At 54.8% G+C, this 121,896-nt stretch overlaps 1 protein-coding gene across 3 annotated transcripts; it reads left to right on the top strand.

The window, feature by feature from the left end:
- The first annotated feature begins 35,749 nt into the window (after nt 1-35,749).
- On the top strand, nt 35,750-121,597 carry NEK6 (NIMA related kinase 6). 3 transcript variants are annotated; one of them, XM_060608711.3, is made up of 10 exons: nt 35,750-35,897; nt 76,010-76,127; nt 86,975-87,115; nt 88,670-88,732; nt 93,350-93,460; nt 97,786-97,894; nt 98,252-98,359; nt 108,398-108,492; nt 116,373-116,486; nt 119,994-121,597. In XM_060608711.3, exons 2-10 carry the CDS (start codon nt 76,038-76,040, stop codon nt 120,102-120,104), a joined length of 942 nt encoding a protein of 313 aa, XP_060464694.1. In that variant the 5' UTR covers nt 35,750-35,897; nt 76,010-76,037; the 3' UTR covers nt 120,105-121,597. The 3 variants fall into 3 exon arrangements, with proteins under 3 accessions (XP_060464694.1, XP_060464696.1, XP_060464695.1); XM_060608713.3 differs by lacking the exon at nt 35,750-35,897 and adding an exon at nt 66,612-66,701; XM_060608712.3 differs by lacking the exon at nt 35,750-35,897 and adding an exon at nt 68,554-68,676.
- Nucleotides 121,598-121,896: the final 299 nt, after the last annotated feature.

A 121,896-nucleotide genomic window follows, 5' to 3' on the forward strand; every position in this document is an offset into this window, starting at 1 on the left:
TGTTTGGAAGTCACCAGGTGGAATGATTGCTAAGATGGCTTCCAGGCTGCTTTCCGTGGTGTCGAGAACTGAGAAAATGACTTCCGTCCAATTACTAAAATTAATTTTTAGAGCTTTAAGGTTAATCTTAAGTGTTCGGGTTTTTTTTGTTGTTGTTGCTTGTTTGCTTTAAGGTTTTATTTTATTTTTGAGAGAAAGAGAGCACGAGTGGGAGCAAGGGAGGGGCAGAGAGAGAGGGAGACACAGAATCCGAAGCAGGCTCCAGGCTCCGAGCTGACAGCATTCAGCCCGATGTGGGGCTCAAACTCACAAATTGTGAGATCGTGACCCGAGTCGAAGTCTGACGTTCAAACAACTGAGCCACCCAGGTGCCCCTTAATCCTAAGTTTTTATTTTTTATTTGAATTTTATTCTTTTAAGTTTATTTATTTATTTTGAGAGAGAGAGAACGCAAGCAGGAGTGGGGGAGGGGTAGAAAGAGAGAGAGAGAGAGAAAATCCCAAGCGCCCAACATGGAACTGGACCCGGGGCTCCATCTCACGTCTTCGAGATCATGACCTGAGCCAACATCAAGAGTCGGAGACCTAAGCGACTGAGCCATCTGGGCACCCCTATTTTTCATTTGAATTTTAAATATTTAGATTTCGATTTTCAGAGCCGTTTGGGGTTTAAGACGGAGCAGGAAGTACAGAGAGTTCTCCTATAATCCCCCCATCTGCTTCCCCTGATATTAACCTCACTGTGGTACATTTGCCACCACTGATGAGCCAGTATCAATGCATTATCATTATCAACTGAAGTCCGTAGTTTATGTAGGGGCTCACCCCTTGTGTTGTGCACCCTACGGGTTTTGGCAAATGTGTAATGACGTGCATCTATCACTACAGAATCATGCAGTACCGTGACACTGCCCCCAAAACCTCTGAACTTAGGCTCTTCAACCCTCCCTCTCCTCCCCATCCCAAACTGTCTCTGCCATTTTGCCTTTTCCAGAATGTCCTACAGCCAAAATCATATAGCATGAAGCCTTTGCAAACTGGCTTCTTTCATTTAGCAACATGCATTTAAGATTCCTCCGGGTCTTTTCATAGCCTGACAGCCCATTTCTTTTGTCTTTTTCTTTTCTTTTTTTTTTTCTTGTGGTAAAATATAAATAACATAACGGGAGCCTAGGTGGCTCAGTCAGTTGAGTGTCCAACTTCGGCTCAGGTCATGATCTCGTGGTCCGTGGGGCGTCGGGCTCTGTGCTGACAGCTCGGAGCCTGGAGCCTGCTTCTGATTCTGTGTCTGCCTCTCTCTCTGCCCCTCCCCCACTCACGCTCTGTCTCTCTCTCTCTCTCTCTCTCTCTCTCTCTCAAAAATAAATAAATGCTAAAATTTTTAAAAAATATATATGTAGCATTAAACATTTCCATTTGAACTCTTTTTAAGTGTGTACAGGTCAGTGGCCGTAAGCACAGTCACAGTGTTGTGCAAGCCTCCCCACTGCCTCCAGAACTGTTTTCACTTTCCCAAGATGAAACTCCATACCCATAAGACAATAATGTCCCATTCCTGTAGCTCATTTCCTTTTATCTGCGAGTAATAGTCTGCTGTCTGGTTAGGCCACAGTTTGGTTATCCGTTTCCCTTACTGAAGGATATCTTGGTTGCTTCCAGGTTTGGGCCGTCATGAATAAAGCTGCTATAAAGTTTTGTGTGGACCGAAGTTTTCAAATCGTTTTGGTAAATACCAAAGAGTGTGACGGCTGGAGCTCTAACTGGGGTATGGCGACAGCCGGTCCCAATGCTGTACAGATGTTATCTTATTTAATTGCCACAATAACCCTGGAGATGGGTGCTGTCATCCCCAATTTACAGACGAGCAAACAGAGGCTCAGGGAAGTGAGAAAACTTTAGAGAAACGTGCAAGACTTGGGGAAACGGGACAAAGAGATGATTTCCAGTTTTTTCTTTTTCATTTAGCTTTATTTTGCTCCTTTTCTTCTTGTGACAAAACAAACACATTTGTTTTCCCATCTGATTGTTGTTAGAGGCGTGTTACTCTCTGTTTAATTAGAACAGCTCTCTGGCTCAGAGGCCAAGGACCTGCTTTGGCTAATAAAGGCACCCCCCACACGTACACTCTCTTGTGAATCCTTTTTCTCCCACGGCCACAGTCTGGACTTACTTCAAAGCAACAACTCTTGGTTGTGAAAAAACAAACACGTTCAAGTGGATGAATCCCTTTCTCTTCAAATGGGTGACATCCTTCTCCCCTGGGTGTCCCATGGTCGTGGGGTCCCTGGGGAGAACAGGAGCGGGTCGGCACGTAGGGAGCCACAGCAGGCGGCAACCTCTGTGGATGACTTTCACTGTGGTCCACGGTGGACAACAGAACCCAGGTTCGTGGGGTCACTTCGCTCTGGACCCAATGGAAAACTCAACCAGAGAAAGGACTGGGCCCACCCATGCCCACAACTCGCCTTCCAGACCCAGGCGGTACCCCCCAGATGGCCTCCCATCCTTCCCCACCCCCTGCCCATTCCCTCCATCCCCAAGCCCCCTTAAGTACCAATAATGGAAGTGCTTACTAGGCCCCGCAACAATTCACCCTTATCTTTTATTTATAGCTGACAAAGCTCCAAGCAGGAAAAATATAATCACACTTTAAATAATGGAAGTTGTAGGTATTAGAGCTACACGGGCAGTTACCGGAGGTGCGGCGATGTCTCCCTGCAGACCCGCCGGGGCGCATGCCGACTGCATTTTTAATTTTTAACACATATTTCTTCCCAAATTATTCCGCGTTACAGAGGAGCCACATTTATGGGGGTGATAAATTACTGTAATAAAGTGCCTCTTCCTCAAATATATAGGACGAAGCCACGCTGAGCACAGCCCAGCACAGGCGGCCCCGAGAGAGTGGTGAGAAGTCCCACTGCCTCGCTCCTCGCTTTAATTATTTGGCCAATGTGTCCTACATTTTTAATACAGTCACAAGTTTTCTTTAAGCAAAGAATTCGAAGCGACCGCTAATTTGTATTCGTGTGTGCCGATGTGTGTGGATGTGCACGCGTGCCGATGCCTGTGCACACGTGCAAACGTGTGTGTGTGTGTGTGTGTGGTGGCCTCTGGATGCCCAGATGCATGCACGTGTGTGTGAACAAGCCTCTAGGTGCGGAGGGCGTGCACGTATTTACACACTTAGGTGGCTATGGCGGCATTTAGCAAAACACACACTTTTGTGTAGACTTGTCTTTGCGTGTACGTGGCATTCATGCTAAAGCACACTGGTGTGGAAGTGGGGGGTCCAGGCATTTTTGGGGGGTGCTGACCTGCCTTCTCTGCCCAGACCCTCACGTGCATTTGAATCCTCCCTTCTGCATCAAACCGACACCCGTCCTGCCTTCCCTCCTTCCGCAAAGAGTAGAGCACAGAAGCCGAACCACAGGCTCTCGAGGTCATGCTGCCTGGACCAAAATCTCAGCTCTACTTCTTACCTGTACCACTTTGGGCGAGCCTCTTGGTCCCTCACTTTCCCCATCTGCAAAATGGAGTTCAGATTAAGAGTATCCGTCCCAGGGCGGATGGGAAGATGCATGGGCTTAATATGTGTGAAGCAGTTCGAGTGAGGCGAGCACAAATGTTAACTATTGTTCTTCCTGCCTGCCTGCCGTGCACAGCCCAGGCTGCCGGAAGCTTCCTTGGAAAGTTACACACAGGAGAGAGCCACGGGTGGGGACCCGTGACTGGATGAGGAAGTGGCTTAGCTCAGCACTTACCCTCCTCTTGTCCCAGCCCACCTGGCGGACAGGTCGTGGCCCCCAGGAGCCCGTGTCCATCTATGCAAGTTAGCGGGCTCTCGAGGGCAGGGCTGTGCCTCCCTTATCTCACAAGGGTCCGGCAGAGCGGGTACCGTGCATATTTGCTGTCTGGACAAGCACAAGAGCAGGTGAGCGGGGTGGGGGGACATGGGGCAGACGATGGGAGCACGTGGCTTCTCCGAGAGGCGCTAATCTAGGGAAGGAGGGGTGAGTGGGAAAGTGTGACGGGGAAGAGGGAAAAGCCAATAAGGGGGGAAAAGGAGCAGGCTACCCAGTGGGCACCTGGGGCTCGGCCCCCCTGGGGGTCCACTGAGCGACTGTGAGCAGTGTGCCTAGAGCCGTCCTACCCAGTGACCGGTAGGCTGGAGTGTTTGGTCACTGGCCACCATCCATCACTGGGCCAAGGCTGCCCCCATGGACATTTCGGCCCTGGCGTTTCTGGGTACCCTGTGGGAAGTTGGCTCCTGCGGTGCCAGAGAAAGTTCCAGGCAGGGAAGTGGAGATGTGACGGCTGGGGACGGGATAAGGGGTATCCCCCTTTGCAGTGGGGACAGTCATTACGGAGCAGGGGACCTCAGAACGAGGGAATAGGGGCAATGCACGAACAGCATCTGCTCCGGGTAAACATTGCACGTGTGGACTCATGGCTGGATGTGAGGGTGGACAAGGGGTCAGTGAGCTGGGGAGAGAGGAGCTGGTCAGTGGGGTGACCCTAAGGACCACATCTTCTCCCGCTTCATTTCACCGGTGAAGGCTTCTGAATTGTCAAAGCTAGAAGAACAGGAGGGAAGGCAGCAAAGGGTCATTGCCACGGGCTTTCCCAACCCAAAGACTGATGTCAGAGACTGCCCCCCGACTGAGACTCTGTGTCCTACACTTGCCCTGCACACACGCAGGGCTGCCCCTCGCAGACACTTGTCCCGCAGGACTGAAGCTGCCGCTCAGGGGCTGGAACCCAAGAAGAAAACCAGAAACCAGGGAGCTAATTCTTCGGCCTCCTCCGTACTGCTCCTGGCCCACAAACTCCCCCCAGATCCACAAGCTCCTGCTTCCTGTCCCCTCCCCACCAACATCCTTCTGCCTCTTGACTTTGCATGTGCTGTTCCCTCTGCCCGCAATACCCCCCCACCATGATCAATGTGGAAACCTCCTTTAGGAATCCATAGGGCTCTGCTCAAATCCCAGGTCCTGCACGAAGCCTCCGGTCCCAAGGAACGTCTCCTTCCCTTCTGCTCCCTCGAGACTTCCTTTAGATCCCAAATGTTACACTTACCAGCACCCTTCTGGAGTTCTGGAGTCCTGAGGAACAGAGACCATCCCCGTGTCACAACTGCATGCCTGGCGCCCAGCCCAGAGCCTGGTATGGATTCAGGGCCTCAGTTTCCTCATCTGGAACATGGGAGTGATCACGGCACCTACCTCATCATGCTGTTGTGAAGTTCAGTAGCTGTATTCAGAGCCACGCCTGGTACAAGGTAAGCGCTAGACAAGCTTTAGCCATTGGCATTATCAGTGTGGTTCAGGCTGAACTTACGAGATCCGGGTGAAGACAGAAATAGAACTGCCTTGTGCAGGACCCACAACTGCTCTTCTGTGACCCCATTTTACACATGAGGACACAGAGACTCCATAAAGGTCACATGGCTAGAAAGGGCCAGAGCTGGGACTTGGGTCAGAGTCTGTTTGACCCTAGTCCTGTGTTCTCTCCAGCACTGCCCTGCCCTGGCTGTCAGTCTGTCAGTCTCTCATCTTTCCTCCCTAATGCCCTCCTCACCTCAGTGGCGCTACGAGGGGCTGCTGAGGGTAGGGGGTAAAATGTGGGTATTGATTTTTGACAAATCTGGGTTCAAAGCCTAGCCTTCCACTCCCTAGCTGTGTGGCTGTGCAGAGCCTGTGACGTCCTCGCTCTCTGCCTCAGTTTCCCTCCCCACTGTCTCCTGAGGATTTGGAGGAGCCTTTCCAAAGGCAGATTTGCAGGATGCTGAAAAAAAAAAAAACTTCGGGGCTCCTCCTCACTAAATAGAAATTCACTTGCATAAGCAAATCTGTGTTTGTGATTCTGTTTTTCTTTCTTTTTTAATTTTTTTGATGTTTATGTAAATTTAAGAGAGAGAGAGACAGAATGTGAGCAAAGAAGGGCAGAGAGAGAGAGAGACACACACACACGCACAGAATCCAAAGCAGGCTCCAGGCTCTGAGCTGTCAACACAGACCCCAACGGCGGGGCTTGAACCCACGAGCTGTAAGATCATGACCTGAGCCGAGGTCGGACACTTAACTGAGCCACCCAGGCGCCCCTGTGATTCTGTTTTTCTTAAAGACAGACCCCCAAAATATAAGCTCTGGCTCCCCAAACCTGACCTGCCTGAGACCCTCTCTCTGCTTCTTCCAGGGCATATCCAGCCCCACCCCCCTTTCTGCCCAGAAGTCAGTGCCCGCCCCGCCGCAGGTCCCAGAGCCCCGATGGGGACCTGGGGCTTGGAAGATAAAGGGACTGGGGCATCGTCCAGTAAGTTAGCATCAGAGCGGGGCTTGAACCCATGTCTTCCAGTGCCCAGTTTGCAGCGGGGAAGGGGTGGGACCTGACCCTCACCCATAAGTGCTTTGGGCTGTGACTCAGAAGAATAGCCTGGTGCCTCTTCAGGGGCCCAGAGGGGCAGGGGCAGCTGCGGGTGGGGGTGTCCAGGGATCACTGCTAAAATAAGTAGCAGCTTCCTCTGAAACGCCTCTGTGGTCTGTGCAGGGGAAGGAAGTGGAGGCCCAGAAACGGGAGGGGGCAGAAGGGTGAGAGCTGCCAGCATTTCAGAGACCGAGCTGGGGCAGCCCCCACCCACCCAGATCCAACAGTCGGTTCCAGCCAGGCTGCAGCGTGGAGGCCCCAGGAGCTCAGGCCTCCCCTCCAGGCCACTCTTGGCCCGGTCCCTTCTCCTGCCCCAACGCACTCCCCACACTCTAACAGCGTCTGGCCTTACCCTTTCCCTTACTTTCTCCTGTAAGACACAAGGCCAGTGTCACCTCTTCTGGGAAGCCTTCCCTGACCACCCCGTAGACAGACACAGGCCCAAACACGTGAGCACAGACGGGATCAGGCGCCTGTAGACCCTCATCGTAAACAGGAGTATTTATTGTGACAGCTGGCATTTACCGAGTGTTTCAATGTTGACGATGTGCCGGGTGCTCTGCCTGGCTGAGCTCATCGAATTCTCACAGAAACACGATGCTGTAGTTGTTATCAATAGCTTCATTTTACAGATGAGTAAACCAAGGCTCAGAGAAGATGACCATCTTCCTTAAGGTCACACGGTCAGAAAATGACCAGGAGTGTAATGGAGGTCTGACTCCACAGCAGGGTCATTTAACCAGGATAGGAATGGGGGCCCCGGAAGTTGTATAACGCACCTGCACCGAGGAGGCTTACTTTTCAGCCTTGCCCTTCCCCATTCCTTGGAGCAGCTGGGAGTTAGAGAGTGCTTTAAAGGGAGAGAGGAAGCCAGGTTGTAATGAGGAAGTATTTCTGTGTAAACATTTTTGGTGAACTGTGTGAAGAGATCCCAGAAGTATTTCCAAGGCTTCCCTATGGTACTGGGCTTTCTGTTTATGGGTATACTGAATGCCACCAGTAAGGATGAGAGGCGTAATTCCAGCTTAAACGTTCTTAGACCAATCTCCCAGTGTGCCAGCCTGTGTAGAAGACTGGTCATTTGGAGAGAGTTCGCCCAGCCCAGCGCCAGACAGGGAGCCCCAGGAGCCCTCCCGCCACCTTGCCCTCTGCGGAGACAACCCTCCAGCCCCTCAGGCCTGGGCCCTGAGCTCTCAACAGGGCCCACGACTCGTCCTCCTGGCCTTCAAGCCTCCAAGGAGGCACCTCCTTTCTGCAGCTGCAGCAGGTCAAGAGCCTCATCCGAGGAGGAAGTGAAAGCCCTGCGTGGGTGAGTCATCGAGGGTCCTGGCCTGGAGGGGCCTGCCGGGAGTGGCACGGGGCGGGGAGAAGAGCCTGGCAGGAAGGGGTGCCACCACGAGGAGGGAGAGCTAGGAGGCCACCGAACGTGAAGGACATGAAATCACCTGCAGACCCTGGTGGTCTTTAGCGGGAGGGGACGTGCAGAGATACCATCCACAGTCGTGTCTCTGAGGGCTGGCGTGGGGCAGAGCAGCCAGACAGGGAGGTCACAGAGGTGACCTAGGCAGTCACCTAGCAGTTAGGGTGGCCACTGGCAGGCGGGGAGGCGGGCAGGCCGTGGGCTCTGGATCTCAACCTCCTGACTCAGGGCCCCGGTCCTGCCTCTCACTAGCTTCGTGACCGCAGGCACACAGCTTCCTCTCTCCTTTGCCCTGCTTCCTCTTCCGTCAAGTGGTGAGGGTCCCTAACCTGGACGTTAGCCTCTGAAAGGCACCTGGAAGCGTCCCCGGTCCAAGGAAACCGCAACAAACAGCGACTACTGTACCAGGCAAGGTCTCTGCAGGAAAACCAAAACACTCGGTTTCTAAATTATTTTCAACATTTATTTACTTTTGAGAGACAGAGCGTGAGCAGGGGAGGGGCAGGGAGAGAGGGAGACACAGAATCCGAAGCAGGCTCCAGGCTCCGAGCTGTCAGCACAGAGCCCGAAGCAGGACTCGAACTCACGACCTGTGAGATCATGACCTGAGCCGAAGTCAGACGCTTAACCGACTGAACCATCCAAGCGCTCTTGAAACACTAGGTTTCTAACAGAAGGAAGTCAATACAGGGACTGGCAAGAAGGTTAGAAGAAACCCAGAGGGGGGATAGTGCTGCTACCCACAGATGAGCGACAGCGGGAAGCTGGTGGCACCTCCAAGCCTGGAGGCCAACGGGAGGAGGTGACTGATCAGAGGGAGACACGAGGAGAAGGGCACTTCACATCACGGCGGGGATGGTTGTGCTCACAGGGGGTGAGCAAGCAGTCTGGGGGACCAGGCAGGGAAGGAAGGGGTGGGAGAGGGTGACACAGACTCAGCACAGACTTGAGTCATATTCTACTTCCTAGTGTTGCCATCTGATTTACCTCTCAGAGCCTCAATTTCCTCACCTATAAAACAGAAATAAGAATAACACATAATAGTAGCAAACACTTCTCCAACTTTCAGTTCTCACACAGCCCCATGGAGCAGGGACTATCACTATTATGCCCATTTTACTGATGAGGAAACCGAGGCACAGAGATCCAGTCACACAACTGGTATGTGGCAGGGCAGATCTGACCCAGCCTGTTGGGTCCCCAAGTCCTGCTCTTTGCCACTCACGCGATGCTCCCCAATCGGCCATCTGTGGCTCTCTCCCCAGCCCGTCTCACCCGGTTCAACGCCTCTCTCCTCCTGAGAATTTTACCCAGTGCCTCCAACCCAGGCTGGTTGTCTGTCAGCATCTGCTCCCAACAATAGCACCGGATGGCAGACTTACCACTTTCCTCCTAGGCCCTGGGTCCCTGGAGTCACACTGACGTGGGTGTGAGCCCTGGCTCGGCCGTTTTCCAGCCGTGGGGCCCGAGAGAAGCCACTTCCCTTCCGAAAGCCTCAGTGTCCTCGACTTTGGTGTGAGGGCCTTGTCCTGAGTTCATTGGGCTCTGGTGGGGACAGCGTGAATCCAACGTTCAGGGGGGCATGCGGCCCGGGGCAGGTGTGTGTATGTGTGCGTGTGTGTGCACGCACGAAGCCCATCGAACTCTTATCAAAACTTAGTCATATCCCCAGTCTCGGGGACGGTGCCAATTATGTCTTTGCTTTTCCCGAGTTCCCAGCCCCTGCAGAGTGCAACATGGGGAAGTACTGGGCATTGTCCGTTTGCGCTCGCTCGCGACTGCCCGTCTCCCGCAGCCTGCTTTTCCCAGGCTCCTTTGCCAACTGGCTTCTTGCAAGGCTGGGCCAATGGGAAGTGCTGGGACAGGACTGGAGGGTGGGGGAAGCCAGGGTTCCAGCGCTGACTGCTGCCTCCTTGTCTTCAGCTCCCGCAGAACCACCCATTCTCCTGTGGCTCAGCCCCACGGCGATCCCCGCCATGATTCAGCCACCCCTGGGCGGAATCATCACCTCCTCCCTGTGCTGCTCCGGCCTGGAGTGGTAGTAGCTCGTGCCCTAGCTAGACTGCCTTCCCATTTGCTGTAGGGCTTTTCAGCTCTTTCCTCTCCTGTGGAATCAATCCCCCGTATTAAATTTCCCCTGTTCGAAATACCTAGAGTGGTTTCTGTTTTTTTTCCCCCCCCCACTGGACCTGACTTTTGCAGGAGACCTCTAGGACTTTCCTTCCCATGGAATCTCCTCCCTCTTGTCCAAGCCCAGGGTCCCTGTCCTGGGTGGTTGGGGTCAGGGTCCGAGCCCGGCGGGAGTGCCACACCAGGACTGGACAGGACTCTAGCTCCCTTGAGCTCTTTGCAGTGAACCTGCTCCCAGCAAACAGAACTCTCTAGTGGTACCCCTGCCCTTTGTGTGACAGAGAGTGTGCCAGGATGCTGCGATGCTTCCTCTTTGCTGCCCTGCACAAAGGCTCGTCTGCACGAAGGCTGGGAGGACTGGCTGGGAGCCGGGGTAAAGAAGAAAACAGTGAAGGAGGCAAAGAGCACCCCATCCTGCCACCCCTGCAGGGGGCCTGGACAGACCTGTGTATCAGCAAGTGTAACTTTTCCTCCAGCTTCAGGATCCTCCCTGGGACTCAGGCCAAAGCCTTGAATTTTAAAACTCGGGCCAAAGCTCTGAGGGGAATGAAGGTTTTCTCCGTGAAAGGACAGCCACCCAGGGCCCCGCTCCTCAAGGAGCAAAGAAGCCAGGCCAGACTCCTTTGAGTGAGTGGAGGGGTGTAGTCCTGCCTCCCAACCAGTGCCCCCTGAGGCTCCTATTGGGGGCTGCTCACAGAGGTCCCCTGGCCGTGATCCCCCTACTCCCTTCTTCCTTTCTGGAGTCCGGGGTAGAGGTCACTCCAGGCAGCCCCCTGCCTCTAGGCCACAGCAGGGCCTGGTCAGAAGGGTGGCTCCAGCAGGTCCCCTCAGGCCCTTTCTGGGAGAGCCCCATCCCAGGCTCCGGGCCCTTGGCCTCACCTATTCCTTTGAGGCCTCCTTCCCCTCACCCAGGGGCCAAGGTAAATCCCAGGATTCCTGGGCTCTCAACGCCCTCATGTTGTGCGTGTTCTTTGGGGGCGATTACACAAACCCCCCCAAAGTAAGGAGGAGCCTGATAGCTCTAGTCCGATCTTGCCCTCCGTGGTACAGGTAGGGAAACTGAGGGTCGGAATGCAGACCTACTGGAAGCACACAGCGTCCTCGGCAGGTTGGTGGGAGGGGGTGGGGTGAAGCAGGTGAGGAGCTGGACCAAGACCCTGGGGACATGTGTCCTACGCGAGCACTCGCGTGAGCGTCCAGACTTCCTGTGCACACACGTGCCCCAGAGGCCACACATGTCTACAAACTGTCACCCACCCCCCCCCCCCGCCAGAGACCGCGGGCTCGGCAACCGGGCACTTAACACATGCATAAGCACACGCACACATGTGTACCCCTAACGGGCAGACACGACCACCCACACGTGCACACATACATGGATCCACGCTCACATGCACACTCATCAGTACACACTCAGAGCCACGCAGCCCTCACGTGGCCCCGTGGGATCACGACGGTGTGCGTCATCGCACATGTATGTAATCTGCAGCATATGTCCCACAACGTGCACGCACACCACAGCTAACACGTGCGTACATCGGCTCACCAAGGTGCCCTCAAACACATGCAGACTGGTGCGTTTACTCCCGTGCACCCAGCCGGGCCCACCATTCTAGTATAACTCCCCTGACGACCGTGACCATGGGGATCACCACGTCACAGGCAAGGCCTCCCCCCAGCCTGCAGGAGCTGCTGCCCACACACACATGCACACACACACCCTCACACAGAGCCTCCCCTTGGCCGGCTTCCTCCTCCGGCTCCCACAGCATGTGGGCCGACCCCTCTTGCTGAGACCCTCTTCACAAACCCAGAGCCGCCTGGCTGCCCCTGGGACTCCGAAAGCACCCTGGCCACTCCCCCAGCCTTGTCCCCTAAGCTGGGTGGCCTGGGGGAGGGGAGCGGGCTGCCCAGAGCTCAAAGTCCTGGGGCCAAAGTCTTATTTGCCGGAGGAAGTTGCACAACCTGCCCCAGGCAGTCAGGGTGACTCTGGCTTATTGTCTGCGCTTCCCCTTGGCCACCAGCCCAGGCCCAGCCAGCCACCCTATTCCTGGGAGGGGAGGGGGGGGAGGAGGATGGGAAGGAAGGTGGCTCCTTTGCCCTGGGAACTGATGTCCAAAGAGGACTCCACTGGTCCCCAGCTGTGTGTGCCACACGCCAAGGCAGAGATGCACAGAACTTAGAACCCAACCTCTCCTTTCCCAAAGGGGAAGCTGAGGCCCAGGGAAGGCAGGGAGCCTGCCCAGGGTCACACAGCAAGCTGGAGGCCCAGTGGGGCTTGCGTCCAGGCTCAATCTTCTTTCTAAACCTAAGAAGATCATAGTGAGGCCCCATAGTTTAAACACAGATGAGCAGAAGCACTCTGGATGAAAGAGGGGGGGACCCGAGAGTGCGTGAGGAGCGACCACCTTTCGCCCCCCACCCCCCACCTAGACTGAGTTAATTCAGCAGAGAATTGGTTTGCCATATCACCAATTCTTGGGGCTAGCCACACTTAGCCTGACTTAAAATTTGTTTCTTTAACAATGTGCAGGAGATGAATTGGCAAGGCCTTCAAAGGGCCACCAGAAGCCAGGGTCTGGGGCCCTCAGATCCCTCCATCTCTGGGATCTGCCGCGCAGCCTGGGGTGCAGCCCATTCTCCCCTGAGTCTTTGTTCTAGTTCTTTCCATCGGGGAGGTGGGGTAGAGACAATGTGAACATTCCTATAAATCCCTGCAATCTGCTAAAGCTATAAAAACCATCCCATGCCTGTCGGCCTATTTTTCTCTTTCTTTCTTCCTCCTGCCTGCCTTCCTTTCTCAGTGCATCCCATTGAAAGTCACCGGGCAGGTGCTGGTGGCCCTGGTGAGGCCAGAGTTAAAATCGGGTGGGACCACAGCCTGGAGGGTCAGAGGACGGGTATAGACAGGGGATGGAGCAGATGAATGAACCACCGCAGGTTAAAGGAGGCAGGTTTCTCGCTGACAAGGGAGGCATGAATGTGGAAAGGAGGACACTGAAGAACCCTGTGGTGTTGGATTGGAATTGGAGCTGTTAGCAAGAATGCGTCCTTTAAAGTGTGTGTTTGTGTGTGCGTGTGTGTGCATATGTGTATGTATGTGCCTATGTGCAGGTGTGGGCTGCACACGTGTGTGCACGCGTATGCATCTGTGCGCGCGCGCGCGTGTGTGTGTGTGTGTGTGCCCACATGTGTGTGCATGTGTTTTTCTCCAGCTTGTTCACCAAAAAGGTCTGGGAGAAGCAACGTTCCAGTAACAAGCACACTGAGCACCGAGGTCTTGTTTTCCAAATACCATCCTCCCCCTAGACAGAAATCAAGCTCTTTGGAGGAATGGCTGGCTCTGAGGCGGGGCCAGAGAAAGTACAAGATGTGCCCGGTGTCAGAAAGTGAAGGAGTGCCCGGAGATCAAAGGGACACGTTGAAAGGGCACAAGAACCAGCTGGGACCAAACCTGATATAATTCAAATATCAAAACAAATAAGCGATAGAGCATAGCCCGTCAAATAAAATAGGAATCCACGAATCCACACGGCTGTGAACAAACAAATGAACAAATGGGCAGAAGAGAAGGCTTTTCCTTACAAGAAAATGCCAAACAATAAAGGAAGAAGAAAAATCACCTCTTGGCAGCTGTGATTGTGATGATGATTTCAAGTAAGTGACCACAAGGAAAGCTAAACCTAGGGGCATAAGTGAAATAAGGAATGGGGTTCTTTTTTCAATTTTTAGAATGTTTCAGATTTATTTTTGAGTGAGAGAGACAGACAGACAAAGTGTGAGCAGGGGAGGGACAGAGAGAGAGGGAGACAAAATCTGAAGCGGGCTTCAGGCTCTGACCTATCAGCACAGAGCCTGACATGGGGCTCAGACTCACGAACCACAAGATCATGACCTGAGCCGCGGTCGGATGCTCAACCGACTGAGCCACCCAGGCGACCCAGGAGTGCTATGTTTACATAGTGCTAAAGTATCCCCACCCAGAAGCTCGTTCATACAAAAATAACACAAGCCCTCGGCAATGGAGAAACCGGGTCAAATGGTGAATTGATTGAAGTTAATACCACCAGTGGGAACAAGGTGACATTGAGTGGCACCTGACAGGGGCAGTGAGATAGCACAGTGTCTCTCCTGTGGCGCCCTGCCCTGAAATGCACAATCCTGGCATAATTACCAGGAAACACAAACAAACACAACCCGAGCAACGTTCTGCAAAATGACCGCCCTGTTATCTTTAAAACATCAAGAGTGTGAAACCCCAGGCAGGATGGAGGAAAGGACGCTGGGCTGGTTCACTTTCTGTAAGTCATATCATGGGGCAACTGGTGAAACGTGGTGGGCGTTTGGAGTTCTTAGCATCATTGTTGCATCTTTTCCTTAATTTGAAGTATCTTAAAATTATTTTGTTTTTATTTTAGACAGAGAGAGAGAGAGAGAGCAGGTGAGGGTCAGAGGGAGAGAGAGAAAATATCAAACAGTCTCCACGTTCTGCTATGAACCCAATGCAGGGCTCGATCCCATGACCCCGGGGCCATACCTGAGTTGAAATCAAGAGTTAGACACTCAATGCACTAAGCCACCCAAGCACCCTTAAAATTCTTTTTTAATCCCACGCAGCACAACTTTGTAAAAGTGCTAAAGGGGACTGCTGGTGTATATCTCTGAGAAAAAGAGGAAGCTGAGGGTTGTGTGATGATCGCATCTCCTGGTAGAGAGTTTGGGGTTAATCGGGATGGACACCCTGAAACCAAGCAAGCAAAAACCAGGAAGATGAATAACTCCAGGAGAAACAGAAACATGTACAAGAAAGTAAATGCAATCATAGTACTCTCCGTGGTTGGGCTATCAATAACATTTACATTGTCACAAAATAAACTGTGAGTATTTATCTAACCAAAAACTATGATCTCATCATATAAGGAAGATGTTACGAGGAGAAGCAGGGAAGGGGATCGTATGGGAAGGAAACTCTTATTTGCTAAAGTAGAAAATGCAGTAAATTCAATCTAAAACTGATAATCAAGGGGCACCTTGGTGGCTCAGGTGGTGACGTGTCTGACTTCAGGTCAGGTCGTGATCTCACAGTTCGTGAGTTCCAGCCCCGCGTCCGGCTCTGCACTGACAGCTCAGAGCCTGGAGCGTGCTTTGGATTCTGTGTATCTCTCTCTTTCCGCCCCTCCCCTGCTTGCTCTCTTTCTCTCTGTTTCTCTCAAAAATAAAAATAAATAAATATTAAAAAGTAAACTTCTTTAAAAAAAATGAAAATAAATAAATAAAACTGAAAATCAAGAAATAAAAGGGAACAGGGTCACCTGTCTGGCTCAGTCAGTAGGATGTGCAACTCTTGATCTCAGGGTCATGGGTTTGAGCCCCACATTGGGTGTAGAGTTTACTTAAACAAGCAAACAGAAAGGACTAAGAAAAAGAAATAAAAGGGAATAGAAAGAACCCATTATTATGACTTACATCCTGCCTTTAAAAAAATTTTTTTAAATGTTTATCTTTGAGACAGAGAAAGACAGAGCATGAACAGAGGAGGGTCAGAGAGAGAGGGAGACACAGAATCTGAAACAGGCTCCAGGCTCCGAGCTGTCAGCACAGAGCTCGACGCGGGGCTCGAACTCACGGACCATGAGATCATGACCTGAGCCGAAGTCGGACGCTTAACCGACTGAGCCACCCAGGCGCCCCTCATCCTGCCTTTTTAAAGATGATGGTATATATTATGTGTGAGATCCCTTTGTATATACATTGATATTTCATACATTTAATTCGATAAAGGATTTTTCAACAATAAACAATGAATTCATATAAAATTCAAAAAAAAAAAAAACCCCAATATAAGCATGTTATTTAGAAGCACAAAAGTAAAAGAAACAGAAACTGCTGTGTCTTGTTGAAAGCGGTTGCCTCTGGTGGCTGGGAATCGAGGGCAAAGAGATTAGATAGGACGCTGCACTGTAAGTCTTGCAGAACACAGGGCATGTACAATTTTAATAAAAATTGAAATCAAAATCGAAAAATATAATGAACAGAAACACGTTTTGAGCAAAGCAATGCAGTTGGACAATTTGTGGAGTTGCCTATTTAGCAAAATCTGCAAAAGAATCCCCCAGATGCTAGAGGCCTGAGAAAACAGAAAAGGACTTCTTAAGGGATTTTTTTCAAAATCAGTCTAAAATGAAAATTTCCCCTGTGATACAATGAAAAAATATTCATAGGATATTATCTTAAAAGAAGAATAAACTAGAAGAGTTTGGGTCTTACGATGCTTAGCTTTGGTCACATTGAATAACCCCCGACACGCTGCCAGGAAGGGACTAGGTCCATTAGAAAAATGTACACTTCTGACTTCACCTCAAATCATGATCTCACAGTCCATGAGTTCGAGCCCCACGTCAGGCGCTGTGCTGACAGCTCGGAGCCTGGAGCCTGCTTCGGATTCTGTGTCTCCCTCTCCCTCTGCCCCTCCCCTGCCCATGCTCTGTCTCTCTCTGTCTCAAAAATAAATAAAAACATTCAAAAAAAATTTTTAACAGAAAAATGTATGCTTAACACAACTGAAAAGAATATTTCTTAAACAAGTTTTTGGGAAACCGAGCGATTTGGTGATATGGGGCAGTGGTCCCTCAACGAGCCTTTGGAGGACTAACTTTGGCCAAACTGGCCTTTGGAGGTTTGGTGGTTTCCCCTGCACCCAGACCCTCCCCCGAACACAGGCCATTCCCACCGCAGTCCAGCCCCAGTCCCCCAGCAGCATCCTGGGGAGGACTCACCCTCCTCACCACCGCCCTGTGTGGTATGAATTTACGGCCCCATCTTACAGATGAGAAAATGAAACCTTGGGAAAATGAACTGGCTCGCCCAGTGCCTCCTAGTCAAAAAGTAGCCCAACTGGACTCGGCAGGCAGGTTGATGAACTCCGAGGTCAAGGTTCTTTCCTTGCCCCCTCACCCCTTGGCTCTCCCACCTGCTGGTGCCAGACCTAATTAGAGCCTCGCTGGCCCCTGAGATGGGTTGGGAGGCTGATGTGTCATTAGAGCATGAGATGCTGGAAGCTCCCGCCATGTGTCATTATGTCTAATTACACGAGTTCAGGCTTCTGCGTGGGCTGGTGGAGCCAGAGCGTCTCTGTGCCCAAGTGGCCAGGGAACTTCTTCAACTGAGTCCCAGCGCAGGGGCTGTCAGAGGAGCTCACAACAGCCCTGGGAGCAAGGCCCATGTTCCCTGCGTCCGCTGGAGAAAGCCAAGCTCCAGGCTCTTCCCTGAGGTTGTGGGGAAGGCCCTGGTGAGGAGGGGCTGTCTGTGCCTGCCTCCTGGCCAGGGGATGGAGTAGAAGAAGATGTCTACACAAGGACATGGCCCCCAACCCCCTCATCCCAAGCCCAGACAGATGCAGGCGTGCACACACACACACACACACACACACACACACACGTTGCACAGAAACATGGCTTTGGAACTTATATACGAGCCTTTGAGTAAACAGCTGCTCACACTTCCATCAACTCCACTGTATGTTCGCTTTGAGGGAAGTGAGAAGGAATATAAAGACGAGGTCCGTGTCCTCTCTGGGCAGAGATGACCAGCGGAATCTTCTGCATAAGTTCTTTTAACAAACAGATACTGAGTTGCTTCTGGATGCCAGACACTGTTCTAGATGCTGGGGTCGTCAAGCCCCCAGTCTTAAGGACTTCACTTTCTACAGGGTGAGAGATAATAAACGTACGAATAAGTATATAATGTACCAGATGGTGACAAGTGGCCTGATGATGATCTGGTTGAAGAAACAATCAGTCAGGCCCCTCTCCCCCGACTCGCCCAAACCCAGAGGATAGAGATAGAGAAACAGCTAGAACAAAGGAGCCCAACATCCCAGTAGCCTCCTCCTCCTCTTCTACTTCCCCTCTTTCCCTAATATTGCTTTCCTTTCAAAAACTAAATATTTAAAATGTACAGAAATTACAGGAGATTTTATGACAAACACTCACGCACCAACTACCCCATCAAAGCTCCCTTATTAGTCAGGAAAGACTAGGTTATGCAAACAATCCCCAAACCTCAGTAGCTTTAAATTAACAAAGGTCTATTTCTCTCTTGTTCTCTATATCCAGTGAGGATTGCCTGGAGAGAGTTGTATTTATTGTAGTCTCCCAGGACCCCAGGCTGATGGCTGCTCCATCATTTTATGATGCTGTGATCTCAACAAGAGACTCCAAGGCTCACCATGCAGGGAAGGGAGCACGAAGACTCACACATTTGCTCTTAGATGTTTCCATTTGGAAGCGGCATATGTCACTTCTGCTCACATTTCATTGCCTAAAGCAAGTCATATGTCCCCGTACAACTTCAAAGGGTCAGTGAAGTGTAATCATTTCATGTGCTCAGAAGAAGAACTGAAATGTTGGTGAGCTTTGTTAATATCTACCGCTTCTTCTATCCTATTTCCATCTGTCACTCAACTCCCAGGGATAAGCCCCATCTGGAAGCTGTTGTGTATCATTTTCGTCTACGGATTTTGTTTTGACTTTTAATATACCTGTATGCATAAGCAAATAATAGGTGGAAAGAAATCACAAAGAAAATTATAAAATATTTGGAACTGAATGACAGTGGAAACACAACATATCAAAGTCTGTGTGATGCAGCTAAAGCCGCATAATAGAGGGAAAGTTATAGTATTAAAAATGAATATACTCATTTTCTTTTTTTTTAAGTTTATTTATTTTGAGAGAGAGTGAGAGAGAGGGTACACATGAGGGAGGGACAGAGAAAGGGGGAGAGAGAATCCCAAGCGGGCTCTGCATTGTTAGCACAGAACTCGATGTGGGTCTCAAACTCATGAATCATGAGATCATGACCTGAGCCAAAATCAAGAGTTTGATGCTTAACCAACTGAGCCACCCAAGTGCCCCAAAGTGAATATATTCAAGAAGAAGAAAGTTCCAAAATCAATTACCTAAGCTTTCATCTTAAGAAACTAGACAGAACAGAGCAAATCAAACCCAAAGCAACCAAGAAGAAGGAAAAAGCAAAGATAAGAGTAGAAATCACTGAATAGAAAACAGAAAAACAATAGAGAAGATAAATGAAACCAAACACTGGCTCTTTGAAAATGTAAATAAAATTGATAAACCTCTAGCCAAACTGATCAGGAAGAACAGACAGACACACGTTGCAATATCAAAAAGGAAGCAAGTACATCCCTATAGATGCTAAGAATGTTGAAAAGATAATCAGGGAATGTTATGCCTAACTTTATGACCATAAACTTGACAACTTAGATGAAAGAGGAAAATTCCTTGAATGACATAAAATATAATACTATAAAATTTCTAGAACTTCTAGACTTAACGAAACTCATAAAATGTCTATAAGGGGGAGTTGGGGGGGGAAGGACTACAAGGGGGCATGGAAGAGTTTGGGGGTGACAGAAATGTTCTGTGTGTTGATTGCGGTGGTAGTTACAAGACCATATTCTATTTTCAAGAGTCTTCAAATCCTACACTTAGAAGGCATACGTTAATCATATGTAAATTATATCTCAGTAAACCTGACGTTCAAATAGCTCAGAGGAGGGGCACCTGGCTGGTTCAGTCAGTAGAGCATGAGACGCTTGATCTTGGGGCTGTAAGTTTGAGCCCCACGTTGGATGCAGAGATTATTTTAAAAATCAAATCTTTAAAAAACAAGACAAAAGACAAATAGCTCAGAGAAAAAGAATATGTTTGTGTGTTTCTTTGTGCATGCCTCCTACATGTATATGTATATATGTATGTATGTGTATATATCTATATATGTATCTATATCTATACACCTACAGAGATTAGAGGAGTAAGAATGATAAAGCACATATATGTGTTTATATAGTGAGGAGACGCTGACAAAGCAAACATGGTAAAATGTTAACATTTAGGGAATCTGAAAGTATACAGACATTCTTTGTTCTATTTTGCAACCTTTTCCTAAGTCTGAAATTGTTTCAAAATAAAAAGTTAACGGCTGCCTGGGTAGCTCATTCAGTTAAGCATCTAACTTTTGATTTGGCTCAGGCCATGATCCAGGGTCATGGGACTGATTGAGCTGTGCATTAGGCTCGTGCTGAGTGTGGAGGCTGCTTGGGATTCTCTCTCTCCCCCTCTCTCTCCCCTCCTCTGCTCACGTGTGCGTGTGGCCACATTCTCTCTCTCTTTCTCTCTCTCTCCGTCTAAAAGAAGTTAAAAATTATATATGATTGCTTTTGTATGATAAAATGTATGACAAAATGCACATATAGTATTTAGACTACATACGGTCTTTCACAACTTGATTTTTTTCATGGGACACCATGTTTTTGAAAAATGTCGCTACATGCACAGGGAGTCATGCACTTTCTTGTCATATAACAGCCCCCGTGCACATGTTCCACAATAGAAGGATTCTTTTCTCTGCTGAGGGATACTAAAGTTGTTTCCTTTTCCTTTCATCACCCTTACTTTGTTTTCTTGCACAAATGCAAAAGCCCCTCGGTTTTAAACCGGGAGTGGAACAGCTAGGTCTTTAGACATGTGAATCTTCGCCTTTGCTAGCGATCCTAAGGTTGCTGTCCTCAGTGGTTGAGCCACGTGTCCCTCTACCTCGTGTCTGCTCAGGGCCTTTTGCTGCCATGCTCCATCCCAGCTCTGGCCTCAGCTCCTCCTTCCAGAGATGTCCCATTCCCACAGGCAGACATTGACCCTGATCCCTTGAAGCAGTAACCAAGAGTTGAAGGAAGAGAAAAATGGTTTCTCTTTGGGTAATAAAAAATGCCCTCAAATTGGGGCATCTGGGTGGCTCAGTCAGTTGAACGTCTGACATGATCTCATGGTTTGTGAGTTCAAGTCCCGCCATCGGGTGCTGTGTTGACAGCTTGGAACCTGGACCCTGCTTCAGATTCTGAGTCTCTCTCTTTCTCTCTGCCCCCCGCCCCTCACGTTCTGTCTCTCACCTTCAAAAATAAGTAAACATTAAAAAAAAATTTTTAATGCCCTAAAATTGACCTTGGTGACAGCTGACCTATCTGTGAATATACTAAAAACCATTTTAAAATTTGTTTTATTTCCGGCTGCATTGACATGTAATTGACATACAACATCGTGTAAGTTTAAGGTACAATGTAAGGTACAATGATTTGATACAAGCATATATTGCAAAAGGAGTACCACAGTCAGGTTAGTTAGCACATGCATCACCTCACTTGGTTACTGTGTGTGTGTGTGGAGGGAGGTGAAAGCTTTTTAAGATCTACTTTCTTAGCAACTTTCAAGTATACAATAGAGTATTATGATCTATAGGTACCACACTGTACTTCAGACATCCATCTTATAACTGGCAGTTTGTACCCTTTTTATACACAAAAGTTATTGAATTGTACACTTTTTTAAAATGTTTATTTTTGAGAGAGAGAGAAAGAGACAGAGTGTGAGCAGGGGAGGGGCAGAGAGAGAGGGAGACACAGAATCTGAAGCAGCCTCCAGGCTCCGAGCTGCCAGCACAGAGCCCGACGTGGGGCTCGAACCCACGAACCGTGAGATCATGACCTGAGCTGAAGTCAGCTGCTTAACCGACTGAGCCACCCAGGCACCCCTGAATTGTACTCTTTGAATGGGTGAGCTGTATGGTATGTAAATTATATCTCAATAAAGCTCTTCTAAAAACTGAGCCTCATAATTCTTCTCTTTCCTCCCCCTCTCTGTTTTCTTTCTCTATAATTTCTTTTTTCTCTCCAATAACTATTTCTTGGCTGTTCCCAGGCAATCCCTGCTCTGAATTCCCTATCTCTGAGTCTGCTTACCAAATGTTTTTATTCTGCATCAGCCCATGAACGGGACTGCCAAAGAAAGGATTCTCAGGGGCGGTGGTGGGCAGAGAACTTACAGAGCAAACACAGAATTCTCTCTTCCACGGAGAAGACTGCGGACACCAGGACCAGGGTGAGAATGGGTGGCTGAGGCACCCAGGCACAAAACGTGTGCGCACAGGGTATGCGGGACGGGTCGGCACCCAAGAGTGACTGCTTCCTTACATTTGCTTTTTATTGTGGTGAAATACACACGACATAAAATTTACCACTGAAACCATTTTAAAGTGTACATTTCAGTGGTTTTGACTACATTCACACTGTTGTGGAACCATCTAGTTCCAGACAATTTTCATCACTCCCAAAGGAAACTCCCATCTCGCCCCTCCTACGGCCCCCAACAACCACTCATCTGCTTTGTGTCTCTAGGAGTTTGCCTGTTCTGGACGTCACACAATATGTGGCCATTTGTGACTGGCTTCTCTCATTTGGCAGAATGTTTTGAAGGTTCATTCGTGCGGTCACTTGTATCGGTGCGCTTTATTTCTTTCTCTGGCTGAATAATATTCCATTGTATGGATGTAGCATATTTCATTTACCTACTCATCTGTTGATGGACATTTTAACTGTTTTCACCATTTGGCTATTGTGAATAGAGCCCCTGTGGACACCAGTTCTTTGGGGGCACATACCTAGGAGGGGAATTGTTGGGTCATATGCTAATTCTTATCGACAAACCATATCTTATGGTTTAACTTATCGACAAACCATTTCCTTACATTTTGCGCCTTGGGCGTCTAGCTTGTTGCATCCTAGCCCAGCCCTGGTGCACACGCACTCATCTATGACCTTCATGCCCATGGCACCCTTCCCCATCCACATTAGCAGCTTTGAAGCGTTCACATGGGTGATAATTCTAAGTCACATTTTGGGGGCCAGGAGGGGTGTTCTGTGAAGCTGGAACACAGATGACGCTGGGGCTGGAGAAACCGGTAGATGTCAGAACGCAGCTTGTCATTCTCAGGAGTTGAGACTTCACCTTGTTGGTTGCAGGGAACCCAGAGAAGAGAAACCAACTCTATGGGAGCTGGAGGAAAGGTTGCAAGCTCTGCCTTAAGAGACGAGTTCACAGGGAAAGGAGAGAGGTCACTCTAGTCCTGTTGGGTCCTAACTCTGTGTGGGAGTTGACGTGAGTTTCTTCCGCTGTGCGGGCTTTGGTTTTTCAGATTGGAAAATGGAGATAATAGGGGCGCCTGGGTGGCTCAGTCCATGAAGCATTGGACTTCTGCTCAGGTCATGAGCTCATGGTTTTTGTGGGTTTGAGCCCCGCATTGGGCTTTCTGCTGTCAGCGCAGAGCCTGCTTCAGATCCTCTGTCTCCCTGCCTCTCTCTCCCTCCCCCCTCCAAAATAAATAAACATTAAAAGAAGAAAGAGGAGGAGGAGGAGGAGAAAGGAGAAGGAGAAGTCGAAGAAAGAAAATGGAGATAATAGTTTCTCTGGTGAGTTAGGTGAGATGCTGGATGTGTGCTGTCTTCACCATCGGTGAAGCTCAGGGTAGAAGCGTCCACTTGAGATGCCTGCTCAGGTGCCTTCCAGCATGCAGTAGAACTTCAGGAAGACTACTTTATTTGACTCTACGGAGGCATCTGAGAAGTTGTGTGTGGTTTGCAATTCTATAAAGGGAGACCCATTTACAATATAAGTAGGGGAGCCGACTACTTAAATGAACCCACCAGTGAATCCCCAGGCGTGACTTTTGTGTTCAATAAATTGGAATTTTCATATATTACGTTTGCAGCTCAGCCAGATTCTGAAAAGTTTGTCCAAACCACATGGAGGTGGAGGTGACAAGACTCTGCTTTCTGTTTCTTGGAGTACAGGGACTTTCTCTCAAGCAAAATCTCATCTAAACGAGGCCCAGGGCCTCCCACATGGGCTTCAAAGGAGAGTGTTCTGGACAGAGGGAAAAAGACTGTGCTTTCCCCACCCACAAGCCTGAAGGTCAAACCTGGTTATGTTAAGGAAGGGGGTGTGGTGCTCTTACCTGGGGAATTTGTAGATTACTGAGACTGGAGGGAAGGAGACTAGGGACCCTCTCTGGAAAGACAGGAATATTCTAGGCTCCCAGTCAATCCCCATTGTAGAGGAAATGTCAGCCCCATGCCAGGCACTTGGTACTAATCACCACGTTTAGTTTTCCCAATAACCCCTCACCTCACAAAGCCAGTAAGGGTCAGAAAGGTCAAGTGGCTTGCCAAGGTTATAGGGCAAGTTAAACACTGGAGTGAGGATTTGAACTCAGATGCCATGACCCAAGGCTTGGGGCTGCTTCCACCAAGCCACCTTGAACTCCCCTTGAAAGCAACACAGAGCTGGACATGTGGGTGGCATCTGGGACAAAGAAGATCTTCTAAGGGCTCCATGCAAATGTGACCCTGTGGGAGGGTCATTTGTGCCTTTGGTTCATTGGAAAGCCCCACAGCTTCTGCAAAACTGTTTCCTAGAATCCTTGTCTGGAATGTATGTTAAGGGCAGCCAAAGCCAGCTTGACCTAGAGGCTTGTGATGGGGGGCTCACGGCAAAGGGTCAGTCCCACTTCTGTGACCCCCCTGGCCTGGGGCTGCTGCAGGTGGGGAGAGTGAGTGTATGCTCCTCAGTTCCCCATTGTGAGGATGCCCTTCTCCACGCAAGGTTACTTGGGACTCAGCGACTTCATGGAAAGAGTAGACAGTTTAGGTTGAGACCAGGGTTCAAATCCCAGGCCCATCACTTAGTTAGCCAAGTTTCTTTATCTCTGTATACCTCGATTTCTCTGTCTGTGAAGTGGGACCAACTCCTGTCAACTAGAAGGGGTGGGATGATGTGAGAGCACACACGATGTGAGAGCCCGTAGGATGCACCTCCTGTCAAAAATGGGGACAATTCGAAGTGCCCTGGTGCTCCTCCAGCTCCTGGCAGTCACCTCCAGGGATCAGCACCTGTACCCAAAGGGCTAGCGTGGCCACTTGGGCATTGGCATGACCTAAGGAGACACCACGATGACCAGTCAGTGTCCCTGCCCTTTGGGAGCTCACCGTCTAGGGGGGAGGCACATACAACCACGCCAGCCAGGGGGAGAAGGGCTACAGCAGAGGGAGGTACAAGGGACCCTGGGAGATGGAAGGATGACCCTGTCTAGGGTCAAGGAAGACTTCAGAGAGGGAAAGGCTGGGAAAGATCCTTAATATTTAAAAACCTACTTGTCCTGGTCACTGACCAATCAGAAGGATACTGGTTGTAAATAATCCATAGGACCCCTCAGTGTGATTATTAATGCCCCAGGAAGGGGCATTTGATGTGAATCCTGATGGATGAATAAGAGTTCTTCAGACAGGTAAGGAAAAGGACACTCCAGGCAGAGGGAACAGCATGTGCTAAGGCCTGATGACTAGAAAAAACAGGGTCCACTTAGAACTGAATGGCTGGAGCATAGAATACATATGGGGGAGAGGGTGGAGAAGAGAGGGTCTTAAATACCATATTAAGTTTGGGTGACATGGTTACCCAAGACACCTCTGATGTGGCATTCCACACTGGTGACTTTGACAAATGGGGACTGCAGTGAGAGCTTCCAGGGTGTGAACACTATTCCCACCCTCATGACATCTCCTCCGATCTGTGGGGTTGCTTGGGGTCTGGGAGCAGGCTCCTTTCTCTGGGAGAGGGGCCGTCAAGGGCAGGCCAGGAGAAGAGTTCCTTCAAGTGACTCCAGAAAGGTCTGTTGGACAAGGAAACTAAGACAGATACTTAGTTGTATGCGTGGGACCAACACAGGGTGGGGGTTGGGGGTGGGGGTGGAAACACTGGTGACTGAGGCTTCTCCGGCTTTCTCCTCGAGTAGCACCAAGCCTTCTTGTCTGCTCAGGAAAAACCAGGAATGTTTTGGGATTAAGTGTGCCTGGTTCTAGCTCAAGTTCTGTTGTTATGCGCTATGTGATCTTGAGTAAGGCACAAACCCTCTCTGGGCCTTAGGGTCTCTGTATGTAGCATGAGGGAGCTTGTTGGTTTCTTGTTGATTCCTCTCTTGGAAATTAAGGATGTGCCACGCTGATCCTCTCCTTCCAGTCACTCTACCTGATCTCATGGGAAACATAAGGGGTCTGGACTCACGCAGAGCTGAGTCTGAGTCTCCACTTTGGGATACACTGGATGTTTGCCTTTGACCAAGTGTTAAGCTCTGGGCCTTAAATTTTCTCATCGAGAGAATGCAGACTGATTGGCGAGGTCACTACTGTATGGAATAAACGAGAAAACTCTCAGGTGCTGGAGACAAGACAGTAAAAGTGCTGGCAGAAGAACCTCGTTCCTTCCCTTGCCTTCTATGGGTGCCCTTTGCTTGCAAGCCTGCTAGGCAGAGGGGCCCTGGCCGACCGGAGGTCAGCAGGGAGTGAGGAGGAAAGCCGGGGTATTTACTGTTCTCCCAGGACCCTTTTGAGCATGCAAGGGGGCGCTGTTAGTAATAAACAGACTTAAGCCAGGGCTGTCCGGAGGAAACCAGAATCCGTGACCCCCTGGTGACAGAGGAGTGTAGAAATCCGGGAGAGGCAGAGGTGAAGAGAGACATCCGCAGGAGCTCCGAGAAGCAAACTTTGGAGAGAGGGCATGCTGTCTGGAGCTGGCTTTAGGAAGTCTCCCAGCAGGACGTGCTGATTCCGTGTGTCTCCATCCGCCGTGCTCCAGAGGGCTTCCGTAAAGAGCCACTTTGCCTTGCAGAGTTTGGGAATTGGATTTGGGTTGGATAATCTTTTTTTTAAATCCTATGCATTCGCTTGCGGGTTGCTTGCTTCGTGTTTTTCTTGGATGTGACTCCCTGCTGAGATGGGTCGTGGGCTGGGAGCAAGGGGGTCCAATTTTATAGCTGGGTTACCCGGGTAAAGAGGCTTTCTGATGCCTGGAAATATTCGTCCCTTCTCATATTCACCATCAAGAGCCTTTGACCAGGACCCTGTCCGCTCTTGTCTCAAGCCCCCTGATTAACCAATTCCTTCATTCTCTCTGACCGGTCTGAGCCCTCCCGACTCCCCACCCCTCCCCACACAAGAATTCCTAACCCAAGAGCACAGGAACTCCTCTGAGAGCCTGCTGGATTGGCTTCCTTTCCGCTTCCTTTCTCCTCCTCTCCAGTGGGGGCTGGGCTGGGGCGCAGCTGGCGGGGTTGGGGGGGCTCTCTCTCCAGACTGCTTCTCAGCACAGCCCCTCAACCGTCACACCCGGGTCTGCATTCCTCCATCCTTAATGCCTCCTCTGGGAACACAGGCTTTCAGAAACCTGAGAAGACCAGCCAGCCGGTGCAGGCCAGAGGGAGGTGGGCCCAGACTGGCGGGGGTGGGGAGGGGGGAGGGACTTGGCTTCTGCCTTCGCTGGAAACAGAAACCTCAGGCCTTCCCCTCTGCTTTCAGCTGGTTTGGGCTTCCAGACTGGGGAGCAAAGAGCATTGGCTTTTGCTAAAATCCACTTGGGGAGACGGGGGCTGGAGAAGGGAAGGAGTCGTGGTAGTTTATACAGACTTTTTTTTTTTTACCTGCAGCAAAGGATTCCACTTTGGGACCCTTCATGGCCCCTTTAGGCTTCCAGAACAACAGGGCAGGCTTCTAGCAGCACCAAAAACAACCCGGGAGGTGAAGCTATTAGCCCAGGATCACATAGCCAGGAAGTGGAGGGGTTGGGGTTCAGATCCAAGTTGGTTGTATAACACCACCCTGATTCCCAAGTACACGTATCCCAGGTACGTGTTTGGCACTATGCCCTTCCTGCGTGCGTCTCTCCCTGGTTAACAGGAACGATTCTTCAGGGATGCATTCAGCCCATTGATATGAGCACCCATCCCCACTTGGATGAGATCCCACTTGGAATCTTAAAATTGTGACTCACTGAAGCCAGAAAGGGTCATTAGATATTGATCCACCCAATTCCTTCTCCTTATGGATACAATAACTGAGACCCAGAAAGGGGCAATGACTTGTTCACATCAGACCCAGATCTACTTGGACACAGCCTGCTTCAGTGGAAAGAGTCTGAAAAATTGAAAAAAAGAAAGAAGGAAAGAAGAAGGGAAAGAAAGAAAAGGAAGAGAGGAAGGAAGGAAGGAAAAGAGAGAGAAAGAGAAAGGGAGAAAAAAGAAAGGGAGGAAAAAAGGGAGAAAGAAAGGAGGAAAGGGAGAGAGGAGAAGGAAGGAAGGAAGGAAGGAAGGAAGGAAGGAAGGAAGGATGGAAGGGAGAGTCTGGTCAGGCAGGCAAATTGGGTTTGAATCCTGATTCTGCCATTTACTTTCTGGGTGACCTTAGCCAGTGGATGTTACTCTTTTTGAGCTTCACTCTTCCCATCTATTAAACAGAGATCCTAATACCTTCATTGAGGGGTTGTTGCAAAGATAAAAAGAGGTCCTAGGTTTGGATGTAGGGGCATAGCTCCTGGCACACAGTAGGTACTCAGTACAGGCTGGCTGCCTTCCTTCTTCCCTAACAGAGGAAAATTGGATATTAAGGCACTGACACCAGGGCCACCCTTTAGAACCTGGAGAGGGGGATAGATCGGACCAGCAATGTGGTGGCCAGGTTTGCACTGGCTGGCGAGAGCTGATCCTTAAGAACCGGTGGCTCAATATTTGGGAACTGCGAAGGCTGTTGTCGGTAGCTTTAAATCAGCCATGGTGGGAGGACTTTACACCATGGAAATTGGCAAGCACTACAAATCAGAGATTTTTTTTTTTTTTTTTAAATAAAGGCATATAGTATGGGATTTGCCAGAAGTGGGAAGTGATTCATGGTATCATTATGCTTATTTTACAGATGAGAGTCTGGGGTTAGCTGTGCCAGCTCAACATATCTGCATATCTATTAGAAGTTGCAGCTTCACTATTTCCCCCTGGCTGCGTGACCTTGGGCAAGTCACTTTACCTCTCTGAGCCTTTTTTTTTTTTTTTTTTGGTCTGGTGTAGAAACTGAGGTAAATCCCCAGCTGTGTGGATATCTGAAAAGGAGATAACGCTGGCACTCATTTCAAGGGCTTGTTGGGATAATGAAATGAAATGACACATGTAAAAGGTAAAGTGCAGGGCGCCTGGGTGGCTCAGTCAGTGGAGAACCCAGCTTCAGTTCAGGTCACGATCTCTTGGTTCATGTGTTCGAGCCCAACATCGGGCTTTGCGCTGGCAGCGTGGAGCCTGCTTTAGATTCTCTGTCTCCCCCTCTCTCTGCCCCTTCCCTGCTCGTACTCTCTCTCTCTTCCTCTCAAAAATAAATAAATGTTAAAAAAAAATTAAAATGTAAAGTGCTAGGTCTTAAGTCTGATAAACCATTGATGGTAATATTATTTTCAGCCACGTGATGACTTGGTATCCTCGCCTAATCATGACCTGGTGAGAAAGAGGTCATCACTTCCAGTCTCCCACTGAGGAAACTGAGGCTCTGGTTAGTGAGGGACTTGTTCATGGCCATATGGCTAGCAGGTGGCAAACCAGCCTTCGAACCCTGGTCTGACTGGCTCCAAGGTTGGGTTTCTGCCAAGCCCCTTGGCCCCAGCCCAGTTCTGGGGGGCTGAGAAATGAGACCAGGTTGTGCTATTTGACAACCGGCTTCAGGCAGAAGGCGTGGGGTCAGCATGGCTGCCTATCCCGGGGGTCTGCCAGAGCGACTCCCTTCAGTGCCCAAAGCCTACATTCCTGAGCCAGGCAGTGCCCACATATGTCTCTTTCTTCAGGGGTTCTGGAATCCCCAGACTGACTGCTTCTCCACTGGTGTGCTCCTCTACCCATGTATCCTGCCTCGGGAGAATCACCCCCAAACAGCAACGGCCACCCCAAAACCAAGTCCCTCAGAATATCATTGGATGAGGGAAAATGGATTTTCTTTCCCAGTGACGGGTTAGCCCCTTGCTGCCCCCATTCCTCATACAGAGGGCCGGTCTGAGGACGTGGGTAGGGAGTGGCAAGGTTCAGACTCGGGCAAGCACCTTCTCAAACAATCAACCCTTTTCTGATTCCCTGCCCTGCCCTCTTTGTCCTCACTCCCAGTTGCCAGTCTCCAGTCTCCACTGGTTCCTCCTCTTTGTGTCCCCAAGACAAGCCTGGCATGTCCTGATGCCTGGAAAAACTATACCTATTCCCAGAAAACTGGTGGGTAGGGAGGGGCGGGGCTGAGAAATGCAACAACCGAATGCTCGTCTGCTCCTTAGGAACACTCCCTTAACGTCTGGGATCTGGGGTTGATGGATGGATGGCTGGTGTCATCGGCCCTAAATCCAGAGGGCCCCTTGCCTCTGTCTGCTCTGAGAGTGGCCAGCACAACTAGGCATGCAGGGGAGGCCTCGGGCCCAGAGGAGGCTCACCTTAGCCACATGCTTTTAGAAGGATAGTTGGGCCCCCTCATTTGGCACCCAGAGCCAACTGGATGCCTGGATGCCTGGGGGAGACATACGGCCAGCCTGGGACCTGCTGTCTGGGTTCAAAGCCGAGTGGGTGGGAACACAGACCGTGCAACCATCAGATGCCCCCTTAAACTGTGTTTTAGACACACTGGCGAACCTCATCAGTTTTCTCTTCTGTAAACTTTCTCATCGGGGACACTGTCACCTACATCACAGAACAGATGCATGGACCACACCAGTGCCTGACTCTGTACCTGCTGCAGGCGATGATTGATTTACTCACCTGGACAGTAATTGACCCATTTGAGCTGAATAACAAGGGGGCCATATAATTGGTTGTTGATCTAAGTCACTTTGGAGAATCAAAGGGGACACTAGTAGCCTGGGTGGCTCGGTTGATTAACCATCTGACTTTGGCTCAGGTCATGACCTCACGATCTCACGGTTCATGAGTTGGAGCCCCACGTCGGGCTCGGTGCTGACAGCTCAGAGCCTGGAGCCTGCTTCGGATTCTGTGTCTCCCTCTCTCTCTGCCCCTCCCCACTCTCTCAAAAATAAATAAACATTGGGGCACCTGGGTGGCTCAGTCGGTTAAGCGTCCGACTTCAGCTCAGGTCACGATCTCACGCTCCGTGAGTTCGAGCCCCGCGTCGGGCTCTGGGCTGATGGCTCAGAGCCTGGAGCCTGCTTCGGATTCTGTGTCTCCCTCTCTCTCTGCCCCTCCCCCGTTCATGCTCTGTCTCTCTCTGTCTCAAAAATAAAACGTTAAAAAAATTTAAATAAAAAAATAAACATTAAATTTTTTTTTTTTAAAGGACACACTAGTATTAATGGTGCTGGATTGTTGCCCCTCGTCACTCAGTCAGTAGCATTTGAATTTGTTCCTTGAAACGGCAAGTAGCGGAAGGTGGTGGAGGGAACTGCAGGGAGGTGCAGGGGTGTGGCAACATCACTGGGTGCAACTCTGCCTCTTGCTGGGGTGGCTTTGAACCAGTTCCATCTGTAACTGAGTAGGGATGTGATCCCCAACAGCCCTCCATGCCTTAATTTAAGATTGTTGGCTTATGTCGTTTCCACATTCCAGGGCCTCTTCTGGGTGTGGGGTCTTCCGGGACTGGCCTGTAGCACACCCAGAATTGGCGAATGTCACTGCCAAAGATGGAAGGAGATAACTGTTTAACAGCTCCTATCACAGGATCAGAAAAGCACAAAAAGCTTAATCAGATGCTTCTCTCTGGCCAGGAAGAGGCACGCTAGCCTCACTTAATATTCCGTTCCTTACAGCTGCATCAGGCTCCCCGCCCCTCCGGCCCGGGGGGATTTCACTCTTCATCAAGCCTTTTCAGGAACACGATCTCACCTGTGTGTGACTACCACCGTCCTGCAGAGAGGGTGACTGCCCCCGTTGTACAGATGAGCACACCGAGGCCCAGAATGAAGACGCAGAATGCCTGAATCTGCACTCCTGAGTTTTCAAGTCTTAAAGCACCCACGTCGGGGCTCTTCCAACAGCCCTACCCATACCTGGAGTTGGGAACAAATCAGCGCCAAAGCCAAACCTCACAAATGAACTTGGGGATCATTAGAGAACCTGCGCTTCTTCGTCCCGCCAGTATTTTCTGTTTTTCTTGTCTCCCAACCAGACTGTAAGTCCCTGGGAGCTGGAGCCATGACCAAAACTTCTGTTATCTCCCACAGTGCTTAGAACAGTACACAGAGCAAATGCCAATTTAATGGGGATGAAATGCAAATATTTTGGAGTACTACACAGTCATAAACAAGGAAGTAGCTCTTTGCGAAGTGATAGCAAGCAGTCTCCAAGGAAGTGAAGAAAACACAAGGTATATAGCAGTGTGGACCAGACACTATCATTTGTACGAAAAATGAGAAAACACACACACACACACACACACACACACAACCACACAAAACACACTGCCTGGGAACAGAGTGTGTTTGGCAATACTGGTTACTTCCAGGGAAAAGAAGGAGGTAGCTGGAGGCGAAAGGAAAGGAAACTTTTCACCGTGTATCTTTCCGGCACCTTTTGAATTTCGAGCTGTGGGTATTAGCTATTCAAAAAATAAATTAGAACACTATTTTAAAACTTAAAATAGCTAAAAATGAGGTATGTTGTTTAAAAAAAAGTGAACCGTATGATGGCCTGGAAGGGAAGGAGGCTCCCTGCATTCCTGGTCCTTACCAAAATTGTTAGTTGGTTTCCCAGCATGCACCGGGCAATGGGAAACCCTAGAAGGTCAAAGTTGACAGGGCTTTTGGAGATCCGCCCCTCACTTTGCCAGCTGGGAAACTGGCCCAGGGTCACACAGGGAGTAAATGGCAGAGCTGGGGTGGGACAGAGTCCTGACACACAGCCCTGACTCCTTCCCCAGCCAGCTGGGTTTGCTACTCTTAGAAAGTTCCATAAACTCTCGGTTGGAAGTGCAGTCATCAGGATGTGGACAAGGCCCCGCAGACAAGGGGCCCCCATTTTGCACCGCATATAATGTAAAAACTGAAACCCCCAATGCAGTGACGTTTGCACACAACCAAGTGACCGTAACGTTGATCACCCGAACCGAGACATTCTTGGACTGAAAAGGGATGCTGTTAACAGTAATCTCGTCCAGACAATAAGCAGAGTTGAGACTTCCTGGGAAAACCGAGATTGTCCCCCCACCAAAAATTCCCATCGTTGGGAAGCCGGCAAGACGACCTTGTGTCCAAAGGGCCTGGTTCTGATTCTAGTCTCTCAGGCCTTCTCTCGTCCCCCACTGCTGCCTCCCCAAATACTGACAACAGCAGCAAACCCGGGTTCAAATCCTGGCTGTGTTCAAACCACTCTATCACCCTGAGCCTCAGTGTCTTCATTTGTAAAACAGAAAGCCCGGCCCCCATCTCGAGGCGCGCTGGGAGAATGAAATGCCTCATGCAGAGCTGGGTGTGGATCCAGAAGGTGCCAGCAATGGTAGCTTCTCTTCCCCTAATGCAGAGAAATAATGAAACGACATGGGCTTAATCCTGAAACTCTCGGGGGTGAACAGAGAGAGGCTTTCTCCCAGACTAGATTCACAAATGCCACCGTGGGAGGAGGCATCAGGCGGCATGCGCAGGGAGATGCTGATTCTAATTCTGGGAGTCATTTTGCGAAGCACCTCTTCACGGTGACTCATTTGGGGACTCGCTGAAAAATCCTTTGAGTTAAAAACAAAAGTCGAATGGGGCTCAGGTTGCACCCATTTCCCTCTACCCCCTACCCTGGCCAACGTAGTGGGGGGAGTGCAGGGAATCTGGAGGGTCTCTGGGCTGAATTTGACCTGCTTTTTTTGCCCTCAGCGTATCACCTGGGGCTGGGACCATGCCGGAGGGAAGGAAATGGGTGAGGAGGAGAAAGGCCGGGAAAACAGTGAATGCTCCACCCTGCCAGCTTCTGAATTATAGTCCAAGAGGGCAGGAAGGGGGCGGGGAGGTGCACAAGCCTCTTTATCCCCCTAACACTCTGCATTGGCGTCAGCTCGCAGGAGGTGTGAAGCATCTCTGCTGATTGCAGCTGGCTGTGTGCTGTGTGACCTGGGGCATGCTGCTTGACCTCTCTGAGCCTCAGTTTCCTGACTAGAAAATGAGGATATTAGGAGTAGCTGTTAAAGGGGCTCCATGAGGCTGGGGTAGGGCTTTACAAACTGCAAAATCCTACACCAGGGCTTCTCTTCCTGGCGGTCTGACACTGCTCTCAAAGGTTCCTTCCAAGGGAAATTTCAGGTTGTTCTGTAGCTTACCAGGACTGTTCTTGGAACCTCGGGCCTGTCCTACATACAGAAGACCTCTCATCACCCCCCCTCTGCTCAAGTATCACTTCATCAGGCCTTCTTCCAGCACCTTCTATGAAAAAGCACCCCTGTGCTCTCCTAGCCCTTTCCTATTTTATTTTCTCCATGAAACTTATTAACCACATCATGCATATTAGCAATTTCTTCTCCCCACGCCCCACCCCCAGATTGAAGCCCCAGGAGAGTCAGGGCTATATTTTGTTCCCAAGCATATCCCAGGGCCTAGAATAGTACCTGACCGGTATCAGGTGCACAGAGATAGGCGTCGGGTGATTGAATGAAGCAATTACTGTTTGCCGAGTGGATGTGGTCAATACCACTGATCTGCTAGTAACCCTGCAACACGTTGTCTCAGAACTTCTATTTATTTCTATTACTTTTTGCAATGTTATTGCTTATAGTTACCTCTTCGATCTACCTGATATTTATTGTCACGTATATCATGCGAAGCGAGGTTGTAAATGAGTCCCCAACTAAACGGCTAACAAATGTGCCGAATGATCCACTCTGCTCCTGCTGGTTTGTGGAAGGGCTGGGACTGAGCTGGGTCCTCTGGGCCAGCTGCCTCCCCATCTGTCCTCTCTTATACCAGCAGCCCAGGGCTATGTTGTTCACGCGGTAGGATTGCCTAGATTAGCAGGCAATGGAATTAGACAATCTGTGGCCCAGCTACCTGTTCAACCGCTTACCATCTGGGTGACTTTAAGCAAGAGAATTTGTTTCTTTCAGCTTCTATTCTAAACCTCATGTATCCCTTCTGTAAAATGGGCACGAAAGCAGCCTCATGCCTCCTTCACAGAATGGCTGTGCGGTCGTTAAGACTGGCACACAGTGGGTACTCGGTTGGTATCATTATTGTTACAGATCACAGCCAGGTGCAATACTGGGGTATCCTCTCTGTGCCCAGCACGGTGTTGTGACCAAGCTGGACAGTAGACAGGCAGTCAGTGTCAGTCCCTGGTTCCAGTCCTCCTCGGGAACATAGCACAGTTTTGCATGTGGAGGAGAAGCAGCCAGTGTGGAAACAGGAACCGTGTAGGCTAGAAGCGTCCCCTCTGGGGATGGGGGGTGGGGTGGGGGAGACGGGTTCCCTTAGGAAGTGAAGCAGGGAACTGAGCAGCAACCTTTGGGGCCCCATGGAGACTCTGTCTCCTAAGCATTCATTAGTAGAGCCTTCTCCCAGAAAGCTCTGCACATTGACTCTTACTAGTCCTGGGGTCCGCAGGAAGTGGGGAGCTCCAGATGAGGAGATGTTGGCACTTTGAGGGCAGGGAGCAGCACCTTCGCCACATCAAGATATCCTTGGAGCCTACCTCAGTGCCCACATTCAGTAGGCGCACAATAAGCGCTGGTTGACTGGCCAGTATGCCCAGGGCCGTGAAGGGAGCAACGTTAGGTGATGCGTACACAAGAATAGATGGGAGGGGTCCACGAGTCCTCTGATCGCGGACCCTAATCCTAAACGTCTAGAACCCGAGGAGGGGTGGAGGGGAGTCTGCTGGGCCTGACTCGCTGTGAGAGTTTGGGCCTCAGTTTCCCCATCTTTGAAGTAGGGCGCGGGGTGCGGCTCGGCCGAGCGGATCACCAGCGGTCAAAGCGGCTCGGGGGCGCGGAGCGGTCCCGGCGCCGGGCGGTAGCCGCGGGGCGCCCCCCGGGCCAGCGTGGCGGCAGCGCGCACGAGCGCAGGGGGCGGCGCGGCCCCGCGGTGGGGAGGGGCGGGAGCGCGCGCGGGCCCGCGCAGGCGGCGGCGGAACCGAGCGGACGGGCGTGCGGCCGCGGCGCCGCCGACTCGTGTGGGACCCTCCGCTCCGGCCGGCCGCCCGCCGGGCCGCGCGCCGCTCTTCCCGCCGGCAGCCGAGCCGCCCGCGCGCCGGTGAGTGGCCTGGGGCCGGGGCCCGGCGGGATCGGGCCGGGGAAGGGGCGGGGGCCGGGCGGCGGGGCAGTCACCCGCAGCCGGGCCGAGGGGGGTGCGCGTGCTCGCGCGCGCGGCCGCGACTCGGCGGGGGACAGCGGGCGGGGGTGTACGCGGGAGGCCGGGACGCGAGGGTACGCGAGAGCCCGAGTGTGTCGGCGGCCGTGCGTCCGAGCGTGCGTGGGCGGCGTGTGTCCGTCTGCCCCTCGGGGTGTGCGCCCGAGTGTGCGCGTGCACGGCGGAGGGTCTGGGTGGTGGGGTTTGCGGTGAAGGAGTGCGGGGGACGCGCGCGTGGCTCCCTTTTGGACGTTTATTGTTTACTGTTTGCCAAGGAGTGTGCCAAGCGCTTCACGTGGGATCCCATTTTTGTGAAGGAGTTGTGTGGGTTCGGGGAGTACGTGCGCGCACGTGTGTGAGCGTTCACAAGTGGTTTCTGTGTGCATTTGTGAGCCTTTGAGGACTAAAGTGTACAGACGTGCGTGTGGATGTGTATTTTGTGTCCGGGAGTGTGGGAGTGTGTTTATTATGGAGGCCGAGGGCCCCCCTTGGCACCCACACGGCGTTTTGCATGATGCGTCAGCCCCTGGCCCCGATGCCAGGGAGCCCATGGGGAGAAGTAGGCCAGGGGTGGGCACCTGGTGGGTGCTGGGCCTTGTGTGGTGAATGAGGGCCAGCGGTCAGACCGGTGGAGCCAGGCTGGGCCTGGCAGAGAGGGAAGCCTCAGAGCCAGGCGTTGGTGGGGCCCGCTGGCGGGACCCTGCATGGGGTCCCCCGGGTGCCCAGGCTGGGCTGGCGCTATGGTGGGTCTGGCAGAGCCACTTGGCCTGGTGTCGGAGGACTTGTGTTCACTTCTTCCTAAATACTCTTTCTGGGTCTCCTGGCTTTGTTCTCGCCCCTCTCCGGCCTTGGCAGATTTTAACCTTTCCCCTGTGCCTGGGGGGCCTGACCCTGGGGGTCTCTCTGTCTCTGCTTACTCTGCTAAGTAGATGAATACTCGTCCAGTTGATCCATTTGTTGAGCCTGGGCTCCAAGCGTGAGTCCCCAAGACAGTAAGAAACAGCACAGCACGCTTGGGATGCTGGTTTCCAAGGTCTGTCCTGCAGCTTTGAGGGACGGTTTTTTGCGGGGGCTTTAGAAATGTTGAACATCTCTGCAGTTGAAGGTCTCAATTGCTTCAAGGCCAACTTTAGAAACTCCGGAGCGCCCTAGTTCCCCTGCGTTTTCAGAACTCAGCTTGCCTCTCTGAGGGGAAAATGTCGTGCGCAGGCAAATCTTGGAGGCACATTTAAAAATCCGTAGTGTTAATGGAAGAAGAATTTCATTGAAAGGGATGTAGAGCCGGCTGGAAGCGCCCGTTCCCCAAGCAGCAGCTTACAGAGTGAACTTTGGACGTCTCTTTTAGCAAACAAAACCTGGAAGGAAACAAAAAGACCCACATTCTTTTTCTTTTTTGTCCTAAAAAAAAGACCCAAAAAACGAAGAAAACACCTTCTGGGTTTGCTGGAAATGCTGCCTCTCCTTCTCCCCTCAAGGCCAGGCCCTGCCTCCATCCCCCACCCCCAAATAAAATATGCCTGTGGGGAGCTGCAGATGAGTCACTCCCTGGCAGAGAGCCCCACGGGCAAACATTTGGGAAGGTTCTTGCCTAACTTCCCAGAAGAAAAGGCCCAGGATTTAAAATGGTCCCTGTGGTTTGTCAGCCACTGCCGTCCCAGTCTACTTCGGAAATGACTAAAAAGTAGTTTCTGTCCTCACAAAACAAAGTCTCAGACTGAAGTGGTGGCCCAGGTTGGTCTGGGCTTGGGGTTTCAAGAGGGTTTGAAGAATCAAAGCTCCTGGTTTTGCCCGGTGGCGTTTCCCGTGGCTCCGAGCAAGGAGGGGGCAGGGGAGGGGGAAAGGAAGCCATGCTCATGGAGCCCCTACGGTGCCCTGATCACAGTTGTGCCACAGAGAGGTCGAGGCTGTGTCCTGGGACTGCTGAAAGGAGGTGGAGGCAGGATCCTGTCACCTGCCCGACTTCAGGCCTGTCCTCTGAAGGTGCCGCACAGGGTGCTCGGTGTTTTCACACATCTATTCATTTAACCTTCACGAGGATGTAGGGGGTTATTATCTCCATTTTACAGATGAGGTAACTGAGGCTCAAAGAGATGAAATGACGTGCATAATTTTCTGTAGGTAGCGCTGCAATTAGGGGCCACCATTTATTGAGGGTCTCCTGTGTGCCAGGCACGATACTGAAAGCTTTAGGCTTATTTCCCTCAATCCACTCAGCAACACTATGAGATGGGAACTATCTGAATGCTTAAAACTTTTTTTTTTGAGAGAGAGAGAGAGAGAGAGAGAGAGAGAGAACACACATTTGTGCAGGGGAGGGGAAGAGGGAGAGACATAGAGAATCTTAGGCGGGCTCCACGCTCAGCATGCAGCCTGACAACACAAGGCTCAATCCCACGACCCTGGGATCATGACCTAAGCTGAAATCAAGAGTTGGACCCACAATCGACGGAGCCACCCAGGCACCCTTAGATGGGAACTATCTTGATGCCCATTTTACAGGAAACTGGGGACACAGATTAAATAATGTGCCGAGGATCGTGGACTGCCACGCGGTTGACCCTGGAGTTGAATTCAGGCTGGTCTGGGCAGAGCCAGCAGTCTTCCCACTGGACCTGGAAAGTAATGGTCACTGTCTTCCAGGTTCCTTCAGGGCTGGGTTTGTCGGCCGGCTCCAGCCTTCCGGGACAGGGCTTCCTGAAGGTGCTGCCCTCCTTCCTTGTCCACTCTTGCCCTTCTGCTGTGGATGACCCACGCCCAGGGCCAGGACTGTCAGAGAGAAAGGTCTACAGTTCACATTTTTTTCTTTGCTCATGAAGTGCCAAAGATTGGTTTCAGAAGGGAAGTGTCAAAACAATTGTCGAAAAGAGAAGAATATTCCCTTCCTCTTCTCGGGTCAGACCAAGCAAGGGAGTTAACGGGTGGGGAGTGGAGGACCCTGGTGAGTCATCCGAGATTAAACATGGGTTGGCATCTCTGGGCCTGTGTGGGGAGGGAGCAAGCTGGGGCACTGCCCTCAGGCAGAGCCCAGTGCTGGACCCCCAGTGATGGCGCGTTACCCCCAGGGCCCCGACTCCCAATGCTGAATACCTGACACCAGGATCATTTCCATGTAGGCTGCTTGTCACTTGCCATTTTAGCCCCGTGCCTGTCTCTCTTCCTTGTTCGTTTTCCTTTTTATCACGGTTTATACTATGCTGTTCTTGAAAGGAATGTTGTGCGTGCGGACCTGTGCCGCTTGGGGTGTGTGGGGCCCCTGCAAGTGTCCTTTGATGTTGGGAAGGAAAAGGCATTCCTCTCCCTTCTGAGCGTGTTCTGCACATTGATGAACATTTGCAAATTGCTTTGAGATGCGTTAATTTAAGGTGTGAAATAATAGATCTTGTGCGAAGGCTCAGCCACATTTCTGGCATTGATGGATTTCTCTCCCGTCTGGCCTGCGATTTGGGGAGGTAAAAATAGTCCTTGTTCCTACATTTTTATCTTTATTTATTTATTTATTTAGTTTTGCTGATGTCATTCTTAGGAAGCGGTGTGCACATACCACGGGCCTTTCTTTTGGCCATCACTTCGGATGGTTGCCAGAATGCTGATGACCAGAATGTGGAGCTTTGGGGAGCAAGGCTGCTCCTGGCATGTGTGTGGGGCGTCATCTGGGGTGGTCTGAGCACCTCCCGGGGGGTCTGTGAAATGGCTTCTAAATGAGTGGGTGGTAGATGATGACCAGGATTGGCCAAAGATCTTCGGTGGCTTTTTGGTATGTGACCATCTTCTAATGTCTGACTTTTGGGTAGTGGCAAGATGGCCTTTGGAGAAAAGGTTTTATGTTTTATGTTTATTTTTTTTTTAGACTTGTATTTTTTTAAGTTAAGCTGTATGCCCATTGTGGAGCTTGAACTCACGACCCCGAGATCAAGAGTCAGACGTTCTACCGACTGAGCCAGCCATGTGCCCCGAAAATATTTTTATTTTAAAAAGAAAAAAATCAGGTCAGTGGCTTCACCCATTCTTGTCTGAGTTGGGTGACATACTCGCAGTCTCTTCGTTTGGCCCAGACTGAATTAAACCAACAGCCTTCTCAGACTCAGCTTCCAGACAGGAGCGGACATTGGGGCAAATCAGTTGGTGGTGTAATTTCCTGTGACGTTCAATTTGGGAACTTGAACGTGGAGTGTGATCTAGCAGTTTGACATCTGTCCTTCCAACGGACTTGCTTGTGTGGAAACAGACCCACACATACAGCCTCTGCTGTGTTGTCTCCAATTCTGGATTTTTCCACAGACGACTGCTCGGGTGGTCTGGTGGCAAAGGCCCGGTCTTCTGGCTGGGCCTCTTGGCATCCACCAGCAGGATCACCGCACCCCAAACCCAACTGGTTGCTTTGGCTGGATTCTGGGGGACGGACGAGCGAGGGGCCAGCCGAATTGAAAGGTGGTGCAGTTGGGATCTGAAATGCATTCAGTTCCAGCCGCCTTGATCCGCATGGAGCCGATCTTTCTTTCTCTTAGACATCTGTGTGATGGTGACCTCATAGAAGAGAAAAAGGGGCTTTATGTAGGAATTCCATAGAGTGTGAAGGAATTTCTGCAGGGGAAGGGGGAGGGAAGCTGCCATTGAGAGCCTGCGGTTCTGCATTTCCTCGAGTTGTTGAAGCCCCACACTTCAAAATTAGGCTGGGGGTGGGGCAGTGCTTGACCTTGACAAACGGAGCTGGAGCCTTAGAGGAGAGCTCCCCAAAGCCCCCAAGTTGTAGTTGAGGATATGGGGTTGGCCCCTCAGAGCCCTTGTCACTGCAGGTGAGTGGCAGACTTGGAATTTGTCTACCACCCCTCTCCCCGAGGGCTGCCCTGCCTTGTTCCTTCTTGTCCCCAAAGTCTTTGAAACTGGGAGTTGTCAGGAAGAGATGTGCAAAGGGGTACCCGTTGCCTTGCAAATGACCTTCAGCTCTGGTGAGTCCAGAGCAGTCCAGAGAAGAACCACACGCCCATTTTACAGAATGAAGACTGGGGCCCAAGGAGGGGAAGGCACTAACCCACGATCACATTAAGGACCTGAGCTTTGGCACCAAATGGAGCGAGGTGGGAGTCCCAGAGCAAGCCATTCACCTCCCGGAGCCTCAGTTTCCCCCACTGGGGAACAGAGACAATATCAGGACCTCATGACATTTGAGGGAAGAACTATAGGAAACAATGGATATAAACCCCTCAGCACATGGGTGGCACCCCGGAAGTGCTACCCCGAGATTTTATGGGAGGTGAGGAAACTAGTTGTTTCCTAGGGTCACTGGGCCGGGGTCACTGGGCCAGGAAGGTTGTTTCTCTGTCCGGAGCATTTTCAGCGCCCCTGCCTACTGAGGCCCTAAATGAGGCTGAAAGCGGTGTCAGGGGCCGCTGAAGCACTTCCCCGTGATCATGACCCTCAAAATAGACCGGGAAGAGACGCGCGGTTTGGACCGAGGCGGGCTTTAAGTCCGGGTGCTCTGGGCGGCCCGGGAAAACGTGTAGAAGTCAGTGTCTTGTGCTGCCCTCCGCCCCCCCCCCCCCCCCCACGAGGCTCGGAAAGGGAGCCTTATAAGGTTTTGACGCGTCCTCTTGGAGTCGGAGGGTCTCGGGAGGCCCCGAGAGCTGCGTCAGCCACAGTGTGTTATTAAGCAAGGCAGATGTTTTGTTAATTATTTACACAGCGTCGGGCCCCATCAGAGGTCTGTGCTGACAGAAGCGGCTGTCACAGCCCCGGGCCTGGGGGCAGGGAGCCCTCGCGGAGGGTCTGCACAGCGAGGCCCGGGCCCCGGGTGGGGGCGGGGAGAGGCCGTGCGTGTTTGGCGCTCCCTCCTAAGCCATTTGGGGTTCTGTCGGGCTGGCTTGTCCCTAAGGGGGGGGGTCCTTGTCCCACGGAAGTGGCCGCCCCTCCTGAGGCAGCTTCGATGGGCCGCAAACGCTCTTCACACCTGAGACCCTGCCGTGCTGTGTGTGGTGAGGGGAGAGCCTCAGCGGGCTCCGGAGCCGCCTTGGAATATTGCACCTCTACTCCCTCATCGGGAAAATGGGCCAGTAGCACCAGGCTTGAGGCCCTTGATTCTTGGACACTGTTTGGCAGGGAGGAGGGTGAGGGGGGGACTTGCCTTAGAAATCCAACTTTAGGGCGCCTGGGTGGCTCAGTCGGTTAAACGACCCCCTCTTGATTTCGGTTCAGGTCACCGTCTCGCGGTTTGTGATTTCGAGCCCTGCGTGGGGCTCTGCGCTGACAGTGCTGAGCCTGCTTGGGATTCTCTGTTTTCAGCTCTCTCTGCCCCTCTTCCCTCTCAAAAAATGAATAAATAAACATTAAAAAAAAAAAAGAGGGACGCCTGGGTGACTCCATCCGTTAAGCGTCTGACCTCAGCTCAGGTCAGGATCTCGAGGTTCCTGAGTTCGAGCCCCTCGTCGGGCTCTGTGCTGACAGCTCAGAGCCTGGAGCCCGCTTCGGATTCTGTGTCCCCCTCTCTCTCTCTGCCCCTCCTCTGCTTACGCTCTGCCTCTGTCTCTCAAAAATGAATAAACTTCCAAAAACAGTTAAAAAAAAAAGAAATCCAACGTTAGAACCAGAATTGTGAAAAGAAAGGGGTCTGGGATCAGAGCCTTCCCTGAAGGGTCACCAAGGGAGAGGGACTCTAGCTGGGGGGGAGGGGGGGTTGTCGCGCAGGGCAGACCTGTCTTCCCACAGCACTAACCCCGTTACCCGTTTTACATAAGGAGGCTTTGCACAGGAGTCATTTTAAGAAAAGATTCTCGGGGCGCCTGGGTGGCTCAGTCGGTTAAGCGTCCGACTTCGGCTCAGGTCATGATCTCACGGTCCGTGAGTTCAAGCCCCGCATCGGGCTCTGTGCTGACAGCTCAGAGCCTGGAGCCTGCTTCAGATTCTCTGTCTCCCTCTCTCTGACCCTCCCCTGTTCGTGCTCTGTCTCTCTCTGTCTCAAAAATAAATAAACGTTAAAAAAAAAAAAAGAAAGAAAAGATTCTCATATGAAACATCCATGATCTATAAGTCCATGTGGGGACAGAAAGCAGATTGGTGGTTACCAGAGGCTGAGGGAGGGGAGCATGGGGAACTACCACTTAATGGGTACAGGGTTTCCTTTTGCGTGATGACAGTGTTTCCGAACCAGAGAGAGGTGGTGGTTGCATAACACTGTGAATGTGCTAAACGCCACTGAATTGGTCACTTCAGAACGGTCAACTTTATTTTACGTGCAAAAAATGTTCACAAGGTTCCGATGCTTAAAAATAAAAGCATGAAAGCCTCTCATTTTACAGATGGGGAGACTGAGGCCCCGAGAGACTGTGACCAGTTTCCAAGGTCATGGATGCTGTCCTGCTTCTCAGGCCAAGGCTCTGGTCATGGTGCTTGAGCCTGGGCTGTGGGCGAGGAGTCCGATGCAGAAACACAGACCCGTTCACGGTCGTGCGGGTGGAGTGGACTCTGGTTAACCAGACCCGCCTGTGCCGGCTGGTATGCGGCCGTCCGTTCACTCATCGATTCGAGTAATACATCCCAATGTCTGGGTCAGGCCTTATTCTGGGAGCTGGGTCCCAGAGACCCTCTCAGGGCCCCACCCCACAGCCTCTAACAACCTGGTAGGGACAGGGGTTGTGTCACGAGCTCCTCTGGGTGCTGGTGAACATCTGCAGTAGGCATCTTTCCGGGGCTCGTTCTCTGGGGAAGCAGGAACCCTTTCCAGGAGGGAGGACATCCGAGCCAGCCTTGAGGGAAACGTGAGGTTTGCCTGGAGGTCTCAGAGGGCTGGGGTGAAGGGCAGGTAGACCACAGGGTGAGTGTGTGGGTGGGCTGTGGGATGGGGTCGTGGGCTGTGGGCAGACCCCCAGCAGTGTGAAATCAGAGACCTCTGCCACTTCCCCAGCTCTTGACCCCTTCCATAGACCTGGCACCTACTGTATGCGTCATTCCATTCTAACCCTTTACGTGGATTTATTTTTAAACGTTTATTTTATTTTTGAGAGGCAGAGCAAGAAAGAGCATGAACATGGGAGGGGTAGAGAGAGAGAGAGGGAGACACAGAATCTGAAGCAGGCTCCAGGCTCTGAGCTGTCAGCACAGAGCCCAACGTGGGGCTCGAACCCACGGACCACGAGACTGTGACCTGAGCCGAAGTCGGACGCTTAACTGACTGAGCCACCCAGGCGCCCCATCCTTTACGAGGATTAACTCATTTGGTCCTCCCAGTAGTTCTCTGATGTAGATGTCATTATGCCCACTGTGTGGACGAAGAAACAGACACTGAGAATCCAGGATATATGTGGTTAGTTGATTACTATCAGCATGTGTGCTGGATGGAAGCCGGCCGCATCGGGGTCTGGTCTGCAGAGTCAGAGGGCAGAGGCTGCCATCTGGAAGTGCCTGTCATGTGGGCTGTGAGTTGGTGGCCAGGTCCAGGGCCTGGGAGAGGGCCTCCTAGGCAGCTGGAAGGAACAGCACGTGGCAAGGAGCAAATGGTGGGAAAAGACACTGCTGCGGCCTGCGGGACCTTAGCGGGGGGCGGGGGGGGGGGGCGCACTTTATTGGAAGGGCAGTGGGGCTCTGCTCCCTCTGCAGCCTCGCTGCTCAGCAGTGTTTCTTTTGCTTGCTACGCTCCAGCCATGTGGCCTCCTTAAACCTTTCCTCAGACGGGTCAAGCAGATACTGCCCTCTGTCCCCTCTTCCTGAAATCCTCCCCCTCCCCCCCCCCCCGCCCCAGTGTTCCCCTGACTTGCTCCTAGCCTTCATTGAGGACACCACAAAAGTCACTTCTCCAAAGTGACCCTGTTATCCCCATCCTGTCAAAATGAGTCCCTCACTCCTTTACTCCTCTTTCCCTGACCTGGCCTTATTTTTCTTCGGGACCCCTACCCCTTCCTGATTTCCTGTGTTTGTTGTTTCCCTCCCAGACTGGAACGTAAGCTCCATGAGGGTAAGACTTGACCTGCGAACCACCACTGTATCCCCCGTGCCCAGCACTAGGCCTGGCACGTAGTCGGTGCTCAATGGATATTTACTGAATGAATGGAAAGTTTCAAGTGGGCAAGTGGCAGGATCCTTGAACAGTGTCTGTGTGGAGTTGCTAAACCTGTTAGCAAACTTTGCTTCTCCCAGTGGACAGACAAGGGCTGAGTTGTGTCCAACTGACCCTTCTCTGTTCAGAAAAGGTTTCTTAGAGAAAGGCTCAAATTATTCCAAGGGAGAAACCTACACTTATAGAGGGCTTGTACCTCCCAGAGTTATTGGGGTCTTTTTCTTTGCTCCTTCTCTGCAGGGGCCATTCTTGATGCCCGTATGGGAGCAGCTTTGGGTTGGACTGAGTGGGTGCATGTCTTAAAGCTACATTTTTTATCAGGCATACTTCTTTTTCTCAGAGCACATATCTTTTGGGGTTCGCTTAGGGAAAGGGAGGTGTTTAACCTTCCCAAGCCACCTCTGGGCACAGACACTGCTGTGCAGCAAATGAGCAGAGCCCACAGTTCACCCAGCCCAGAAAACGGGGGGTTGGGAGTTGAAAGAGGAAGTGATTCCCTAGCTGGTGTGGCCTTGGCAGGCCACCAGGGTGGGTGCCCAGATTGCGGGACCACCGGGGACCACATGGCAACATACAGGGAGCTGGGGGAGAGGGAGCCCACCCGTACGTTTGGCGGGTCCGGCCGAGTCCAGCCGGATTTAGTTACACTAGCATCTCGAGTGCAGACTTGGTGTGCCTGACTCAGTGTGTATGCATTTCCTTCGTTCATCTCCCCCAGGAATTTTGGTGGCCTTTTGTGTTTGTTTTAAATGCCAGCCTCCTCAGCTAACCCAAGAGGAAATGAAGACTGGATTTTTCTCTGTGGAGAGGCTGGGGACAAGGGTGAGGGCTGCCCACTCTTAATGGTGACAGCACAGCATCTGGGAACTAATGCACAGAAAATACTTGTACTTCAAGCTAACAACTTTGGTTTGCACATGCTTTTGTGACATCCCAGGCCTTCAGATATCACCCATCTAGAGCTTAGGCACATGATGAGCACAGTTTCCAAACTCTCAAAAGGGCAGTGGTCTGTACAAGCATTTTAGTGACATTTGGGGACAAGAGAGGCAGTGTGGAAGATGCTCTTTGGTCGCTAGTATGTAAGAAGTTCATGGATGCTTGAATGGCTTACGGGGCGGCATCTTTGAAATTGCACAGTGCTGAAAATTCTAGGACATATGGTCACTGTGATGTGCTAATGTTAGCAATCGAGATATTTAATTACCCAGAAAAAAACCCTTTGCCTATCCACTACGGGTTACTGGAGAGCCTTTATTTCTCAGGAGGAAGGTCTCACACTGTGTAATCCGGACCAGCAGACAGGGAGTCATTATCCCTCATTAATTTATTAGCTAATTAAGTGATTTATCTGGTCATGCGTTATTCTTTCCATTGCTGTTCATTGGCAACATTTGCCGGGTCCCACTCTGTGCCTGGACTGGTGCTGGGCACTGGGGACAGAATGAAACAGAAGAGCAAATGTTACCAAATCCCCGCTGGGTGCCAGCCCACTGGGTTGTGGTGTGGGCTACAGGTGAATTCATTTCCCTGTGGTCGTTTACTGAGCACCTACTATGCACAGACCCATAGAGATGCCGAATGAAAATGATCCAGTGCCTTGTGGTTTGAACTCTCACTGCATTTTGATGGGGTCTTTTGGTCCTGGCCCCCCGCTTCCTGTGGCAAATCCAGCCAGCCACCGTTCACAGGCCCTGGAATGAACCAGAAACAATCCAGATGCCCCAGGAACCGACGTGAGAACAAGGCATCTCCTTCACACGTTGCGTCTCAGTTCCGCATCTTGCCGCCACCCAGCATTTTGAGACAGAATGTGAGATCTCGTGGTTGGCTAAATACATAAATATTTTATGTCTCGATATTCTGAAAACGAAGCCCAAATGTGCAGAACTGCAGCACATCAGTGCTATAGATCATATGTTATAATAATCTGATGACATGTTGTTTAAATATTTATGGACTGATGCGCCATGACAATGGGGGGAGAGTGTAGTCTTGGAGCAGAGTCGGGGCAGATGCTGGAAAGGAGGGAACGGATTCACGCGATCCTGGGAAGCACCACGCGACGCTCAGGGTTTTGATTTGATGTTTTCGGGTTTCGTGACAATAGCAGTGGCTGACATTTATTGAGCACTTGCTGTGAGCCATACCCTTCACCGATGTCATTTCATTTGATCCTCAGAGCAACCCCACGAGGATGAGGCTCTTGATAATCCCACATGACCTAGGGGACACCGAGGCCCGGGCAGGTCAGATCTGCCCTAGACTCCACAGCTGGAGGGGCCCAGGATCAAACCCAGGCTGGCTGCAGTCTGAGCTCATAGTCACTGTGTCTTCTGCTCTGCCTGTGACTAGTCCTGTCGGAAAAGCTGCCACTGCCACCTGGTACCGACTGGACTTTCTGAATCACAGAAAGAAAGATGACGTCTGTGACATGTCGGGCAGGAGTAGAAACCCTGGGAACAAATGTCTAGCCCAGCAGGGGCGACTGTGTGCCAGGAGAGCCACCAGGCCACACACCTGGCACGAGGCAGGGACGCAGGAAGTGGCAGTTCTGCCCCTCTGCCATGCTTTTCTCTGTTGGTTTTGTGGTCATTCAGGAAGGGGCTGTCTGCAGACCGTCCTGGGCCCCAGCCTTTACCTGAGCCTTACCCTGTCCCTTCAGTGCGACGCGGGGGTGCTAGACACAGTAGCCCCTGGGTCTCCCGACAGCCCTGCGAGGTAAGCCCTGGGTCACCACCCTGCAGATGAGGGGCTCCTGCCATCTCCCAGAGGCCACGCCCCACCTCGGGAGGCAGTGCGCCTGTGCGGACCATTCCTTCCCTGCCTCCCCGAGGCTCCGCTGGACGAGGCTCCCTCCACCTGTCTGTGCCACCATCGGCCCTGCCTGTTTTTGTCACTGCTCAGCATCCTGTTGATCGTCACATCCCCAGCCCTGGAAACTGGGCCTGGTCCACAAGACAGCAGTAAGTGACCAACTACAGGGGTTCCAAAAAGAAGGTCTGGGGGCAGGGGTGAGGGAAGGGCCAGTGATCGTCACAGACCGCGTGGTGTCTTCTAATTCTGTGGAGGCCTAGGGATGTCCCCAAGGGCCTCCAGGCTAGGGGATAGGAGTCAGAAGGTCATATAAATGGACGGTAGGGTCAACTACATAATTTGTGAAGCCCAGCACAAAGTGAAAATGCAGGTCTTCTTGTTTAAAAAGCAGGAAAAAAAACCCGTTCCTTGTCAGTCTCTCTCCATCCGTCACGGTGGTTTTTATTGGCTGTTAAATGCCATGCTTCCTTGGGCGCAGGGACACTCACAGGGCAAGGACAGACCCTTGCAGTTACCCTGTGGCACACCTGACCCCCTGATTGCACTCGAGCCCCTGCCAAGGGTGGAGGGTGGCAGGGGTTATGAGTTAGGGGTCAGGAGCGGAAGTCCTTGTAGGCTCGGGCCCCAAGCCCCCAGCACGTGCACCACTATTCCACCAGACTTCACTTAAAAAACACAAGTTCAAAGGTAAAGTGAAGACTTGAAAGGCAGCGGACACAAGTATGAAACTCCCAAGCACGGGGCTCCCTTCCGAGGGCGGGGCAAGACGAGACTGCGCTGGTCACGTGCAGTGCGTGCAAAGCTGGCCCCAGTGGGAGGGCTGCAGCCTCCTCCCACCGAGACACCAATTTCAAGAGCACGGCCCCTGTATCGTCCCCGCACGGGCGTGGGGCCGGATCTAACCCGGGGGAGAAGCTCCCCTCTGAGGTGCTGTCTGCAGACCACTGGCCTGCAATGTGAATGCTATCAGCTGGCCAGCTGGTCCCTCTCCTCACCCTGGGCCTCTCTTGCCAAGCCCACACCATAGACATGGACACGAGCCAATTGGAAATGCCACCCCCTTCCCCGATTTCACTCCTCATGTTGTTGCCAGATGTTATCGTACCGACAAACCCATCCCCTCCGACTTATCCTTGAGTGACAAGGGTCAGAAATCAAATGCCAAGGTCCTGACCCATTCGCTCAGGAAGAATGCCAAGCAGGTGGTGCCCCAGAGATCAGAGAGGGTGGGGAGCTCAGATTCCACCAGCTTCCCACGCTGTTCTCAGCCCTGAAACTGGGGGGCCTGGCAGCTACAAGATGTGGACATCTGGCCACTCTTGAAAACACGAATGAGGGAGGCTTGGGAAAGTTAACTATTGCTTATTGTTTAGTACCTACTGTGTGCCGGCAGCGTGGCCAAACGCTTTATCCGTGTTACCTTAGTTAATCCCCACAACTTTGGGCTGGCCCCATTTTTCAGGTGAGGATAACTGAGGTTCAGAGATTGAGGCCACCAGTCTAAAGCTATAAGCCACATGGTTTGGAAACTGAGACTTGAACCCAGGCCTGGCTGACCCCTAAAGCCAGTGAGTGCTCTTCGGCTGGGTGGCTGGGGCCACCACCTGGCTGAGTCTTCTGCCTCCACTGTCCGTTGCGTGTGCACGGGGACGGGACAGGAGCCAGACCCTGCTGCTTGTCAGCTCCTGCCTCTGAGCAAACACCCTTCTTGGCAGGGAGCAGGTCCCGAGGCTCTCGCTCCAGCTCTTCCCCTCCGAGACCAGCCAGCGGTGCGGCGGTCTTAGGTCCAGATACGGAGGAGGGAGGTGGGGGGGGTTAACCTGGACACCCTGGATACGAGCCACGCCTCCGCCTTTTGCTCACCACTCTTCTTGACTTGTGGCTTCCCCCTGGGGGCGTCAGTTTTCTCACGTGGCAGAGCGAGGGGGAAATCTCAGTTCCTGTCCCCGGGGGAGTTTTCCTGACCCGGTGAGGTAAGCAACGCACATAACAGCCATTCAGCAGTTGGAGACTGTTACTGTATTGACAATAAGCAACCCTGTGTGGGGCGAGGACTGTAGTTTGGTGTCACCTGTGACGTTCAGGAGCTCCTCTGCACACGGGGACCACGTTAGCCATCACTCAGCCCAGAGCTGCCCTCCCGGAAGAATTCTTCCCTTCCTTGCTTTGTTTCGTCATTCATCCATCCAACAGAGCCAGGCACTGTTCTGAGGGGCATAATGAACAAAAGAGACAAAACGGGGCTGGCATTCTGGTTGGGGAGAGCCGTCATAAGCAAGAAATGAGTCAAGTATGTCCAGTGTTACTGGTCCGAGTGTTGGAGACAGACGAATGGGAGTTGTGGTGTGGGAGGGGTGAGGGTGCCCCCCCATCCCCGCCATGAGGCTCCCTCCTGGGGTGATGCTCCTGCAGTCTCTCTCTTCCCTCCAAGGGCAGTCTCCTGGGAGTTCACATACTGCCTGTTGTTCTAGGTCCCAGCTCTCCCGGGAGGTGCTGGGATGGCATCACGGGGCTTGCTTTGAGAAAGTGGTTTTCCCAGCTAGAATGTGGGAATTTTCCCTCAGGCATTCCCAAGACTTTGAACTGCTCGGTCTCAGGGCTGCCGGTTACCAAGGGCCAACCTGGGCAGGCTCTGGCCACGTATTATTGCCCTGACTCCTCTTGGTGACCCTGTGAGCCAGGCTCTTTAGTCCCATTTTACAGACAGGGAGAGGGAGGCCGAGCGAAGCTGAGTCACCTGCCCAGGGGCACACGGTGGGTCTGTGGCCAAGTCAGGATTTGAACCCAGGCCTTTGGCTCCCAGAGCACACATCCTAAACCACTGTGTTCTAGTGCGGACGGGTGTTTTTGTTTCTCTGGGCGTCAAAAACCATGTGCTCCACCCAGAGCAGCAGATGTTCAGCAAGCACCTACTATGTGTCAAGGCTGTGCTGGGTGCCGCGGGAGGGCGTGGTCGAGAAGAACGCTCAGATCGGCCTGAGAAATGATGGCAGTTACTCTTTCCTCCACGCCTGTGAGGCGGGTACCGTTAGCCCCGTGTTAGGGATGAGGAGGCTGAGGCCCAGAGAGGTTCCTCAGCTTGCCAAGGTCACACAGCCCCAGCTGCCTGCCTCCACTTGCTCCGCCTGTTTTCAACCGCCGCTGTCTCCTGCCGGCGTCACCCTCCACCCTCATTTTGCGCTTGGACCAACTGAAGCCCAAAGAACAGTTCAGCGGCTTGATTCTGAATTGGAGGAGGGTGGGTCCTGGCGTACTTTTGGAAATGGACACCCTTTCCACAGTGAAATTGCTTTTGAGATGCCCCTGGCCCTCAGGGCAGAAGACCAGAGAAATTACAGAAGACCAGAGAAATTACAGCAGTTGACGAGGGCCTGGCAGGCGTGGGCCTGGGGATCGGGCCTGGGGAATGGAGGCGAGGGTAGGTGATAAGATAAGGTGTCAAGAGTCCTCCCCAGACTGACAACCAGGGCGATAGGGTTTCCTGACCTCAGGGACAGACAGGCCTTTTCAAAGGAAATGCTTCCAGGACTGTCCCATTCCTCCATTAGCAGACAGCCCTCAAACAGCAAGGAAACTGCCGAATATTCCATATTCACGAAATGGTGAGCCGGCGATCAGACCTATTTATTTAAACCCAGAGACGACCAGGCTAAAGACTTGAGCTCTGAGCGGGCGCGCCGCCTCACTGCAGCAGGGGAGCCTAATCTGCAGGGTTTTCTTCCCATTTACGGGTTTTTTTGTTGTTGTGTATTTGTAAAATGAGGCTTCTGCTGGCAAAAGCAGGTTTTAGCGAGTGCGGCAGCTCTTTCAAGACCTAATAAGGCCCCAAAGGAGGGTGTGTTCCGGCAACATTTTCCTTCCCCCCCCGGGGGTGGCCCGATTCCTTGCCTCCTGCACTTTGGGCACCATGAACCATCCGTCTTGCTTCCCATTAACGGAATTACCGCCGTCACTGCTGCAAGGACAAGACGGGCCCGTTCGAACTGCCTTGGGGACAAGAGGCAGGAGCGGCTGCCACGCAGTTTTGCTTAGAGGGGAAAGGAAAGAAAAAGAGAGAAAAACCAAACTCCCACAAATGGCTGGTTCCTTAGGTCTTAAGAGCCTGGGCTCAGGAGGAAAGAGGCAGCCGGGCGGGTTCAGCCCCGCTTCCTGCTCACATTCCTGGGCAGGAGGTGCCGTGAGCCTCTCAGAGGAGAGCAGACGGCACAAGTGATGGGGCCTGGGGTCGGCAATCTGGGATCCTACCTGGAGACCCTGTGTCAGGGAGCAAAGCAGTTGGGGCTGCAGGTTAGAACGTTCCACCGTGGCTTGAGCTGCTTCAAGATGTCAGGATCGACTTCCTGATGGGCAGCTGCGGGGGGAGGGGGGCATGGGGGGGAGGCAGTCTCTCTGTTCTCATCAGTAAAGGGAGGGACCATGAGCTCTGTGCCCTTTGAGTCTCCTTGGTTGGCCCTTGATACCTGGCTTTGGGGTGAGGCCAAGGCCCACGAAAGCCATAGGGCGAGGCTAGCAGCCAGAGGGAACGCAGAAGAATTACAAAGCAGTCATGACCCTGCAGCACATTGAGCTATTGTTACTTTTTCATCAGAGCACCCATCAGGGGTTCACATTGCTATCATCAGCTAGTCTTCACCTTTAAACAGCTCCATTGTGTAAGTGTATCCCAGGCTCAGAGAGGTAAAGGGACTTCTCCAAGGTCACACAGCAAGGATTTGGACCCAGATCTGTTTCCTCTGGGAGCCCGTGTGCTGATAACCTGGGAGGATCTTCAGGGGATAGTCGGGTGGAGAGGGCATGCTGGGTGGAGCACTGGGGGTGGGAAGCAGGGGTTGCGGGAAACCATAAGACGCTCTCTGGGGCCGACGTGGTGGATGACAGGTGCCACCTGGGATTGGGGTCCGACAGGCAAGGAGGCCTTCGATGCTAAGCTCTGGAGTGATGGCTTTACCTGGCCGCCTCGAAGGCTGACACAGGAGGGGTGGTGGTGTTGGCAGCGTGTGTGGAAAATGGCTTGGTGAGGGTGGGTGATAAGACCAGGAGGGGGTGAAGAGGCGCCGACGTGGACGACAGTGTGGATGGTCTCCGAGCCTCTCAGCCGCCTGAGGCTGCAGTCCCATCCCTTTGACTCGACCCCAGCCCCCCACCTCCCCACCCACCACCCCAACCCTTCCTGCTGGGTGTCTGGCGGGAGGCCCCTCACCTCCACACCCCAGCCTCCCTCACAGCTTTCTTGTGAAAGGCAAGGCCAACGCCTAGGACTTGCTGGGGACAACGTGAGAATAAATGATAAAATATGTAAAGCTTGCAGCACTGCTCTGGGAAGGGGGGGAAAGGTGCCATGGGTGTGTTATTTTCCCTAAATCCTATTTCTGCTTGTCATTTCTTTCCTCCCCGTCAGAGAAGCAGTTCTGATTCTTGGGGATGAGAGAAGTCGGAGTTCATGCCAGTGCATCAGCCAAGGGCCAGGCCCATTTGAGCTGTCTGTCCCTAACTACATTCGTTTCCCGATTTCCAGGCCGTCTCATTAATCTGCAGGATCCCTGGTTCTAACGTGCTTCCCAGGGATCGAGTTGTGTTGTCACTGTGATTGAATTCTGATCCTCCCTTGATTGATTGATTGCTTGGTCGGTTGATTGATCTGGAGAAGTCAGAGGCAAAGCCGTGAAAGAGGCAAAGTTCTCCTGAGTTCTGCGTTCTGTGACATGTGGTGTGTGTTGAGGGGCGGGCTGGGGCCACAGCTTCCCCCCCTGCCCGCTGGGAGTCGGCCCGTCTGGCAGCCGACGTCAGCCGTGCAGTGAGGGGCGCTCACAGCCTCAGGTTTGGTGTAAGGCAGTGCGGTGTGGTAGGCGCGCCCAGCGGAGAAGCTGGCTGTTCCTGGGATCTGTCCAGGTGTAGTTTTCCATGGAGGCAAGATTCCCAGGAGGGTGAGCCCGGGCTAGCCCAGGAGCCGCTGGGTATCATCCCATGGAGCCAGGTGGTTCTAAAGGAGACTGGGTTCTGCCTGCCATTAAGGGGCTCAGCCCCCCGCCCACCAAAGGGCCTAGCACCTGCTGGGGATACAGTCTGAGTGTTTTTATGTTGAGTGGACAGAGGAGGGTGAGGAGATAAATGTGTCACTTACTGGCTGGGTGACTTCATGTATCTAGGGTCTCATTTTTATTATCTCCAGAAGCCATATTTCAGTTGGGGAGACTGAGATTCAGAGAGGTGAGGATTGTGGCCAAGACACCCAGCAGAGAAGCCTTGAGGCTGGTCTGCCCACGTGTGTGAACTTCCACTCCCAGTAGAGCACTGGTCCCTCCGTCTGGCCTTTCCTTCCGGACACCGAGCTCCCCCAGGGCTGGACGTGGCCTGCCCAGACCAGGCCTGCACTCCTGCTCCTGCACCAAGGCCCCTCCCTCCTGTAAGCACCCCCTCCCCTCAGTGCTGGGCGGAGATGGGGCAGGTGCACCTCCTGTGTGCCGGTCACACCCTGCGGACTTGATCTACGCCACGTCATTGAGCAAGCGAGCCTTTTAGGTGGGTCTCCTCCCCATTTTCAGATCATGAAAGCGAGGCTCAGAGAGGTGAATGAAACTTGGCCAGGGTTTCCCAGCAAACAAGTGATGGGGCCCAGGTTCAAATTCAGGAAGGACAGTCACCTGCTGGCTAGAGAAGGGGTGGCTTTGACCCGTTACTGTGGGCATGAAGTCAGAGGCAGAACTTTCCCACGCAGAAAAAGCAGGGAGTCTGCCAGGGTTGGGCAGGGTAGGGGGGCGGCCCCTTGGTTCCCCAGGAAATGTGGGGCTAGATAGGGCCCCAAACCCACTTGGTCCCCGAGCACCCACCCAGCCCACCTCTTTCTGGCTTCGGGTGCTCTACCTGGGCAGTGGGAGGACAGGAGGACCTGGCTTATCTGAGTGCTGATTACATGCTAAGCAGTTTGCTACCCAGTCTGAATTAGTTGTGCCAGGGACCGTGTGAAGCCACATGTCCTTATTTGCGTGGCCTGACCCCCTCCTCAGCTACACTTCCCCCGTAGCGCTTACTGCGGTCCAATGTCTGTGTCCACCACTTGACCCCTCTGGGAGGGGGGATGGGTAGGGTCTGTGCCTCAGACAGCGCTTGGCTTTGTAGGCTTCTCAAGAAATGCTTGATGCACGACAATGGGATGAAAAGGAAACTGAGGTCCGTGGAGCCCCGGCCAGTCCGCCGCCAGCTGGGGCCTTGCTCACTGGCCGGCTCTCAGCCTGGAGTTCCAGGTGTGCCTGTCTGTGTCCCCACAGGTTCACGCTGCCCAAAGAAACTTCCAGTCTGCGCTTGTGGCTTTGGATCAGCTCTGAAAAAGCGTGTCCTGTGACCGCTCAAGGAATCTGGGCCTTTCGCCCAGAAGAGAGTGTGTTTCCTGGCTTCCTGAGAACTGGGGCCCACCCTGCCCCTGGCCGGGGCTTGCAGAACGGGAGGGAGGGAGCGATGGGCTCCGGCCCGGAAAGCGACAGCATCAGACCTTATCATCTGAGGTTGGCCACCCTGTGCCCGAGACTGTCCCAGCAAGGCCACCCCTGCATGGCCGTTAATCCTAGCACTCCAGGCAAAAGTTTCTCCACTTTTGGGGCATCTTCTGCGGGGGAATTAGCGCTCTTGAGTTACTGGAAAAGAAGCATTCCTCACGCTCATACAAAGCTTTATCCCTTGGACGGCTCTCCCAGCACACCTCACGGGTTACCACGTGGCACACGTGGGTGCGACGTTCATGAAGCACAGGGTGACTGGCTTCCATTGGGTCATCAAGCCGCCAGGGCCAGATGTTTCGAAAAGCTCCTTCTGGAGTGCCTGGCATCTGGCCTTTCCCTCTGAGGCCGGGTGCGGGTTTACGAGGTGTCTTTGAAGAGAGCTGGAGTCATCCGGCCCGTGATGTCTGTACATTGAGTAATTTCACGCTTTGGTTTTTTTCTTTTCAAAAGAAGGGTCTGGGCTTCTTTCTCCTTCCCCTGCTTTTTCCTTTGTATTTTCTTTTCCTTAGGACCCTCCCTCACTGACTGGCCTGGAATGCCTCCTCCCTGGGGCTGGGAGATCACCCAGTCTGGAATGACCCACAGGTTAACTGGGGTATATCGGGCAAATTTCTGAGAGGGAGAAAACCTTTTTTGTCCACAGAGGAGAGTAGGGGAGGCCAGCCTCACTTCTCCTCGGCCAGGATTGAATAAAAATAATCACTCGGGAGGGCACGCTGGCTTGAGTTTGCTGGTTCCCCAATGCCAGATCCACGCCAGGCCCGGGGCTGTGTGAGATTCTCACCCATCTATAGGAAATGAGAAAACTTAAAGACAGGCCTGGCATCAACTACTTTCTTATGTCAGGTGTCCTCTTTCACGCAGGACGGTGATAATAGGTGGGAATTTTATCGTAGGTGCCAGAAAAAAAGTTGGCAACCTTCTAAGGTCCATCTTCAGAATTTAGGGGAAACGCTACAGGCCTGTGAAATCCCCAGACCTGGGAACTACTGATTTATTTCCTCTGCAGCCTGAGAAACAGAAGTTGAGCCTAGAGTCTTCCAGGAAGTCTTCAGTGCTTGGGGAGGCTGGGGAGCTGGCAGCCTGTGAACAGCGGCCATGCTTGGGGTTGAGGCGGGAGTGGGTGAGTTACCCAGAGCCCCCATAACAAATCACCCCAAACTGGGGGCTTATCACAACAGCAGTTTAGTCTCTCACAGTCCTGGGGCCAGAAGCCTAAAATCAAGGTGTTGGCAGGGGTTGGTTCCTTCCGGAGGTTCCGAGGGAGAGTGTGTTTCACGTCTCTCTCCTGGCTGCTGGTGGTTGCCAGCGATGCTTGGCGCCCCTTGGCTCATAGACTCATCACTCCAGTCCCTTCCTCTGTCATAACATGCCCTTCTCCCTGTGTGTCCCTCTTCTTATAAAGACACCGGTCGTTGGGTTTGGGCCACCCTAATCCTGTGTGACCTCATCTTCCACTGATGACATCCACAAAGACCCTATTCCCAGATGAGGCCACATTCCCGCATTCCAGGTAGACACGAGTTTTGTGAGGACACTGTTCAGCCTGGGACGGGGACTTGAGGGGGTGAGGAGGAAGGCCTGTTCTGGATAGGGCATTGCCAAGTGTCTGCCGCTGTTTGAGTTAAAACAGGGTCCCCAAGATGGACTGCTAAGGCCGCCTGTGATTGCAGGACCCAGGTGGCCCCAGCGTCCCTGCTGACGTGCTTGCTGGAGGGGACAGATGCACTCAAGGACCCAAGTCCAGGGAGGGAGTACCGTCACCACAGCCAGGTCGTGTGACACCCTCCCTACTGAACAGTCTCATGGGAGGGGACCTAGCCACCCTGCACTCTGACTCCAGAGTCTGTGCTCTGCGTCCTAGACTTCTTTCTGTCCTTTAATGCGGGCGCCACACATGAGTGGATTGCTTCACTTCACAACTTTTTGAAAGACAGGCCATCAGTATCTAGTCTTTCGGTGGCACCTGCTAGGACACCTTGGCACCAAGAGCCCCCCCCCCCCCCCCAGTGCTCTGCATAAGCCTGGCTGTGCTTTTGGCGTGGAGGGGGCCCCTCCCGGCAATGACAGGGCCCCGCCATTCCCAGCAGTACCGCCAGTGAAGCCTCTGCCTGCTTTGTGGATAAAAGGCTGCCTGTGTGGCAGGGAGGAGGGATCCAGTCTCTTCTCTTCCTCCAGGGACCCTTATCTAGTTTGGCACAGGCTCTGTGGTCAGACGTTTCTGGGTTAGCATCCCAGCCCTGACACCTCCTAGCCAGTGATCTCGCTCAAGCAAGTCCCAGGGCCTCTCTGAGCTCTGCATCGCCCCCACTGTGAAATCGAAGTAATGATTCTAGCCCCGAACGATTAGGAGATGGCTGTGTGACTTAGTGGCTTGTAGCCCCCTTTTGTGAATCTTCCCAGTGCCTCGCACGGAGCCTGGTGCACAGTAGGCGCTCAATAAAAACAAGCCAGATAAGAGAGAGTATCGTGGGGCCTGAAGTACACTTCACAGCACTCTTGAGACCTGGTCCCAACAGAGTCCCTTGAGAGGAAGGTTCTGTAGGCATTTCCTTGCTCCTGGGCATGGACACAGTTACCTGAGCTAACCATGGTAGGCGTGAGGAGGTCAAGTGTGTGCAGGTAGCATTGGCGGAGGGAAGGTGCCGCTAAACCACATGTGGGGCTTTGATTCCTCACGTGATGCATTGAATAAAATTATACCTGGGCTTAGTGCCGTGGGAGGCAGAGGGGTGTGCAGAAGAGCACTGGCAGGGGGTCTGGCTTTGCAGCCCTTATGAGCCCTGTGTGCAGATGCTCACGGGCCCTCATCAGTCCTGCTTTAGAGTTTCTGCTGTAGACCTGAGGCCACTGCTGTCATTTGGGCCTCTGTCCCACAGCTGATGCCGGACTTGCCTAGCCGTCAGGCCTTTGCCGCTGCTGTTCTCCCTGCCTGGAGTGCCCTCCCCCTGCTCCCGTGCTCAGAGCTGCTTCCCATTCTGAGATGGGACACACAGACTGCACATACCTTTCCCTGGGTCACCACACCCTGGGCATACACAACAGTGATGTCGCTGGGCTGTAGGTGTTGGTGTGAGACTCCTATCTGTAAACAAGGAGCCCCGTTGAGGACAGAGGCTGGTCATAGTACGTGTTTGAAAATTGAGTGAACAAATGATTGAACGTCCTTGGACACTTCTCTGCTCGGTTCCTTGGTTTCCAGTCTTGAAGATATAGGATGGGGACTGCTGGCTTCCTTGGGGCCCTTCTGAGGTCTCTGATGAGACATGAACTCTCGAATGGATTCAGAGTTTCTCCTGCTCCCAGGAATAAACAGAAGTGTGGCAATAGCACACGTTTGGCTAGCAGTTGCCACGGACGTGCAACAGTTTGAACGTGGTATGGGGGACTTTCTGGGTACTCAGCGCAATATCCTCAGTTAATGGATTCCGGTGTCTTTGAAAAGGCAGGACTGAGGCAGCCTCGCTGGTTGTTTTAAATGCAGTCACGGCGGCTCTTCCTGCCCTGTTCCCTCTGCAGGACTTATTCCCAGGCCTGTGGAGGGATGGAGGTGTGGAGAACTCTCTCTCTCCTCTTCCACGTGTGCCAGGCCTCCTGGTGATGTATACAGCAGGTTCCGCTGGGTCTGTCCCCAGCTCCCTCCGCTCCAGGCTGGCACCGGATTTCAAACCTCCACCTCCACAGTCTCCCAGCTGTGCAAACATCTTCCTCTCCGAGCCTCAGTCTCCTTACCTGCAAAATGGAGATAGTAATTCCCGCCCTGTGGGAATGAGCAAGTGGACGAAATATGTGGCATGGTGTGTGGCATGGGGTAGGATCACATGATACGGTGGCTGTTCTTAGCCGGAGTATTCCTTACGTTAGAGATCAGGGTGAAACAGATCAGCAGTCTGCTTGCTTAAGCCAAAAAATGTCTGTCGTCTGAAGAATTTTGTTTTGGAAGACAGGTTTTGGGTCAGAACCTGATTCCCTCAGGAATTTCATGGTTGAGCATCCAGGCGTTATTTTATAAGATCGGTGACCACCCAAGCCTTTGAGCCTTCCACGTGGACGTTCCCAGGTCAGGCTTTTCGGGAATCTCTTACACAGCTGGGCTGCCTGTCACGTCGGTAGCATCATTTCCACAGAGCGGGCTCTGTCTGGCTATGAATAGATGTTTTTTCCCTCTTTCTTGGATGCCTGAATGGCAAGTCTCCCTCCCGCGGTCCCAGAGGCCGACCTGTGTGTAAAACTCCAAAATGGACATCAGAGCGGGGCCGTCCATCCCTGCTCCGACTCCCGGCACCCAGGGAGGCTCAAAGAGATGAGTCGATGGCTGCAGTGACCTGGGAGCCTCCCGAAGCCCCAGGCTGTGGTTATAAAGGCTGCTGAGCAAACAGACACAATCAGAGGTCACAGAAAAGACAGCAGCTCAGAACGGCAGCCGAGATTGAGGAGGATGGCCCAGTGTCTTCAGAAACAGGCCTGCTGGCATCCAAGCCCCAGATGCAAAGCCCCTAAAAGCAGGATGCCCGCTGGAGATCAGCATGCTGCAGGCGAGAGGGCCTTGTCATTGGGAGCGTGGGTTCTGGAACCGCATCACCTTGCTCCAGATCCCAGCCCTTCACCAGCACAGCGTGCCTGACCTTTTTATGCCTCAGTTTTCCCCTTCTGTAAACGGAGATAATAATGTACCTATGAGGGGTGATTCACGTCACTTAAGTGGCGTTAGAACAAGGCTTGGCACGTGGTGAATGAATAAGGGTAAACTGAGGCCCAGAAAGGGCAAGGGACTCGTCTGCGGTCATCCAGCAAGTCATTGGGGCAGCCAGGCTGAAACTCATGATTTCTAGTCCCGTGGACATTTCCCTCCTCCCCCTTCACCCTCAGTCAGACTTTTTCAACTCTGCCTCTTGCAAAGGAAATCGCGTGACCCTTCAGCCCGCAAAACTTCAGACTGCACAGAATTTCGGAAACCTCTTCGGGCTGGCTGGGGGCCTTGCTGCAATTCTGTTCGGCTGCTAGTTCTTTTTTCTCCCTTTTTTTTTTTTTTTTTTTTTTCTTTTGAAGCTCCAGAGGATTTCTCCTTTCCTGTTTCCTCAAATAGGAAAATTACCCTTTTGGTAAAGGAGTTTAAAGACTTCAGTCCCTACTGTGTATCCCTGAACCAGCCCACCCACCCCGCTTCCCGGGCCTCAGTTTCCCCATCTGTGGAATGAGAAGTTTCCGTCCCTTGACAGGTGGACGGCCCCCACCTGCCAGCCTGTGATGGCCCTGGGGGCGGGCGGGCCAGGAGGTACCACCCAAATGCAGGTCCGTGCTGACCGTCGTGTGAGTGTGACGGGCGCAAAAGCTGGTGGCACATCCTTCTAGGAAGTGAGCTGAAGCCCACCAGACATGCCACCCACTTCCGCCCACCTCCTGTTGCAAAGGTTCTTTGAGTCATCGGCGTTGCCTGTGTTTTTTCTCACTCCCCTGTTTCGGCAAAATGCTCTGCCGTCCCTCTGGGCTGAGTCCAGGGTAGCCAGGAGCGTCACATCCATAGGCCTCCAGGGCGTCAGAACCGAGGGGCTTGGCGGCCTCCTGATCTCTGCTGGGGACCCCAGCCCTGAGCCCTGGATGCTGCCAGCCTGGGGTCACCCCTCTGAACTTAACTGTCCTCACCTATGAAATGGGTAGGCGAGCCCTGCCCAGCAGGGTGAGTTAGCAAACCCAGGGTGGCTGGGTCGGAGTCCTGTGCCGTCTCACTCCCCTCTTTCTTCCCACCCACAAGGCCCTGGCTTACCTGGGACCCAGCTGGAGCATAGGAGGTGTTGACACGCCCGAGTCCTCTCTGGCTGTGGACAGGAGGGGACGCTTGGCCAAGCCAGGAAGCCTGGAGACAGATGCTGGCCCGTCAGGGCCAACAGCATCCTGAGTGCAGCCCTGTCAACCTTCTGATGGAGACCCTGGGGCCCAGAGGGGAGGGCCTGGAGCAGGGAGGCCGCGGAGCCGAGACTAGTGGCCAAGATGCTGGACCGGTGTCGCCTCGCTCCTAGTTCTCCTGTCTTCTGTGTGTGGGTTCACTCTGAGGTCAGCCGGCCACCATCGGGGGGCCAGCCCAGCTGAGCCTGGGAATTCGGAGATGGGTGCCACGATGGACCCGCAGCAGGAGGTGGGGACTCAAGGCTGAGCCCCACCTTGCTACCCCCACACAGGGGGCCTCAGGCAAATCATGCCCACCCCTGAGCCCCTGTCTCAGAAATGCCGCTCTGCCCACCTCTCCAGGTTGTCATGCGGCTTCATAAGATGGTGTGGGTATAAATCCCTGTGCAGACGTTCAAGAACTGTCCGGATGTGAAGAATTAAATATTTATCCCCCCACCCGGGGCATTTACGTATCCCCCACCCCCACCCCAGTGTCTGGTACAGAGTAGGTGCTCAGGTAGGTGTTGAATGAATAAGTGACAAAAGTTACTGTTTATTAAGCACCTGATACGTATTAAGCTCGACACAGGGGGGTTTCCCATAAGGTGCTCTAAGCCTTGCAGCGGCCCTGGGAACTTAGGTATGTCCCCATTTTACCAATAGGAAAGCTGAGGTTCAGAAAGGGAAATAACTTCTCTCCGGCCACACGGCAAGTGGTTGAGGAAATTAGGATCCACACCTGACTCTGAAGTTCCCATACCCCACAGTGGCCCACTGGGTCACTCCCTCCCCGAGTCCACTGCCAAGTGTTGAACAAACAGCTCCCTGGCCGGGGGGGTGGAGGGAGGCACTTGTCCAGAGCCCCGGCGCGTAGTGTTTGCCAAATTCCACGGTGTAAATCTTCCTCCCGTGTTTGATTTCAAGCAACCAAAGTGATAGCAACTGTCTCCTGAAATCCCTGAGAATGTAGCCAGCGGCCCTCACGAGCCAGCAGTGGCTCCAGCGCCCCTCTGCACCCTCCCCTGTGCAGGCCCAAGGCCACAGAGTTAGCAGTGTCCCCGGCCTGGGACCCCAGACTGGAGCCAAGCAGATGGCTTGGGGGTGCGTGTGGGGGGTGATAGCTGTGCCTGGGACACATCCCCAGCCCTGTCCCGCCAGAGCCCCCGCGGCTCCTGGGGGTCTTGGTGTCGCCCAGAGACTTGGGCGGGATGGATGAGCCCCGGAGACACAGCTGCTGTACAGCGACTGCAATATTAAGGCCTGCCGGCCCCACTGTGTGCGATATTCCTGCCAGGCCCGGAGCAGAGCCCTGTAAACGCCAGGATATAATGGACAATAAAAGTCGCCGGAAAATAGTGAGTCTCCTAGGACCGCCGGCGTCCCTGCCACACGCCGCCTGCCGGAACCACGAGCCCTGTGATCATGAGGCACGATCGTCATGTAAATATATAGGGTCTCTCGCCAGCCGCGGGCCAAGATTTATTTTATTGAGACGGTTGGGGGAGGGGGGCGGCTCAGGTTCATCGTCCTGGTAACTTTGTGAAACGCTTTGCCATCACTTCCCAGCTTCCGAGAGAATGCAGCAGGAGCTAGCGTGGCCTCGCCCGTGTTTCCGGAAAGGGGGGATCCCCCAGAGACCACGGGTGCCTCCAGCCACATCCGCAGGCCCAAGGGCCCGGTTGGCCATGAGACTGGGGTCCCCTGGAGAATGAAGACTGGCCTTATTGTGAACAGTTGGTTTGCAGAGTGAGCCGCCAGAAGGGTTTGCTGTTGAACAAGCACTGTTCTTTTCACGATGATGACGGTAATCATAATAGCAACAGCCACGTTTATTGAGCTCTTGTGTGTTCCAGGCTCCTGATAGTCCTAGGCTGGTATTTTGCCTGCATGTCCTCATTTAACAACCCTAAGAAGTGGGTCCTCCCCAGCCCCCTGTTTACAGAGGAGGGAACGACAACGAGTTGACTTCGGGACTGGCCTGGAGCTCATGTGGCTGGACAGAGGCAGCACAGGATTTGAACTTGGGGCTCTCTGACTCTAGAGCCTGTGCCGGGCTGCCTCCTGACTCCCTGGCCCTCTGGTCCCAGGTGGACCAAGAGCCACCACCTCCCTGAAGCCCCCTTGATTGGCTCAAGTTAGAAGCATTGGCCCCTTTTGTGATTTTGCAACGTTAGGTAAGCACTTTGCTCTCGTCCCCTCTCCACCACATTTGCCTTTTTCCCTGAGGGCAGGAACCCAGTCTGTACACTGCAGGGGATGTCCAGGTGAGTGAGGATTCAGGCCTGCATTTTTCATCCAGGGTCGGCCTCTCTCCAGCTGGGATGCCTCCGGCAAGCCACGTGACCTCTGAGCCTCAGTTCTCCCGACTGTCAGATGGATGCAGTGTGTCTGCCTTGCAGGGTTATTTTATGAGCACACGAGTGGCTCGAGTGTGTGCAGCTCTCACGCCAGAAGGACCAGGCCCAGCACACCGCACTTAGGGGTACTCTGTGTGTGATCCTCCCACATACGTACTCACCTCCGTGGTTGTGTGTCTGGGAGCCCGGGGCAGGGGGTGGGGGGGGTGTGTGTGAGCCATGCCCCCATATGCTGTGGCTTGTCGTGAGTGAGGAAGGGCAGTGTTCAGGGGGCTTCTGAAAGTCTTCTCGAACCAGACAGGGTGTCCCCTCAGCAATTCCAGACCCAGAAGATCTGGTTTTCCTCCCAGCACTACACACATGATTAGATACAGGATCCCTGAGCTCAGCCGGGGACGCCAGCAAGGCCTCCGTCAACTCCTACAAAGCGTCAGCACAGAAAGAGCGCCTCGACTGTGGGGCCGACCCACTACGTTGTAGGTGGGGAACTGAGGCCCAGACACAGGCCGAGATTTCCCCAAGGCCACGCGGTCCTGGGAGAGTCCCAGGCCCTAGCCTCCCCCCACCCCGACACCCCCTCCCTGGCCAGCCGCCATGCCACATGCCACCGCTTCGAGCAGAAATCACCCGTATGGGTTACAAATGGCCTTGCGTTTCCCAGGCCCTGCTTGGGTCAGCGAGGATCCTGACACAGGAAGGCATAGGGACCTCACCTGTCCCAGAAGGTATGGCCCCAGAAGCTGTGATTGTCTGTTGGCCAGTAACTCCGTGCCGGGTGGCAGGACTGGATGGAGAAGTGGAGCTCAGCCTTGTGGAGATGGTGCCGGAGGCACGTGGTAGCTCAGGAGGCCCTGCAGCTGACAGAGGGGCTGGTGCACCTGTTGGCGCCCCCCCCCCCCCGCCGGCACCGCTCTGCCCCCCTCTTCCGTGTCCCAGGTGGACAGACGTGGGGAGCGACCAGCAGTGAACATGAGTGTTTGAGGGCACAGGGGCTGAGCAGAGCTGAGTTAGACTTCTGGAGGTTTCTCACCACCTCAGGCCCAGGAGGAAGAGGAAGGCTCCCTGGGGTTGGCTCACACGGTGTGAATCTGTTTTCCCTGGGCGCTGTGCTGTGTCCCGAGGGACAGGAGCACACTCTCCCCCCAGAGGCAGCTCTCTGCCCTGGAGAGAATTCCTCTCCAGCAGACAGGATCCCAGAAGCAGAAGAAAAACATTAGACAGTGCCCAACTTGGGGACCTGGTCCAGCCAGTCTGGAGCTTCCTCTGTGAGTCAAGGCCGATGACACCCCCATAGCGAGGTTATGGAGGACGGTCCTTGAGTGCTGCACACACCAGGGCCTGGGCACAGAGTCTACCCCACAGGCCTGTGGAAGGCTGGCCTGGACCCAGCAGCAGCCACCCAGGGGCCCAGCACCTGGCATATGCCCGACAGTTTGGCCCGGCCGGCGGGGAAGGTATGCTGGCAGGTGGCCGAGCCATGGTGCCAGGATCTGGCTCCGTGTGCCCTCTGGGGCCTCAGCTGCCATATGCCTGTGTCAGTCCCAGCGGTCGAGCTGCAGATGGGGCATTGGTGGGGGGAGGGGGGGTAGTTTGCCCAGGGTAGAGGTGGCTCTTGTTCTGGAGGAGGAGGCAGGTGCTGGCCACAGGGGTGCTTTTTGGAGACTGAGGTCCGGGACCGGCCTGGAGCCTTCCCAAGTTCACGTCTGCTCAGGTCCACCAGCCTCCGTGCCCTTGATCCCACTGTGTCCCTTCCCCTCTGCTCCTAAACCTGCCCATCCATCTAGGCCACCTCGTACTCCACCTGTTGTAGAAAGCTGTCCGTGACCTTGCCTGGCCCAAAGTGAGAATGCATCAGTCTTTTTCCTGGGGGTACCTTTCCTGTTCTTTTCTGGCCTTTGGATCTGCTTCTGTGTTTCGGGGGTTCTCTCCTGTGGACACTATAAAGGCAGCGGGGTTTTGTCTGAGTCACCTCAGGGTGACTGGCCATCAGCCTGGACCCTGCACACAGAGAGCAGCTGGGAAGACGTATGGAAGAAGGGAAGGCAGGGACACGCTGAGTCCTCAGCTCCAGGATCCACAGCCTTGGCGGGAGAGTATGGGTCCTGAATAAGGATGTAATAATAATCAATAGTAACTCCATTGATTGGGTGTCTATTACGTGCCGGGCCCATGGCTAAGTACTTTTGATTCATGTAACATCACGGCCCCCTCCAGCAGCCCAGGGTGGTAACGCTGGGGTACCCGCAGCTGGGACATGGCAGACCCAGGACTCCGAAGCAGGGCCGCTTCTTACCAAAGCTCTCCTCTCTGAGGCAACAAATATCTTTGTCCCAGCTTACAAAGGAAGAGACTAGAAAGGGTTAGGCTTTTCAAGGGACAGCAAGAACTTTTATACTTCTTAGCGTTTGCTGGGCCCCAGCAGGGACGGGTGGGGATGGAGTGCAAGGGACAAGGGAAGGGACACCTTGTCCTTCCCAAAGCCCAGGCTGGTTTAATCCTGCCGTCTGCTGGCAGTGTGCCTGGTTCTGGGTTGGGGGAAAGGGGTTCATAAAGAGCCTGGAGAGCACATCCCTTTGCCTGAGCATCGTAGGGTATGGAAGGGGTTAGGGAGGCTGGGTCCTGGCCACATGCTGCCACTGCTGTGCTCACGGCCCTAGCCAGCCTCTTGTCCTCCAGCCTCAGTTTCCCGGAAGGTAAAAGGGGAGCAGGACTGGGTGATCCCAGAGTGCATTCTGATTGCATTCCCAGCCTGCTGGTTTGGGGCACACTTGTGTTTTCCTAGACTGTCTGGTGGCCGCTGCCATCAGATTCCAGTCCCTGGTGACCATAGGGCTCCCCGGTGGCTGTGACAAGTTCCATTCACCACGGAGGTGGCAGTGGAGTTATTTTTGGAGCAGCGGGTGGTGGGGGAGTTTCCTTTTGGCAGGGACTGGGGATGGGAGTCTCGGGCAGGGGAAGTCCCACACCGAGACAGGGCCGGCCCCTCTTCCCTCACCCGCCCTGGCACAGAGAGGCCTCCCAGATGCCCAGAGGCCCCTGCACTGCACATACCCAACCTCGACCCTGAGCTGAGCAGCACTTCTCCCGAGCTTCTCAGGAGCCACTTTGCAAGGTACTGGCCTCTGCCCTGTCTCCAGCTACGGGGAAGCCCTCACTCTTTCCTGCTGTCACCTTTGCCGCAAGGGTGTGCACAGCAAGTGGCAAGGAGGCAGGCAGGAGAGACTTCTGGGGCCTGGACTCCTGGGGTACCTGACCTGGCTGTACCTCTGTCACTGCTGCTCACTTGATCATCCGCCTGGTGGGGGCTGCCAGCGGGGTCAGCACCATCTCCAGCCTGGCATGACCTTTGCCACCACCCAGCTTGGGGGTGAGGGCAGTTGTCAATACCAGGTTTCACACTGTGTGTTCACGGGCTCTGCCAGAAGCCCTGAGGTTATGAGGGAGGCAGAAAAAATTCTTTTATTTCTCCCGGGTGAAGTTCGGCTGCCTGGGCTCGTGTCTGATGTCTGAGCAGTGAGTTCTCCGCAGAAGATTCTCCCACCAGGGATAGCTCTCCCTTCAAACCTTAAGACGGGGGCAGGAAACCAAATAAGGCGAGGCAAGGGGGTCAAGAACGTCCCACGTGTGGAAATCCCTGGGTGGGATTATGGTGGCTCCCAGGGCACGCTTTTCCCAAACACTGAAGCTGGGGGCCGCTCCGCTGGGTTTCCTCCTTTGGTTATTGGTTGTCAGGGCAGTAGTTATGGTCTAAGACAGGAGATGGGGGTAGAGGAATTTCTCCCTGAAATTATCCATTGCCAGTGGCCCCTGCGATGAGCTGGCCCCAGGACCTCAGGCTTCTCCTTTCTGGCCTCTGGCGTTTACGGACTAGATGAGAGCCATTTACCTGGCCCTCCCTTTGTGGCCTGCTGGGGCTGCAGAGATGAGTGGCTTGGTCTCTGCCTTCAAGGAAATCTTCATCTGGGAAGGGAAAAGCATGTGAACAGGCAGCGACAACACCAGGACAAAGGCTGTGGAGCCAAGGAGTAGCTGACTGAGGGAGTCCAGGAAAACTACCTGGAGGAGGTAGCCCAGGTTGGGTTCTGAAGCAGGAGCCAGGTTTGCCTGGAGGCAGTTCATGCCAGGGAGGGGGAGCAGAGTCCGCGAAGGCCTTGAGGAGAGACTGAGGTCATTTATCTAAAGGGCAGGGGTCCTTGGGATGGTGGGATTGCCCAAGGGGTGAGTGAGTGAGATCCCAGCTTCCTCCAGCTCCGAGGTGGTCTCCAAGGATTGCCCCAAGCGAATGAGATTAAAGCCCAGACTTTGGAGGGAGTTAGGTTTCGGTTCAAACACAGGACTTGCCATCCTGCTGGAGGCCGGGGCTTGGTGGGTCACTTCTCTGTGCCTTGGTTTCTCCTTCCGTGAAACGGGGTCATTGCAGACCTCACAGCGGGGATGTGCTGAGGTGCCGCGTTGGCCCAGAGGAAGTGCCAAGTGTCTTCCTCTTCCCAGCGGGTGGGATGAGGCATGGCCTTCACCAGGTCCTGGAGCCAAAGGCCTTCCTGGACGGAAACCAGTTGCCTCACTGCTCCTTTAACTGAAGGACGCGATGTGTCCCGCTCCTATATATATATTTTTTCTCCCCAGAATCGAGTTTTATTAAACAAGCAGGAGGAAATGAAAGGTGATTAGGAACCTTCTCAATTTTAAAAAGGCTCTGGGAAGCCCTGCAGTGTGAGGGAAGGTCTGTTTTGAGTGGCTCGGTGATTTCTGTCTGATCTGAGGGGGGCCCTGCGCACCAAGGCGCACTTTTCTTGCTTGGGTTTCAGGAGCGTGGGAGGAACCGCCGGCTTCCCCGCCCTGGCTGGTCAGAAGTTTATTCAGCCTGCTCCCTCCGCCAGGCCCTGGGCGAGACACTGACGGTTTAGAGATGACCACACAGATGGGTTTCCTGTTTGAAAGGCCAGCAGAGGAGGAAGAGAGAATGACCAAGAAATCAGTTAGACGCCAGCAGATGGGGAAGGGGGGCCTTGGTAGCGCCCCACTGCCCCTGCGTGCCCGCTCTTCAGGGTTCAACTGTTGCTTCTCTATGGACGGAGACATCTGAGGTGAGACTTTACCAAGACCTCCCAGGAAGTGTCAAGTCTGAGTAGGACCCAGGATCTGGTCCTGATGTACGGGTGGGACTTTGCCACACGGGTATGTGGTCAGGAAGGGGAGGCCCTTCTGTTCAGGGGCCTGGGGTGGGGTGGAGGAGTTGGGAAATACAGGAGGGCAGGCCCATGCCGGCCGGGCAGGACTTGGAATGCCGTGTCCAGGCACGTGGGCCTTGGCCTGGGGAGCTGTGGGTGGGAAGCAGCAGATTGGGATTTGTGTGTTCAGGGGAGGGAACCTTCCCATTGTGGGCTGGCGGTTGGGTTACGAGGCAGGAGATCAGCTGCCGACCTCTAGGTTCTGCAGGCCCACGCTGTACAGAGGTCCTGCCATCCTGGAAGGACGGGGCTGGTCGCGGTCCCGTGTCTTAGAGAAGACAGTCTTCTACTGGTCCTGGAGCTGAGGAATCGGAGCGGCATGTGTGGCTTTGGGGGTGGGGAGTGAGGGGACATAGGACCAGTCAGGAAACCAGACACCATCTGTGGCTCATCCCCTATGGCTCCCAGGCCCCCATGACTCTGGCCTGAGATCTGGCTGCTTCCTGTCAAATGATGAATGGGTAACGTCTGCTTATCCCAAGACCAGAAGAGAAGTGAGGCCAGGGTGGGGGAAGGACGCAGCAGCCAGAACCAAACCTCTGGGCCAGAATTCACTCACTCACTCACTCATTCATTCATTCATTCATTCACTCTCCCAAGGCAGTATGGACTAGGGGAGTCACACAGACTTGGCTTCAAGGGTCAGTTCTGCCTGTTGTGTGCTATGTGACCTTGGGCTCATCACTTAACCAGTCTGAACTTGTGTGTCCTCTTCTGCACAATGCGGATTATAGCAGCCGCCACCTAAGGTTGCCGTAAGGGAGCAGGGTACGCACAGCACTGGGCACGGGCCGGGTGCAAACACAGCACATGCTCCATTAGTGGTGGCTGTTGTTATGTTCTCCCCACCAGCCGGTCTGCGTGGGTAGGACATTCCTTACGGCCCCAGGCCTCGTCCTGGGACATGAAGTCAGTGGAGTTTCTTTGGTTGTTCACGGCCTTGCTGGTCTGAGAAGCACGTTTAAATGGCAGCATTCTCTGATGTGTAGATTCTGGCAAGGGCTGTTTCTCCTCAGAGCCTCAGTTTCCTCATCTGCAAAATGGGGGTGATGGCACCTCTTGGGCTTCTTGGGAGCTGTTCAGGTGACTCAGCTCAGGGGAGGAGCTCGAAGTGGGTGTCGTGGTGCTGAAGCTGGTCTAGCCTTGACCCCACCAGCGGCCAGGCTCCGCGAGCTGCCGCGTTTCCGGGCTGGGCCTCGGATCTCCGTAAGTGAAGGGGTGTGTTAGGCAGTGCTGGCCTGTGGCGTCTCTCCTCTCTGGGTTGGCCGACGGCTTCGGGCGGTGGGCATCCATCCTGGGCTTCCGCCACCGGGAGCCTGCTGGACAGACGGAAAGTCCCTGGTGCCCACGCTGGTGTTGGGTCACTTGTTCAGGGAGGAAAGGGGAGGGTGGAAAGTCACAGCGATAGTTTCCTGCATTGGGAAAACAACCCGTAAAGCTGTTCACTCCGCTGGAAGGTCCGAGAGGGGCCTTCCTCAGGGAAACTGGCGTGGGGGCTGGCTTCCGGTGGAGGCTGAGCCTCAGAGGCTGAGGGCCTGGCAGAGCCTGGCAGCCGGGGAGCCGCGTTGGCCTTCACCACTCCCACCCCCGAATGAGGGGCAGTGACGCCCCTGCCTCAGTTGACAGACCCAGAATGTGGCCGGGCTCAAAGTCTCGTGGTCATCAGGAGGACCCGACCTGCGTGCACACGTTTTGAGAAGGGCAGGCAGGACACGCTGTTTCTGCCTCAGGGTCTGGGAACAAAGTGGGGTATAAACACATACTTGCGCCCACACAGTGTAGGAATGCACCACCATGAGACCCCCAACACACAGATCCTCACGCGCACAGACCCCCCCTGAACCCGCCCCAAGCCGGGGCCTCGCCCTGAGCCTTCCTGAGCCTACCTGGAGTCTTGAGTCATCTTTCACGGGGAGGGCAAGGGCCCCACTGAGCTGCCTGCCAGCCTCCGCGAGGTGTGGCATTTGTCAGTAGGGTAAGGAGGGACACGACTCTTCTAGGTGAAGTTTCCAGAAGTTGGGAGGCAAGGTCCAGGTGACAGTCCTGGTCAGAGAGGCCACTGGAGAAACCTCACTACCCAGCCCAGAAGCCGATCCCTTCCAGGGAGCGCCCAGATGAAACCCAGGCCCCATATTAGTAAGAGCCTTGTCCAAAGGCCAGGGCTTGGAGGAGAGTTTCGGGGGGCTTTGCGAAGGTAGCCACGCTTCACATGAGTGATAAAAGCATTTGTTCCAGAGTGGTCCTAAGGAGGACGTGCAGTGAGGCAGAAAGAGCAAGATCTGGGGGCCAAGAGCCCCAGCTCTGTCACTTACCAGCTACGTGATCCTGGGCAAGTCCCTACCCCTCTCTGAGCACCAGTTCCCGTGTCTGTCACATGGAGGCGATCACTCAGCCCTCTGTCGCCCAGTGAGGGTTAGTGATAACCATACTGGGAGCGACTGGCATCTCAGAGGGCCTTCACCTGTGTCGGGCTCTGCTGTAAGCATTTACATCTGGTAACATGTTTAATTCTCTCAGTGACCCTAAGAGGAACATCTTACTTGTTAGCCCCATTTTCCAGATGAGGAAACTGAGACACTGCGTGGTTAAAGGAAGCCAGGCCAGGATTTGAACCTAGGCAGTTGGACTCCCCAGCAGGCCTTGCTTAAACCCTTAGATGCATCCTGATTCGGTCCCCGGGCACCTGGTAGACGCACACACATTGAGAACCCAGGCTGGGAGCCACACTGTGCATCCTCCCTGCCTTGGAAATGCAGGGCCCTTGCTTGCTGTAGAAGAAAGGCCCTTGCTTCCTGTAGAAGAAAGGCCCTCTTTTAGGTGGCCCTCAGTGTGGTCTGTGCCTGGGTCTCACATTCCACGGATTTTTGGCCCCTGACTTGGGCTTTGGCTGCCTGGGCCTCATTGTTCTGCAACTTGGCGGGAGCCACCAGGCACAGGCAGCCAGCTTGCTCCCTGTGCTACCCAGAGATGCCCATGAGATGCCCATGAGTGCTGAGGGACTTTCCCTGCTCTCTGTGTCTGTGTGCCTCGGCCTTTCTGCATCAACACTCCCTAAGAAGCAGTTTTTGGCAGGAATTTCCAGGGTGAAGGGGTTGGGTTTCCAGTGAGGTATAGACGGACAGAATGCAAAATCTCTGAAATCCAGCACCCCTGGAGAGCGAGAGGCAGTGGCTATCTTGGACCCAGGAAGGCTTTGGAGTCAGTGAGAGTAAATCTCCCCATGCAGCTTACTGGCCACATGACCTCCAGCCTCCCTTCTCTGAGCCTGTGTCCTCATCTATAAAATGGGTCTCCCAACAGCCCCAGGATGCAAGGGAAAGATCTGGCCCCCCGGAAAAAACTGAAGGTTCTTTTCAGAGAACCTTCCATGCCTTTCTCCCAACCATCCCCTCTTCCTTCTCTACCTCCCTCCCTCCCTTCCCACTCCTTCTCTCCTCCCCCTTCCTCCTCCTCCTCTCCTCCCCACCTCTCCCCTCCCCCCCTTCCCTCTTCCCTCCTTCCCCTGTGTAGTGTCCCTCTCTGACACTTGGGACTCTGTGGCTTGCAGAGTCCCCCTTGGCTGCTTCTTTCCTAGAACAAAGGCCCCTCTTCCTCACTGGGGAGGACATGGAGCCGCCCTTCCATTAGGTTCTGGACAGAACCGCTCTGAGGCACAGTAATTTACCAAAGCTCCAGGGGGTTGGCAGAAAAGGTACCAGGCACGGCAGAGCTGAGTCACCACGGTGCCATCCCTAAGGGCATGGACCCTGGGGGCTCCTGTGTGTGGGGCCTCTGTGGGGGAAATGGCCCCTCGTGCCCCTCACCCCTGCCCACCCAGCACAGGTCCTGTTTTTGAGGGGACTGTTTGTTCAGTGGGGAGACGACGTAGGAAGTTTTCAACTTTGTATGTAACAAAGAAAGATGATGAATTGCCACTGAGAGCCTGTGAGGAGTGCAGCGTGGTGGTTTTAGGCAACGATGCCACCGTGGGTTTGAGTCCTGGCTCCACTGCTGTGGATCTGGGAAAAATCTCTTAACCTTCTTGTGCCTCGGTTTCTTCTTCTGAAAAATGGGACAATAATAGACCCTATCTCATGGCGTTGTTAAAACGAGGTGGGCTAAGAGGTGAAGTGTATAGAGCAAGGCCTAGCATAATAAGGGTACATAATCGTTGACTTATCATTATTAATTACTCTTATTTCTGATGAGGCCAGGGACCCCTGGACAGTGCCCCCGGAGCCCCGTGTGAGGTCTGGGGTCTCCCGAGAAGCCCTGAGAGCGTGCGGTCTGCTGCCTCTGGGTGCAGATGTTGGGAGGGCGCTGTTAATACCACACGAGGTGGGGCGGGGGCGGGTAGGAATGACCCAGGAAAACACCTGCTAAGCTTCTGCCCAGTGTGGCTCCCAGGCTCCTGGCTGGTGAGTGACAGTGTTGAGATACAAACCCAGGCCCACGGGCCCCCACAGGCTGGGTGGGGTGTGATGAGGGAAGGGGCATCCAGAGTCAGCAGGTGGGCGGATGAGCAAGTACATGCGTGCACCTGGCCTCTAGGCCACTCTGGCACCTTCTAAGATAAAGACAGAACCTTCTTGCTGAAGACAGTTCTTCTGCAACCTTTCCCTGGAGGTCTCCCTAAGGGCAGAGGACGGTGAACATGTCACCCTGAGGGGTCTGGGGGTGCAGCCCCGAGCAGCCGCAGAGCCTGCAGGAGTCTCCGGTTTTATCTTAAAATGCATGCGCATTTTACATTCTGTTCCCTCCAAATCCGGTTTATTGTTGCACACGTTTACCCCCCTGAGTAACAGCGCTGCCTCGGGAAGCTGCTCGTGTTTGTCTGTTTATCCTGGGGCTCTTCCTCCTGGTCCTCACCCTGTCACCCTGGGGGCGTGCGCTCCGGTGTGGGAGCTCAGGCACAGATGGCCGGGAGATGCCGAGGGGGCTGTGGTCCCATCTCCGGAAGCCTCCGTGGCCCACATGGAGCGGGGCTCAGTGAGCGGGGCACAGGCACTGGGAGACCCGGGGACCCAGGTGGGAGGTGAGTCCTGCGCTGGGACAGAGGGAGGGGTTTGATGGGGGGAGAGGCCTCAGATGTATAGACACCCCCACGGTGCCCTCCCCCTGCTGCCTATTCGAGATAAGAGAAAAAAGAGAGCAAGACATCTATCACATAAAATGCCATGTTTGTGGGTCAAAACTGGCTCCGTCTTGGCAGCTTCACAGACAGGAGACAGCACGGGCTGTGCTTTGGCGGGACGCAGCCCCCACCCTGCATGCCCTCTCCGCCGCCGGAGGCTCCCCCTGCTAGCCTGAGTTGGGTGCCTTGATTTCTGCCGTCTACTTGGTGTGCCGGAGAGCTGCTTTCCCCCCGAAACAGCTGAGGAAACGTGTGAGGGAGGAGCTGGTCCCATCTGGAGGGCAGAGGAAGCGTGGGCACTGGACCCCATCATGCCAGTGTGCAGGCTCTAGAGTGGCCGGGGGTCCCTTCGGGGGCAGAGCTGGGGAGGCAAGCATCGTGGGTCATTTGGGGCTTGGTGGACATGCTTTGAGAGATCAGAAGGCATCACAGACATCCCTGAGCCTGGGAGGGCTGGATGCCACCCACTGTGGCTGGAAAAACCTACGGCGGGGAGGAAGGAAGAGATTCCCTTCCCGCAGCCCAGACACCCCTGTTAATGGGGGCATGTGTTTACTTAGGAGATATGTACCGCAGCTTGCTGAGCCACTAGACCAGGGGAAGGCTCTCTGTTTGGGATTTGGCTGGTATAGATGACCAGGTTCAAGATTGAGAGAGGCAGAGTGTGTCGGGGGAGAAAGTGATGTCTTAGGTTGGTTCCCCAGTAGCAGACCCGGAGAGGGCCGAGTGGGGAAGACCATAAGGGAGCGGGGGAGGCCCTACCCAGGGCTCTGGAGTGTGGGTTACACCTCAGAGTATCCTGACCCAAGGCAAGGGCACTGACTTTCATCTGGACCCCTTGGTCATTGACTGAGGTCATTGATTCCTAGGGACTCTGGCTCTCCAGAGGATATAGACGAAGCTGCTCCAATAGCCTGGGCCAGTCCTCAGGGGCTCTATTTGGGATGTGTCGAGTCCGTGGGACAGCCAGGGCGGGGTCTGGTAGAAGTAGAGGCAGCCAGATTCGGGGGCCTTCACCTTATGCCTGCAGTGTGACGGGTGCCTCCTGGGCGTCAGTCAGCCCCTTTCATGCTCCGCAGGCCTGGCCCTGGACACAACAAGGTGCTGCAGAAATGCCTGTGGGTGGAGGAAAGGCTTTCCTCCCAAGGAGGGCTTTTTCCCTTGCATCCAGGAGGCTCATGGTAGCCGGAGGCTGGCTCTCCCCTCCGGCTGTACAGCTGCCTCTGTGTGCCTCAGCCTTGGTCCCTGCCCCCGAGGCAGGCCTCTGCTAGGGAGGCCAGCAGAGGCTGCCTGTGACCCCGGGGGTGGAAGGGACATTGGGAGTGATTCTTAGATGGCATTTAGCGCAGGCCTGGGCATCTAGTGGGTGCTTAATCAGGAGCAGCTGCTGTGGCTAGTGTCCTTGACTCTCCTGGGGGCCTCTGACGTGGCAGCCCAACCCCTGGGGGTAGAAGGGGCGGTTCCCCTGTACAGAGGGCTCTTCGCCTGCCCCGAGGTATATGCGGCACTGTGAGGGGCCCCCATGGCCTTGGCCTTCCCAGTGCTTTGTGCATCAGGGCCCAGCGAGGATGGAGAGGTTGGGTCCTTCTTGCAGCCGCTGCCTGCAGTCTGACTCACGGTCTCTCTCCTGACCACCCAGGCTGCCAACCTGGGTTTTTGTGGGGGTGGTAATGGGGGACAGGGCTTTGTAACTTTCTGCCAGGAGGCACGGGGTGGACAGTAATGTGGAAAGAACAAGGCTTTGGAGCCTAGCACTTGTGGGGTTGAATCTGGCACATCCTTGGCTGGCAGGGGGGCTACCTTTAGACTTTTCCCTGCACAGAGCGTGTTTCCACCTCCTCTATCCAGTGGGGAGAGATAACCCCAGCGACCTAGTCAGACAGGATAATGGAGGGAAAGCGTGTCACGTCGGGTATCGAGTCTTAGCCCAGGCACTGCTGGGCTGGATGGCCGCCCAGCACCCAGGCTGGTCTATCTGGAAAATGTAAAATCTGACAGTCCCGCCTCATCCCAGTGCCATCCGGCAGAGAAAGCAAACAGGCGTGTGTCTAAGAAAGCCCTCGTTTTCTTTTGCAGCCTGTGCCTTGTGAGGCTGGCATGCAGGATGGCCGGACAGCCCAGCCACATGCCCCACGGAGGGAGCCCGAACAACCTCTGCCACACGCCGGGGCCCGCACACCCTCCTGACCCACAGGTGAGGCCTCTTCCTTTGTCTGCAGAGCATTGGGGATTCACCGAGGAACACAGATCCCTGAGGCTGCTTCATCCCGGGCACTGGAGGACGCCCCTCAGCAGCCACTAGACAGAGTCCCTTCTCGAATGCATCCAAGGGTGGGAGTGGAGCTCACTGCCCACCAGCTCAGACCTTATTTCAGTCAGCAGCACTCAGAGAAGCCTTCTCTGTGCCGGACTCTGGTCTGTCCCTGGGATTTCCGTGTGACTGGAACAGCTTTATTTCAGTGGGATCCATGCTGGGTAGAAAGGCCATGTTGTGGAGGCCCCAAGGAGAGAGTGAGGGGCTCTGCAGCAGCCTGTGCGCGGGGTCGGAAAGTGCTTCCTCGCTCTGAGCTGAGGCCAGCCTTCCTTTTGGATTTAGCTGTGCCCTGGCCCTCTTCAGCCTCTTTGTCTAGAACCAGCAGAGCTTCAGGATGCTGGTTTCCTCACACCTGCCTCGGCCTTGACGTAGATCCTTGGAGAGCCAGGCAGCCACCTGCAGCTTCCCTGAAGACAGTCTCTGGGGTTCCGAGCCGCCCTCACACTCCGTGCCTTTGTGCACACTGTTCCCTGGGCCTGGGTCCCCTCCCCAACTCCTCCAGGCCTCAGTCCAAATGCTGCTGCTTCTAGGAAGCCTTCCGGCTCCACCCCACTCCTTCTTCTGTGCCACACGGGTGCTGGGTTATGGCCACGGTGTCCCGCTGGGGAGCTGGTTTCCTGAGTCTGTCTCCCTTCCTAAACAGAGGACCTTCTAGGGCGAGGCATCACTGGTCACATCATCCCAGGCCAGGCACAGAGGAGCCCCTCGATGCCTGCTGACTGAGTGAACTACAGATACGTGCAGTATAGCCCTGCCTGGCGGTGTGTGCGACGGACCCAGTTCTGCTCCTAGAAAGCACACAGCCTCCTGGGGGAGAAAGATGAGCCGGGCAGAAGAAACTCGGGGGCCCATGGAGCTCGAAAAAGGCACATGATCCAAACTAGATGGCCAGAGAGGCTTCTTGAGGAAGTGGCATACAAAGGCCTAGGGGGGACAGAGAGCCAGGGCCAGGTGCTGTAGGGTCTGGTGCACAGCCTGGAACGATGAAAAGTCAGGTCCAGGGTTGGCTTTTTCCCCAAAGCCGTGAGACCTGAATCGGGGAGATTCGGAGACAGCTACCTCCTTGAGCCACGGAAGGCTTGTACCAGCCTTTACTAACTGCCTAGTTCCTGTCAGAGGGCTTCAGGTGGGCTGGTGTTTGACCTGCTTGGCCAGGGTTGCCATGTGCAGTTGTGCAGGTGCACGCTGCACAAAGGCGCCTGGTCAAGGAGGCAGACGGGTCTGAAATCCTTCTACACCCGAGCTCCCATCAAGCCATGCTTCCCAGGGTAGAGCTGCGTCAGCTCAAGGGAGGGAGCACCTTTCTAGGTTCACGCAGAGGCCAGATGTGTGAACTGGTAGACGCTGTGTCTGTGTGTGTGTGTGTGTGTCTGTGTGTGTGTGTCTGTGCGTGTGTGTACCCATGCTCTTGCACACACAGGCTGTCCAAGCACATCTACACTGTTCGTACTTCGTTCCCATTACTGGATGGGATGCAGGCGCATTTCCTACGTGGAATTTGGGGGCGCAGATCCCAGAAAGCCCAGAGGCCTATGGACACGGCTGGTCCAGAGTCCACCAGGACATCTCACTGATGGCTGGGGGCAGTGGGGCCTCCTCGGGTGATGTAGCAATTTGTCATATTAAGTCATTCACTAACAATTGAGTCCCCCTTGATTAATCTCCCAGAATTAGCCAGTTGCATTTTGAGCAATTAGGGTTAATTACAGCCTCATTTGGCAGAGGAGAGAGCCCCGTAATTATTTCACGAACAAGGCGAGGCGGCGGCGGGCTGCGGCGGCCGCAGCGTCCGGGCCTCTCGTCGCACATGCTGGAGTGGGTAATGACATAGTTAAGTGTAATTAGACGCGATTACTCGTCGTTGGGCAGCGGCTGTCGGTGAAGGTGCCCCCACACCCACCAGCATCTGGCCGGGTTTGCAGAACTAGGGTCCACAGCCGTGTTCACACCGGCACTGTTGCAGGTTCGGGCGGGAATGAAGACAGACGCTTCCTCTCTCCTCCACTCAGGAAGCACCGGTATTTAAACACCAGCTGGGGAGACATCAGGGCCCGAATCTTGCCAGTTTCGGGCCATAGAAACTCCTCAAATTGACCACAGAGGCATTTTCCTTCGGGGCAGGACACGCTGCTGTTTCCCTGAAATCATCCTTAGAGGAAGGAGCCAGGGCCCACAGTGACAAAAATACTGTGCTCTAGACCAGGTGGGGCTCACTTCCCAACTCCATCCGTCACCAGCCAGGTGACATTGGGTAAAAGACCGGTCTGAGCCTCGGTTCCCGCATCTGTAAAATGGGGCTGTATACTTTAAAGCATCATGGCGTCTGACATTGTGGGTGTCAAGGAGATGTGTGTCACTGATTTTACTTTTTTCAAAGTTGACTTATTGAGAGAGAGAGCATGAGTGTGAGTTGGGGAGGGGCAGAGAGAGAGAGAGAAGGAGAAAGAGAATCCCAAGCAGGCTCCTCACTGTCAGCACAGAGCCTGGTGTGGGGCTCAGTCTCACAAACCGTGAGATCATGACCTGAGCTGAAACCAAGAGTCCCCCCACCTTAACTCACTGAGCCACCCAGGCACCCCTGTCACTGATTTTATTCTCATATTTTAACATTCATTTTAGTTTTCACGACTCAGGAGCCCAGAGTTGGAAATACCCACAGTGTCAAAAGAACAACTTAACAAACACTCAAAACTGGTTTCGTTAACTTTCTGTGCTGCAGGCTAGTGGTTTGTCATTTCAAGGAGCTTGCTAGCTGTGAGAGCTGTCAGCTTATGAAAATATGTTTGCTGAACCCAGTGGAATCACATGTGAAATCATTGAGATTTCAGATGAATGAATGAATGAGTGAGTGAATGAATGAATGAATGAACAAACGAATGAATGCAGTTGAGAAAAAGAGCTTTAATGTCCCGATGCTTTATGATTTTACCAGTGTGCTGCAGACCGTTTTCGTCAGGAATGAAACATAGCTGACCCACTAAGAACCACGTGACTTTCCAAGAAGGAGAAAGGTGCTCTTGTCTGAGAAAGCCCTGGTTAATGTGTCTTCCATCTGGAAAGTCTTTGCAAACCTGCTTGGGGCACGCCAAGTTCAGTTACATTCGGCCCTATTCAGAGAAAGAGGAATGCGCGTTACTTTTCACAGGATGGATAGACAGCTGCCTCTTAGATCTGAATCACACAGGCCAAAATCTTTATAAAAATCTTCCCAAAGCAGTGTTGGTAGTTAGGTAAGATTTAATGGCCAAATATTAACAGCTTTTAAAATTCAAGAAGTGTTTGCCGACGTGTCATAAATTCAGCAAGGACCTGTCTCATTTCTGCCTTGGGTCTGCTAAGGAGCCCCACACAGAAGTAGAGACAGTCCGTACAAGAGGTGGAAGGCCCCACGGAGGGATGGGTAGATGCTGAGGGAGCCCAGAGGGTGGGGTGGGACGGGGGAGCTCTAGAGGGATGATGTGTGGGCTGGCAACGATCAGGAGTTTGGGGCAGGACAGAGAGGATGTCCCAGGAAGAGGAAGGAGCCAGTCTTGAAGGTGCAGGACCAGTCAGGTTAGGCAGGTGTTTAAATGCCAGTGCTTCCTGGTGTTGATGAAAGGCTGTGTCCTCAGGAATTGAGTCTATAGTGAATGAATGATGAGCCCATTAAGGGTCTTAGGTGGACAAGGGAGTTTGCGTTTTTGAAAGAACACCGGTTGCTGGAGCTCAAGGCACAAGTAAGGTGAAAATAGGAGGAAGCCTGCCTTCCCTTCCCTTCCCTGTCTCGGTCTTAAACGGCTGAACACAGGGAGAAAAGATTCCAGAGACTTCCGGGGGGGAAAGGCAACTGCACTTGGTAACTGAAGGGGTGAGGGAGAGAGAAGTCGAGGATGTATCCAACCTCGTGGTGGAATGACTGACGCTCTCTATGCCTTTCCCCTTTCAAGTCTTGGCTCGTTAGTCATCGGGGCTGGTTCCCAGATTCTTTTATGTATGTTTAAGCTCAGCTTTCTCTGAGCTCAGTTAGTGGGAATTGTCCTGGGGGATGCACCGCAGCTGAGATGATTCTAGGTTTGTTACCAGGTGACTTCCAAGTTTTGGGCATGTTGCTCACTGTTCCCACGCGCCTGTGGCCCTCGGAGCAGAGTCTAGACTTTCAGGTTGGGACAGTCATGGCGGCCATGGTGCCAGTAGTGACACCTGGCATTGACCTCATTCCATCCTCCTCCCGACTCAGAGAACCAGGTCTTATTCAGAACTCTGTTTCGCAGGGAAGGAAATCGAGGTAAATAACGTGTGCGTTTTGCTCTTGAGGGGCAGAGCCAGGAGTCACCCCGGGTCCTGGGGCCCCACGACACCCCTCCTTCTCGTCACGAGATCTACGAGAGGGAAGATGAGCCTTGGGCTTGAAATTAGCCAGATTGTGAAGAGCTGAGCAGGGATGGCCTCGTGAAGAGCCTGACAATATGGACTCTCTGTAAATCATGCCCCTCTTCTGTGTAACACAGATTTAAAACACATCACCGTATACACGAATACTGAACCCATTAGAAGTTCCCTACACACAATGTCAGATGTCTTTAAAGGTGAAATTCGTTTACAGGAAATGTCATTCTGATGAAGTATGCTTTTTAAAATCACAGAAACAGTTGCCTTAAAATTAATGATGCATTGCAAATATCAGGGAAAAAAAAAAGACCCATTCAGTGTAAAGATGATTAAAATTCAGGTCAGAAGTCTGACTTAGTCAGGCTAAATTTTTTAATGAGATTTCAGAAAATTAATTGGGCGAATGCATTTTTATTCTTTTAACATGTAATTTTATGCTCCTTTTTTTTTTTTTTTTTTTTAAGGATTTGTCGATGGCTGAGGCTTATTGTGGTTCAAACATTTTAAACTCAACTTAGCGCAGGGTGGGAGGTGTTCGTGGCCTAATTTGATCTGACTTGCAGAAGAGAGCCTGGGTTTCTCTGAGCTTTCTGGGGAGGGGCTGTCCTGGGGTGGTTCACTAGCCCGCCATGTCTGGCCTTGGCCTGAGAAGCCTGGTGGTATTTCTTGCGGGAGGGATGGGATCAGGGAAAGAGGGGACTCCTGGTTCAGCCGAGCCTCCTGCTGCCCAGGGAGTCGCCCAGAGGCTCTTCTTCTCTCTGAGATGGTGTTTCCCCCGCGGGCTCACTGCAGCTAGCACCAGAGCGGGTCAGCACCCCTGCCGCCGCCTCCCGGCCTCTCTGCCCATCTGCTCCTCCTCTGGGGGAGAAGTAAGGGGCTCCCACCCTGGGGAAGGGGGGTGAGGAGTCAGAATTTCCAGCCACATTTTCCCAGTGAGTGGCTCACAGGATAGCCCTCCAAAGGGAGGCGAGCGAGCCTGTGGTCTAACTCAGTCCCTTGGCAAACAGTCCTGGACGACCCGTGTAGGGGACCATGAAGTCAGAAGGCTACAGGGGCACGTCCACCTCACTGCTTTACTGCAGTCAGGTGACGATGGGTAAGTGACCTCTCTGAGCCTCAGTTTCCTCATCTGTAAAATGGGGCCGTGAAGACTGAGATGGTGTGTATATATATATATTTTTTGTTTTTTGTTTTGTTTTTTTTTTTTTTGAGAGAGCATGAATGAGCGAGGACCAGTGAGAGAGGGAGAGAGTGTGGAGCCCGAAGCGGGGCTCAAGCTCACAAACTGTGAGATCACGACCTGAGCGGAAGTCGGATGCTTAACCGACTGAGCCAGTCGCCCCAAGATGGTATACTTTAAACCCCCAACGTGGCATCTGACATGGTGGGTGTTAAGGAAATGGCATACCATTGATCTTATTCTCCTATTTTAAAACTCATTGTAGTTTTCACAGCCAAAGAGCCCAGAGCTTGAAATAGGCCCAGTGCAGACCTTCCGTGGGGTGGGGATGATGGTGATGGTGATGGTGATGGTGATAACAACAGCCACGACCTCCCTGCCTCAGCTCGTCCCCAGCCCCCTAGGAGGCAGGCGCCGACCTTGTCCGAGGTCCACACCTCGGACAGAGCAATGCCAATACCAGTAATGACATTAACAACCCTATAGCATCTCCCACGTGCCAGGCGCTCTTCCAAGAGCCTTCATTCGGTAACTTTCTTACCCCCTAGCAGCCCTCTAAAGGAGGCACTATTATTACCTTAATTGTCCAGTTGAGGAAACTGAGGCCCAGAGGGCTTCTCCAAGGCCCCTGGCCAGGAAGTGGCAGATCTGGGATGGGAACTCCAGCCTCTGCACCCCAGTGTCCGTGTCTCAGCTGATGGAGCCAGAGCAGGGGTCACCCCTCTGCCAACCCGTGCTCCAGGGCTGGTGCCTGTTTTCCCCAGGAGCCAGCGTGGGGTCCAAGATGTAACAGGGGGCAGTGAGGATTATTAGACGAGCAGTTTTCAGAAAGGCCATCAGGGCTGGGGTATTACCTTGACGTCTCCATAGTGCAAGCTGCTCGCCACCAGCCCCCGGTCTGCCCCCCGGTCTGCCCAGCAGCTCAGAGCTCCCTGGATGGTTGGCACCAACATCATCTGGAATCCTCCGAGGAATCCTGGGGCTGATATCGCTAACGTCCCCCTGTTGTGGATGACCTCAGCTGTAGGGCAAGAGCGAGCTGGCTGAGGGCTGCCCCAGCAGGGGAGGAAGCCTTGGAGGTGGCTGAGGAGAAAGGTCTGGCCTTATGGGGCCATGACTCCTTTCACCTCTTCCTCTTCTGCTCACATCCCCTGAGTTAAATCTGAGTCAGGGCTCTCCTGGCTCGGGCACTGCACCGTGTGGCCCGCGGTGTCCCCTACCTGAACAGAGGCCACCCTGGGGACAGGGCCCCATCCCCACCCCTGTGAGGATGGTGGTGGCCCTGAGCCTGCCCAGACTGTCCCCCTCACAGGCTGTGCTGCTGCCAGAGGAACCCGCCCCTGCCCCCCACCCCCCTCCCCCCAGCCCCACACAGGAGCTCACTCCTCTAATTAGGTCGAATGGGTTGTGACAGGAAATGCAAATCTGGGTCATCGCATATGCAGATGTGCATCTGGAGTCTCTGGATGCCAGCTGCCAGCCGGGATGTCACCTCTGTCCTCTGGGAGTTTCCTCTGGGCAGCATGGCCTTCAGGGCACATCTCTGGGGTGGACAAGAGAGGGCTGGGGACTCCAGCCACTTGCGATGGCTTCTCACCTAGTGTTTGCAGAGCAAGGACCCTAGGAGATCGCCTCCTCCAAACTCTTCGCTGTCCCAGGGGGGAAACTGAGGCCTGGAGAGGGGAGGGGCCCTGCCCATGTCACCTCTCAGTGCAGCTGACTCTATGTGGTCAGGGAGTTCAGGTCTCAGCTCCCCACTGACCAGCTGTGAGGAGACTTAAGTCACAAAATCTGTGTAGGCAGCTAGTACAGTAACTGATGTGTTGTAGGTGACTTTTTCTGAGGGTGTGTGATTTCAGCTGCACTCACGAGTGACAGTGGCTGCATCACCAAGTCCCACAGCGCACCAGGTTGCTTTGAGCCCGTTCCATTGTGTCATTGGACACACGTGCCCTGAGCACTCGCTCTGGGCAGGTGAGGGCCTCAGCTCAGGGGACATGGAGGGGACTAAGGGGCGCAGTTTTGGAGAGGCCCCTGTTCGGGGGACAGGGTGGGGCTCAGGTGACTGGAAGCAAGAACCAAGAAGCCTAGACCTGGCCAGTCACGGGATCTTGAAGGAAAAGCTGAGGAGGAATCGGAGTTGGGAGGCCACACAGCATAGCACAAAGGGCGTGGACTCTGGAGTCTCGGGTCCCAGGCTCAAATCCCGCCCATTACTCACTGCGAGGTCTGGAGCTGGTCACTGCCTCCCCTCCGAGCCTCAGTTTCCTAGAACGGCGATAACAGTGATGCCTACTCACAGGGTCGTGGGAAGTATTCTGCACGGTACCTGGCACACAGTAAGTGCTCAATAAATGCTTATACTTTCTTACATGGGCACTTTGTATATAAGTAGGTTAATTGTTGTTACTGAACAACCTACTAGACGGGCACTGGCATATGGTGGATAAGATTGTGGTCTTCCTCCTCCACCAGCCCTGCCTTCTGCTCAGCGCCCCCCTAGGAAGCATCTTCAAATCTCTCACCAGGAGAGGTAATTATGCCTCAAGACTTCAGAGCCAAGGTTGGCCCCACCGTTACCTTGCTGAGGGAAGGAGGCAGCAGGCTGTGAGCCTCGGACTTCCATCGCTCACTCCTGGCAGGCGGGTGCTGTTAGGGTTTCCTTGGCACACAGCTGGGTCTGGGCAGGTTCAGAAAGGCTGGGGTGAGGAGTAGCAGCAGCTCAGGGCCCCTCTCTCCTGATCCACCCCCACTTCTCAGTAATAAAAACCACTGAGCACCTACTGTGTGCTGGGGGTGGTACTCAGCAATCTCACGTGATCCTTAAAGCAACCCTATAAGACAGGCACGCTTCTATACCTCTGCCTTACAAGGCAACTGAGACCCAGCAGCTTGTGTAATTGCCCAAGGTCACCAGTCAGCAACCCAGAAAATAGGCATAAGGAGATCTACATAAGGATGTTTATCGCAACGTTATTTGTAGTGATGAGAGACTAGAAACAAGCCTACTGTGGACTATATTTGGCAGTTATTTAAATCACTGTCAGTGGACAATATCCATCAGTTACTGAGAGAGGGGAAAGCAAGTCTTAGAGTAAAACGTTCACACCATTTTGTGGAATTTTTTAAAGTTTATTTGAGAGAGAGCGCGCGCACACACACACACACACACACACACACACACACACACACGTGAGTGGGGGAGGGGCAGAAAGAGAGGGAGAATCCCAAGCAGGGATACCCACTCTCCGCGAGGAGCCCTGTGCGGGGCTCGAACTCACAAACCGTGAGATCATGACCCAAGCCGAAATCAAGAGTCGGATGCTTAACCGACTGAGCCACCCAGGCACCCTACGATTTTGTGTCTTTAAAAAGTACACCATCTCCATATATGTGAATATTTGTTCACTGAACAAACATTTATTGAGTGCCTACAGCATGTGACACCGTTTTGCGGGGCATACCTTCTAGTGGTCGGGACACAAAGAAGATAACTAAGTAGAATATGGATGGGATTTGGAATGCTGGAAGGTGAACACGAAGGGGGAAGAGTCGGAAGTGTGGAAGGGAGAGAAACGGTGAGGCGTCCGAGGGACATTCCAGGCAGAAGGCCCAGCGAGAACAAAAAAAGGATAGTGTGGAAGGAGCGAAGCGACCAAGAGAAAGTCCTAAAATAGCAAGGACGCAGAGGTGCGAGGATGTGGGTGGGCAGAGCACGTGGGGTCTTAAAGGCTTCGTGGGTGGTTGTCGGGCGAGGACTTTGAGTTACCATAGCAGGTTGCTAACCCTACTCACCTCACCGTGATGGCGTGCTCTCCTTATCTTCGCCTGTTTCACGGTTCAAACTGAACACATTCGTGTAGCAAAGAAAAAGAAGGAAAAACTCGAGGCTGATTGAGAGCAGACGTACTGAAACGGATGCCAGCCCCACAGGGCTCCGCAGGCTCCTTCCGGGGCTTATTTGTCTAAAAGTTGGTATTCGGGTGAAGGAGAGTTCCAGAAGGCAGCCCAATAAAGTTCCTGATCTTCCACCCTCTTGGATGCTTCCGGCCCAAGTCTGGAAGAGGCCTTTTCGCATCAGAAAATTCAGACACTTGCCCCTTCCTGCCTGGGTGGGGCTCTCTGTGCCTCTTGCCTCACCCTCACCCCTAAAATGAACTCCACAGATGTTTCTGTCCCCCTTCTATATGTGAGACCCTGTCCTCACACCGCCACCCAGCCGGGGCGGGTCCCCAGTGGCGGTGACCCCCTGTCCCAGAGTGGCGCGAGGGGGCGGGTAGCAGGAGGAGGACGTATTTTGGCAGACCAGAGCCAAGGCATCCTCGCCGTCCTCCCCTCCTCTTCCCCTTTCCAGGGCCCAAGAAGGCACCCCCTCCTCTCCTTCTCCCCAGAGCACTTTGCACGTGTGTTGCGGGGGGCGGGGGTGGTGGTGGCAAGGGGCTACGTGGCCACTGCTGCCTCACTGGGCAGCACCATCCCTGGGCAGGTCGTACTGCTCAGTTGTGGGTTTCTGTGCTGGCCCCTGGAGAGTCACCGTGAAGTGTCTGGACCCCTCATATTGCCATAAAGGGGCCTGTTTATTCAAAGAAGGGGCTCGGAATGGTGAGACTGCAGATTTAATCTTGGTTTTCTCATCTCTTGGATGGGATTGGCTACCCCGGGAGGGGAAGTCACGTCTTACAATGACTCGTAGGGTTAGGGTTGGGGCCGACACGTGGAGGGCCTTGGGGCCAGTGAGACCCAGAGGGGCCTCGCCCTAGCTGTGTGATCTTGGTGGGTCGCTTCCTTCACACCTGCTCTGCTTGCTGGCTCCAGCCTGGGCACAAGGGCTTCAGGAGTGAACAAGGTGGGCGAGGCCCTGGCCCCAGGGAGTCAGCTTTCTGGGAGTGCGGGACAGAAACAAGCAGATGACCGTGCGATCAGGTAATGAGGGGTGGTGCTAAGTGCCATGGCAGAAACCAGCAGCCTCAGATTCTCATCTACAGAGTGGGGGTTGTGGTGTGGACAGCACCCAGGGGGCCGATGGAGTCTCTGACAGTGAGGTTGGCATTCAAAGTCTCTCCGTGGCCTTGGAGGAGCACTGCTGGAGTTGCCGGGTTCTGGAAGGGGCCCCAGCTGCCCAGGGCCCGGCCCCTCACTACAGCCTGGCTACTGATACCCCTCTGTCCGTCTCCTCCAGAGGCACCCGAACACCCTGTCTTTTCGCTGCTCGCTGGCAGACTTCCAGATCGAGAAGAAGATAGGCCGAGGACAGTTCAGCGAGGTGTACAAGGCCACCTGCCTGCTGGACAGGAAGACGGTGGCTCTAAAGAAGGTGCAGGTGAGCCCATAGGGTCAAAACCACATCACGGGAGCCAGCTTTTGTGTCTAAACATTGTGGCCCTTGGGGCGCCTGGGTGGCTCAGTCGGTTAAGCGTCCGACTTCAGCTCAGGTCACGATCTCGCGGTTCGTGAGTTCGAGCCCCGCGTCGGGCTCTGGGCTGACGGCTTAGAGCCTGGAGCCTGTTTCCGATTCTGTGTCTCCCTCTCTCTGCCCCTCCCCCGTTCATGCTCTGTCTCTCTCTGTCTCAAAAATAAATAAACGTTAAAAAAAAAAAATTAAAAAAAAAAAAAAAAAAAACATTGTGGCCCTTGGCCAGTCCTCGACCCTTCCTCTGAAATCGTCACCCAACTCACTGGGCTGTGGGAAGGATTAGGTGGGCTCCTGTTGATGAAAGCTCATCGTGAGCCTTAGAGGAAAAGGCAAATGAGCATGCATTGAGCACCACTGTATACCGGGTCGTGTCTTGAGAACAGTCCTGTGGGTGAGAGTGGTCACCCCATTTCTCAGATCAGAAGAACCTCAGAGGCGTGAGTATCCATCTCACCGAGCCCACAGAGCGAGCTGAGGGGGAGCTCAGACTCTGACCCACACCGACTCAGCACTTGCTGGTCGCCTCTGGGTGTGAGAGCCTTTCCTGACCTCCGTGTCCCCCCGAAATGGAGGAGGGGGCTCAAGCAGATGGGTTGGCAGCCGCAGAGTCCTGCCAGGATGCGCTTCAGTGAGAGCCACTGGGCACATTTGAACAGCACGTTGCCACAGAAGGTGGCTTTAAATCCCCCAGCAGAGTTTCCCGACACCTCAGTTTGCTCATTTGTCCTTCGAGAATGAGCCTAACCGCCTGGGCAGAGGAGGGGACGCAGACGCAGCCACGGGTGGGGACCCAGGTGACAGATGGTTTCTTTGCTGGTCTGTAAACCGCACATGTGGCTCCGGGTCGCTGGAGGAGAGGCGGGCTCCTCTCTTTAGAAAAGGCCCATTTTCTGCTCTGATTTGTCTTCCAAGGAGGGGCTCGCCTGGCCCTCTTTGTCCTGCTTTTCTGTGCCATGTCGGGTTTTGTAGTGGAGACCTTCTGTTTGTTGCCGGGAGTCAGAAGGTATTCTGAGGGCCCACGGCGAACGGGCACTGAACGGGCCCCGGGGTGGCGGGGGGTGGGGAGGGTGTGTGGTGCCAGGTGCTGTGCTTACACCCTCTCACTCAGCCCACATGACCGCCTGGGAGGTCAGGCCAGGCTATTGGCCCCATTTCCAGAGGTGAAGACTGAGGCTCCAAGCACGTTTCCTGGCCTCCCACTTACCAGTGGGTGACCTCAGCAAGTCACTGCATTTCTCGGTCTTTCTCTGTAAGTCGGCACCAGTAACCCATGCCTCACGGGAGGATTCAGCCCAGAGCGCCTGGCATAGGATGGGCACCCGGTAAACAGCCGTTGTGTTTATGGCGTCCCTCGGCGAGGAGGTGGGAGAGCCGGGGTGGGAGTTCCCATTCTTGTGGCTCCCGGTGGGGGTCCCGGGAGCTGGGTTTTGACCACTCTCTCTCTTTTTCCTCTCACCCAAGATATTTGAGATGATGGACGCCAAAGCCAGGCAGGACTGCGTCAAGGAGATTGGCCTCCTAAAGGTGAGTGCCCTGGCCTGAGCAGGAGCCCCTTGCTTCCTTGCGGTGGCCTGGTCCCCACCCTGGGCCACCTGTTGGCTGTCACAGACCGCAGCCGGTTAGGTTCAGAAACAACACCCTTTTGAGGGTTAGTGGTCCATTTGTTTTCTCACGATTGGGCGGGTGTGGGCCCCACCTCACCTCTGCCCAGGCCTCATGGCGCCCCCAGACTGGCCGTCCTTGCCCCATGTTGATTCTGTTTATGGACACCAGCACCTGGCACCAAAGTCCTTCCCCCGAGGGCACCAAATCACTGCCACCCAGAAGATGCCCCCACCCGGGGTGACTCAGCAAGGCTAGCCCGGGATGCAGGAGAGGATTCACAGCCAGTTGTCTGGCCCGGGGCTCCTGGTACTAGAGGGTTGTCACCCTGTTAGCTCTTCCCAGACCTACCCAAACAGGAGGCTGGGGGGCGGGGGTGGTGGTATCTGTGTCCTTTCCTTTCTCCTCCCCGCTGGCTTCCTCCTTGGTCTCTCCAGAGTCAGAGACAACAGAACTCTCTGGACTAGACTCGCCCCCAGACTAGGGCTGCTTTCTCCTGGAGATCCCTCCCTACTCCCGAGGCTTGGGATTCTGCCTGGCGTCTCACGGGTGGTGGAGGAGGAGGAATGTTCCGCGTATCGGAGGCCCAGGAGCCTAGGTTCAAATCCTAATGTCTTCATTTACAAGCCGTGTGACCTTAAGCAAGTGCCTTAGCCTCCGGGAGCCTCAGTTTGCCCATCTGCTCAGTGGTGAGAATACCTGCCTCACGGGATACGGGCAGTTGGAGAAGATGAGGTAAAATAATATCCGAGGAGGGCCCAGCACAGTGGAGCACACAGTAGGTCCTCCCCTTTCAGGAGACAGAGGGCTTGCTCCACACCTTCTGGTAAAGTGGGGCTGCTGGTCGCAATGATGCGGAAGCCCCACTGCGGGATTTCTGGTTAGCGGTTTACCCTGCCGGGTCTGCCCTGGGCTCTCGGGCCTGGTCCCTGCCTGCCCTCAGCCATTTCCAGGCAGCAGGGAGCAGGCAGGCAGCCGGTGTGACTGTGCGAGGGCCCAAGGAGGGCAGGGTCCCGTCCCAGACTCTGGAAGGCTGGGGGATCCCCGCAGTGTGGAATTGGGGAGCCAGGTGGTGGCGGCCTCGGACGCCACCCTTGGGATGTGGGACTCGAACGCGGGAACGGGGAGGCCCCTGAAGTGGCTGAGAGCGGGGGGGTTGCGGCCTGATGTGATTTGTGACCCTGCCTATGATGGGTCCCAGGGAGGCTTACAGGGAGGTGTCCTTAAGTCCAGCTGTTACAGGTCCAAAAATCCCCTTCGGATAACCTTTTTAAAGTTTTACCTTAACAGTCGACTTTGGGACCCGGGTGTGGTCTCAGGACTCAGACTGATTTCCCAGCCCTGGGGACCTGCTGCCATGGTCACCCACCCTCTCTCCTCTCTTGTGGCCAAGAGTGCACATGTGCCATTCACAACGAGTAAGGAATGGTACGTGTGCTCGTACCGAGCCAGCTTGTTCTGGGTCCCTGGGCTTCGGTGAAGTCATAGGTGAGGCTTGGTGCGACCTGGGCCTATTCCGGGGGCTTCCTCAGGCTGCAATGTGGCCGTGTGCCATTGACCATGGCTCTGGAAGTGGGCACACCCCTCACTAGCTATGTGGCTGTAGGCAAGCTGTTGACCACTCGCGGCCTCCGTTTTGTCATCTGTAAAAGGGAGTGATGGTAACAGGACTGTCCTCAGGTGCCGGGGGAATTAGAAAATGGGTTGGAAGGGCTCAGTGTAGCATCTGTTGTGTGTAAGTGCTCGGTCACAGGCAGCCCTTGTCATCGTGGTCACAACCTCTGCCGCTCACCGCCAGCCCTTTTCCAGAACGCCAATCCAGCTCCCTGCCTGCCCAGAGGAAGTCAACAGGATGAGCCAGGGCGCGAGGTGTTTCCTGCAAAACAAAGGGAACCACAGTTCTCAGAGGGGCCACTGGGCAACATCATTCACGTCATTCATGCCAGAACCCGAACCCCAAAACCTCCCAGTGCAGAGGCCCCCCCCCGGACGTGGGGCGGGAAGGCGGACCCTGTCGGAACACGGGCAGAGATCATGTGTTCATATAGTCAGCACAGTTTTGAGCAGCACTGAGTGCTGGGCACAAGGATGCAGCCAGCAGGGAAGACAGATCCTCACAGACTGCCGTGTCACGTCCCAGCGGGGCCACGAGTGGGACGGAGCAAAGCCCCTGGCAGCAGAGATTCAAGTGGGGGGGGGGGGGGGGGACCTGAGCCCTTTACTGTCACCTCTGCCTTCCTTCCGTCTGGCCATCTGTCCGTCGTCCATCCCTCGGCAGCCAGCACGACTGCCAGGCATGGCGCGGGACCTCGGGGACAGCCCCCCACTGTGGAGCTCCAGGTTGTGAGAGAGAGAGAGACACGGGCGTGGATTGTCGGGACGCCAGAGAGCGAGAGGGTGGCCGATGCTGCCAGGAGGAGCTGCACTGAGATGAATCTTGAGGTGTTACTTACCTGAACCCTAGATACACGAAGCCAAAGCAGCTACCCCTCCCCCGCTCACAAACCACGAAACCCCACCACTCGCATCTCTGGAGCATTTCCTACATCCTTGGCCCAGGCGTGTCCCCTTTGAGACACGCCTGAGCTCCCCAACAGGCTGCAGGCTCAGAAGGGGACTCTGGGTGGACAGCAGTCCTCGGTTACTGGACCAGGTTCTGGACCGGGCTTCGTCCTCCAGAGCCAGTCCCTTCCCTCTCCAGGCCTCGGGGATTGCCCCCAGCTGACCTCTGGGGGTCCCTTTTCGCCCCAACCTGTACCTTTGTAGCCTGGCGGGGTATTCGAGGGAGCCCTGACGTCACCTGCCCTCCTCAGGCCTGCCCTGGGAGCAGGGAGAGAGGCCTCCCCCTCCTCCCCCCAGGAGCCAGCACCTCGAGGCAACAGCCCCCTTGACTGAAGCTTTCATTCCCACCCAAACCCCCTCCAGTCTTTCCAAGTCGTTTGAAAAACTGTGCTGCCCAGTCTGCTCATGACCTTGGTGGGTGTCGGGGAGGCCTCCCTGGGAGGATGTAAGGTTCCCCCGGGGAGGTGGGGGGGTGGGGAGGTGAGCGCCAAGAGTGGGCTGAAAGAGCAGGGGACTCTCGTTTATAATAACAACAGCGCTGGCACGTCATAAGGTGCATTCGAGACTTCAAAGCGTTTTCAACTTGATCAAGTGCCAGCATTCCACTCGCTTTGATATTTTTTTTGGTAAATGGAAAATATCAGCTGATGTGATGGCCAGCGTTAGCTCCGGGAAGGCCTCAAAACAAAATCCGGGTAAAGGTGACTTTTGACGAAGGCACCACAACAGTTCAGTGGACGAAGGAAAGACTCTTAATCCAGGTGCTGGGAAAACTGGATGTCCAAAGGGACAGAAGTGAGCCTTGACCGCTGCCTCACGCTGTACATAAAAATTTATTTGAAACGGAGCATAGCCCTAAATGTAGAGGCTAAGACTATAATCATGCTGTTTGCTGTGCTGACAAAGGGGGTGAGGCCCAGGACAGGGGGCCTGAGGGCTCGGACGGGCAGTGGACATCAGGATAGAGTGGAGTCGAGGGAGGGGCAGACACATGGCCAGCGACAGAGGCCACCTGTGGCTTCTGATTGAGGGGTGTCTGTAGACCCAGACCTGGAGCACAGCCATATGATGTCTGCCAAGGTCCCCCTCATTTTAGAATCCGAAGGCGGGCACAGGTCGGCACACAGCACAAATCCACACCCCTCTCACAGCAACTTCCAGGTCTTCTAGAAAATGTGTGCGACGGTGGCCTCTGCTTGTCTGCTGACAGCCGCCCCCGTGGACTTGGCCGACCAAGCCCTGGCAGAATATTTGAGTCCCCTCTGCTTTCCCAGACTCTGGAATCATTTGGTGGAAACAGTCAGTCTGAGTTATAAAAAGTTGCCAAGGTCTGTCCCCTCTTAGCCAGGCGGGGGCTGACTTCCAGCTGGTGGGGAGCTGTCCTGTCTGGAAAGCACGTGGGCCATGGTGGTCAGGCCAGAGGCAGGGCTTCAGCACAGAGCACGCCAGGAACTGTTGGGTTTTTTTTTTCAGGATTTCACAAGGATGTGTCAAAATGAGAGGAGGGAGGAAGAAGGGAGATGGGCGCACTTGGGAGCACCAGCACAGGCCTGCTGAGCACAGCAATAGGGCAGTGGGGGCCCAGCCCTGCTGCCGAGGGTCACGGGTGGTGAGGAGGAGGAGGAGGAGGAGGAGGATCCTGTTCACAGGTGTCCATGGAGTCTCAGGTCCGGGCAGTCACCAAGTTAGACATTGTGTTAGAGGCCTCGGCACATCTAATGCTCACTACTACTCATGAATACATTATGCCCATTGTACAGATGGGGAAACTGAGACTCAGAGATGCAGAAAGGCATTCCCAGTGTTGCCTGGGTCTGCCTGACTCCCAAGCACAGGCCTTTCCCCCAAGACACTCCCTTGTGTAGCAAAGCCAGGGCCCTGCTAATGAATACTTGCCGTGAGCCAGCACGGGGCAGGCGCTAGGCTAGACCGGCCCTCATTGGTTCTGCCTCCCCCTCTTTCTCTCTCTTTGGACAGCAACTAAATCATCCCAACATCATCAAGTATTTGGACTCGTTTATTGAGGACAACGAGCTGAACATTGTGCTGGAGCTGGCCGATGCGGGTGACCTCTCGCAGATGATCAAGGTGAGTGAGGCCGGCAGGCAGGCCGGCCCCGGGGGCTGTCCAGACACAGGGAGCCCAGGATCAGGCAGCCCCTCGGCCTGGAGTCTTTGCTGCTGTGGCCTCGGGTGGAGGCTGTCCACCAGGGCCACTCAGCCTCCCTGGCCAGTGCCTCACAGGCCTCAGCCGTGGCCTGGAGGGTGCCCGCTCGGGCTCTGGGAGAGGGTCAGCCATGGACAGAAAGCACGCCTCTGGCTGTCCCCACTGCCCCAGGCTGCCCACAGGCCGCCTCACGGTAGAGACAGGGATAGAACCCCACGTTAGGTCAGACCCCAGCTCACAGAATCTGGGAAAAGGTGTTGTGCGTCCAACTTTCCAAAGGGAAAACTAAGCCCAGAAAGGCTAAGAGACTTACCCGAGGATACCCAGTAACACGGGGATAGCGCCGTGCCTGTGTGGCGCCGCTCTCTGTTTCCTAGCCAGGGCCTCCAGGCATCAGCACCCAAGTGATCCCCCTGGGGCCGCTCCAGCACTGGAGGGACACCTCACTCCATGCAGTGGCTGAGGCGGGGCTCTCTGAGAGGTTGAATGACTTACCAGGTCTGGCTCTTGCTCTGTGTCCCACGGCAGCCCCCATACTGCCCTGCCCCCATTGCCCCCCATCCTGAGGCCCAGGCCCAGGCCCAGGCCCAGGCCCAGGCCCACCGAGAGTCTGGACTCAGGAACCATCACAGCTCCATCGCTGGAGCACCTCCTGTGAGCCACAACCATGCTGAGCACACACATCACTCACTAAGCACACACCGTCCTCAGCAGAGCTCAGAGAGATTTAGTTGCCTGCCTGAGGCCACACAGCCTCTCTGTGGGACCCCCAAGCCCCAGCCCTCAGCCCCCCACCCCGCTCTGTGCTCCTCCCTCAAGGCCCTGACTCCCCTGCTGGCTTGACCAGCCTGCAGGCTGTTGGCCATGGGCCCCCACCGCCTCCTTCCCCCAGCCCAGTCCATCTGCTTCTGAGCGAGGCCAGCTACGCCGGAGCCCCCACCTTGCTCCCGGCAACACTTGCAAAAGGGACCAGACATGGGTTCTCCGTCTTTCCCACCAGGCGCTGGGGACTGAGCAATTGCTCAGCGCTTGCTCTTCTGAAATCTGGCTCCTAGGAATTCGGGCGTCGTTGGGAAGCGGCATTACTTGAGCTGTTATCACCTGCTTTTATATTTTCGTTGACATATTAATGTGTTTGCCAGGATGTTAATCTCCACACAGATCCCTGGTGGGAACAGATGTGCTCTATCATGTCTTAGTTCTTCCTTCTCCCCCCCACCCCCCCACCCCCACCCCGTGTTTCTCCTTCACATGTCGTTCTCTTGCTGAACACACACGCATCCAGCACCTGCTGGGTGCCGAGACCTAGGCGTGGGTGCTGCCCTCAGGGAGCTTGCCTTCTAACAGGAGGGCAGACCCACGAACAAAAAGTCACAAGGCCATGTGAGCAAGCCAAGTTCAGGACCTGTGGGAGCCAGGGAAGGCTTCCTGGAGGAGGTGGCCTGAGCTGAGACCTGAGGGAGACAGCGCAGGGGGGGGGGGGTGTGTTGTAGCAGAACAGCTTGCAAGAACCCAGTGGGATGAGCAGTCCAGAGTCCACAAAGTACTGGGTGAGGTGGAGGGAGTGCGGGGGGAGGTGGGGCAGTCAGGTCGCCCAGGGCCTCACCGTCTGGGCCCAGGATTCGAGACCTTGCCCCAAGGTCAGCAGGGAGCTTCCCGGGACTCATGGTGGGGAGTAGACATGGTTTGTATGGTGTTCTAGAAGAAAGACTAGATGCCCAGCAGAAGGTGGGGTGGGGGATGGGAATGGAATCCGTGAACAGGAGGTGGAGGGGAGACAGAGGAAGGGCCCTGGGACGTGGCCCATGGCAAGGGTGCTGCACCCTGAAGCCCCTGCAGACCCAGGCCCCTTGCAGCGTCTCAGTCAGCAGAGCGGGGCTGGAATCAAACAGTCGGGGGTTGGCGACTGGGCAAATCAAACCCCTTGCCCACAAAGCCCGGTTTCCATCTCTGTCCTGGGGGTGCGTGAGGGACTGCGGGGTGGGGGGGGGGGGTGCTGGGTGCGGGGCTGGGTGCAGGCTCCTTCCGGGTGAAAGAGAGGAGGGAGGCATGTGGGTGTCCAGCACCTTGTGTCTGGCCTGGGGGGTGGGGTGCCCCCTCCCCAGCTGCCCTCCCCTTCTCCCTGGCCTCCTCAGGGCCCACACCAGCCCAGAGATCAAGTTGGTCACATACCCGCTGGGTTTCTGGGGGGCAGCCTCCCGGCCCCATCTCAGGAGCCCTCCCCTCCTGACACGGTACCTCCTCTCTCTCGGTCACAGGGCCCTCCCCCGTGCCTGTTTCTGTTCCCTCTGATGCAGTGCCAGCCGCTTCCCCTGCAGGGCCCTGGCTGGGTGCTGCCCCCAGCAAGCGGGAGAGGCAGGGCAGGAGAGACACCCTCGGTCTGGAGGCAGACACACCTGCTAGACCCTCCTCCCTTGGCGGGAAGGGGGCCTTATGCCTCAGTTTCCCCATCTGTAATACGCTCTTCACAATGCCTGGGACTTGGTAGGAGCTCAGTTTCCCCGAGTGGCCTTTCCCACTCTCTGGCTGCCTCTGGGTACTGAGGGGAACTGGGGACCTTGCCGGGGCCCCAGGCCGGGCTGCACCACGGCCGCCCCATTGGGCTAGCCTGAAGGCTACTGGCCTAGGCCCTGTGTCCCAAGGGCCCGCAGCCTCAGGCCAAGCAGTGCCACCACTGCCACAGCGCCGACGTTATTTATGACGGACAGTGAAGCTGAGAGTTGCCGCCACCCCAAAACCCACCAGAGACTCTGCGCCTTCCCGCTAAATGTCACACGGCGCTTATAGGACGTGACATTTAGAAAAGCACCATTCGCAGCCGAGCTTAAAAGCTGTAATGAGGATTAACCAACATCACAGCGTAAACAACGCTCCAGCCCAACCCACCACAGAGACCCGGGGTAGCGTGGAGAGGAGTGGGGTCCTGTGCCAGCGGTCTGTGCTGGGAGCCTCGGCAGCTCACCCGTGAGGTCCCTGTCCCAGAATGGAGCCTCGGGAGAGCCTCATGGGGCTTTACTGCCAGGCCAGGGGCTTTCGGCCATGACCGTGTCATTGTCGGAGGTGCCCAGATCAAGTCCCCCCTCTGGCACTCCAGCTGCGTGACCTTGGGCAAGTTCCTGAACCTCTCTGAGCTCAGTCCCTCATCCAGTGGTTACCAGTGTCATTCAGAGTTAATTAGGGTTAAGAGCTTGGCCCTGGGAGGTTGGGGTTGAGCCGTGACTGCCCCTTACCAGCTATTGTGTGGCCCTTGGTTTCCTCGTGTGTAAGATGGGTGCAGTCACCCCTGCTGAGGGCCCAGCACAGTGGCTGCACAAGGCGGGTGCTTACCCGTGTGAGCCCAGGTCCTGTCTTCCGCCACAAACTCCCTTCCCTAGGCCAGGAGCTTGTCCTGGGGCAGCCACTGTCTTCCCTGCACCCGAGCAGCTGCCCGAACAAATGGGCCTATGGCTTCGCCTCTGGCTGCTTTGGAAAAGGTGGTTGTTCTGGAGCGAAAAGCCTCTGAACAAAAACCCAGTACTCAGGTTACCGGTGTGCGTGAGTCATTGCCCCACCCCCCACCCCACCCCTCAGGCCTGGCTCACAGGAGACTCCCCGGAGGGTCATGGGTGAGGACCTCTTCCCCGTGTGCTCCTTACGGGACCTTTGGTTACCTACGGCTCACTCAGTGCAGCTTGGGTGGCATTTTGGGTTTCGTTCTGTTTTCTGGAGCATTAAATATGTTTTTTCAGGCAATGAAGTAGATTAGTGCCTGGGTTCCCAGGGACAGGGCAGCTGGGATTTAACCACCAGCCATCGGGTACCCCCATTCTGGGCCAAGCTGGGGCGAGGGGCAGACAGAGTCCATGCCTATCTGCTCCAGCAAGGAGCTTCCCCATCAGGCTGTGTGGGAGACGGGCCTGTGTCCGGAAAATGCCAGAAAAAGTGTGATTGAGAGAAGCCTTCAAGATGCAGACCAGGCATCCATTCTGCAAAGTCCTCTAGGACCTTCACTCTGGGCCAGACCTGCTCCACCCGCAGGGAGGTCAGCGCTGGGTGGGGGCGGACCGGTGGCCACGGAGGGCCGTCTGGGGCTGAAGTGTAGACGGGAGCACAGCACCCTCCGTTCCAGATGTATTGTTTGTTCAGCAGCCTGACCACCCGCCCCCGTGCCAGGTGCCAGCTACCACTGGGGACAGGACAGGGGCACTGCCCCGTGGCCACCTCCCTTGCGGCCCGTCCCCCAGGCCTGTCTGTCTTCCCCACCGCAGTACTTTAAGAAGCAGAAGCGGCTCATCCCCGAGAGGACGGTGTGGAAGTACTTCGCACAGCTGTGCAGCGCCGTGGAACACATGCACTCTCGCCGGGTGATGCACCGAGGTACGCGTCCACCAGAGCCCGCGGGGTCTGGGCACCGCCACTCCCCCCCAGAGCCCGCGGGTGGGGCGGGGGGGGGGGGTGCTGGGCACCCCTGGGGCCCAGGAGGCAGCGTTCCCTGCTCTGGGGAGAATGGTCTGGGGACATCCGTGAGGAAGCTGGACCACTTTGTATTCCCCGGACAGGGGCGTGTGAGCATCTTGCCTGGCCTTCGGGGAGTCCGGGAGTCCAGCCCAGGGCCTCGCACGTGCCCATTCTCCGATTCCCCCGAGGACCCGCAAGATGCTCGACACTGTGTCCTGCCCTACCCGCCAGCCCCCCAACTTCTGCCCCCACACCAGCTGCCTTCTTCCTCTGTAGACATCAAGCCTGCCAACGTGTTCATCACGGCCACGGGCGTCGTGAAGCTTGGTGACCTCGGCCTGGGTCGCTTCTTCAGCTCCGAGACCACTGCAGCCCACTCCCTAGGTAAGGAGGCCTGTGCACACATCCCAGCAGCGGCTGGCGGTCCTGGGCGACCCTGCGGGGAGATGCGAATGTTCACCCCACGGGGCCTTTGGTCCGTTAACGCAGGAACATACCTTCCTGAGCCCCAGTCTTTACTAACCTCTTCACCACAGTGACCCAGAGCAGGGCGAACTGAGAGGCCTCGGCTGGGGGTCCCCTGCGTCCTCACGCTGCCTCGCCGCCCCTTCCAGGAAAGGACGGCAGAGCCCATCCGGGACGGCGGTCCCGTCTTTCTCTTTCTCCCGTCGTGTTCCGTCCCGTGGATGCCCCACGCTCGGTCCAGTCCTCCTGGTGGGGGACACTGGCGCTCTTTCAGGTTTTGGCTTTTACACGGCAGTTTTGAAGCCCCAGGGACCAGGTTACCAGGGTCTCACCCAGCAGGAGGTGACATTGTCGCTGGACTGTGAAGGGTGCAGGGGAGCTTGTGGTGCAGGGAGCAGGGGACGGGTGAGCCGGAGAGTGGGGTGCGCGGGGCGCCGCAGACGGGGGCGCCTAAGTGCCAGGCTCGCTGGGCCGGTACCATTCCCAGAGTTGGAGAGCACCTGAGGGCTGGACTTGGGGATACACTTGGGCACGCGTGGGTTTCGGGTTCTGTGAAGCAATGCCAGTTCCGAATCCATACACCGGGTACGTGACTGGGTATGAAACGTGGAATGTTGGAGGATGAGGAGTTTTCATTTGATTAGGAAAGAGAAACCGGGAGGCCCCCAGTGGAACACAGACGTGGGGTCCCCTGTGCGTTACAGCAGGGCATATCCGCATTTAACCAGGGCTGGGTGGGAAGGATGCAGATATGGCAGGGGCATCCTGCTCCCAGCGAGCCTGTCCCTGGTTCTTGGAGGTGGCGTTTGCCGGGGAAGGTGCTCCTGAGGCTTACCTGCCCTGTGAAGGCCGACCCCCTCCCTTGGGAACCACTCTTTTCTCCACGGCCCCAGCCTGTGTGTCCCCCACCCTCTCCCCGAGTGCCTGCGGCATGCTGTGAGTACAGAAAGCAGCTTCTGGTGACAGCGAGGTGTTCTCCCAGAGACACACTTTCCTGGTGGAATCTGTCACTGTTTATACAGGTCCCGATGGCTTAGAGGCTTTCGGGGTAAAGCACGCAATCAGGAGAAGTGCACTAAGAGATCAGCAGCTCTGATGTGTGTGTGCGCGTGTGAGTGCGTGTGTCTGAGTGTGTGAGTGTGCATGTGCGTGTGTGTGTGTGTCTGAATGTGGGGTGTGGGCAGGGCTTGAAAGGACGTCCCCTGTGTTTATGACACTTTACTCACACCTCCAATAGCCGGGAGGGTCCACAGGACCCTTCCTTTGTGCAAACGAGGAATCTGGAACCTGGGAGCTTGAGGGATTCTTCTGAGTCACATAGCAGAGCCAGGACTCGAACACGGGCCTCTCCTCCGGAGCCCATGCTTCCTCCAGAAGACCAGGGCTGGGCCGTGGAAGCTGTGCTGGCTCTCCCTCCAGAGCCTCCCAGCCTGCCGTGCCGAGAGGAAGCCTTGTTCCCTGGTCCCCTCAGACCCTTCCTTATGAAAATCAGTGCTTCGGTGAGTTTGGGACTGTTTACCTCTCTGGTTTAAGAGTTTCAAAAGGCCAGACATTCAAGGGCAACTGTCAAAGAGAAGAGTTAAAGCCACTGCCTCTGTCCCCTGTCAGTCAGGTCCCTCCTCTCGGTCCCTCCACGGAGGAGACTGCGCGCTCGTCAGAGCCAGTTAAGATCACATCATTAGGAACGGGCAGAAATACGGGCTCGTCCGACAGTGTGAGTTTATCGACTCGGACTGGTGCACTTATTATATTAATGAGAAGGAATTGGAACTGGGGAAAAGGCTGCTTGCTAGGCCGGGGTCTTCCCGAGGCCTCCGAGCAGCGACCGGGCCCAGTGGTGGATGGAAGGAGCCCTCCTGGGGCCTTGTGCCCGTGTCCAGGGGACGCCAGGGAGCTGCGAGGCCGCAGGGGGCTTGGCGTGGGACCACTCTCAGAACCGAGGGCTGGGCTCCACCGCAAGACGGCACAGAGCTGAAACCCAGGGCCCGAAGTCCCCCCCGACATGGGAGAAAGGCCCCCTCTCCACAGTGCGGGTCTGCCACAGCTAAGTCTCCTGCACAAATTTGCTCCGGCAAGATATCAGACTAATTGCCGTTGCGTCGTGACTCAGAAAGGAACTCGGGGGTCAGGGCTCCTTCACGCCCCGCGCGTGGGTATGAATTATGTATCCGCTGTCCCTGCACACCTACTATGTGGGGATGCTGTGGCGGGAGCCACGTTACCCTGGCAACTACCTCCTCTCCTGAGGCTGCTGACCCCCTGGCAAGGCTTATGCAAATCGCATCCCCTTCTGCCTCTCCCTCCCCCGGGCCCCTCCCCGCCTCTGTATTTGCTAACACGAGGCTGGCATGAAAGGGCATTAGTCATGCCATGGCCGGGCTGACAGGTGCGGTACCCAGCGGTGGCAGAGCGGCTGCCTCGGTGTCAGGAATAGGAGCCGTAATTAGAGCGCGGAACAGAATGAGCGTCAGACGAATTACCAGGCAGCAGATCATATTTGTCAGGAAGGATTGCATACATAAAAATTAAGTGACAGTACACGCCGGCGTAATGAAAGAAAAATGAAAGATTTGCCCATACACAGCTCACAAGCTACAAGCAAGTGTCTGGCTCCGAGCAACGGCGGCAGCTGCAAGACAAATTGTAGGGCTGGGAGAGCAGGCCCTGCTTGTTCGGCGGCAGTGACAGGGCGGCCGCAGGCTGGGATCAGGGGTGGGCAGGGAGGCAGCCTGTGCCCAGGGCGCGTGCCGGGCCTCAGCCACCTCGCAGGTCCGAGTGGGGGCAGCCCAGACAGGTACAGCGGTCAGGGCACGCTGGCTTTCCCAGGCTGTCAACCCCTGGCCTGACCACAGGGCAGAACTTCCTTCCTTCTCCCTTCTCCTGGCCGACCGCCCTGGCCCAGGGCTGGGTGCTGGAGATGGGATCCCGCGGCCTTCCCTGCTCTCAGGAGGCCCCCAGACACAGCCAGTCCCAGGGTGGTGTGGGAAGGGGCAGGCAAAACTGTCCCCTGAGGGCCCCTGTGTACGGGCTGGGTGCCGGGCTCTTGTCTCTAAACTGTGCCCTGACCAGCCCTGGGGGGGGTCCGGGGCCGTGCCCGATCCTCCCAGGGCTGCCCCTTTGCTTCCGTTTTCTGTAGTCACCGACCTCACCGAAGACGTGAGTTAACAAAGAAGACAAGGCTTAAAAGATGTCTGAAACGTGTGGCTTTTTAAAAAGTCATCCCAAACGAGGTTTATTATCTCCATTTGACAGATGAGGAAACTGAGGCCCAGAGGGAGGGATACCACATCCCTGTAGTCACCTGGCCCACAGGGACTAGAGCTCCTTGAGGTGTCCGCTCCTCTCCAGGCACAGCCACGGCATCCTGGGAAATGGGCTTGAGTCCAGATGAGCTTTCTGGGTGCACAGCCACTCAGGGGAGAAGCTCATCTACCCTCCCGGCAGGGCTGCAGGCAGGGAGGATGGCCTCCGGTCCTTGCCACGCTGACAGTCCCGTGAGCGTGCCCACGCTTGGCACCGGGTAGGCCCTGGGGAACAGCTGCTGAGTGGGCACACGGACCTCACAGCCAAGCGCCCCTGGGGACCCCGCTTCGTGTAGATACGTCCCCTGGGCCATCTCCTGCCCGTTCCAGCAGCCAGGATGCTTGGGAGTAACTGGCCTAGAAAACCTGCTTCGGCAGGTACATCTGGTTTCTGAACTCTGATCTGGTGGAGGTCCCGGGAGATCACACCTGGCTGGCAAGGGGCACCTGGCTTGTCTGCCACACCCTGGCATTTTTCAGGGCACAGACTGTTCCTGGTTGAGCTGACACCAGAGAGGGAAGGAGAGGGTCTCAAGAGGACAGCACAGGAAGACGGGATCCTGGCTGGGAAGCAAACTGCAGCTCACCTGTTTGTCCGCTCATTCACCTGGCCGGCTCTGTGCCAGGCCGGCCCCAGGGCCGCTCACCAGGAAGGCCCCTGCTCTCTGGAACTTACAGCCTGGGGGCGGGACGGGGGGCGGGTTGTGGAATCCACTTAGAGTCTCCCCCGTCCTAGTGCAGTTCTAATAATTGTACCCCGGGTGTTACGGGCGACAGTGCTGCAGCCTCCCTGGGGGAGGGGAGCATCCCCGTCCATTAACAAAGGAGGAAGCCCGGGTGCCGCCAGGTGAGCACCTTCGCGGTGCCCGCGGGGTGCTCCAGCCAGAGCCCGAAGCGCGGCCGCCCGCCTTCCCATCCGACACCCCCGGGCCGTCTTGGGTGAGACCCTAACACCTGGGTAACAGGGTGCTGCACAGAGTGGCAGGGAGGTGCCTATGTGGCTGCCCAAAGATCCAGTGTCGCGGGGAGCAGGGACAGTCTGGAGAGGCCTCGGATGCCAGGCTGAGGACCTGGCCTTTCTCCCTTGGGGGGATAAGAAGCCAGCCAGGCATGGGGGGCAGGGGCCCCCGCCTTGGGGCAGAGGAAGGGTGGGAATAGGCAGGACAGGGAGGGCCAAGCCAGTCGGTGGGTGGAGGGGAGGGGAGCACTCTCAGGATGTGGGGGCCTGGTTGGATGTTGGGGGTGGGGAGGGAGTTTCACAAGACAGGTCACAGTGAGATGGAAATGTGGGTCACAGGGCCCAGCCCGGAGGGAGCCAGCCACTCCTTGGGTTCCGGAATCTGGTCCTCACTCCCTCCTGTGTTCTTACCCCACTCGCTCACTTGCTCGCTCGCTTTGCCCCCTCTCCCGCCCTCCTGGCTGCAGTCCACCTCTCCCTCTTGGGGCCCGAGGGGGCCTCCCAGAGCCCCTCCACCTGCACCTGTGGGTCAGTTGTCCTGTCCCCGTTTTCCAGAGAGAGAAGCCAAGTCTCCACGAGGTGGAGCGGAGGCCTCCGGGGACCCTCAAGTGCAACCCCTCTGTTGCACCACTGGGGAAACTGAGGCTGGGAGAGAGAATTTCAGTTCCTTCCTGCTGAGGGGTTGAAGTGCATGCCGCCTCGAGTCCATGCGGTCCCCACCTCTGCCGCCACGATTGCACACGGGGTCCCAGCCCCCAGTCACACCTGGCGGGTGGGTGTTGGGCGGGGACCCCCATTTCTCCAGCCATTTTCAAAACTGCCGAGTGGGGAAGAAGTGCAGCCCACAGATGCCAGCGTCTCCTTCATGTGAAATCTTTGCCTTTTTCATATCTAATGAACACGTTTCAAACACGGCAAGCATCTCCAGACGCAGCAAAGTTTGTTTTGACAGGAGTGGCGCATCTCTGGGATGCGGCCCCTTTAATCAGCCTCCGCTTTGAGGTCCCACGTTCTCCTCTGATATCCACCCGGTTTGAAATCCGGGAGTTCTAGGCAAAGACGCGGGGAAGGTCGGGGTTTGTTAGGCTCCTGTTTCATACGCCAGCTCTGTCCCCCACTGCGAGGAGTGAGGGCGGGGGCTGGCTGGGATCTGGCAGGGCTGGGGCTCCAATGGGAAGGCTGCTGGAAGGGGGCTTGGGCCCACCTGAGTGTCTCCAGGTCTGCGCTACTGCTTTGCTGGCAGTGACCAGGGGCCCCTGGGGCAGGACTGGGGACCCAGTCGGCTGTGGCCTTCAGGGCCCCTCCTCTTGTTGGCTTCTCCCAATCTTCCCCAGAATCACCGCTCCCTTGGGGCTTGGGGATGCATCCTCCAGGGCCAGCCGCAAGCTTGGGATTTCTTTGAAGTGTCTCATTTTATCTTTAAAACTCATGCAAGTTGTGCATTATGCTTCGTTACGTTTGAGTATCTGTTGTCAGTATAGAAAGCAGGTCTTACAGACTTACTCCCAGGAAAAGCTGACAAAACAGGAAGAGTTGCTGTGTTCACCCGGCGCAAGCTGAGCACCCCAACTTTAAGGCTCACAGGTGGGGTCAAGAGATCTGGAGAATCGGCCCAGGGGTGGGGGCACGAGGACCCAGTGCCCAGCGGGGACAGGCCAGATTTCCCTAAGTTAACACTTCGTAAGCTTGGTTGCTCCGCAGGTGTCTTGGCATCTGAAAGCATGACCATGGGGGGGGGGGGCAGCCCCCCAGACTGTGACATGTGTCAGCATCTCCCCGGAGCTAGGGAGAGATGCCGTGTCCCAAGCACTGGCCCCAGAGACTCTGATCCCATAGGTCTGGGGATGGGCCGGGGTCCACATTTTTAACAGGTTTCTACAAGTGATTCAGCTGCAGCTCCTGGTCACTCCAGCCTTTCTCTGTGTCCTTCTAGACACTTTCGGGGACTGGAAACTCACTGCTTCCTGATGGGCCCACTCCTGGGAGGGCCCAGCACAACATCAAGGCTCAGTTAACACTGGATGCAGGACAGATGAATGGGTGGACTGATGGATAGATGAACAGACCATAGATAGACTGATGGATGGGTAGATAAGCAGACAATAGATGGGTGATTATGGATGGATGGATGGATGGATGGATGGATGGATGGATGGACAGGCAGATGGATAGAATCTGCAGCGCTGGCATCTTAGAAGAAAGTTCACGTTCATCTGGGTGTTTGCCTTTCCCCCGCACTGTGGAAATGGGTAAAAGCAAAAGGAGCCATGGAGAGGTTGAAGGTTGGGTGCAGCATGGGGGAGAAGTGGTGCTCCCTGACCTTTCTTTCCCCATGTTCCCCAAGGCCTTCACCACAGGCAGGCCCGAGGAGGGAGAAAGTGGTGACAGAAAAGAGGGACAACCCAGAAGTCCAGGCCTTACCGAGCAGCTAGCTTTCCCTGGCTGGGGGAGGGGCAGCTTACCTGGACAGCATGTGCAAAGGCACAGAGGTGAACCGAAGAGCAGGTAGGGTTGGGCTGGGGTGGCAGTATGAGGGTCTCAAGCAGGGGCCGGGCACTCGAAGTCTTCTCTTTCAGGTGGGCCTGGCCACGCTGCAGGGCATCTGTCCCAAGTTGCTCCCATAGAGGCCCAGGTGGGTCTAAGATGAGCAGAGGACAAGACTGAGGGTGGCGAGAGGCGTCGGGACCAGCCTGTGCTCGCAGCGCCCAGGGCCTGGGCCAGGAGTAGGGGTGAAATGTGGCCAGCAGCGGACACTGCTGTCCCTTGCTGAGGGACAGGGCCCCTGACCTCCATCCACAGCCTTCCTGGTGCCAGAGTCCCTTACCGTCTGGTCTGAGAGCTGGTCATCCACTTCGTATTTGCCCATTCATTTTGCTCCCTCGTGACCAGAATATACAAGAGGTTGCATATAGGACGCCGTCTCTCCAACATGCATTTAAGTGATGGCTGCTGCCCTTGCTGAGGACTGCTGCCATCAAAGGGTGTTGGTGTCCACATACGGCACCAACCAGTAGGCTCCTCCACGGCAGTACATTAAACAGGCGGTGCATTAGGCTGCAAGAAAAAGGTGTTAACAGTGACGACGCGGGGACGGATTCATTGACTCTGTGAGTAGGCACTTAGAAGATGCCCCCCAGGGGCCTGGTCCTGCACAGGGCACCGGGACCCTCTGGTTAACAAGGTCCTGCCCCAGGGCGCTCAAGCCCAGAGCAGGGCTTCCCATCACTCTTCACAGCCTTTACAAGTTGGCCGTGGTAAGTCCTCATCCGTCTCTAATGACTTGAGAAAACGCTAGAAGGTAATCAAGTTTTCAAGCAGCTAAACTTTTCAATGTAAAGGACCGTCCTTGAGTTTGAGATTGTGAGTTCTTCCACTTATTCTAGTGTTAAACCGCCTTCTCTTTTTATAATAATAGTGCCACTAACTGGCAGTTGGGGTTTTGTACTTTTAAAACCACCTTACCTGGCAAAATCAAAGTTGCCCCAGGAAGTCTTTGGCCCACGAGTTTCTGAAGCCTGGGCCCCTGCTTTAGGGCGCCTGTCGTTTTCCAGCTCACTGAAAGGCCTGTTCTCCCTCAGGGTCGCGCGTGTTTCGTGACGCAGGACATCCTTCCATCGCAGGTCATAAGCCACATGTCAGGCTCAGCCTCTGCCAAGCTGGACTCCGGCTCCCTTTTTTTTTTTTAAAGTTTATTTATTTTTGAGAGAGAGAGAGCATAAACGGGGCAGGGTGGGGAGAGGCAGAGAGAGAGGGAGACACAGAATCCGAAGCAGGCTCCAGGCTCCGAGCTTCCGCACAGAGCCTGACGCGGGGCTCGAACTCACAAACTGTGAGATCATGACCTGAGCTGAAGTCGGACGCTCAACCGACTGAGCCACCCAGGCGCCCCTGGACTCCGGCTCCTTACACAGACTCTGGCTGGAGCAACAGCAGCCACCATCATGTCCAGGTGGCATCTGCAGGCCAGTGGAAATGTTCTCTGTGTAGCAACCTTTAAGGTCTGATCGCAAAGCATCCAGGACAGTCATCCTCCGAATGGACTGGGATCAGAGTCTCAGACCACAGATCTGTTTACAAATCCTGACTCTGGGCCCCTCCTCCGCCCCGCCAAAGCAGCCCCTCTGCTGCAGTTTGCATGCCTCTGGTGATGAGGAGCTCACCTCCTCTCAGGAAACCCTCTCATCTTTGTACAATTAATTCCGCATCGTCAAGGGTGTGCCCCCTCTGCTTTTTAACTGAATTCTCACGTATATACATACCCTGTTCTTGATAAAAATGGAATCAGATAGCGCATGCCCTTCTGTCATGGTTGCTTTCACTCAACACCGTGTCTGCGAGATCGACCAGTTTCGTGGCTCCTGTTTGTTGATGTTTACTGTTCCATTGTGTGAACAGGCCACATGAGCAATTTATCCATTCTAGCGTCGATTGGCTTTTGTTTCTAGTTTCTGGCTATCGTGAATAAAGCCACTTTGCACATTCTTGATCATGGCTCTTGATGGACAGAAGCACTCATTTTTCTTGGACATTGACCTGGGAACAGACCTGGCAGGTTATGGGATCAGCAGCGTTTTCAGCTCGATAGATGGTTTTCCCAGGTGGGTGTACTATTTTTTTGTCCCCATCGGCAATACGTGAGGGTTCCAGTTGCCCACATCATCAGGCTTGGTTTATATCTGTCTTTTTAACTTTGACCTCAGGTGGGTGGATGGTGGTAATTTGCTGTGCTTTTAATCTGTGTTGCCTTGATGAGTAATGAGAAAAATATCATTTCATGTACTTATTGGCCTCTTGGAAATTCTCTTTTGTGAAGTGCCCTTTCAAGTCTTTGGCTAACTTGAGAGAGGGGGTTGTTTGTCTTCTACTTACTGAATTATAGATGCTTTAAAATATTCTGTGTACGGGGCCATTGTTGGGTATATGTATGGAAGGACTGTTTTCTTCCAGCCTGCAGCTTGCCTTGACTCTCTAAATGGTCTTTTGGGGAACTGAAGTCCGTAATTTTAGTGAAGTCCAATTTATCAGTCTTTTCTTTTATGGTTACTATCTTTTCTGTCCTCGGTTTGATTTAAGACATCTTGGCCAACCCCAAGTCTGGACATGCCGTTTGGTGCCAGCCAAGGGTAGTGGCTAAGAGCTCACTTCCTGGAGCCTAAAGATCTGTGTTTGAACCGTAGTCCTGCCGCTTTTCTGAGCCTCCATTTCCCCATCTGTAAAGTGGGTATGCCTCCTTGGGGGACTGTTAGGAACACGAATGTTAGGTCAGCATTAACAGGTTTTTTGGGTTTTTTTTTTTCCTTCCCACTGTTGAGAAATCTGGACTCTTCTAGGATTCAAGCACTCACCCTAAAGGACATTTGATCAGTTGCTTCCCAGAGCCTGGCCACTGCATCCCACACCCCCGGGCCCTTGGCAGAAACACTGTCCCCAACTGCCCAGTCCCCAGGCTGATTCTCAGGTGTGAGGAGGTCCCTGTCCCCAGGGGCTTTAGCACCCTACCCAGTGTGGGAGCTCCGGTCCTGTCCAGCATCTCCTCTGGCTGAGGGGGGACAGGCGGAGAGGGAGAGGGGGCTGCCCAGGCACCCGGGGAGACCAAGGCTGGCTCTCTCCCCAGCCTCCACACCTTCCCCTCCCCCTTACGTCCTTCCCCGCACAGAGCATGAGCACCCACCCCTCTTCCGTCTTCCTGTGTTGCAGTGGGGACGCCGTACTACATGTCACCGGAGAGGATCCACGAGAATGGCTACAACTTCAAGTCCGACATCTGGTCTCTGGGCTGTTTGCTGTATGAGGTGAGTGTCTGCCTCACGGCTCAGCGGCGTTCAGGGAGGCATGCGTGTCAGGGACCCAGCCGGGGCAGGGCTCCCCCGACCGGCTCAAGGTGGGAACCCAGGGATGTACGGTGTCCACCTGTGACATGGGCACCATCTGGGTCCTGTCCTTCACCCCACTCAGCCCATCGTCTGCCTGATTAACACCGTTGGGCTGGAGGACATTGTTAGATGTGTGACCAGTGGCAGACTGGGTTCCATGCCACCCTTGGGCAGCTCAGAGGGAGACAGACTAGAAACAGAGTCCAGTGTCTGCCTGTGGCACAGGCAGGGGGTCTGGTTGCCCCAGTTTCCCTGGTAACCAGGGTGCTCCTGTCCACTGTTTGACATTCACCCATGCCTCAGGCTTCTGTTGGGGACAGAAGGGGTCAGCTCTGGCCCATGCTTCTGAAGCCCTCGCCACAGAGGGTGTCCACACTCTCCCGGGCTCAGCAATATGGGTCTCACTAAAGACCACTGTTCCCTCCCGTGAGCCATGAGATGGAGCCACCAAATGGCCACTTCCAGATGTGGTGGTCAATCGGGATGGAAGGACGGGAATATTTCTGAGTCTTGGCAGGCTCAGACATGAGACGCCACGAACAAACAGAAGCTCCCGCTCATTCTGGCCAGCCACCCTTGGGGGTCTGGGAGCACAAGCCATTCTTAGCCATGAAGCTGTTGCAGCCGCCAGTGGGAGGGCAGGGGGCCTGAGCCCTCCCGTGTCTTCACGCTGGCAGCCACACCCTCCAGCACCCTGGCCCTGGCCCCGTCGTGCTGGGCAGCTCTGGGATTCTGTGCATCCTGCTGAGCCCGCCTCTCCATCTGTAAAATGGGAATAGTACCCATCCTGCACCGTCACCGTCCAAATAAATGCAACAACAGATGTGAAAAGCTTTGACAATCCTCCAAGGGCCATGAGACCAGAAAGCACGGTTTGCTTTCAAAACTGGAACCTTGATTATTTTTCTGCTTTCCCCGGAGCTGACTTGAGCACATGTGGGGTCTGGCTCAGAAGTGAGAAGCTGAAGAGGCCCCTTATCACACTGACGTGGCCCGTGACCGCCAGGGCGGCGACGCTCAAGGTAGCAGCCAGGGGCCACCGGGAGTGTGTGGGTGTCACGGAGACTGGTTTCTTGGCTTCCTTGGGACGGTTGCCTCTGGGAATTGACCTCACAGTCCTTGGGCGTGAACTTAAGGAAAAAGCTGCCCACTGCTGATCCACGTGGGGACCGTGGTTGCCTCTGTGGTCGGGGCCTTTGGCAGTAGGGTCCCCCCCTCCCCACGTTACTGATTGAGACTCTGAGGTCAAAACTGATCCCTTTGCAAGGTTGAAACTTCACAGCAACTCAAATGCTTTTAAGAGCAGACATTTCATGTTAAATAAGCAACCTAGTGGTTAAAGAGGAAGCCAGGTGGCATTTGTGCCTGGGACCCCCTTCTCCCGGAGGTCAGCAGTGTGGGCCACCCACGGTGTCATCTTGAAGGTCTGAGGGGGAGTCGGACCCTGACTGTCAGAGATGGGGAGCAGACCTGCTTTCCGGGACCCCACAGGGCATCTGTGGTGGGAGGAATTCTTTTAATGGCCACCGAACGGGAGCAGCCGGGGTGCGGTGGTGCCCCCCTGGTGGCCGCAGTGGATCAGGGAGCGCAGGGCAGTTCCTGGCCCCCTCAGGCGGAAGAGGGCTGCGTTCTGTATCCTTCCCCGTCCCTGTCTCCCTCCACAGCCCGGCTGCCGTGGGGTTTGGGAGTCAGAGTGGTTGAGCAGGGGGGTGGGCGGTGACCTTGGGAAGGACAGTGGGTGCGGGAGGGAATGTGGAGGGGAATTGGCGTCTTTAGCAACAAGAGAAAAGAGATGAAAGTCGGAACTCTCCTCAGCAAGGATGACAGGAAAGGAAAGAAACCCGCTTTTACTGGGTGCCCCACGTGCCTGCACATTCGTAATAGCCCCAGAGGGCTTGTTCGGTTGCGTTTTGCCTACAGTGAATGAAAGCCAGGTGGGCAAAGCTCCGGAGTCTCAGAATCTCTGGCACCGGTATCTGCCTCCCAAGATGAATCCTGACTTCGGGGTCTCTCCAGCCATCTCTCCAAGTACAGTCTCTTCTTCAGGTGAACACCAGGGCCACCAGGGCTAAGGCCGGTGACAAAGCCAAGCCCACCCTCCCTGGGCTCCGTGCTCCTGTACCCACAGCCCTGCCCCCCTGCCCCTCTGAGGAGGGGGTTCCAGCCCCCCACTAACCGGGCGTCGTCCACCCCGGGGTCAGTCTTCAGGGGGCCGGACTGCCGCTCCCGGTCTCCCCAGGACCAGGCAGATGCCCTCCGCGTAGCAGGGGGCAGGGCGTGCGAGTTTGAATCCGACTGTGCGCGTGCGTGCACGCAGCTAACTCACGTGGCTGCGGTAATTTGGGTGAGAGCGCGCAGGATCCTGGTGTGGGGCCACTTTGGGCAGAAGGACCTGCGTTCAGAGCTCAGCTGCCCCCTCACCCCATGAAGGCCCTGGGGCAAGTCAGCGTCTCCTTCCAGGAGCTTCCGTCGCCCCAGTACAAAATGGGGTCACACCGTCCCTTGCTGTGAGGCACCAACAGAGCGTGGCTCAGAGAAAGCCCTCTGGCAATGGCAGGCAGGTCACTGAAGTTCATTATCCCCCGCCCCTGCCCCCCCCCCCCCCCCCCCGCTGCCCGGAGCTGCTGACCCAGTGCAGGCCGATCAGTTGGCATCTACCCCACAACTGGCCACGTTTCCCTTTTTGCTTTGGCCAGCAGGAAACCAGAGTGCAGCTTGGCCCCCTTTTCCATGGAGGACTCAGCTTTGTCCCCCTGCCTTCATGGATATCGTCCCTGGTCCAGATGGTTTGGTCCTCTTATTTTTCCATTCCGGGCTTGGGATTTCCGTAAGCCGCTCCCTGCCTCTGTGAACCCCGAGGGTCTGCAAACATAAACAGACAGACACGCGGGCCACCGACCAGGGTGTGAGCCCAGGGTGGGTGCGGCAGGCGGCAGGCTCATCTCCCCGGGGCCAGAGGGTGGCAGCTGGCTCCCTGTGCTTGCGCCAAGCCCCGGACACAGAGCCGCCCTGCTCCCTGCCCGAGCCTTTGTCTCGGCTTCTGGAGGCCGATGCCCACCCAGGCCTGCCACACTCGGCCCGTGGGTTCCCGGTAGGCGGTCCTCTGGGTCTCGGCGGCACCTAAACGCGCGTCTAACAAGGCAGCGTCCGTGTTCGTGGCTCACCAGCACCAGCCTCTCGTTCAGCTGAGCTGATTTACGTGTCGGCAGCATGGGGGGCCGCACAGCTGGCAGCCAGGGAGGGACGTGTTGGCAGTGGGAGGTCAATGAAATCAGTCAATTCCTTCGGGCATTGACATCCTTGGGGACAGCAGGCACTGATCTAAGGACCTGGGCCTCCCACAGAAGAGGGCTAGTGTGGCTGATGTGGCCAGCCGTGGCCAGCCTCTCGGAGGATGTCAGGCGGCAGGGGCTCTGCTGCGGGCCACCACCCCTCTCCCCACACCCCCGGCCCCGCGGGGAGCGGATGTTTTCCCAGCAGACAGGGAGGGAGATGCATCTGTGCCCAGGGCTTGGTAATTGGGAGGAAACATCCCGCAGACACGGCTGGAGCTCCCGCTAAGCAGCCTGTGGTGGGTTCCAGGAGCGCCGGCGAGAGGAGCTGCCACAGAGGCTCCGCGCCCACGCAGCCCCTCCAGACCACGTCTGAGGATTCGGCGTGGCTCCTGAGGGACACACCTGAGCCCGGTGGGGGCGGGGGGATGCGTGAGGTCTGGGGCGATAGCACAGAGCGAGAGAAAACCTGCCCGATGCGGCCAGGCCTGCCCTTCCGGGAGCCCCAGCATGGACTGGAAGTCTCAAAAGCCCCCCGTGTGAGTTTCCTCTGGCTGCTGTAACAGGTTATCACGAAGTCGAAAACAACATTATCCGCTTACCGTTCTGGGGGCCGGAAATCCAGAATCGATTTCAGTGGACAGCACGTGTTGGTGAGGCTGGTTCCTTCTCCGGGTTCTAGGGAGAGCCCATTTCCTTGCCTTTTGCATGGAAAATAGGTGACCTGCATTCCTTGGCTCGTGACCCCCTCCTCATAGCACTCTGGCGACACGTCTCCTCCTCTGCAGTCAAATCCCCCTCGGCCTCCCTCATGTAAGGACACTTGTGGTTACATTTAGGACCCACTTGGACCAACCAGAAGAACCTGCCATCTGGGGCACTTAATTCGATCACATCTGCTGACTCCCTTTTGGAATTTAAGGGAACACGTTCACAGGCTTCAAGGATTAAGAGACAGACGTTTCTGGGAGCCTTTATTCAGCCCACCATGCCCCTTTCACAGCATCCCCATATCCAGGGAGGAACTCCTGAGGTCACTTTAAGATGCTGATGTTGACCCGTGGCTAGTGACGAGCTGCCACAAAGCACCGGCTTGTGTCCCCCAGGAGTGGGCGCAAACTGGGATCTGTCTTGAAGAGGTCAGCACCAGGAGAAACCGGCCAATTGGCTCAGCAGCGGGGAGCCCCGCCAGGCCAGCGCCGCCCGGGACGTTGGGGTGAATCGGGGAAATCACGCTAGGCCAGTCCCAGCCTGGCTCTGTGCGAGGAAACTGAGGCTCGGGGAAGTGGAGAGACTTCCCAGGGTCACACAGCAGGAAAGTGGCCAGGATGGGCGCTTGTCCCCAGGCTGCCTGTCAGAGCCCACTCCCCTGTGGACAGGAGCCAGGCCCTGGCCACACAGGACGGGCAGGCCTTCTGGAGTAGGCGCCCCTGGTGGAGAAAGGGACCCGGGCCTCTGCCCAGAGCCCCTGGGAGACAAAAGACCAGGTTGTGAGGAGCCAGGAGCGCCAAGTGACTTCAGCAGCCTCACCTCTGTCCCAGAGATGCTGGGGCTTGGCCTTGTTAGAAGGCCCGGGGCTTTGTTTTCACTACAGTCCGGCGGACTGCCCGGGCTCTGCGGAATTTATTTATTTACACGAGAGCTCAGCTCTGAAGCACGAGCTGAAGGAATTGGCTCATCCGGTGCCAGCCTCAGGATCTTCGGCGGGGGACCTTCTCACAGCAGCCTCAAGGGACTGAGACCCAGCAAGAAAGCAGTGGGGGAAACAGACTAAGAATCAGCCGCCCCTGGCGCAGAGGCGTGTTTGGAATCGTGGCTTGACCCAGAGCGTGGTCCGGCTGCCCTTTACCTTGTGGCAGAACAGGGCTGCAGACCGCTTGGTGATTGGCCTCTGGGAGACACTAGGTGACAAGATGGGCGTCGGAGGCCCCGACAGAGCAGGAGTCAAAGGCAGTTGCCCTTCTTCCTGTGACACCTCAGATCGCACACCAGTCTCTCCGAGCTCCCCCGGCGGGGGCTAGTGCCGGCACTCTCCCGGGTCCCCGGTCGTGTGTCATCCCGATAACGCCACAGAGGGACAGTTCTGCATTTGAGGAGCAGCGCTGAGAGCCACGGCTCCAGCAGCCCTGACAGACAGCCAGGATCGGCCCCAGACGGCGATTCCTCCTCCGCATCGCCCGTGCAGACGTGGGTGGTCGCCGGTGCGAGGATCTCGTCGTTCGGGGTAATCGTTCTAATCCCAGCCTCTCGGGCAGCCCGAGGTTCCTTCACAGCCCAGTGCCCTGATCCGGGTGGAAGGCCCAGGCCCCGCAGCTGGAGGGGCAGCGGGGGGGGGGGGATGTCGCTGCCACTAGAATCTGCCTGTGTGGATGGAGAAGCCGCTGTCAGCGGGGAGGCCGGCGGGGAGGGCTTCCCTGGTGGAGCCGCTGCCGACCCCGGTCAGGCCTGTGTGGGAGGGTGCCGGAAAGGAGGCAGGGGTGCGCTGAAGGCCACCGATTTCTGGGGCCCTTTTGGACTCCTAAACAGCAAGGTTTGTGCAGATCAGCTTGGCTCATCGAAGGGCTTCGCCAGCCTCCCAGCTCCGACACATGGAAAGCCAAGGCCTGTGTTAGTGGACCAACATTTTAAATGTCCTTTCTACTCTGAACAGAAACACTTTCCAGGAAAATCTGTCTTAATCATCTAGCCACGACTCGCGGGGCACGCAGATCACCCCGAGTGACCGCCCCGGAGCCTCAGCTGCTCTCCGCTGTGGCAACAGATGTCCTTTTGAAGCTGCCCAATTAACCCTTTGCACCCCAGGCTCTCATTTTAACTATTGGAAACGCATCACCCGAGCGATGCCGTTTTGCACACTCAGTGGTAAAGCCAGCTCCCCGTCAGGCTAGCGGAGCCCGCAGCGGGCAGGGCCTCCACGTACACAGCCTTCCCTGCCGAGGACCAGGGCCACTCCCCGCAGCCCTCCTCAGGGCGGGTCGGAGTCCCTGGTCACGGGAGGAGGGGTGAGGCCGGCCCTGAACATCCACCTGAAAGCTCGAGCGTGGCCCAGGCACCTGGGCGCACAGGTGCCACCCCGGGCAGACGCCTGGACCGGAGTCAGAGGAAACCAGAGTCTCCCTGTCACGCTCGGCTGCTTCCCCAAAGGCCGTGTGTCGACCCAAGGATGCTGCCTGGGTCTGAAGCCCCCTGGGCCCTCCTGAAGGAGGCCGGCCCTGCCCTGGGGGCCACCGGACCTGTTCACGGGGGTGCACAGAGGTTGGGGGGCAGACCGGGACACTAAAGCTAGCGGGCACCCATAAACCCAGCACCCGTGGGCTCCCTCCTGCCCTGAGATCACGCTTGCTGGCCTGTCCTCCGGGGCCCGAGGACAAGTGAGGAGTCCTCGGGTAGCCCAGTGCCCCGGCCAAGGAGTCTGCACAGAGTGGCCTTGGCAGCCCGGCTCCTCGAAGGGAACCGAGGCCAAACGGACGGGCAGGCACAATTACCCAAGGGCACTTCATCAGCGGGAGGCGTTGGGCCGTCTCTCGGCGGCAGGCGACAGTGAGTGGGAGTGACAAGAAGCACTTGAATCCCATCGTGGATTAATCAGCAGATGGGGCCGGCGGGCACTGCGCTGGGCCGCCACGCGGCTGCCTGACGGAGCCGCCCGTAGCTCCCACGTACCCCCTCTGAAGACACCCCGCCAGTAGTGCCCTGAACGGTCGGGGTGGGGAGTCCGGGAAGCCTCAGCTCCTGGCGCCTCTGGTGCCAGCCACGCCTCACCACAGCCCTGTGCGTGGAGCGTCTTTCCATTTTATGGACGAAGAGACCAGAGGGCAGAAGACAGAAGACGCAGCAGGCAGAGCGCAGAGCCGGGCACTTGCTCCCACCCTGGAGCTTCTGCCCAGCGGAGGGTCCCAGGCCCCTGCAGTCGGTGGCCGGCGGCCAGCCTTCTTCCTCCCACCCCTCCTCCCTGATGATGTCTGGGCATCCAGCTTCCAAAGAGAACCCTGAACTCGCAGCTAGCGAAATAGCCAGAATGCAAACCAAAACCTTACCTCCCCACCACTCCCAACACGCTAGTCCTCGGGTAAGTAATTCCGTAAATGTACTCCTCGGACATCCTCCCACGGGTGTCTTTGGAATTGCTTCTTAGAAGTAGAAGACAGGGTACCAGAGCGGGCCTGCTGGGCCCCGATCCCGGTGAGCAGAGCCTCTTTCCGTCTGCCGGCGCGGCACGCACGGCCAAAACTCAGGCCTTGGGAGCTGAGGTGTGAGGCGGGGTGTGCCTGCGCGTGGCTGGCCCCGCCTCGTTGCCCTTCGGGTTTTGTCACTGAAACCTTGTGCCGCTTGCTTTGCTTATAAGACAAGGATCACGTTAAAACTGCTGCTTTCTATTGAATCCCAGCTTCGTCGGGGTTGTGAAGCCAGCCTGCCCGACAGTCGCAGCAAGGACCAGAGAAGGACCGTACGGCCATCCGGAGCGGTCCCTTTTGTCCCCGGACCTCAGGGCTGCAAACTCATGCCTCTCACCCTCTCCCCTTGCAGATGGCAGCTCTCCAGAGCCCCTTCTATGGAGATAAAATGAATCTCTTCTCCCTCTGCCAGAAGATCGAGCAATGTGACTACCCACCTCTCCCTGGAGAACATTACTCTGAGAAGGTGGGTTTGCTGTCACCAGACCTGGGGACTCCGATGGCCAGCAGTGGCTCACGAGCAGAGGCATCTTGTGGGGTTGGGCGGGGGTTCACCTCGCCGGGTGGACATTTCTGGGAAAGCGACTCAGTGAGGGGGCAAAGTAGATTAGTTTTACGGGAGAGGTTTCACAGACACCAGTGTGGGCCCCCAGCAGCAGTCTGTGGCCTGCCCACCGGCACCGAATCCAGCAGGAGCTGGCTGGGGAGGCCCCGTGGGCACACTTCTGCCCTTTTGGCTCCCAACCCGGTGCTTGAGTGGGACGCTCGCTGCTGCGGGTCGCGGAGACGGGCTCCACGTGGTGTCGGACAACAGGAACCAGATGCGGAGGCGGGAGGCGGCGGCGCCTTGGCTTGCCCCGTAGCCCGGCCGGCCGGCTGCTACTCCGCTCCCACGACCGGAAGCCACGGCAAGTGGACTGGTCTCCCTACTGTCACAGACCTGAGTCACACCTTGGGTTCTTACCGTCAGCGTTCTGCTCTGGGTCCAGACGGACAGGTCTGGCATTGGGTCGTGCCAGCTACTGGCTGAGCGTCCCCTTCCTCAGGTCCGTCTTCTTGAAAATAGGGCTAAGATTTCACCTTTGTGAATCAAATGTGAAGGTGAAATGGCAGGTTTACGACACAGCCTGGCTGAGGGCGGATGTGACAGATGGCTGAGGCTGATGTGAGGGTGTGAGGGCTGAGACGGATGTGTTCACTTGCACGCTCCCTTCACCGTCCTCGGGTGAGTCCCTTCTGAGTCTCCGTTTCCTCGTCTGTAACGTGGCGATGATCCTAGACTCTACCTCACAGGGTCGGCGTACGGATGAGGGTAATGCACGTGATGCGCTCAGTTTAGCACCAGGTTAACACTGACTGGAAGCTACTGTCACGGTAACAGCCCACGTTTATGACTTACCGTTGAGTCCTCCCCGCTCCCCAACTCCCATTTTACTGAGGAAACCGAGACACGGATAGGTTAAAGTAACTTTCCCGAGGTCACGTAACTTGCGAGCGGTGGAGGCAGGATTTGAACCCAGAGACTCCGCCCCCAACCACTGTGCCAGCGTATCTTGATGGCACATGTCTCCAGTACCCAGGTGTCCAGCTGGGATGAGGCGCCACCTGTGCAGCTCGCCGCGATCCCCATCCCGAAGGTTCTGAAAGGAGCAGCCCTGGTCTCCCGGGGGCTTGAGCAGCAGAGACCAGGTCTCCCAACGTGCTTGAACCCCATGTCCAGGCAGGCCAGCCAAAAGGGTCGTCAGCCACCCTTCTCTTGGCAACCTTCATACTTAAGGCTGTGCTCACTGGCTTTGCACGCTCCCAGAGGAGAGAGAGAGGACCAGGAGTACACATTCCTTGGGTTGTTCAGTACACACTCTCATGGCCTTTGCCTCAGTGGTTTACAGAATTCTTCTACGTATCATTGGAAAAAGTCGAAGTGCTCTGGAGTGGAAGTTGGCAGGAAAGGAAAAACTAGATTTCTTAACCAAGTTAATAGTTGCATTTGGTTTTTCTTTTCTTACCTTTTTTTTTTTTTAAGTTTATTTTTGAGAGAGAGAGAGAGAGAGAGAGTGTGTGTGTGTGTGTGTGTGGGCGAGGGAGAGGGAGGGGCAGAGAGAGAATCCCATGCAGGCTCCATGCTCAGCATGGAGCCCGACGAGGGGCTTGATCCCATGACCACGAGATCATGACCTGACCCAGTTATCAAGAGTTGGATGCTTAACCAACTGGGCCACCCAGGGGCCCCTCTTTTCTTACCGTTTTAAATTGGGAGGGGTGCCTGGATGGCTCAGTCAGTTAAGCATCCGACTTCAGTTCAGGTCATGATTTCACGGTTCACAAGTTCCAGCCCTGTGTCGGGCTCTGTGCTCAGAGCCTGGAGCCTGCTTCAGATTCTGTCCCCCGCCGCCCCCCCCCCCCCCACCACCTCTCTCTCTCTCTCTCTCTCTCTCTCAAATAAATAAATAAATAAACAAACAAATAGCATTTTCAAAACTTTAAAAAATAAGTAAATTAACAAATTTGGAACTCTGTACCATTTAGAAGCTTAGACTTGCAATTTGGAGCAGATCACAACTTCTCTCTGCCTTCCAGACAGAAGCTGAAATGAATGAATCTGCTGAGTAAAGCCCTCAGCCCCCTTCCCTCCCAAGTCCATCATTCCAACTCCGTGACCTCGTACTCCCCAGGGCATCTGGCTTTCACCTCGTACACCCAGCATTTCTAGGCAGTGTGGTGAGGAGAGATGCTTCTTAGCACTGGAGTCACTCAGTACACCTCACTTTTGAAGTTTACATCGCCTCTTAGAAATGGGTATAAAGACACTTTATTGTCTGTTTCTCTTGATTTCTGAAGTTTACCAAACTTGCTCTTCTTGCCAACCGCACAGTCCACTCACAGAGGAGTAACTGGGAGTCACAATGACTTTACCCCGATGTGTTTTTCTTGGGTACATTAAGCTGTCAGGGGCCAGCCGCCGCCTTCCCCTGACTGCTGTCGGGCTCTGAAAAGTACGTGCTCGTCGTGGGCAGCCTCAGACTCCAGGCGTGTTGGGCTGACCGCAGACTCGGCCTCAGCGCCTGTCCGGGGGGCTTCCCGGTGCCGAGAAAGCAGCGGAACCCCAAAAAGGCGGCACGCGGACTGGAGGAGATGCTCCCAATGCCCGACCCGGAAAAACCTCGTCTGCAGCCCGAAACACCTCAGGTGTGAAACGTGGAGCACGTACAGTAGCCCCGGGGCCTCCGCGTGACCCCTCCGCCCTCCCCAGACTCCCTGAGCGTGGCCACCGAGTCCACACGAGCCCCCTTATTGGGAACCAAGCGTCTCTCCGCGTTGCCCCCGAGCCCAGGGCAGGCCAGCCCCTCCAGCACCAGGTATTTAAAACTGCAGCGAGCCCAGTGATGCAAGTTGAGACGTAGGCTTTTTAAGGTCATTATCTTAATTACCATTAAAATAATTGGCACTCTGGCTATCAGAAGAACGAGGCGATCAAGGCGCCCCTCCCCCACCCCGAGGCAGGAGCAGCCTTCGGTGTCTGTATAATTAAAAGCTCTGTCTTTCATGAGCACAATAAAGAGGCCAGGGGGTGGGCAGACTGCAGCCCTGCTGCATGTTAATGCATTTATTATCATCAATAAGCCCTCGCCTTGAGTTTTGTCCTCTGGTTTGGGTATCCGCATGACCGATAGCACGCGCACACACACACACACACACGCACACAGCAGCGTGGGCAGCTGGAAGTTCACAGCTGTCTGGACGTACCTGCTCGCGAGGTCTCGGAGCGTGGCCTTCGGGGCCGGACAGGCGCAGGACTGGTCTCGGCTGGCTCTCCGCGGTGGCCGTGCCTGCACACCCGTCACTTACCGGAAGTGCCAGCCCTCACCCCCCAGAGCCGCGAGGGTTGAAGGAGTCGAGACAGGTCAAGTGCCGGCAGAGCCTCACGAGGCTGCTGCTTCCCTACAAATAACACGCAGCGTTCTCTCTCTTACAGTTGCGAGAACTGGTCAGTATGTGCATCTACCCCGACCCCAACCAGAGACCGGACATCGGATATGTGCACCAGGTTGCCAAACAGATGCACGTGTGGACTTCAAGCACCTGAACGTGGACGCGGCGTGCCTTAGCAGAGCCGCACCACTTTGCCTTACTTGAGTCTTCTCTCCAAAGTGGCCGCCTGGTAGCCTAGATCAACTAAGACAAGAGGGTTCAGCGGGTTCCCCGAGGGGGCCGGGCTTTACAGCAGATGCCGAATGCAGAGCAGCTGGGGGGAGGGGCACTGGTCACACGTTAACTGGTGGTCAAATTCGAAAGTCCTTTCTTTAAACTTTTGTGGACAATCTCAGCTGGGTTGTTACCAAGGGTGAGTGGTTCGGCGAGCCACTGACGCGCCCCATGTGTCTGGACTGTAATGTGAATCTTGAGGATAATTCCTTCAGTGACCTGTCAAGGTTTGTAAGAACAGGGGGGTTGCAGGAGACGGTGTGATTTGTAGTGAGCCTTTCAAAATGGTTAGTAGCAAGTTCGGTTTAGCTCTTAGAATCTTTTTTAAAAAATCAAGCTGTGTGCTTGCTCTGTTGTAAAAGGATAAGGTGGAAATTTTTTTTTTTAAGCAGAGTGATTTTCCTAATATTTTATCTATGTTTATAACTCGATGAATGACGATGAGGAGAACTCAGCATCTGGCACAGAGCTTCAGAAGGCAAATAATATTGGGAAGCCACGTGTGCCTTCCATGCAGTCCGGCTCAGCCGCCTTCTCCTGAACACCTGCCGTGTAGCAGGCACTTCCGTCACCTGCTTCAGTGCTGGCAGGTCACTTAACGATCAGTGTTAAGCGTTGTCCTCCGTGGGAAGGAAGCATGGGGTACAAAAAAAACCAAAAAACAAATATAAAACATGCCCTTGGGCTGTTCTCTGTGCAAGTTCTGGTTCTGCAACTTCCCGCCGTGACCCTGGGCATCTTCCTTAGCCTGAGCCTTAATTTCTTCATCTGTAAACTGGGACTAAGACTATCTACCTTCAGCGTTGCTGACAGAATTTGAAATAAAATCTGCAAGTTACCTAGCATCATCGCCTTGCAGACGATCCCAAAATGGTTGCCACTTCCCCCTTCACAAAACTGACCCATGGACCATGTAAGTCAAGAGTTAACATACAGTTGTATTATGCATAGGAAACCAGAACTATGTTCATTTATTTGTTCCCAAATAGGATTAACTGTGAAGACTAATTTATAAATGTGAACTTAAGGAAAACTCAAGCTCTGAAGGAAATCGTTTGCTTATACTCAAGTTAATCCTCAAATGGTCTAAGTTGTCACCCGCTGACTTGGTGACAGTTCAGCCCTCCAGCTAGATAGAGACATGCCCGCCCGCTCTGTTAGCGTTCTGGTCAGGTGGTCCGCTTGCAGCCAACTTGCTGACCAGGGGCCCAGGCCTCCCTGGGGATAAAGGACTTGGGCTGGGCCACTGCTCTGTTTCCATGTGTGAACTCTGTTCTACTGTAACACTGTCGGGTTTGAGACATTTTCTTCAGATGCAACCTTTGCTTTGTACTTGTTCTCCATGTTTGAAATAAAATGGGGTAAGAGGGGCCACTTCTGTGAATGTGTACAATTCATGGGTTCATAATTTTAAAACAGCTTCGTGTGTCAGCAACATTTCTTGAGGCGCCTTTAAAAAACATTTCTCAGACCCCAGGCATTCTGAGTAATCTTGGAATTTTCTTCAGCTCCCCAGATAATTCTGACAATCGTCAGCCACAATGCTGCCCTAAGTAACTGCATTGTTCTCCCTACCCCTCTCTCTGCAGTTTTAACAAGGGGGGGCTGGACCGAGAGTGGGTTCATTCTGGAAGACCTTGGTGCCGGGACTCTTTCTTGTGTATCCCAGCACG

Source organism: Panthera onca, chromosome D4, assembly GCF_046562875.1.
Source record: "Panthera onca isolate mPanOnc1 chromosome D4, mPanOnc1 haplotype 2, whole genome shotgun sequence".
NCBI lineage: Eukaryota > Metazoa > Chordata > Mammalia > Carnivora > Felidae > Panthera > Panthera onca.

Bases quoted from the DNA above. Each gene is read 5' to 3' on its own strand.
- NEK6 (XM_060608711.3), top strand. From the start codon at position 76,038: ATGGCCGGACAGCCCAGCCACATGCCCCACGGAGGGAGCCCGAACAAC. The intron at 76,128-86,974 runs GTGAGGCCTCTT...CGTCTCCTCCAG, and splicing joins CACACCCTCCTGACCCACAG to AGGCACCCGAACACCCTGTC. The intron at 108,493-116,372 runs GTGAGTGTCTGC...CTCCCCTTGCAG, and splicing joins TGGGCTGTTTGCTGTATGAG to ATGGCAGCTCTCCAGAGCCC.